Source organism: Microcaecilia unicolor, chromosome 4, assembly GCF_901765095.1.
Source record: "Microcaecilia unicolor chromosome 4, aMicUni1.1, whole genome shotgun sequence".
Taxonomy (NCBI): Eukaryota; Metazoa; Chordata; class Amphibia; order Gymnophiona; family Siphonopidae; genus Microcaecilia; species Microcaecilia unicolor.
The window spans coordinates 18,898,086-19,017,987 of record NC_044034.1 but is presented as its reverse complement, the minus strand read 5'-3'; the positions used below and the strand labels follow the sequence as shown (position 1 = coordinate 19,017,987).

Below are 119,902 nucleotides of genomic sequence, written 5' to 3'. Positions count from 1 at the left end.
GTTTTATGCTTAATTATGTGAATTATCCTTTTGACACATCATCATTATTGCTTCATCATTATCGCTTCTATTACTTTACAAAGTGCACAAAAACACTTATCTTTAAAAGATGTACTCCAGCTTGCGTACCGATTCCCATGATGTCTATGATGACTTTTTTTTGTCTATGATGACTTTTTGTGCGTGCAATAAAATTCTTGGATAATAAGTTGCCGCATTAGTTGAGACTTCCCCCCCCCCCCCCCTTTTTTTCAATATAGACACCAGAATACTGCCTGGCTATTCTATATTTGCACATAATTGCTGTTATAGAATTTGAACTTAGCACCCTATTTTTAACACCTAAATTTTGGCGCACTTTCTTGGATCTACTCTTATGGCACTTAGGCGCTACCTCATATATCTGAAAACTTCTTTAGCACTGAACCCTTCTCTGCTCATGCTGCTTTTCCCAACTGGATAAGAAATCGAAGAACTAGTTCCTTCCCAAGTAAGACTGGTCAAAAACTCACACCCTAAACTAACATTCAGTAAGTCAGTATAAACAACATGTTAAAAAAATGTAAACCAAAAAAATGGATATATCTTTCAGCTATCAAATTGAGTTGAGTAGAGGAAACTAAGAAGGAAGCAGTGCTTCCAACAGTTTAGGATGGAATTTAAAGTTTTAATCATGTAACATTAGATTGTAAGCTCCTTTGAGCAGGGACTGTCCTTCTTTGTTAAACTGTACAGCGCTGCGTAACCCTAGTAGCGCTTTAGAAGTATTAAGTAGTAGTAGAAAATCATGTTTCCTGAATTTTAATGTAATGCAGAAACAGCAGACATTTGTCAGTGGATAGGATACAGTGGAACACTATGTCAACATTCATGCATTTCTAACCTTTTCTGTGAAGGAACATGTCGTCTTAATCCAGAGTATAATTTTCTAGCCTGAATCGAATACCATTAGCAACAGAATTGAAGAAAGGAGGGGATGGGCACCAAAGATTCTTACTAATGATGAAGCAATGTTAAAGCCATAGATTAAGTGGGATTTGCAGTAGAACATTATCCTTTCCGAAACCCATCAGAAAGAGGATAATCAGTGGGACACTGACTCCAGTGTACAAAATTTATCAATTTGCTGTTGGGATGGTACTACTTGTTAAGCATGGTATAGTAAAGTGGGATGAAAATCGTGCAGGAAAGTATAGCAGGGGCATGACTAGGACAATGAAACAGATAAGAAATGCTGAATGTACAGGTTGCTTGCCTGTAGCAGGTGTTCTCTGGACAGCAGACACATCCTGACAGGTACTCATAACTAGGTGATGTAATCCAATGAAACCTGTACAGATAAACTTATCCAGCTTAGTAAAACATGATTGGCTTTGTACTAAGAAGCTAGGCTCCAACCTAGGGCAACACAGTTTTAGGGGTGGCATTGTGACAGAGAGCAATCAGAGAATGTGAATCATCAATCTAGCAGGAGCTGGATTGCCAGGAGTCTGACAAAGTGAGCAGCTATATGTCCTGAACTCCCCAGGTACTATTTAGATAGTAAACAAATATTTAGTCTTATAATTGATCCATATTTCAGGTACTTGTTATAGTTTTGTTGATTGCACCTTTTCTGTTCACTGTTCTAATTTTTCATGACAATAAACATTTTTAGTTTATTGTCTCTGCTTGTCTGGACTAACCAAAAATCCTGGTGGTTTGTGTGTTGGGTCTGTGAGTGCTTTCCAGGAACTGTGGGACTACTGGGAGTGTAGCCCCCCCTGTAACCCAGAAATTACTGGGGATAATTTGAGAACAGGAGACTCGCCCAGAGGTGGTTGGGACCCAGTTGGTGGGAGAAGGGTGCTAGCATAGAGCACAAGCAGCAGGTGCAGGTGGACCTGAGCTGTGCTGGGGATAGACCCTCTAAGTGGTTGCAGGGTAGACCCAGGCAGGTGGCTAGGCATTCTGTGGCAGGCCCTTTGGTACCAAGTTGGGCAAAGAATATGGCACATTACAGATTTCCAATTCAGAAGCTATGTACCCAGCAATATTTTTATTATGTTCACTTATAAAATAGGAAATGATTTGAACTGTTAAAATTGTGTAGATACGGGCGTTGTAATTTTTCAGACATTTTTGTAGATGGATTTTTATCACTGGATAGTTTGTTTTGCACTTTCTCTTGCTATCATTTGAGACTGATGAAACAGCATTAATTACAACTTAAAATATATGCTGTTGGTTTTGCCTTAACATTCTGATGGTCCATTTTATAGTAAGGGAGTAGTGTATTATATTTAAATGTTCCTTTACTTTTTGTGAGTTTTGTTTCACTAATTTTTCAACAATGTAAACAGGTAGTAGGAGAGGCCACATCCTCCTGAGTCACGTGCGGAGTAGCAGTGGCCTGGGTCATTGAAGGCTAGTGGATGAAAGGAACCAAAGCAAAGCAGAGATAGTCCAAGAAATTAGGAATCTCAAGTACCGTATTTTTTGGACTATAAGACGCACCGGACCATAAGACGCACCTAGGTTTTAGAGGAGGGAAATAGGAAAAAAAAAATTTTCCTCTTTCCCTCCTCTAAAACCTAGGTGCTCCGGTGCGTCTTGTCCGGGTTTTGGACCTCCGTCCCGTACTTACAGGATTCCGTGTTCCCTGGTGGTCTAGTAGTGACGTCGGGGCAGGAAAGAGCCCCCTCTTTCCTGCCCATCGCGCTGCTCTCCGTGCTTCTCAATGCTTTCCGACGGTCTCGGCGAGATTCAAAATGGCCGCCGAGATTCTCGGCGGCCATTTTGAATCTCGCCGAGACCGTCGGAAAGCATTGAGAAGCACGGAGAGCAGCGCGATGGGCAGGAAAGAGGGGGCTCTTTCCTGCCCCGACGTCACTAGACCACCAGGGAACACGGAATCCTGTAAGTACGGAACGGAGGTAAAAAAAACGCTACCTTCGGACTATAAGACGCACCCCCCATTTTCCTCCCAAATTTTGGGGGAAAAAAGTGCGTCTTATAGTCCGAAAAATACGGTAGCTTTATTAGGGTCATTTTCTAATAAATCTATTTGAGGCTGAACTTGAGATTCCTCTTTCCTTGAACTACCTTTGCTTTGGTTGCTTAAGTTGTTTTGCAGAGAAGTTTTCTACTGTTTTTGCTGCTGTGGAGGGTGAAACACCTGTGGTAGCTTAGTACTCACACCCCATGCTCCCACAAGGATCACTGCCTATGCTTGTGGACCTCCACCACCAGTTGCCTGCAGTGTTTGATGATGGCCAAGAGGTTAGGCGCGTTAGCGTTTTTAATGTGTGTTAATATGTACGAGCATTAACCGTCTATGTGCCTATAATATCCCTATATGCGCTTACACGCTAATTGTGGGCTCGTTAAAAATGCTAACGCACCTTAGTAAACTGTTTCCATCTGAATGATAGTCTGCTTCTGGAAATGGCCGCTAAGCATCCAGGGGGTGAGTTAAATTTTCATGTACCGATCGTAAGAGAAAGAAACATATGATGTGTCTTAGTGACAAAATAGGTGTGTTCGATATGCTCCATTCTGGCATGTCTGCTTCTGCCGTTGGCCACATGTTAAAATTTAATGAGTCAGCTGATCCATCCAGCAAAAAAAGGAAGAGATTCAGTGGTCTGTTTGAGAAGCAGAACCAGAAAGTTCCAAAACTACATCTGTGCTTCGTGGTGGATACTTGGAATGCCCTCCCGCAGGAGGTGGTGGAGATGAAAACGGTAACAGAATTCAAACATACGTGGGATAACCATAAAGGAATCCTGTCCAGAAGGAATGTATCCTTGGGAGCTTAACCGAGTTTAGGTGGCAGAGCCGGTGGTGGGAGGCAGGGCTAGTGGTTGGGAGGCGGGGCTAGTGCTGGGCAGACTTATACAGTCTGTGCCCTGAAGAGGACAGGTACAAATAAAAAGTAGCACATATGAATTTATCTTATTGGGCAGACTGGATGGACCGTGCAGGTCTTTTTCTGCTGTCATCTACTATGTTACGATGATGATGATAACCCTTCAGGTATAAATCAATGCCTGTTTTTAATGGCTATAATGCAACTCCAGGGTCCAGAGCAGTTCCTGAATTCTTCAGGACTGATGCGGATGGATTAGATTTAGAAACAGAAAAGATCTTTTCATGTTGTTTTTCACAGCCATAAATACCTCCGAGGCCTGCAAAAACACAAATGGCAGCAAGAGGGTTCAGAATCAGTCCCAAGGTCCTGAAAGTGGAGGAGTGGCCTAGTGGTTAGGGTGGTGGACTTTGGTCCTGGGGAACTGAGTTTGATTCCCACTTCAGGCACAGGCAGCTCCTTGTGACTCTGGGCAAGTCACTTAACCCTCCATTGCCCCATGTAAGCCGCATTGAGCCTGCCATGAGTGGGAAAGCGCGGGGTACAAATGTAACAAAACAAAGCATCAATTGTAGGTATTTGTACTGGATCTGGTCTTGCTGCATTGCCTATACTTCTCAAAGCCACAAGGGCTTTTTAAAATCTGAGGCATGTGCAAAAAAAAAAAAAAAAAAAAAAAAAATCACTGTAAAATCAAATGATTCAATTCTGGGAGTAGACCTGACCAGGTGGCCAGGTACTCAAAATGGACCTACAGGAGGCAAATGTGAAAAATATGAAGAGGATTAAAAATCTTAACTAGGGAAACTGTGAGGAATAGCTTAGCAGGGTTTTAAAAAGGTTTGAATAATTTCCTAAAAGAAAAGTCCATAAGCCATTATTAAGATGGACTTGGGGAATATCCATTGTTTATGTCTAGGATAAGCAGCATAAAATCCAATTTACTGTTCCAGGCTCTTGTCAGGTACTACCTAGATTGGCCACTGCTGGAAACAGGTTACTGTGCTCGATAGACCTTCGGTCTGTCCCAGTATTAGCAACACTTATGTTCTTATAAGGCCATGTGCAATGAGCATGAATTTGAAAAAAGAAATTGGAAAGGCTCAATCGTACTGGCTCTGCAGAGAAACAGACTATGGAGATCCTACCTAATGCTATGAAGCAAGTCAGGTGCATGTGAATGGTGCCTCCCAAAGGCTTTTCAAACAGGGCTTCCAAAACCTGTTTTGGGACCCATAGCCAGTCAGATTTTCAGTTAATTTGCATGCACTAGAACTTGACTGTGTGCAAATTAATTGTAGATATTCTGAATATCCAGCTGGTTATGTGGTTACCAAGGCCACGTTTGAGAAGTTTCTCCTAAGCTGCAAATACAGATTTGCATGGGCTCTGTTGGATTACATCACCTAATTGTAAGGGCTTACTATCCTGCTTGTTCTCTGAGAAAACTGGAAATAATAATATTTGGAACTTTCAATTACCACCCCCCCCCCCCCAAATTCCTCAGATGTATGTCCTATGAGAACATGATAGGGAGGTAATGTTTCTAGATGCCATAAATAACTGCTGCTTCAGGCAGCTGTGCCTGAAAAGAAGACATCTTAGGCTAGGTGAACCACTTACCTGACCCAGCATGGAAAGTCTTATGGACTTAAGGGAAAATGGACAGATGGGATATCTTCAGTTCTTACCTGTGCATCTTATTAGTATACAAATGCTCTGTTAGACACAACTTTTTATCTGTTTTTATAAAACTTAAGCTCAGGCTTGTGTATTTTTTTCTCAAAGTTTAAGGTTTTAATTGATGGAAAATTCATTCCAGTGCTCTAAAATAAACTATGCACAAGTAATGGTGGGCAGTCTTATTTCTCCATTTTCATACACACTTTAAAGAGATCCTCACTCACTATTTACCATTAAAAAAAAAGTAATTCAAAACCCCAGAATATCAATGCTTTTGTATGGTATAGTGCTGCATTTAGCTGGTAATACTATGGAAATAAGACAGTATAATCTCCCTCTCATTACTGCTACTAATTTGAGGATGATGCCAGCTGCTGGAAAAAGGTATTACCATAGGGCTCATTTTCAAAGCACTTAGACTTACAAAGTTCCATAGGTTACTATGGAACTAAAGTGCTTTGAAAATCTCTCTCCATGTGGCCTTGTTGAGAGTTTTAGAAATAAATAGTACTTAGTTAGCACACATGAAGTCAATGTTAGAAGAAAGATTCATACATTTTGATACGTATGCAGTGTGTTAGAACTGGCTAAAATCCTGTGACCATTGTTGAAAAAAACTTGATGAAGCTGCAATAAGGGAAGTAGATAGTCCCAGATACCCCACTAGGAAATATCAACGGATACCACTTCCTGTCCTAGCAGCATTTTAGGGTCTGCCTTACACCATTAAAAGGCACTGGAGAACTGATAGTGGACTGAAACCAACATAGTAGATGACAGCAAAAAAAGACCTGCACGGTCCATCCAGTCTGCCCAACAAGATAATTTCATATGTGCTACTTTTTATTTGTACCTGTCCTCTTCAGGGCACAGACCATATAAGTCTGGCCAGCACTATCCCCGCCTCCCACCACCAGCTCTGGCACCTATACTCGGCTAAGCTCCCAAGGATACATTCTTTCTGAACAGGATTCCTTTATGTTTATCCCACGCATGTTTGAATTCTGTTACCGTTTTCATCTCCACCACCTCCTGCGGGAGGGCATTCCAAGTATCCACCATTCTCTCCGTGAAAAAGTATTTCCTGACATTTTTGTTTTTGTTACATTTGTACCCCGTGCTTTCCAACTCATGGCAGGCTCAATACGGCTTACATATTGTATACAGGTACTTATTTGTACCTGGGGCAATGGAGGGTTAAGTGACTTGCCCAGAGTCACAAGGAGCTGCCTGTGCCTGAAGTGGGAATCGAACTCAGTTCTTCAGTTCCCCAGGACCAAAGTCCGCCACCCTAACCACTAGGCTACTCCTCCACTTCCTTAGTCTGCCCCCCTTCAATCTCATTTCATGTCCTCTCATTCTACCGCCTTCGCATCTCCAGAAAAGATTCGTTTGCGGATTAATACCTTTCAAATATTTGAACGTCTGTATCATATCACCCCTGTTTCTCCTTTCCTCCAGAGTATACATGTTCAGGTCTGCAAGTCTCCCCTCATACGTCTTGTAACGCAAATCCCAGACCATTCTCGTAGCTTTCCTTTGCACCGCTTCAATTCTTTTTACATCCTTCGCAAGATACGGCTTCCAAAACTGAACACAATACTCCAGGTGGGGCTTCACCAATGACTTGTACAGGGGCATCAACACCTCCTTTCTTCTGCTGGTCACACCTCTCTCTATACAGCCTAGCAACCTTCTCGCTACGGCCACCGCCTTGTCACACAGTTTCGTCGCCTTCAGATCCTCAGATACTATCACCCCAAGATCCCTCTCCCCAGCCGTACCTATCAGACTCTCACCGCTTAACACATACGTCTTCCGTGGATTTCTCTTCCCTAAGTGCATCACTTTGCATTTTTTCGCATTGAATTTTAATTGCCAAACCTTAGACCATTCTTCTAGCTTTTTCAGATCCTTTTTCATGTTTTCCACTCCCTCCCGGGTGTCCACTCTGTTACAAATCTTAGTATCGTCCGCAAATAGCCAAACTTTACCTTCTAACCCTTCGGCAATGTCACTCACAAATATATTGAACAGAATCGGCCCCAGCACCAATCCTTGAGGCACTCCACTACTCACCTTTCCCTCCTCCGAGCGAATTTCATTAACCACCACCTTCTGGCGTCTGTCCGTCAACCAGTTCCTAATCTAGTTCACCACTTCGGGTTCTATCTTCAGCCCATCCAGTTTATTTAAGAGCCTCCTGTGGGGAACCGTGTCAAAAGCTTTGCTGAAATCTAAGTAGATTACGTCTATAGCTCGTCCCTGATTTAATTCTCCTGTCACCCAATCAAAGATTTCAATGAGATTCATTTGGCACGATTTCCCTTTGGTAAAACTATGTTGTCTCGGATCTTGCAACTTATTGACTTCCAGGAAATTTACTATCCTTTCCTTCAGCATCACTTCCATTACCTTTCCAATAACTGTGAGGCTTACTGGCCTGTAGTTTCCAGCTACTTCCCTATCACCACTTTTGTGAAGAGGGACCACATCCGCCGTTCTCCAGTCCCTCGGAACCTCTCCCGTCTGCAAGGATTTATTAAACAAATCTTTAAGAGGACCCTCCAGAACCTCCCTGAGCTTCCTCAATATCCTGGGGTGGATCCTGTCCGGTCCCATGGCTTTGTCCACCTTTAGCTTTTCAAGTTGTTCATACACACTCTCTTCCGTGACCGGTGCTCTGTCCACTTCATTCTCATTTGTACCTTTTCCAGTCCATCGTGGTCCTTCTCCAGGATTTTCTTCTGTGAAAACAGAACAAAAGTATCTATTTAGCAAATTTGCTTTTTCTTCATCATTATCTACATAGTGGTTCGCAGTATCTTTCAGTCTCACAATTCCCTTTTTAGTCATTCTCCTTTCACTAATATACCTGAAGAGATTTTTGTCACCCCTTCTTCCATTTCTAGCCATTTGTTCTTCCGCTTTCGCCAGACATATCTCTCTCTTGGCTTCTTTCAGTTTCATCCGGTATTCCTCCCCGAGTTCCTCTTCTTGAGTTTTTCTGTATTTCTGGAACGTTAACTCTTTAGCCTTTATTTTCTCAGCCACTTGCTTGGAGAACCATATCGGTTTCCTTTTTCTCTTGCTTTTATTTACTTTCCTTACATAAAGGTTCGTGGCCCTATTTATAGCTTCTTTCAGCCTGGACCACTGTCCTTCCACTTCTCGTACTTCTTCCCAGCCCACCATCTCCTTCCTCAGGTATTCCCCCATTTTACTAAAGTCAGCACTCTTGAAATCCAGGACTTTGAGTTTTGAATGGCCGCTCTCCCCTTTAGCTGTTATATCAAACCAAACCGTTTGATGGTCACTGCTGCCCAGGTGGGCACCCACTCAGACATTTGACACACTATCCCCATTTGTGAGCACCAGATCCAGCGTCACTCCCTCCCTCGTGGATTCCCTCACCATTTGTCTGAGCGAAACACTTTGGAAAGCATCCACGATCTCTCTGCTTCTTTCCGATTCTGCAGATGGAATCTTCCAATCTACATCCGGCAGATTGAAATCTCCCAGCAACAGCACCTCTCTCTTGTTTCCCAACTTTTGAGTATCTGCGATCAGGTCTTTATCTAATTCCTCCAATTGTGTCAGAGGTCTGTAGACAACACGCATGTGGACAGAGGTGCTATCCTCTTTTTAGGGTGATCCATATCGCTTCTTCCTTTCGCCAGGTCCCTGTCATTTCGGCCGCTGTGATATCACTTCTCACATAGAGCTACACCTTTTCGACCCTCTCTATCCTTCCTAAACAGATTATAGCCTGGTATGTTTGCATCCCATTCATGGGAACCATTGAGCCATGTCTCTGTGATTGCAACATCTAAATCTGCCTCCAACATCAGGGCTTGAAGGTCATGAACTTTGTTGCCTAGACTGTGAGCATTTGTGGTCATCACTTTCCATTTACATTTCTGGTATGTGTTTCAACATGTTATTTGGGTGTGTTTTTTGTCTTTGGGTACCTCCATATCTTTTTGTTCCACCTTAATTTCTTTTGCTGTTTCTTCTGGCTCAGTTCTATTTTTAGGAGCCTAACAGTGCTTTAATGGAGCAAAAGAATTCTGTAGATGCTTTAATGGAGCAAAAGAATTTAGAGAAAGTGATACACATGGATGTAGACTGCCCACAGCAGTAGGAATGGAGTTCCAGAGGCATGTTCATGAAAGCAGAGAAACTTGAGACAGCTAATCCTATAAAGCCAGAGGTAGACAGCATGAAAATATGTGCAGCTCAAGTAAAGCTGATATGGAAAAGATTACTGTTTGTGAAAGTGTTAAGCGGTCTATTTGCTAAAAAAAAGGAATCTAGCTGAGGGCCAAACCTGGCTCTGGACTTTTGACACAAGCAGGCAGGCGTAGAAGCCAAGTAAAGACATAAATGTTGGAAAGCAGATAGTGGGGAAAAACTGATTAAATATTTATAGTTGAAGAGATGCTGGTTCTCAAAAAGACAATCTTCATTGGTCTAAAGGTTGGATGGTAGTATGAGTTTTCTTGTTACCATGTGTGTTGAAAGTGGCCTACCATTAACAGAGGGGGTTAATGAGGGAGACATTTGCACATTGAAGATGTGAGCTTTTAGGGATTTTGCTACATTGATTACGAGGAAATGAACTAATATTTACATCTAGAATCCTGCAGAAATTGTTGGTCATTGAGAAATATGTTGATAGTAGAAAACAAATGCTACTCTTATCTTCCACACTAGAGGGGGCACATTCAATTATTAAATTTCATCTCTTTAAAACAGCCACAATCATCTCATGTTAGAGGCAGTTGTTTGTAGCTGTTATTGCTCTTTTTTTTTCTCCCTACATGGACCCTGGATGCTGCTATAGTTCTGCTACTGTTATTGTGCAAAACAGAGATGTTTGTAACAGTGGTGCTGGTTACCTCCCAGAAACTAGCAGATGTACAGAAAAGCATTGGGGGCAGGGGGACATGCACAGAGCAGTAGCCTAAGGATACTAGCCTAAACCTTTCTCTTTTTAGAAAGTTGGTCAGGGCCCTTAGCTCCAGCATGGACAGATTCTTCTTCTCCTCCCCCACCCCCTGTATGAGGACCTACTTGTAATAAAATCTTTGCCCTCTTTTCTTGATTAGTATAGGTTCAACCACATTTGCCTTGAAGAGAGCTTATTGATACTCCCATCACTGTGGTCTCTGAGAAAACCAGGTGGTATTTTGAATAGCTATAGACCATGTCCTAACTGGCTGAGCTTTAGACCCACCTAAGTCAAGGCTCTAGGGGCCAGCACTTTTGCCAAAAACTGTAGCCTCCTTCCTAGTGGTAGGTTGTTTGTACAGACTACTGAGATGCCTGTACTGTGGTTTTAGCTGCAGAGCTAGTTGAGACTTGAGCCCTCTACAATCCAGAACAAGACCTAACCTACCCATGATTGACGTATGTGAACTGCCTTTGTCCTCGATTCCGGGTCAGATATGGGCCTGGAAAGTGTTTGTCACAGCTACTTGATAAGGGTAGCTCTTTCCTGCATCTCATCTCCAAAGAGTGCCTGCATGGCATAGCTTATCAGCAAGCTTTTCTTGCCTATCCTATCTTGGCTCTGAAGGCAAGTAAGGCTCTGTGCACCATTGCAGAAGCTGTTGCTGATGAGCATAATGCAGTCAGCCAATTATTTTCCATAATATGTTTTGCCCATTAGTAAACAGAGATGCTCAACCTTTTTCCATGAGACTGTCTGCAAACTCCAACACATTCTCATCTATACATGCTTAAGGATTTTGTGAATTGTCACTGCAGCGTGATGTACACAAGGAATAGAAATCTGTATATATTAGAGGTAAGTCAGCCAAAGGAAGGATATCCAGTGTTTCATCTCTGCATTCCCTTTGCCTCTAACAAATAAAAAAAAACAGCTTCAACCCTCACCTGGAGAAAGAAAAGAGAAGCAATGAATCAGCTTACCTGGGTATTTCATTTGTAAATGCTAAATCTGATAGTAAACCACTTGAATCAGTGTCAGAGATGACCTCTCGCTTAGTCATCTCAGCAGTACTCACAGACCATCAAAAGAACTCCAATGGTGAAGTCTGGGTTTCAGCCTTTTCTTCACCTACTGACATCACTATTGAACCATCAGCAAGGGCATCAAGTGCCTTGAGGCTCCCCAATGTGTCTGTGAAGTTTCCTCCCTCAATGCACTGCAGCTCAACAAGTTGGCAGACAGATTTTGAAGTGTCTGTGTCAATATCTCCACTGCAGACAGTACACCCCTCCCCTCCTAGATGAGGAGGCCAATGCAGAAGGCTTCCGGCAGGAGAGACGGTATCAGTATGCTTCTTGATCTGGTCTGCAACATCCTCAACCTTCTCTCCAAAACCTGGGGCATCTACCAACCTCTACAGGACAGAGTCTGCCTATTGCTATACTCTAAGCCGTGATCCTGGATGCCATGTCAAAATATCATAGGCAACTCTGGCCAAGAATTTTTGACAAGCCTTCTGCTGCTTGGGCAACTGGTGTACTGACTTGGCCTGCTCCAGTGGTAGTCTGCCAAATCCAACGGCTTGCGCACCAAGTGCCACAAGTAGACACTTCACGAGAGGGATCTGCATGCAGTGGAAGCACTGCACAGCAGTCTCTCATGGATATTAATTACAGATATCCTGAAAACCTGACTGGCTGGGGTAGCTCCAGTACCAGATCTTGGAATCACCAATATAGGAGTTTATAAAAGATGTACCAGAAGAGACTTGAATATGTATACCCTAGAGCAGGGTTCTCAACCCAGTCCTCAGGACACTTAAAATGAATATGCATGAAATTTGTATACAATTGAGGTAGAACATGCAAATCTCATACCTATTCATTGTGGATAGCTCAAACCAGAGTGGGCTGGCATGTCCCGAGGACTGGGTTGAGAACCTGTGCCATGGAGAGACTGGGAGGTTTTTTTTTTTTGGGGGGGGGGGGGGGGGGGGAGACAGGGGATATACAATACAGATGTTTAAATACTTGAAAGAAATTAGGATGCAGGTGGTAGACTAATGGAAAACAAAAATGAGGATGTAATAATGCCTTTGCATCGCTCCACGGTGCGACTGCACCTTGACTATTCAATTCTGGTCACCACATCTTAAAAAAAAGATACAGTGGAATTAGAAAAGGGCCACCCAATCTTGGCTACACTTCTGAGGATCCCTTCCTTCCAAACACGATTCCTTTGTTTATCCCACGCATTTTTTAATTCCGTTACCATTTTCATCTCCACCACCTCCCGCGGGAGGACATTCCAAGCATCCACCACTCTCTCCGTGAAAAAAAATACTTCCTGACATTTTTCTTGAGTCTGCCCCCCTTCAATCTCATTTCATGTCCTCTCGTTTTACCGCCTTCCCATCTCCGGAAAAGGTTCGTAGTAAATTTAAAACAAATCAGAGAAAATCTTTCTTCACTCAACGTGTAATTAAACTCTGGAATTCATTGCCAGAGGATGTGGTAAAGGCAGTTAGCTTAGCGGAGTTTAAAAAAGGTTTGGACGGCTTCCTAAAGGAAAAGTCCATAGACCGTTAAATGAACTTGGGGGAAATCCACTATTTCTGGGATAAGCAGTATAAAATGTTTTGTACATTTTTTGGGATATTGCCAGGTATTTGTGACCTAGATTGTCAACTGTTGGAAACAGGATGCTGGGCTCGATGGACCTTTGGTCTTTCCCAGTATGGCAATACTTATATGTACTTATATTAGGAACTACTTTTTCAGATAGAGGTTAAGGATGCCTGAACACCCTTCCAAGGGGAGACAAGAATGGTAACCAAATTCAAAAAGTGTATGGGATAAACAGAGTTTCTCTATATAAGAAAGGAGAAGGATCCTTAAAGGACCTTCACACTTGAATCAGGATAGAGACGGATACAAATTGCACACAAGAATCACTCTGGCCATCTTGTAGGGCAGACTGGATGGACCATAGAGCTAGGTGTTTTGTAAACACTCTGGGCACAGACGCTAGGACAAAAGGCAGTACATGGTATTGAAAGTGCTGTTCAGAGCCGAAATCGAAGCTACTTCCTGTGAGCTGGAAGTACTGAGATGTGTGTAAGCATCCTTTAAATCCAGAAAGCATAGCCAATCGTTTTCCTGAATCATGGGAAGAAGGGTGCCTAGGGACACCATCCTGAACTTTTCTCAGATAAGAAATTTGTTCAGGGCCCTTAGGTCTAGGAAGGGACAACCCCCCCCCCCCCCCCCCCCCCCCCCCGTTTTCTTTTGCACAAGGAAGTACCTGGAATAGAATCGCAGCCCTTCTTCCCCTGGTGGAACGGGTTCGACCGCTTGGGCCTGTAGACGGGCGGAGAGTTCCTCTGCAAGTACCTGCTTGTGCTGGGAGCTGTAGGACTGAGCTCCTGGTGGGCAATTTGGAGGCTTGGATTCCAGATTGAGGGTGTATCCTAACCGGACAATTTGAAGAACCCACCCGTCGGAGGTTATAAGAGGCCACCTTTAGTGAAAAAACATTAACCTCCTCCTCCCCCCCCCCCCAACCAACCAGCAAGTTGTCCGGTACGGACACGTTTACTGAGGCTATGCTGAACTGGAGCCAGTCAAAAGCCCATCCCTTGCTTTTGCTGGGGAGCCACAGTGGCCTTAGGCGCATGCTGTTGACAAGCGCGCTGTGACTGAGCCTGGGCAGGCTGCCAAGCAGGAGTGTACCTACGCCTAGCATAGGAATAGGGAGCACTCATCTTCCCTCCAAAAAACCTCCTAGATGAGCAGTAGTAGCAGAAGACGCCCGGCCGGAGAGAGAATCCATAGCATCATTGTGCTTCTTATCTGGGCAACTAGTTCCTCTACTTTCTCATCAAAAAGCCCGCAAATAGGTAGGAAAATGTGGGATACAAATGCAATAAATAAATAAATAAAAATAAAATCCCCCGGGCAAGGAACATCCACAATCCGTTGCTGGACCGAATGATCCAGGTCAGAGACACGCAGGCATGAGAGTCTGCGCATCACTATACCTTGGGCAGCGATACTGGATGCTACATCAAAAGTGTCGAACGTAGTCCTGGCCAGGAATTGACGACACACCTTCTGCTGCCTGACCACCTGGTGAAAAGGCTCGGCCTACTCCGGCGGGAGTGCAACCACCAAGCTGGACAGTTGCCTCACTGAGTTCCACAAGTGGACGCTCGTGAAGGACTGGTAAGTCTGGGTCTTGGCAGCGAGCATAGCGGCCTGATAAATCTTCATCCCAAAAGAGCCCAAGGTTCTAGATTCTCTGCCTGGGGGCGCTGAGGCATAGTCCCTAGTGCTTTTGGCTCTTTTGAGGGCGGAGTCCACCACCATGAAATTGTGAGGTAGCTGAGACCTCATCAAACCAGATTCACCATGGATCCGATATTGGGATTCAGCCTTTTTCAGGATCATGGGATTAGACAGAGGGAATGACTTCCCGCAGTACATTATGCAAAGGAGCCGTTGCAGCCTCTCTAGGCGGAGAAGGATAATCCAGGACCTCGAGCATCTCAGCCCTGGGCTCATCCTCAACCTCCATAGGGAAGGGAATAGCCGCAGCCATTTCCCAGACAAAGGAGGTAAAGGATAGAGTCTCCGGTGGAGAAAGTCTCCTTTCTGGTGGAGGGGAAGGTTCAGAGGGAATGCCATAGGACTCATCAGAAGAAAAGTACCTGGGATCTTCCTCCTCCTCCCATGAACGCTCAACTTCAGTATCGGACAAGACATCCCTCAGAGCAGTCCGAAACTGAGCCTGCCTCGACGCCGAGAAGCAACGTCCTCGATGGCGGTGCCGAGAAGTCAACGCCCACCTGGACTGCGGTGAAGCTTCCTCCACCGACGTCAAAGGGGAGTCGACCTGGGTGGCAGGCGGAACCGAAGACAAGCACCTCAACATAGGCGAAGGGCCAGATGCCACTGCAGCAGATGGTACAGAAGGCACAAAAATGCCTGACACCGAAGCAGACTGGTGCAGCAATCCTTCCAGAAGCTCTGGAAGCAGGGCCCTGATGCACTTGTCGAGAGCCGCCATCAGACAAGGCTGCGGGGTCGGTAAAGGAGCTGGTGGCAGAATCTGTCGAGGCTCGGGAGCAGGTACCGGGCTGCCAGAAAACTGACGGATTGGCACCTCCTGAATAGAGGGGAAGCGATCCTCTCGGTGCCAACGCTTCTCAGGTGCCAATTCCCTCGACGCCCCGGAGCTCCCAGCACCATGTGTCGAAGGAGAACGATGACGGTGCTTCTTCGCCTTCGCTCGACGCCCATCATTGAAACTCCTCGGTACCGATGAGGACGTGGAATCCTCACGCCTCCTCGGGCTTGGGTCCAACAAAGGTCGGTCCCAGGGGGCCTGCATAGCAGGAGGCCTCAAGGCAGGTGGAGACCCACTCGATGCTTCCCTCGATGTCGACGCCACCGACCTCGCTACCGATGTTGAAGGACCGGACCGAGTCCCAAAAAGCTTTTCTCGTTGGGCTTCGAGACGCTTGGGTCCGTTTCTTCTTATGAAGACGAAGACTACAAGCGGCTGGGCTATGGTTGGGCCCACGGCACTGGATACACCAGGCGTGGGTATCGGTACCTGAGATGGTCCAGTTGCACCAAGTACAACGTTTGAAGCCGCTGGCAGTCTTCAATGACATTGAAGAAAAAACAGCTTCGGCGAAATCAAATGACACGATTGTGCCTGTTAAAAGAAAAAGGTACAAAAATAAGGGAAAAAACTCGACTGCACGGCCTGAAGCCGGCTGCATCGAAAAAGAAAGGAAACTTTAAAAGAGAGACAAACTAACAAAAGTAAAGGACTCTACTCTTTTTTTTTTTTTTAAAAGGATAACAAACGAAGAAAATGAAGACTCTCTCCTGGGCCTGAGAGGAGCAGTGATAGCAAACACCACAACTCAACGCGGAGAAAAAACTGAGGGAACGCGCTCACGCGACGGGCGGGAAATCGGTCCGCGCACTCTGGCAAAACTTTTTTTTTTATTTTGCTTGCAAAATGCCAATTCCTGGGCTGGCGCAGACATCGACCCACATGTGAGAACAAGTAGCCTGCTTGTCCTTGGAGAAAAGGCTTTTCATTGATTTACAAAATGTGTGTTTTCTCTCTCTCTTTTTTTTTTTTTTTTTAAGGCTTCTACGCTGCGGCATTCATCAACATACACAGAAGCGATGCTCAGGTAGTACATTTGTTGTTTCTGAGACTAGTCCACAGATTGGTACAATACCTTCTGCAGAGAATATGGACAATAGTAGTAGGACAACATATACATTCAACTTAAGAGTCTTGGTTTAGTACCTTTCCTGCATGTCCTACTGGTAATAGCTCTTGAGCAATTTTAGCTGAAATACTCCCTACTCTAGGTACAAAGATCTTTCTGCAGAAACCAAGTTAACTTGAGAATCACCGTCATCTTTGGCAAATTTAACCTCTCAGTCATATGAGGAGGGGAAAAGGGAACCAGAATCCACCTCTGGCTCCATTCCAAGGAAATGCTTTAAAATGAGTGCAACAGCTAGGACAATTCACCATATGGAGAAATACTGTAACCTGCATTTAGCTGTTATGTTTCTTACAATCAAAATATAATAGGTAGCATACAGGTTTCAGTCATTACAGTAAGACCAAATTTTAAGCAGAAAGTTATGCAAGCTGATTGCTTCCATCAAGCCAAACCATTTCTTGGCACAGCACCAATTAGCAGACAAATGTACTTTATTACCCATCATAATCACTAATCTTACCCTGCATCTGCTTCCCCTCTTCTGGGCTACAATAGTCCTGAGACACAGCAGGGCTTAGACTGACAGTACTACTCACAGGCCAGGTGTGTAAAGTCCTTCCTACACCTTTTTGTGAACACCACCAGTTTCCAACTGCTGATTGCATAGATGGTTGATATTCTTTTTTTTAATAAAACTAGACATGAATTATGCACAGTCATACAGGTGTGAAAGCAGTAGTTGTAACTTCTCTTACACTGAAGGTGTCTGGCATGATCTGCCTTATTTTATGTCATGTCCCTTCTTCATAATCGCTTTCATCTTTTTCTTGGATTTTTTGTATTAAAATATTATAACACTATAATGGGCCTTTCAATAGACCACTTACACCAGCAGGGGCTTGGAACTATGTTCAGGACTCAAACTTCATGGAACCTACTATGAAAAAGGAAGAATATGGAAAAGATGAACTCCACAACTGGACTTGGACCAAAGGCTCCATGAGGGAGGAAATACCCTATCCTATATAATAATTTGCACCTCCATCTGGATGCCTGGGTTCGTAACAGTTCCCATTGGTCCGCCCTGGGGATGACATCACAGGGCGGACCAATGGGAAGTGAGAGGGAAGAGAAACCAGCAGCAGCCACCGGAGGTGAGTAAACAATTGCCCCCCCTCCCCCGAGTTCCATGACCTCCTACCTCCCTCCTTCCACGGGCCCACGCCAGTCAGAGTTCCACCCCCCCCCTCTCTGTGGCCTCTGAGTGCAAGCAGGATGTGTGCAGGTGCCCCAGCCCTTCGTAAGGGCCAGCTGTTTAGAACATTTTACCTCCTGCTCCGCCGGCAACAGTGAAGTGCAGTATGCACGGACGCCGCTTCAGACTGCCTTTGCTTTCGCTTCTGTTTCAGCTGTTCCTCTGGTCCCACCCTCATTTTCTGTTTGCGGAAGGGTGGGACCAGCTGAAACAGAAGCAAAAGCGAAGGCAGTCTGAAGCGGCGTCTGTGCGTGCTGCACTTCACTGTTGCCTGCGGAGCAGGAGGTAAAAAGTTTTAAACAGCTGGCACTTATGAAGGGGAGGGGCAGCAGCACATGTCCTGCTTGCACTCGGAGGCCACAGAGAGGGAGGGAGCCACGGGGTTGTGGAACTTGGACAGTGGGTGTATGGAACGAGGGGGGGGAGGGGGTCCTGGAACTCGGAGAGGTGCCTGGCACTCGGAGAAGAGGGAGGGAGGCAAGTGGGGGGGGGGGGGGCGTGGAACTCGGAGGACGGAGGGAGGGAGGGGGCCCTGGAACCTTGCTAGCGCCCGTTTCCTGTTGGAAACAGGCCTCTTTTACTAGTATCAAATAATCTTACCCTAAGGGTTGTGAAACCTGGCCGTGAGGTACCTTGATTCTTGTTGTTCTCTGTAATGTACCAACACACATACATTATAACAATGTGTAGCACTTCCAAGAAAATGCTACAGAACAATTTTAGTTTTTCTAAAGACATATACTACACAATAATGCTTGAATTCCTTGTCCTAAACTGGAGACACCTTCTGACCACTTCCCTTCTTCCCAAGAAGTGTAGTAGTCTACTGTTCCATGAAGGCACCTGTCTGTCCTGGCATAGTTTAGGCTAATAATTTTAATCATTGCCATGCAAATGTGCATAAGCTGAAAAGCTGCATTTATGCACCCCCCCCCCCCCATATTGACAGTTGAAATAGAAGGTAAAAAATGAATTTGTATAGTGACCAGTCACTATTTTATTCAGGTTCTGATCTTTTAGGGGAAAAAAAGCCATACTGGACTTTTTGGAGGGTCAAAGGTTAGCTTCAGGAACAATAGACATATGACTCATGTACCCCCCCCCCCCCCCCCCTCAAGTTTTGCTTGCATGAAATGTCACTTTAAACACAAGGCAGTGACATGTAGAATTCATAAAACTGTATGGTGAATAGCCACTCAATCATTCTGCTTTAACAATTTCAGCATACACCCTGCAAAGACCAAAGCCTCGCACTAAACTGGTTTTAAAATATCACAAAGAACAGGCTGAAAATAGTATAAGAAAATAAAATTTCCCTCTAGACTCTTTTTTTCAGTTTCACAAAATTATGCTTTTCTCTAGACCGGTGCTAGTTTGCGCTTGTAGTGCTCTGTGAACGTAAAGGGTATTCGTCTCTGCTCCCCTTACGCCTATTCACCGTCCTATGTTCTGTGTCAAACATCTGCTGGAGTTGGCAAGCGAGTTTCCGATCCTCCTCCTCCTGCTGCAACCTCTGCTCATACTCTGTCCAGAATGGTTCATCTACTGCCACTCCCAGCTCCCCTGCGGCCTGCCTCAGTCTTTTCATAGAAGAATTATGTTCCAAGTGCTTTGTTTTGCAGCGTCTCTTTTGGCCTCGTCGCAGCAAAGGGGGCTGTTGATCACTACCATTCTCAATATGTGCACAGCAGGTGCCGTTTTGCATATTTGTCAAGACACAATGGTTTATTTTTCCTTGCTGTCTTTTTCCAGTGTTTTTGATAGAAGCCCTAACCAAGCTGGTCTCCGATACTCCATGACTGACCCTGCTATTATTGGCTTTCAAATTGCTGCCCAGGTGGATGTCAACTGGCTCTAAATTAGCATTTACATCAACAAACATGTTCACAGCGCAATTGTCCTTAGAAGGCCGGAAGACACTGTTTGTTGTAATTAAAGCCTCTACACTTTCACAGCACTTGTTAGTGACATATTCCATGCTACTTTCTCTGCTAACAGAAGGTAAAAAGTCCTGTGTAGGATTAACCTGTGCTGTAGTGGCAGGTGGAATGCAATTACTTATTAAAAGCTTGGTGTTATCTGTGATAGATTCCTTGCTGGAATAAGTTTTAACACCTGGAACTAGTCTTTCCTTGCTCATTTCAGCTCCATATGACGTGAGGGTGCCCTTTGATAAGGTTGTTTTTGCTTGGCGCTCCTGGAATATTAGTTCCCATTTCTTTAAGACCCTGGGGCTGGCCTCATACGTGGTGGGTAGCTGCAGGTTTCTTCTCAGGTTGCGTGGGGTAGACTTTACAATGACAGGACTGAGTACTCTCCCATCAGGAAGTTTCTTAGGAGGTGTGCACGGTGAGCAGACAATTGGCTTGAAGTGGTTAAGTTCTTCTGAAATACTGTCATTACTTTCAGGGCTGATGGAGCGCTCTGGTTTATGCAGGACTGAAAGGGATGACAAGGAGGTTAGAGAAGGGCGTTTTTCTACGGTCAGATCAGGGGCAGAGGAGGAGCGGCTGTTCTCTGAAGAAAGTAGAACACCAACGATACTGGAGGATAGATTCTGTAAGGTAAAGAATATTCCATGATTAAAATGATTATCCTACCATCTTCAAGTCCTTACATCAACAGGGTAAGCAGAGGATAAAAAAGAAAAAATCTAGCTTACATTCTGATAAATTATGAGTACCATTGGTAATATTTGGCTCTTTCTTTATTCAGTATAAATGAAAACTAGCTCTCTACACATTTTGTAACCTAGCAAATAGTATTTCAACTCACTGTGGTGTCAAATATAGATATTGGGTTGATCATTCTAAAGGGTGCCCCTTCAGGCTTATTTAAAAAAAAAAAACAACAGACATATTTCTTTATAAAATAGGCTCATAGAATGACCCCATCCACTAGCACACAAATTCACACCTGCCCTGAAAGTGTAAACGTGCACTATATCTACTACCTAGGTTGTACACACGTAAAAGGCCTTTTACAAAGTTACCCCATAAATAAAAGCATGCATTGTGACAAGACAAGCATGTAGGGTGGAGGCATGTTCAGGGGTGTAAATATGCAGCTACTTCAGCCATACATACAGCAGGTCCTGCGCTGGTGTAAATGTACATGACTGCTGTCTAGCCACAATTTCAGCTGCTTTGCACTATTTTACACAGACACAGGTGAACTGACACTTTGGAGAGGGATGAGAAGGGAAAGGGAGAAAATGCACTAGCTCAGTAGCACAGATTGGGGATGATGTTTTGAATCCTGAAGCATTCCAGAACATGACACTACCATTCCATATTATGACATTTGAAAAAGTACAAAAATTCTGTGTCGCTTTAGGAAATAGCCTCAAAAAAGGCCCTTATGGGAGCTGTTATAAAGCTACTTTCTATGCATTTCATAAATGTAAACATACATTGAAATTCCTCCCCATCTTGACCTAACTTATACCCCCCAACCACCTAAATACAGATCACAAAATAGGCACCAGTTTTCCCATGCACATTATGAGCGGTTTACATGTGGAAGAAACCATAAGAATATATCTTCCCCCACCCCCCCAAAAATGTCAGCTCAGAGTAAATGCTACATGATACAGAACATAGCTGATTTAGCTCAACCAAAGTACATTAGAATTTGAGCTATCCCACAAGGTAAAAATCACAATCCCCTGATTAAAAAAGCTGACTGCAGCTAATTGAAGTTTTTCTTCACCACTGTGGCTAATTGCTTTTTTTCTTCATCACTGCCCAGATAATGCTGCTAATATCAACCACAACTGCCACACTACTATCCAGTTCACTGCCCAGCTACTTATTCAACCTAACACCTACCCTATTTTTCGGACTATAAGACGCACTTTTTTCCCCCCCAAATTTGGGAGGAAAATGGGGGGTGCGTCTTATAGTCCGAAGGTAGAGATTTGGCTGGCTGGCCGCCCGCCCTCCCTCTGGCGCTGTCACCACTTCTCCCTACTCACGCGATCTTCCCTGGTGGTCTAGTGACGTCGGGGCAGGAAAGAGCTCCCTCTTTCCTGCCCAGCGCGCTGCTCTCCATCCTCCTGTATGCATTGCTGCCTGACGGTCTCGGCGAGATTCAAAATGGCCGCCGACTTCAATTCTTGGCGGCCATTTTGAATCTCGCCGAGACCGTCAGGCAGCAATGCATACAGGAGGATGGAGAGCAGCGCGCTGGGCAGGAAAGAGGGAGCTCTTTCCTGCCCTGACGTCACTAGACCACCAGGGAAGATCGCGTGAGTAAGGAGAAGTGGTGACAGGGGCGGGGGGAGGGCAATCCCGAACTCGGAGGGAGGGATTCGGACAAGACGCACCGGAGCACCTAGGTTTTCGAGGAGGGAAAAAGCAAATTTTTTTTTTCCTATTTCCCTCCTCTAAAACCTAGGTGCGTCTTATGGTCCGAAAAATACGGTACTTAATGGGCTGAATAATCCGAGGAAGCACCCCGCCTCCCCCACTGGACTTACCTAAAAGATGCCCTGGTCAGTGTAGGGTACTACTGCTAAGAGGTTGCAGATCCAATTTTGAACCCAGAGCTGGCACAGACAGGAGAGACTAGAGGAAATACTGCTCCTGCCCTCAAGGTTAAGGGACACTGGCATAAAGGGGGATGGTAAGGTCTTAGGGGAGGGATCAGCATCAGTATTAATATTAATTGCCTTAAATGTTTACATGTCAAATTGCAAGCACTAATTTTAAAACTGAAATTACTTCCCTCACTCAACATATTGAAAGTTAAAAACCTCATTCCCCCCCCCCCCCGCCCCCCACACTGTGTAATGTTTCAAAAACTGTATTAATCCTCAACTCCTTCCCAGCAGCTCCTGTTCAAAGAGGCTATAAACAAATGTCTTGGGGTTTCCACACTTGATGTCTCTCTTCACTGCTTATCTGAGAACCATCATGAAGGTATAGTACCAGGTTTCACTGTGCTTGTGCTTGACTTCTCCCTGCTGTCTTCACCTAGGACCACCTCAGTCTATTTATTCAGTTTGAATAGACTATAGCTCTAGGAAGGCGGGGGAGGGGGTGTGAGGTCTTGCAGCTTGTTGTTCATGGAGGGCACCTGCTATAGATAAGTGCCTTGTTTGCAGACAGGATAGGAATTCCTCAGAGCATGGAGCATTACTATAGTCTGCCTTCAACAGAAAACAACACTTAACAGGGTTCTACAACAGGCAGACAGACACCAACACTGTGAGAGGCAACTAGCTTTTTATCATCTTTTCCCTTTTTATGTTAGAAGGCAGCCTGCAACAAAAGAAATTGTGAGGCACTGTTGGATTCTAATCTCCAAAGAGATTCTGAAGGGCTGACTACAAAAGGATTCTTAAATTTGGCCAAACAGTAATGAGTTGTGAATGTATGAACAGATCCATGTTGCAGCCTTACAAGTTTGTTACTAGAGGCTGGAGCTCACTTCTGTTATACTGAAATCACCACAAAGAAAGAAGAAAAAAACGACTTTCTACATCAGGTACCTCAGTTTCAAAGATATCAAGTGTCTCACAGGGAGCTTTCATCAGCTAAGATAGCAGCACAGTGAAGTCCCATGACAAATGCAGGAGACTTGAGGGGTTGCTTCAATAACAAGCCCCACAAACTGAATTAAAGGCTGTTCAGAGATGTGCATTCCTCCTAGAGGAGTTACACAAAGGCAGAGATTCTCAGCTCAGTCCTTGGGACACATCTAGCCACCCATAATGAATATGCACAAGATTGATCTGCATACAATGGAGGTAGTACTTGTAGGTTTCTCTGCATATTCATTATGGATATCCTGAAAGCCTGACTAGCTAAACGTGTCTTGGGGACTGCTTGAGAACCCCTGCATTAACATGTACCTTGAAGGAGGTGGCTTTTAAGCCAGACTCTCTCAAATGTAGGCATACAAAAAGTGCTTGAAAGAGGTTTAAGAGCCCTTCCGCCATACCAGATGGCAAGCCTCTTCAACTTAAGACCTCCTAACAGAAATCAGTAATACCTGAAACATCAGGCAGGGTCAAAAAAAGCTATAGTTACCTTCTTAACATCCAAACTCAAAGAGTTCCAGAGCTTGCAGGATTAGTAAAGGGGGAAGCCCCATTTTTATGGTCTTACAATGCGAATTGATCCCCAGTCCCATCAGAGTTTCAGGAGAGTTCACCTATGAGGAGTCCTATAGGATACACATACAGAAGCAGACCCATCCTACAACCTAGGAGGAAGGTACTCAAGGCTAGTTTGCCTGTGTCCATATCCTGGACCATAACTGAGGTATCTTCTTGTTTTTGAACAAAGGTGAAAAGAGCTACTGAGGGAGTGCTTCACTCTCAAAATAGCATCTAAGCCCCCTCGTTGCCCAAGGACCACTTTTGTAGCTGCAATGTATGACTCGGTTTGACTGCTGGGAAATTGTCTTCCTCTTCAAGGTAAGTGGCCAGGAAGATCATTCCATTAGAACTTGCTCCATTCTATGTCATTCCATGACATTTTTATTTGGTTGAAACATTCATGTTTTAGAAAATCACTGGTTAGCACACATAAGCCTCATTTTCACTATTATAGTTCTGTTTGTAGGTGGCTTTTAATAGTCATGCTTCATTGTTTACATTTTATATATATTTTATTTTAATGCTGATATACGTTTTTTGTTATGTAGATCCCGGATATAGGCACCAAGTGCCGAAACACAGCCCATGTCAGGTCAATGACGTATAGGTTCAGTTTACTGATTAAAGGATAAGTCAGTGTTAAAGGCTCTCAGTACTCTTTTTGCTTTGTACGAGATCCATATCTTGACAGTCTCTCAGTACAGGGAGTATGACCTTGTTTGTGATATTAAAAGCAAAGAGGAACATCAATTGTACATAATTGTTGGTAACTAATCTTTAAAAGTCTGTAAAACGGCTCTCAAGTCCAGGAAATGTATCTGGCAAAGTGTCTTCTGTGAGTACCGAGATCCCAAAGTGTGAAACCCATCAACGTAGTCTCCCCCCCACCCACAGTTTATGTTTGCTAGACTGGATTAACTGTGCACCAGACCAGAGTGTGTCCTGGACTGGATATGACATAAGCTGCAGTCTGAGTGGCTTGTATTCATTGTGAGGGCCATTGAGCTCATCTCATCTTGAGACCTGCCAGGGTGTTTGTTACATGCATTGTTAAGGCCATACGGCATAACATGTTCCATGCTGTCATCTGCTTCTTTGGATTTCACAAATGGTTCCAAAAGCCAGGAGGACAGCTCCCACACACCCTAAGTGCCACTCCTTGACTTTACTGCAATGCACTGCCTTCTCTAAAGGCTTACTGGTGGTGCTACAAGAGATACAGGTTACAATGTCCACCTTTGGGGCAGTCTCAAGCTTGCTACTTCAAACAGCTCAACATATATGCTGCTGCCCAGAAGCTATGGGGAAAAAGAAAAACCTGAGAGGAGTCTAAGCCATGGGTTCTACACCACATATAAACGTGTCTTACAGACAACGCTGGAGAAATTAGGTCATATCTGCTCATTCTTTCCAGCACTAATAGGTTATGCCCATCAACCAGTGGATGGAGACAAAGTCACAGCTACTTTGTCCAAGGGCACTGTGAGACCTGAGAATACTCAGTACTCAATGACCTGTGTTTTCCTTTGGCTCAAAATGTATTAGCATTTGTTTTTCTCTAATGTAGCTTCAAATTTTATTTGCAGAAGGGATTATAACATGAAGTATAAAGAAATTCACCTACTCCTAACTAGAACAAAATATCAGGATTACTGTAAAGTATAAATGGCTAGCAAAACAAAACATAATAGGGTCAGTCGCTCGTCTGCTGTAACTAAAGGGAATAAAATGAGCAGGTAAGACCCAATTTCTCCTCCCTTGGCATCACAACAGTCCAGAACATGTGGGATGCAGAACAGCAGTGCCCCAAGATGGATAGGACCTCAAAATCCCTAGCCAAATCACTTCACCCTAAAGTGTAGTACACACATATGCTTCAAATTGTAACTGAAAAAATGTCTTACAAATGTAAGGTATAATGCTACACTTGGACTGCAGAAGTATATCATACACTCTCCTCAACTGCACTTTTGAGAAAGAAAAAAACATGTCTGGGAAGGAGTTGGCATGCTGTGGCCTAAATGGCCCCAGAGCAAAACTCACTGCTGCCAAAGGTTGGCGGAAGACCCAAGCACCTACTAGCTTTGCAAGTTGTCAGTTCTGAACAAAAATGTTGTCCTTTACAAGCTGAAGCCCCTCTTGGGAAACAGAAGCCTTAGCAATATGGGGGTGGTAGAAAAAGTTCAGACTCCTCTGACCAACACCTCATCTCCAATCCCAATTACAAGTTCAGTTCTGCAACTAGCTCAGGAGCTATTTCAGTAATTAGGTCAGTTAGCCTGTCATCCATTTACTGTAGGGAGAGAAATACTGAGCATTGTAAAGATGCAGGGTGTACTTACTGGGTGAAGAATGGAGGACATTTCCTGTCTCCATCTGCTGGTCAATGGGCATAACCCACAGGTTCTAGACAGGTGAAGATGCCAAAAGGCATGCCTTTTTTTTTTGGGGGGGGGGGGGGGGGGGGAGTTTAGTCATGGGCTTGCAGAAACTACCTGGACTGGTAGACTGAGTGTAGGGTACCTCAGTCTGCAGCTTTAGTGATGTATTGCTCAGTCCTGAGCTTCAAGCACTCCTGCTGAGACCAGAGCTTGGTGCAGCCACAGATGCTGGCAGCAGGGATCAATGTTTCAGAAGAGATATTGTGTGCTGCACTAAGATAAGAAGGGGCTCTCCCTGTTGGGGTTAGTACACCAAGTATGATGAGGATTTGCCAGTGGCCCAGTGAAGGAGGGGAAGATTGTGAAGCAACTTCTCTGAATGTGTCTGCCCCATACGAGTGTACTCTAATACAGGTCTCCAATTTTCACTAAATCTAAGAGACAGGTGTGGAAAAAAAAAAAAAAGAAAAACAAACTTAGGAGACATCAGCTGAAGTTTTTTGTTTCTCCTCTACCACACCCACCACTGTCCATACTGAAGTTAAGTGAGGGGAGGAAAATCCAAGCTCAGCAACAGCTCCTGTAGAAATTGATTTACTAAGGCCCTTTTCCATTCTGCGTCTAAGCAACAAAAGATTTTAATTGGTCCTTAAAGTACCACTGTCAGAAACCAGTAATCTCCCTTCTGGAGGTATGGCATCAGCTGTTTGACATTACTCGCTTGGTAACAGAGGAAGTTACATATTTGCTTCACCTATCACCATGGCATTAGTCTCCACCTCTTACACCCGGCCCAGCCTTCCTCCCATTTTTCTCATACCCTCTCCCCAGCCTTCATCCAGTCTGAGTGCCACTATTCCCCTTAGTGATTGCAGCTACAGAAAAATAGCACAATTCTTACTTTCCACTTCGCTTCTGACATTCATCTCTAAGATAAGCCTCGCTGTGCATGATGTTTAGGATGTCTTGCCATTTCGTCCCTATGAGACTTGAAACCTCAAGACACCCCAAACTTCCTGCACTGAATAGCTCAAGCTTTAGGAGAACTGAATAGCAGCAGGCAAGCATGTTTTCTGCAGCAGTGCTACTACATTCAAGGGAAGAAATCCCAGGTGCCAAGGTGAAATTTCTAGGTGCCATGGCAACTTGGCCCCTGGGATTTGTCAAGCTCTGCTCTAATAGGCTTAAAGTAGCTATTTTGGATTCTTAATGGGACACCCTAGTTTATTAAAAAAAAAGAGGCTTTAGTCCAATGTTCCATTACACAAATTAAGTGGAAAAAACTGACATGGCTGGAGTGCAGTTTCTCAGCAGATGGTGGAAATGACCTGTGATTTAGCTATTAAAGATCTAGCTGGTACCCACTGGTAATTAGAAAACTCTCAACTTGAGACCTTTCGAAATTCTGGACAGGGGCACCCCTTGGGACATGCTGTGGCACTGCAGCAAAGTATTAAGATTCCTGCCAAGTGTCCCACTACAACCAGGCTGTTTTATATATAAATGCTGGTGTCTTGCAGCAATACAAGATCAGAGGAGTGGGGGTGAAGTTGGAATATAGGGTGGTTTGGATGTTATACCTTTGTTAGAGGATTCTAATGTGGGGTTGTATGGGAGATGAGCACTGCTTGTACCTTACATTTTAGCATAATATCTGAACAAGTTTTGTTTGTGTGGTAAAGTTATTTATTTTATGAACATCAACAGCTGAAAAATGTATTGGATTTCCTACTTTACCCATATCTTGATGAAATATTGAGTGTGCTAGACTAAGGGCTTTAACTGTAACGATACTCCCTAAATTTCTTATATCTTCTTTCCTTGTTTTATGTCCACAGCCTTTTTTCCAGTGGTTTTGGTGAAACAGGTAAAGGAAGAGAAAAGTTACTGGGCTGAGAGTAAGCATAAGTGAGTGGGAGGAGATGAGTGGAGGGTCAGACTATGGAACAGTCTACTATAGGAGTTGCAGGTCAGGTCAACCGCATCAGAGGAGACCTGCCATTCTTCCCCTCTCCCCAGGCACTGGTTACTTTGTCCGATTGCCCTGACTCATAGTAAGAATCTTTTGTGCTAAAGTAACCCCTACCTAGAAAATAGTGAACAATGCTGCACTGAGCATTTTGTTTGCATTGATTTTTTCCTCCTACTTGGTTAAGGAAACTCTTAATTCTCTATACAATGTAACCACACACCAAAAGCTTTTAATGCAGACTGTTTATGTTCTATACTTCACTAACCAATAAAAAGGTAGCTAGTATTCAACGATACTGCAGTACTCTACAGTAACATTAAACAGCAAAAAAAGCAACGCTCCTTAGTCACACTTCAGTGCCCTTCCTGTGCTCAGTGAACACTTAAGGCACACACTGAAATCTTTGAAGTCCCATCCCGTCATGTGCTATGGTTTACATGACACAGCTACAATAAACTAGACTGCAGAACTTTTTATACCCAATTACGTTCAGATCATGCACTGATGTGATTTCAAGTTGGAATGTGTACCTTAGCTTTGGTGGTTTGTGCCAATCTCTGTCTGCTCTTGGATCTCTCTTTAACTGTGTCACTGCAGCTCTGACTTCGTTCCGCATTAAAGGCTGCAATCCTATGCCGACACGTGAAACAAGTTAAAAACAAATTTAAGACAACTACTTTTGTAGTCAATACATTTACAATCTAAGCTCATAAAATATATGTCAAGCTTCTTTCAAACTCTATGAACTTTGAAAAAAGGAACATGTGGTTGGTGTGTGTGTGTGTTGGGGGGGGGGGGGGGGGGTGGGGGCTTGTGGAATAAAAACCTCCATGATCCGTATTTCCTTTCAAAGTGGAGACAGAAAGCTCATGGTATACATGGAACAACCTGGGCTTTAAAATTTAGAATTGTTTGATCTTATTCCTGTTCCAATCATTTCCATTAAGGAGCCTTCATATTCCATACTTAATGCAAGCAGCCTACAAGTTCCTTGCATTAAGGTGCCACATACTGAGGGAAATTAAAGACACCTTCGCTGGATTTTACTTACCTTGCCTAATATTGTTGGGCCCAGCAATTTCCTCCTGCTCCTCTGGGCTTCCAGCTTAACAAGTGGACGCAACCAGAGCTAAAACACCACGGACCGTTATCTGAAGCCATTCAGGGTTTCCATCCTCTTACAAATTTCTTAACACTCCTAACCCCCCCCCCCCAATCACTACAATGACAATCCTTCCAAAAAACACTGTTTTAGAGATGTACCTTCAACTTGATCATTAAGGGCCAGATGCACTAAACTTAACGAGCAAGTAGTAAACCCTGGCATGCACTAAACGCCATTTCCCGATCACAGTAGCAGCTAACGAAAACGGAATGCAAATCATTATAATGAGCTGCAGTACCATTGTAAGGCTATTATAATGATATGTACTAACGTTTACCGATTCCCCTTATGGTGGAAACCCTAACGTGAGGTCTGCACCTCTCATTAGGCAGGGGCTGCTGTGGGAAAGGAAAAAAAAAAAAGCTGTGCGTCTGTGCCACATCCTTCAAGGACGTCCCTGACAAGCACTGCTTTCTTTTTTACCTTCCGACGCCCCCACACCCGCCGCCGCTCCCCCCTGCATTAAAAGAGCTTTCCGCAGCCCCGCCCCCCCCGAGGCCTCTCTTGAAATGACAGCGCCCCTGTCGCAGCTCCACCCGCCCCCCTCAGCGCCTCTCACCCCCATGTAAAGGCGCTGCACCGGCCGCAGCAGGCAACAGCTGATCGCTTGGCTTTGGGATTTCCCTTCTTTCCTCCTTGGCCCACCCTCGTCTGATGTAAGTTACCTACGTAGGTGGTCTCGGGGGGGGGGGGGGGGGGGCTGCGGAAAGCTCTTTCAATGCAGGGGGGAGCGAACGCCGTCTATAAAGGACGTCCATAGGCACGTCAGTTTTTTTGTTTTATTTTTTACGTCCTTGGCATGCGCAGAGCAGCCATTATAATGCTTGGCTGCTCTGCGCATGCTCTACCGGCCAATTCTCCGACCGTTTTATAAGGGATTAGAGAATGCAAGTGAGCTGCAACGAGCAGCTCATTTGCATTCCCTTTTTTTGATGCATTGCCGTTCCCTACTAATTCGCTATGGAATTCGGTGGGGAACGGCTCTGACGACGACTTTAGTGCATCTGGCCCTAAGTGTTAGCAATGTACGTACAATTCCTCAGGCTCCCACTTTTCTGGAACTATGAGTTTTGATTCTGCATTCCCAGCCCTAGCTGACTTGACCAGAAGAGACTTCAGTTGAGCAGCAACGCATGCTAATGCTATGGAAACACCGAGCTTGCCCTTGTACGGCTTAATAAAATAAATCCAAAGCAGAAGCACCAAATAAAAAGCTATGTAGAATTGTAGTTGTTAAAAAGGGAAGGACAGTGGCACTACCTACAGATTTTAGCCTCACAATCTTATACGCCCCACTGTTTTCAACTAATTCTAACGCATCCCATGATGCAGGCAATGTTTCATACCCAGTCAATGTAGCCATTGAGACAGAGCTGTTCTTGGAAACGAAAGCCGAGCGATGTGCTGTTCTGCCCTGGGATGGCTCCTCATTCTCAGAGTCTGAGAGACAACCTGGAACCTGGTATGAAGAACAAAACACTTTAAAAATTAATGAAAATGCTAATCTCTTTACAGAAGAATGCTGGTTACACTCACTGCTATGAAGCATTTGATTTATTTCTTTGTGTTACATTTGTACCCCGTGCTTTCCCACTCATAGCAGGTTCAATGCAGCTTACATATTATATACAGGTACTTATTTGTACCTGGGGCAATGGAGGGTTAAGTGACTTGCCCAGAGTCACAAGGAGCTGCCTGTGCCTGCAGTGGGAATCGAACCGAAGTCCACCACGCTAACCACTAGGCCACTCCAAAACCGGAGGTTTTGCAGGTGGATAGCAAGCTCTGAAAAGAGCCAGAGGCTGATTTACTACCACGTGCGCTTACTCTTCCAAAAAGGGATTCTCACTCTTATGGTTTTATCAGGCATACCTTTGTTCATGTGTTCAGTCCCTTGTCTACAGACTAAACTTGATACAAAGTGTTCTAGCAATCAAAGCAGCAGAATATGTTGGTAAATAAAGCTCATTTGTTTTTATTTGGACTGTAGGGGTATTTACCTGAGATCTCGCCTTTGCTGGTCTTGGCCTATACAAGCCTGAACCATTCTTATAACAATATGGATTCTACAGCCTGTGACCTGTATACATCTGTAACTATCAGAAACCAGCTTGTTTCAGAAAGGAATTACTGCTGAGCCTTGCTACTTCATCCAAGGACATATTCTTTGTTGCAAACTAGCCCCGTTATCTCCTGGGAACATTGGAAGAGAGACAGACATGGCTATGGCCTCAGACAGGGAGTTTGCATGCCATTGAACAAAGGCTCGCTTCTTGACCACAAAGCTGGCTGGACATGTCATCGTATGTGATTGGGCCACAGGTATCATCTGACCCTTGGATACCCAAAGGTTTGGACTGAAGAAAGTTCAGTTGAAGGAAGAACATCAGAGAGACTACGAGGAAGAGAGAAACACCAGAGGTTTTGCAGGTGGATAGAAAGCTCTGAAAAGAGCCAGAGACTGATTTTCCTAACACCAGTAAACTCCATGCCTTGTAACCAACAAGGCCTGCTCAGCTCCAACATCAGGCCTTATCTAAGACTGTACCATTTGTATCCAGAATTCAACTTTGGACCTTATTCCTGGACTGGGAGGCTCACTGAGGACTTCAGCTCGAGTCAGAGGAAAAATCCGCTTCTCTACCATTGGGAGTCTGTGACAGACGGCAAGGTGAGATAACAGGATATATTACCTATGGTCACGGGGATAATTAGTCCTTAGTTGTCTGAGACACTGTATTTTGCATAAGACGTGTAATAAGTTCTTATAATTGTTAGGATTTCAGGATTGTACTGGGTTGTGTAATCACTCCTTTAGTTAGTGCATTAGGATAATCATATTATATTATCCTGGTGATAATCTATTTTTATAACAAGTTATTTTTGTATTTTGCTTGGCATTTTGCTTCAGTACTGTTTATATATATATTTTTTCTTTACATAATAAATAACGAATTCCATCTGTGGCATGGTTTCTTTTTTCCAGCACTGTTAGCTTGTCATTGGGATACAGAGGTATACTCCCCTAGACACAAGTTCAGAATATTGCTATCTGGTAATGTTCTCCGATATATAAGTACCTCTAGCATGCCTATAGAACTTATTAACTGCTTTATAAAAAGATTCACCCAAAGCTGTGTAGTCTACTCCATTTCATTCCTGGTGCAGTGCCATAGGTCTTAGCTGAATGCCAGTTTCCCCTTCACCTGTCACTATGGGGGTCTGTTTATTAGATGTTCTCTTGAATTGTGTTCTAAGTTTTGCCTCCACTGATGTTCCATATATCCAATTCTTTCCTTGAAGGGATATTTGACAAGGTGCTTTTTCGGGCCAAGCATGGTCTGGAATTTGGCAGCTTAGCTTAAATGCTAAAAAAAAAAAAATGAAGGGTCATGAATTTGGGCTGCAAAACCCAAGGGAATGGTACAGTTTAGGGGGTGAAGAACTTGTGCATGAAAGGAGCAGGACTTGGGTGTCATCATATGTGATGATCTTAAGGTGGCCAAACAGGCAGAAAAGGTGATGGCGAAAACTAGAAGGATGCTTGGGTGCATAGAGAGAGGAATGGCCAGTAAGAAAAAGGAGATGATGCTGCCCCTGTATAACACTCTGCTGAAACCTCATTTAGAGTATTGTGTACAAGTCCAGAGACCGCATCTTCAAAAAGGTAAACAGAATGGAGTCTGTCCAGAAGGCAGCTACTAAAATGGTCCGAGGTCATCATAAAGTGTATGGGGCCAGACAATGTCTTACCTGATAATTTTCTTTTCCTTTAGTTGCAGCAGATGAATCCAGAGACATGTGGGCTGTGTCTGTGTCTGTCTACCAGCAGGTGGAGAGTGTGCACCAATTTGAACTGTGCCTTATGAGACAATCTCCTTGGCCATCCAGTACATCTCATAACAAAGCAGAAGAAAAGAACACAAACACCCCGTATCCCCTTCCTCACAGGGAGCATATAGGAAACCAAACGTCCAAAACACAAAATGGTCTACAGGAAACAAAAACAAAAAATAGAACGCAGCAAAAACTTCAAGATAAAGCCCAAGAGGAATCACATGTGAAACAGCAGGGTGGGGACTCTGGATTCATCTGCTGCGACTGAAGGAAAGAAAATTATCAGGTAAGACATTTTTCGTTCCTTAGCTTCAGCAGCAGATGAATCCAGAGAAATGTGGAATGTAGCAAAGCATTTCCTAAAAAGGGTGGGAAGCCAAAACTCATGTGGCAGAACAGAAGCCTCAAAGGATGTGTTCACCCACGCTGCAATGTCCAAGCAACAGTATCTGACAAACGTGCAAAGACTAGGCCGCCGCCTGACAGAACTTGATAAGCAACCACTCATGCCTCCGCCCATGAGGTTGCCAGAGCCCAAGTAGAATGTGCCTGGAGCCAGGCCAGAGGTGAATGACCAGCAAGAACATATTTCCTTACCCCGGGGTGCAATAGTCATTTTGTATGCAGTTGCTCCTTTGCAAGGTCCCAAAGAGAGTACAAAAAGATGATCCGAACAGTGGAAATCATTAGTCAAAGCCAAATACTAGATGTTAAACGGGTACTGGTGCAGTAAGTGGGACAGTCAGAACTCTGATGGAAACTGATCCTCGCGAAAGGAAAACAAAACAGCAGCTGGTTAAAATGAAAGGAGGAAACCACCTTTGTGAGAAAAGGAACTGTTCGCACTAACTCTCACCTCCGTAAAATGAAGGAATAGATCTCTGCAAGAGAGCGCCTGCAGCTCAGAGACTGTCTGGGCCAACAAAATAGCTACCAGAAACACTGACTTAAGAACGAGATCCTTAAGCATCGCTGTACACAGTGGTTTGAACGGAGCCTTCTGCAGGACACGAAGTACCAAATGACTCCAGACACAAAAGTAACCACTGAAGGCTTAAGGTGGGATACACTTTGAGGAAACGCACCACATCTGGGTGCGACGCCAACAAGGACAGAGATGCGGCTGCGATATCAAGGGCCACCACTTGCACCGAAAGAGAGCTGACCACTGGTACTAGCTATGAAAGTCATTTTGGGCCACAGGGTAGCACAGCACCTGCCGCCGTTGCAACAGTGGAATGCGGTCATGTTCCAAATGGCTCAGTGGGAACAGCAATAAGTACACCCACAACCTGACTAGATGACTATACTGTTCCATGTGGTGACGATATGCCGAGGAATTCCCAGGGACCAGGGGAGACAGGTTAGAGCAGATTGACTGCTTGACCGTTTGGCAGTTAAAAAAAAAAAAAAAAAAAAAAATGAAATATGTATGGGATAGTCAGCTATTGTAAAAATGGGGGCGAACCGTGACCTACGTGCTTTACATGCTTAATTTTTGCTTATTGTTTTGCTTCATGTTTTTTGCTGTTCAATGCGTTTGTATGCGGAACATTATTTTATTGCATGGTTTGTGAACATTCTGTACTATAATAAAGATATTGTCAAAAAAAAAAAAAAAACAAACGAGGTCCCCAAGAAAGGCAGCCAGGTTAAATGGTGCGTTTAAATGGCTGGTCTACCAAAAGTTGAATCAGATCTGTGTACTGTGGTCTTCTAGGCCAATCTGGAGCAATCACCAGGCCCTTGTGAAAACAAACTCGATGCAAGACCCTGCCTATCATCGAACACAGGGGAAAGACATATAGCAGTCTGGACTCTGGCCATGGTTGAAAAGGGCATCGAGCTCTTGGAGCCGCTTTCCCGTTTTCTGCTGAAGAACCTGGGGACCTTTGCAGTGTGGCGGGTTCCATCAGATCCAGTATTGAGTCCCCCATAATCTGGTGACTAACCGAAAGGCCTATGCCGAGAGTTTCCATTCTTGAGAGGGTTTGGGGCTTGTCCTCAGCAAGACGCTGAGAGACTTGGAATCTCCGAGATCCTTGACCAGATTTTCTAAATCTTCTCTGAACAGCAGCTCGGGAGCTTAATTAAGCACTGCTTAGAGGCCGCATCCACAGCCCAGTGATGCAACCACAACAAGCAACGTCCTGTCACAACCAAAGACATCTGCTTAGCCAATGCCCAGATAAGATTATACAAGGCATCTGCCAAATACGCCAACCCAGTCTGCACATCTGGGAATTCGGGAGAAGGTTGTGCCCCTGATTCAAACAAAGAATCTGCTGCCTGTTGAATCCAGGACAAACAAGCCCTGGCCACATAGGAGCTGCAGACTGCTGCCTGTAACACAAGTGCGGACACCTCAAAAGAAAGCTTGAGGATAGCTTCGAGCTTGCGGTCCTGCACATCCTTCAAGGCTATTCCTCCTTCCACGGGTTAATGTCATCTCCTTGGTTACTGCAGCAACCAAAGCATCCACCTTAGGCAAATGCAATTTGTCCTGCTCGACTTGGGAAATTAGATAGAGATATGACATAGCCTTGGCCACCTGAAGACCAGTATCAGGCATTGCCCACTGTGCAGAGATAAGCTCCTGCATCGACTCATTAATTGGAAAGGCTTTGGGGGGTTTGGGGGGGGGGGGGTTAGTGCTAGCCATCCTGGGATTAGAAGAAGCTGCCGATTGCGTCTCTAGGGAACAGATTCTCAACGCATGTAAAGCTTTATTGATAAATGCCAAAAGCTTTTCCCTATGAAAAACCCTTACTGCCATGGGGTCATCCACCTCATCTAGCAGAATCCTACCCCTCCTCCAAGCTCTCCAGTCACTGAGCTAAAAGCGAGGGAGGTAGCAAAGTTTGATGGGACAGGAGAGGGGGCAGCAGCCGATGCCACCTCCAACCCCGAGGTGAGGCGTCTCTACTTGGACCTGGAATCCGCCTACATAGGCCAAGAAGCCACCGGGGGGGAGGGGGGGGGCACACCAAATCAGACCCCAGAGCAGCCCTTTTTAAGTAAATAGGCCCAATGTAACATACTAAGTGATGGCAGATAAAGACCTGAATGGTCCGTCCAGTGTGCTCAAGTCACATTCATTCTCAATTCTAGATTAAATCAACAATGAGCATGTATACTTGATCAAAAAATTTTAAGGAGCTGCAGTGTGAATTGAACCCAGTTCCCCAGGACTGCATTAAACACTAGGCTACTGCTCACACAATGTAATAAAATAAACTCCATGGAAAAGGGCTCCCCGCCTTCTGTGCGAGAGAAACACCATGTAGCGGAAGGCACAGAACCTGAACCTGCAATCAGGAGTATAGCAGGAGCAACAACCATGGGATCGGCACCAGAGTTCAAAATGGCTGCTGATACCACGGCTGGCTGAGAAGTCAGCCGTATCTCTTTTGCACGGAAAACTGCTGCACCAATTTCACCGCCATTGTCCTCCGATCCCTCGGGGCCTGAACACCCTCCCGGACAAATTCCTGACACTGCTCTCCGCTTACCATAGCAGGGGCAGCGCTTTACTAGCTCAGCAGTCATTTAAGAAAACGAAATGCTGCAACCTCAAGTGAGCACAAAAACAAAAAAATAACAAAAAAGAAATTTAAAGGTACATTCACCCACCGCAGCAGTGACAGCCTGGAACTGCGGGAGTCCAGGGACAGACCTCACTCTCTCAAACAGCCCACCAGCACCCTGAAAGTGCTATAAGCCCACTGACCCAGAACTGATTTTTTTTTCCAATTTTGTGAGGAAGGAGAAAAAGTAGGAAATGGGTACAGAGAAGGGTCATGTGTGGGGGAGGGACCTGGTGTCACCAGGTGTACCCCCTAAAGCTGGCACCAAATAGCCAGAACACCCCCAGGCTCTACTGAACTAGAAAACTAGAACATGAACTGCAGCCAGATAAAGCCAGGAGCCTGTGGCGAACCATCCATCTGCCTGCTGGAGAGAGAGAAAACTGGCTGGTCAAGGAGCATTCCGTCTCATAAGGCACAGTTCTAATCAGTGCTCTTATCTCCACTTGCTGGTAGACAGACAACCCACATGTCTCTGGAATCATCTGCTGCCGATGCTTAGGAAAGATCTCAATATGTATACTTTGGAATAAAGGTGGAGAGATACAATAGAAACAGTGCTTTTTTTGTACCGGTACGGCACCTTTTTTCCCAGGGCCACCTCAGCTTCCAGATAGCCCTCCTTTCCTTCCTGCCGCCCTGTTTAAATCTTTTATTTTACCTCAAGTCAAGTTGCAGTGGCGGTAGTGAAAGCAGCAGGCCCCACCTACAGCCTTCCCTGCCGCGACTTTTGTCAAAGAGATCAAACTGAGCATATAGTTCATGAGCCCCAAAGTCACGGCGTTGGCTAGCCTGTGTGCCAGATCAAGGCGAGTCACAGGGAACTGAGCAGCAGCAACTCTCTTGCTGCCTGCTTGGATGCTTTCCCTCTGATTCACCTGCCCCTGAGGAAACAAAAAGTTGCATCAAAAGGAGCAAGTGGGTCAGAGGGAAAGCTTTGGGAGGCAGCAAGAGTCATTGCTGCCACTGCTGGGGACAAAGATTAACCTGAACAAAGATGACCTGATTTGAGGTAACCTGAGGGGATGACTGCAGCACAATGAGTTTTATTAGTCACAATTAAAAAAAATTAATCGTGACTAATAAACACATTAGTTGCAATTAAACATGCAGCCCTAAAGTTTATGCAGATAACTAGGTTTACTATTCATCTTTTCAAAATCCCAACTTATTGCCATTACAAAAATGGCAAAAAAGGGTATGATTACTCATACTTAAGACAACTATATGTTGGCTTACTGGTCAGTCAGATTGCCCTTTGGTGATGCTATTTAATTTTCATACAGCCAGTTGACTTATTTCAGTACCTTGGAGTCCCAATTGATTCTGAACTTTCATACTGAAGTGTCACTGTTTTTAAGATCTGTTTTTTCTTAACTCGGTCAATTCCATGCTGTACATAGTTATTTCACATGTGATGCTGATGCATATGTTGTTTCATGCCTTTTTGATATCCAAGCTAGATTACTATATAGTGTATTCCAGGACTCCCTTCTTATATCTGAAACGCCTTCAGTCCTTACAAAATACAGCAGCCCATTTTTATGTCACACTGCAAATTTGATTGCATTCAACTATTTTTTTATCTGTCTGCAAACAAAGGACTTTTCTTTTTTTAACGGGGCAGGAAAAGGGCATGTGGTAAAACAAGCCAGCACGTGCCTAAAACCGGCCTGAGCCCTTACCACCACCCATTGATCTAGCGGTAAGGGCTCACACGCTACATGTGCGGTTACTGGCTGCAACACGGCAAGGAAAAATTAATTCTTACCTGATAATTTTCTTCCCATTAGTCCCAACAGATCAATCCAGAGACTTGTGGGTTGTGTCCTTCTACCAGCAGTGGGAGATAGACAGAACCTCAGAGGTTTGCTATATGTAGACCTGTGCAGCCAGCTGAACCTCAGTATGAACGATACCAAAGCAGTGGAATGGAAACAATAGAAAACTCTCCTGACATTGTCAGACCAATTGCCCAACATACTTCCACTACTTCTATATTTATTTAATTTTTTTTTTTTTTTAAAACAAAGGAACATTCAGAACGAAACCTGAAAAAACTAATCAACCGAAACAAAATCGCAGACAGAAAATCCAGTGGGGGCCTCTGGATTGATCTGTTGGGACTAATGGAAAGAAAATTATCAGGCAAGAATTAATTTTTCCTTCCACAGCGTCCCACAAATCAATCCAGACTTGTAGGATGTACCCAAGCAGTCGACACTCCCAATCCGGCAGAAATCACCGATCCGACGAGTGAACATATGGACCGAAGCCCATGTAGCAGCTCTGCAGATATCTTCCAGAGAAACCAAGTGGGACTCTGCACAGGAGGAAGCTTGAGCACATGTAGAATGAGCACGAATTTGTGCAGGGGCTTACTTGCTCAATGCCACGTAGGCCGAAGTGATGGCCTCCCGCACACAATGGGCTATGGTGGCCTTGGAAGCCGTATGACCCCTCTTACTGCCTCCAAAATGGACGAAGAGACGGTCAGAAAGATGAAAATCATTTGTCACCTCCAAATACCTGAGAAGAGCCCTTCTCACGTCAAGGCAGCAACAGCCCGGAATTGCTTGGTGTAATCTTCCCAGCAAAAAGTCGGCAAATGCAGAGACTGCCCCAAATGGAAACGAGAAACCACCTTGGGGGAAAAATGAAGAACTGTCCTAATCAATACCCCCGCCTCCGTAAAACGCAGGAAGGGGTCTCTGCAAGAAAGAGTCTGCAACTCAAATTCTCTGAGCCGAAGTAATGGCTACTAGGAAAATAGTCTTCAAGGTAAGATCCTTAACCGTAATCCCCGATAAGGGTTCGAAAGGACGCTGAAGCGCTTTGAGAACTAGATTAAGGTTGCAGGATGGCAGAACTGGCATGTGCAGAGGATGCAACTGATTTATGCCCCTCAAAAATCGAACCACATCCGGGTGGGAGGCGATCGACGCCCCCCTGAAGCTGGCCTCTAAAGCATGCCAGAGCTGCCACCTGCACCTTAAGAGAACGAGAGATTTCTGTACACCCTCCTGAAGAAATAGGATAACCGATACCGAAGCCGATGACAATCCCGAACTCGCACAACACAAATCGAAGGTACGCCCCACCCTAGTATAAGCTATCGAGGTGGATCTTTTCAGAGCCTGAAGCATCGTAGCGATAACCGTGTCCGGATACCCTTTCCTTCTCAACTTCGTCCATTCAAGGGCCAGGCCGCAAGACCAAAGGGGGAGAGATCCTCCATCATAACTGGTCCCTGCAGCAAGAGACCGTCCTACGCCTGGAACCGGAGAGGACGATCGAACAGGAGCCTGACCATATCCACGTAGCAGGGACTTCTGGGCCAATCCGAGGCCACCGGGATGACTGGCAATGCCAGTTAGTAACCTGCCCACCATAGGCCACGGGGGAAAGGCATAGAGTAGGCCCCTGGGCCAAGGTTGTAGAAGAGCATCGATGCCTTCAGAGCCCAGCTCTCTTCCCCTGCTGAAGAAACGGGGAACCTTTGCATTGAATGCGGTGGCCATTAAGTCCATCACCGGCATCCCCCAACAGGCAGCTATCTGATCGAAGGACAGAGGGGAGAGTGTCCACTCCCCCGGCTCCAACTGGTGGAGACCCTGCTATATGAGCTGCCATCGAGAGAGAGAGAGAGAGAGAGAGAGAGAGAGAGAGAGAGAGAGAGAGAGAGAGAGAGAGAGAGAGAGAGAGAGAGAGGAGTCTCTGCCCAACAGCAGATCAAGGCCACCTCGCATGCTAGTGGTGCACTCCTGGTGCCCCCCTGACGGTTTACGTAGGCGACCGCCATTGCATTGTCAGAAAGAACTCAAACTGGGCAACCGCGAAGAGACAAACTCCCGAAGGGCCAGACGAATCACCCATAACTTCAAGTGGTTGATGGACCATGACGCCTCCGTCGAAGTCCAAATGCCCTGGGCAGTCTGCTGCAGGCAATGAGCCCCCCAGCCAGACAATGGTCACTATCCTCCAGTCCAGGGTTGCCAGAGGAATGCCCAACACCAGATTCTTTTGACTGAACCACCAGTGCATGATTGTGTGAAGACGGGCCGAACATGGCACCCGAAACTCGTAATCCTCAGAGAGCGGAGACAAATGGCTCGGAAGGTGCCACTGGAGGGGGGCACATGTGAGCTCTGGCCCACTTTACCATGTCCAAGGTGGAAGACATGGAGCCTAGAACTTGTACATAGTCCCAAGCCTGCGGGTTCGGAGTTTGAAACAGCACTCGTAACTGAGCCTGTAACCACTGTGCTTGAGCTGAAGGAAGAGAAACTATCCCTGTTCGGGTACCGAAGCACATCCCCAAGTATTCCAGCGTTTGGGAAGGCGTTAGGCTGCACTTCGGGAAGTTGATCACCGAACCAAGCGACTGAAGCAACCCAACCACTTTGTCGGTTGCCCGCCGACTCTCCTCGAAAGAAGATGCCTGCACAAGCCAGTCGTCTAGATAGGGATGGACCTGAATCCCTTCCTTCCTGAGATAGGCCGCCACTACTACCAGGACCTTTGAAAAAGTCCGAGGCGCTGTGGCTAGGCCGAAGGGCATCGCTTTGAATTGAAAACGACGAGCGAGAACTGCAAAGCGAAGAAAGTGCCTGTGGGGAGGCCAGATTGGAATGTGTAAATAGGCCTCTGAGATCCCCTGGCTGTACTGCTGCAATCACCGATTGGAGGGTTTCCATGCGGAACAGCCAAACCCGTAAGGACCTGTTGACGCACTTCAGATCTAAGACGGGTCGCCAAGAACCGCCCTTTTTTGGAACCACAAAATAAATGGAGTATCGACCGCACCCTCTTTCTGCTGGGGGTACAGGCTGGACGGCACCCAGCCGTTGTAAGTTGAGGCGGGTGTATCGAACGGCCTGCACCTTGGCGGGACATTTGCAAGGAGATTCCATTAAAAAGTTTATCATCGAACGAGTCAATTCTAACTTGTAGCCGTCTCTGATAACCTCCAAGACCCATTCGTCGGACGTTACCCTGGTCCACTCCACCAGGAATAGGGACAGTCTGCCCCCAATAACGGGCTGGATATGGACCAGGGCCCCATCATTGGGCGGACCTGGCTGTGGGCTACTTTCTGTTACCGGAAAGGAAGGCCCGCCTGTCACCTCGAAAGGGCTGAGGTCTGAGACCTTGCTCTCTGAAAAGAGGCCCCGCTACCTGGACAGTAACGCCATGTATCCCTAAACTCAGGTCTAGGTCCCGCCGGTCGTACAAACTTGGCCCTTAGAGTCACCAAGGTCCTTCACAATCTGCTCTAAGTCTGTCCCAAACAAAAGCTTTCCCCTAAAAGAGGCCACATCTGCAGATCAATGCTGCAACCACAGCCAGCGACATGCGGTGACCACTAAGGAAACCTCCTTCGCCAAAGCCCTCAAAAGATCATAAAGAAGGCTAAACAGGACTCCAAGGCTGGCAAAACAGCCACAAGATCTTCTGGAGAGGAGGCCTTCTGTACCCACGATAAGCATGCCCACGCCGCATAGGAGCCACAAACTGAGACCTGCAGGGAAAGGGCCACTACTTCTAGGACAGATCAAGCAAGTCTCCAACTTACGATTCTGAGGGTCTTTGAGCGCCATGCAACCCTCCACAGGGAGAGTGGTTTTCTTAGTGACCGCTGTGATTAAGGAATCCACCGTAGCGACCTTCAGCAAGTCTAAGTCAGGAGCAGGTAGCATGTAAAGATACAACATAGCTCTAAGCAACCTTAAGCCCACTGTCCGGTGTATCCCACTGCGCCGAAATAAGGATCTTCATGGTCTCATGCACATGAAAGGAACGAGGTGGACATTTGGTGCCAGACATAATAGAGGGCACCGGACCTGTTCCCCCTGACGATTCAGGAGGGAAATGGCCAAAATCTCAAAAGCCCTAACAATCAGGGAGGGAAGCTCTTCCCTGTGAAAAAGGCGGGCAGCCGTCGGATCATCCCCCTCCTCAGAGAGCAGGGTGACCTCATCTGCCAAATCCAAAGATTCTGAGGAAGAGCCTGGAGACAAAACCGGGCCATCTGTGTCAGATAGCTCTTCGGGATCCAAAATCTTCACCCGGGGGACGTTTTGGAAGGAAAGGCTGCAGCAACCGAAGTTTGCTAAGGAAGAGACAGAGCTGCCTGAAGAGAAGCTCCTGATTTCTTCAAAAGAAAGGCATTGAGCATTAATAAAACAAAATTCGGGGAAAAAGGAACTGAAAGGGACTTCCCTGCTCCCTGAATATCGCTTCCCTCCATCGGAGCCTGTGCCACAGAAGCATGCTGTACCTCTTTCTCTATCAACCGCCACGTGCGGAGCGGGTCGCGCCTGAGAGGAAAAAATGGCACTAACTGCCCCGAGGAAGCCACCAAAACTATCTCCTGTGCTTCCGACTCACCAGACACCTGAGGGGAACCCCCGTCGCGCTGAACACCCACTGCGGGCTGACGGCAGCAGGACTCTCACTCCCCCGATGCTGCTCTCCGGCCCCCACACCGGGAGCAGCACTCAGCCGCCTCAAAAGGCGCTGACATGCTTCACAAACGCCTGCCCCAAAACTGACTCGGCAGAACGTCTAGTTGCTCCGTATGATTAAACAAAAACAAAGTCTCTTACCTTTTTTTTTTTTTAGTCAGGAGAGAAAGGAAGCACCCGATCAGGCCAACAGTTCCGGGCGACAGAGGAAAGGTAGGGGGAGACTGGGAGGGACCTGGCACCACCACGTGTACACCACAAGCTGCAAACAGCCACTCAAACCCTGTCTGTGCTAAACTACGCCCAAAGGACACCAGTAGCCAGAGCTGCACAGAGATGTCCCTCCATCTACTAGATAGAGAGAATATTGAGGTTCAGCTGGCTGCACAGGTCCACTTATAGCAAGCCTCTGAGGTTCTCTCTATCTCCACCTGCTGGTAGAGTGACACAACCCACAAGTCTCTGGATTGATCTGTGGGACGCTATGAAACTGCTCATTACCTCTGGAAATGGTGCACGTGGAAGGAAATAAATCATCTAGGTGTTATGGGCGCAAGTCAAATCTGAAATTACCGCCGGGGGCACAGTAGTCTTATGTGGGCACATGCTGCACGCGCACAGCAGAGCCTAATGCACCTTTGTGAAAGGGCCCCATAATCATTTAATGCTCCTTTCACTAGCTATTGGCCACCTGGAACCTAGAAAGACTACATTTTTCATTCTGGCTTCTTTTTTGTGGAAGGAGTCTTCCTTTGAAACTGAGCTGAATGTCAAGAATATTAAGACTGCACTAAAGACATTTCAGCTAGCTTTCAAGGGTTTATGCTCCATAAGTACATAAGTATTGCCATACTGGGAAAGACTAAAGGTCCATCGAGCCCAGCAGCCTGTTTCCAACAGTGGCCAATCCAGGTCACAAATACCTGGCAAGATCCCAAAAATGTACAAAACATTTTATACTGCTTATCCCAGACATAGTGGATTTTCCCCAGTCCATTTAATAATGTCTATGGACTTTTCCTTTAGACTCTGGATCACAGAATGAGTCCATTGTCAAAAACTGTCACTTGTCTACTAGTTCCTATTGTTAGTTTTTTTGCATAAATGACCGCTTTCCTTTGTTTTTCACATTAAACTGTAAACCAGTTTGATCTGTGCACCAGTAAAGGCAGTATATCAAATTCAACAAACTATGTTGAGTTATACATCCAGTAAACAAAAAGATATGCATCATAGCCTATTAGATACTGTATCAAGTTGGCAGATTTCTCTCTTGCATAGGAGAAGGTAACTAAGCAGAGCCCAACACTTCCCTTGGTAACTTTTATCGTGCTGTAAGAAAACCACACACTACCAGTCAACTATACGTAGCTTCCTGCTTTATATCTGCTTACATTGCCAGTAGTTTGGGCCTTACACATGTGGACACATAATGGACAGCAGAACCCCTCTGTCTACCATCTTACTAGATGCATCCTACAAAATCTGTACCCTTATCACTTTCTATACTTACACATGACTGACTGAGTTTAATTGCTAACAGCTCATCTTTTCTCAATTGCTCTTGCATTCTCCTCTTCTCTTCTTCCGTTTCCTCTTGCAGCAACTTATGAATCAGCTCTTCTGAAGCAATCTCCTCTTGTTTTTTCTCTTCCTTCAGCTAAAATATGAAGTTAAATAGGAAAGTGTGAAAAATCCAAGAGTACCCTAGACATTACACCAGTTCAAGGAACTTAAATCCCAACAGGCATTCTGGAGTCTTCTTAAAACAAAAGAATCCTTCAGTCTGAACAGTGCTGAAGAGAGGGATCTTGCAAGGTCAAAAGGTAACAGCATAGATAACATCACTGTCTGAGCAACTTCTCCAGCTCGAAGATAAAAACCTGGATCTAGGGGTGATGTTGGATTCTAGGCTCTCGAGCTACAGATCAATGAATTAAGATCTATAAGATCATTCCTGAGTCCTGGAAAATTTCAGGTTATTGCACAGTTTAACACACTTTAATGATTGTAATTCCTTATATAGAACTGCTGTGAATCTAAGGACAAGAATGCATTTTTTTTTTTTTTACAAAATACTGCAGCTAGGCTGATTAAGTTGGATACATTTCAGGAGGATTCTCCATAATTACACGTTACATTGGTTGAAAATGGAGCAGCATATTTATTTTAAGGTAACATATCTGGAATATAAGAGTTTTTATGGTTTGGCATCAGAGAATGCGACTCAGCTATCTATTTCACCTTTTTGTTCTAAACTAACTTCAGATTTTCCTTCAATGAAAAATGAAATTAAAAAAATCAATTTGGGAACACTCTTTTGGGTACTGAAGTGCTAAAATTTTGAATAGTGTTCCAGTTCATATTAAACAGGAAGTGTCTAGTGATATAACCAGTTTTTATTTAAAACAACTGTTCTGGGCTCTGATTGGCCTGGAGTTTTGAGAATTACCCAGCAGATGCTGAATGTTACTTCAGATCTCTTTGCTGAGGCTCTGTGAACAGTTCTGTCCTGACCTTCCCAGGTACTGTTTAGATAGATTTTTAATTAGTGTTATAATTGATCCTTATTTCAGTCACTTGTTACTGTTTGCTATTTGCACATTTTTGTTCAATGTTCAATTTTTATGAAAACAAAATTGTTTGTTCGCTCTGCTTGTCTGGACTGATGAAGAATCCTGGTGGTTTGTGTTGGATCTGTGAGTGCTTTCTGGGAACTGTGGAACCACTGGGAGTGTGGCTCCAGTAACCTAGAAATCACTGGGGATAATTTGAGAGTGGAAGACTCACCCAGAGGCAGTTGACAGTTGGTGGGAGAGTGCTAGTGTAGAGCAGAAGCAGCAGGTGTAGGCTGACCTGTGCTGGGGACAGACCCTCTAAGTGGCTGCAGGGTAACCTCAGGCGAGTGGCTAGGCGTTTCGTGACAATGTAAAACTTTGTAATTTAACAGTGATAGACGAATACAGACTGTTACGGTAGGATATAGCTAATAGTTAACCTCTGGAACTTATTGCCAGAAGATGTAGCAACAGCAGTTAGTGTATCTGGGTTTTAAAAAAGGTTTGGACAAGTTCCTGAAGGAAAAGTCCATAGTCTGCTATAGACAGACATGGGAAAGCCACTGCTTGCCACCCTGGGATTGGTAGCATGGAATGTTGCTATTTGGGTTTCTGCCAGGTACTCGTGACCTGGATTGGTTACTGTTGGAAACAGGATACTAGGTTAGATGGAGCATTGCCAGTATGGCTATTCTTACGGCATGTATTTTTCAACTATGAATGGTATCTATTTGAACCAGTAAAGATACAAGAGATACTTATGAACATCATTTAATGGAAACTGTTTTGGAAATTAGATTGGAGTCCAATGACCATTGTGAAGAATTAAAAAAAATAAAACAACAAAAAAAACTTTCTATAGCAATCCACCACTTAAGCACAAGTCTATTTATTACATATGGGAAGTACTACAGCAAGCATGTCAAACACTGCCCTCCAGAAGGTCTGCAAACCAGTCAGGTTTTTAAGATTATCCCTTATTCTTAAGATATTTACATGCACTCTGTTTTATACAAAAGAGTATTTAATAGAGCTGTACAGACTAGCATATTTTACTGTTTGGAAGAATACATATAATGGGCATCACTCTTTAACAAATAAAGCAGCAACATGAAATCAGAGATAAGTGTTGCTTTCAGTAGATCTCTGAATTATTTGTATTCGAATTTAAATAACTATTTGGCCTTGAACTGAATATAAATTTGGAACAGCCCTAATACATTACGCATATTCTAAAAACCAGATTGTCCATGCCCTCACACTACAAGTTGTGCCCCATTTAAAATGGAAAGGAAGTTGGTGAATATTTGACTTAAAAACCTAAAATACGGGACAAATTTAGTACGTTACAGGAGCTGGAAAAACTGGTTGAACAGATCCTATTAACTGCCCAGCCAACTTTCAGTACAACATCTTGCTAATAGTTGGAGACATCGAGATCTACGTGTTTTCATGCTATCCCTATTCAGTGGTATTACACATATGGTTAACACTGCTGAATATGTATAAGTCACATATGAAGTGTCCATGCACATATACATAGATTATGTGGCATGGAGGCGTAGCCTAGTGGTTAGTGCAGTGGACTTTGATTCCTGGGGAACTGGGTTTGATTCCCACTGCAGCTCCTTGTGACTCTGGGCAAGTCACTTAACCCTCCATTGCCCCTGGTACAAAATAAGTACCTGAACATATGTAAACCTCTTTGAATGTAGTTGCAAAAACCTCAGAAAGGCGATATATCAAGTCCCATTTCCATTATCTGAATAGTGGGACCACTAGGTATAATACCCTGAATATGGACGCTATATGCTCCATGAAGGAATCCCAGGATAACTGGTGTCTAACTACTCCTTATGTTCTATCACATTCTGTGATCCCTTAATCATACAGTGCTCCCTTTTATCAGCTATTTCTCACCTGAAATCTACTAGGCAGACTACATTTTCTTTTTGGCTTCCTTTTTGTGTAGTAATTTTCCTCAGAAACTGAGCTGAAATGCCTATCACGAATTTTAAGGCTGCACTCAACACATTTCAGCTAGCTTTTCAGAGTTTAGGCTCTAGACTATAGAATGAATCAGCCAGTTAAAAAAAAAAAAAAAAAAAACACCCCATCAAAAACAACAACTCACTTCTACTAGTTCCTATACGTAAGTTTCTCTGTGTGATGACTTCCTTTGTTTTTCACATTAGCTTGTAACAAAAATACTGCCATTCCGCTCAAGCTTTTTCTATACTGAGTGCAATGGCAGCCATAGGAGTTTTAGATTGAGCTAATGACAAATTAGCTGAAGCTGATATACCTGGCTTTTCCATATCTGTGTGAAAAGTACCATTTATATGTATAGCAAAGATACTTACCTGTAGCAGGTATTATCCAAGGACAGCAGGCTGACTGTTCTCACATGTGGGTCGACGTCCATGTCGGCCTAGGAATCGGCATTTTGCAAGCAAAATATTTAAAAAGTTTTGCCAGTCTTCTGGCGTGTTCGCATGCGCGGACTGATTTCTCGCCCGTTGTGTGAGCACTTCTCTTCAGTTAAATCAAAGAGCATATAGAGAAATAAACAACAACTCCAAAGGGGAGGTGGGCGGGTTTGTGAGAACATATCAAATCCTTGCTCAAAGCCCACCTCTTCAATGTCTCTTTCGGCACCCAACCATTGTACCTCTATCCAAGAAATCTAGACTGCCCCCAATTTGACTGACTGCACTTTTTTGTCCTTTAAATTGTAAGCTCCTTTAAGCAGGGACTGTCCTTCTTTGTTAGATTGTACAGCGCTGCGTAATCCTGGTAGCGCTTTAGAAATGTTAAATAGTAGTAGTAGTATATAGAGAAACAACTGTCCTCACATGTGGGGTTATCCCTAGCAACCAGGCTCACTCAAAACAATGAACATTGGTCAATTGGGCCTTGCAACGGCGAGGACATAACAGAGATATTGACCTGAAACTATAAACAACTGAGAGTGCAGCCTGGATCAAAACAAAAATGGGTCTAGGGGGGCGGAGTTGGATCCTAAACCCCGAACAGATTCTGCAGCACCGACTGCACAAACCGACTGTCGCGTCGGGTATTCTGCTGAAGGCACTAGTGAGATGTGAATGTGTGGACTGATGACCACGTTGCAGCCTTGAAAATCTCCTCAATGGAGGCTGACTAAGTAAGCCACCGACACAGCCATGGCTCTAACATTATGAGCCGTGACATGACCCTCTAGAGTCAGCCCAGCTTGGGCATAAGTGAAGGAAACGCAATCAGCTAGCCAATTTGAGATTGTGCGTTTTCCGATGTCGACTCGCCTCCTATTGGGATCGAAAGAAACAACTGGGCGGACTGTCTGAAGTGCTTTGTCCGCTGCACGTAAAAGGCCAATGCTCTCTTACAGTCCAAGGTATGTAAACTGCTTTGACAATAGACTGGTTCAGATGGAACTCCGACACCACCTTCGGCAAGAACTTAGGGTGCGTGCGGAGGACTACTCTGTTGTGATGGAACTTGATATAAGGGGCATGTACTACTATGGCCTGAAGCTCACTGACTCTACGAGCTGAAGTACTACTACTATTTAACATTTCTAAAGCGCTACCAGGGTTGCGCAGCGCTGTACAGTTTAACAAAGAAGGACAGTCCCTGCTCAAAGGAGCTTACAATCTAAAGGACAAAAAGTGCAGTCAATCAAGATTGAGGCAGTCTAGATTTCCTGGATAGAGGTACAATGGTTAGGTGCCGAAAGCGACATTGAAGAGGTGGGCTTTGAGCAAGGATTTGAAGATGGGTAGGGAGGGGGCTTGGCATATGGGCTCAGGGAGTTTATTCCAAGCATAGGGTGAGGCGAGGCAGAAAGGGCGGAGTCTGGAGTTGGCGGTGGTGGAGAAGGGTACTGAGAGGAATTTGTCCTGTGAGCGGAGGTTACGGGTAGGAGCGTAAGGGGAGATGAGGGTAGAGAGGTAGTGAGGGGCTGCAGATCGAGTACATTTGTAGGTTAGTAGGAGAAGCTTGAACTGTATGCGATACCTGATCGGAAGCCAGTGAAGTGACTTGAGGAGAGGGGTGAAATGAGCATATCGGTCTAGGCGGAAGATAAGAGGCGCAGCAGAGTTCTGAACGGATTGAAGGGGGGATAGAAGGTTAAGTGGGAGGCCAGCGAGGAGTAGATTGCAGTAGTCAAGGCGAGAGGTAATGAGAGAATGGATGAGAGTTCGGGTGGTGTGCTCAGAGAGGAAAGGGCGAATTTTGCTGATGTTATAGAGAAAGAAGCAACAGTTCTTGGCTGTCTGCGGACAGAGAAGGAGAGGGAGGAGTCGAAGATGACTCCGAGGTTGCAGGCACATGAGACGAGGAGGATGAGGGTGTTATCGACTGAAATAGAGAGTGGAGGGAGAGGAGAAGTGGGTTTGGGTGGAAGTAAAAGCCACCAAGAAAACAACCTTCCAGGCCAAGTACTTCAGATGGCAGGAATTCAGTGACTCAAAAGGAGCTTTCATCAGCTGGGTGAGAACGACGTTGAGATCCCATGACACTGGTAGAGGCATGACCAGGGGCTTTGACAAAAGCGAACCTCTCATGAAGCGAACTAAAGGCTGTCCAGAGATAGGTTTACCCTCTATATGGCGATGATAAGCACTAATCGCACTAAGACGAACCCTTACGGAGTTGGTCTTGAGACCAAACTCCGACAAGTGTAGAAGGTATTCAAGCAGGGTCTGTGTAGGACAAGAAAGAGGATCTAGGGCTTTGCTGTCACACCAGATGGGAAACCTCCTCCATTTGAAAGAGTAACACCTCTTCGTGGAATCTTTTCTGGAAGCAAGACTCGGGAGACACCCTCTGAAAAGACCCAAGGAGGCAAACTCTAAGCTCTGAACATCCAGGCCGTGAGAGCCACAGATTGGAGGTTGGGATGTAGAAGTGATCCCTCGTTCTGAGTGATGAGGGTTGGAAAACACAATCCAATCTCCACGTTTCTTCGGAGGACAACTCCAGGAGAGGGAACCAGACCTGACATGGCCAGAAGATTGCAATCAGGATCATGGTTCCACAGTCTTGCTTGAGTTTCAGCAAAGTCTTCCCTACTAGAGGTATGGGAGGATACGCATACAGAAGGCCAATGTAGGAGAAAGGCATCTGACGCTAGTTTGTTGTGGGCCTGAAGCCTGGAACAGAACTGAGGGACCTTGTGACTGATCTGAGTGGTAAAAATCTACCGAGGGGGTGCCCCATGCTCGGAAGATCTTGCGGAGTACGCCCATATTCAGTGACCACTCATGAGGTTGCATTATCCTGCTCAACCTGTCAGCCAGACTGTTTACGCCTGCCAGATAAGTGGCTTGCAGAAACATGCCGTGACGGCACACCAAAAGCCACATCTGGACAGCTTCCTGACAGAAGTTGAGATCCGGTATCCCCCTGTTTGTTGGTGTAATACATGGCAACCTGATTGTCTGTCTTAATCAATACGATTTGGTTGGACAGCTGGTCTCTGAAAGCCTTTAGAGCGTTCCAGATCGCTCGCAATTCCAGGAGATTGATCTGAAGACCTTTTTCCTGAAAGGATCAGGCTCCTTGAGTGTGAAGCCCATCTACATGAGCTCCCCACCCCAGGAGGGATGCATCCGTTGTCAGCACTTTTTGAGGCTGAGAAATTTGGAATGGACCTCCCAAGGTCAAATTGGGAGTCACATGAACTGTGGAGGCCATGTGGCCCAGAAGCCTCAACATCTGCCGAGCCGTGACCTGTTGAGACGCTCGAGCTATGGACATCAGTGACAGGAGGTTGTCTGCTCTTGCCTCAGGAAGATAAGATCGAACTGTCTGTGTTCATCAGGGCTCCAATTAATTCCAACTTTTGGACTGGAGTGAGAAGGGACTTGGGGTAATTGATCACAAACCCCAGTAGTTCTAGCACCTGAATAGTCATTCTCATGGACTGCTGAGCGCCTGCCTTCGAGGTGCTCTTCACCAGCCAATCTTCTAGATAAGGGAACACATGCACTCCTAGCCTGCGTACCGACGTTGCTAGGCACTTTGTGAATACTCTGGGCATAGACGCCAGACCAAAAGGCAGCACACAGTACTGAAAGTGCTGAGTTCCCAGCCGAAATCAAAGAATTCCTGTGAGCTGGAAGTATCGAGATGTGTGTGTAAGCATCCTTAAGTCCAGAAAGCATAGCCAATCGTTCTCTTGAATCATGGGAAGAAGGGTGCCCAGGGAAACCATCCTGAACTTTTCTCGAACTAGAAATCTGTTCAGGGCCCTTAGGCCTAGGATGGGACGCATCGCCCCTGTTTTCTTTTGCACAAAAAAGTACCTGGAATAGAATCCCAGCCCTTCTTCCCCTGGTGGAACGAGTTCGACTCCACTGGGCTTTAGAAGTTCAGAGAGTTCTTCTGGAAGTACCTGCTTGTGCTGGGAACTGTAAGACTGAGCTCCCGGTGGGCAATTTGGAGGTCTGGATTCCAGACTGAGAGTGTATCCGAACCGGACTATTTGAAGAACCCACAGGTTGGAGGTTATGAGAGGCCACCTTTGGTGAAATAACATCAACCTCTCTCCTAACCGGTATGTCGTCCGGAATGGACACTTTTACTGAGGCTATGCTAAGCCCGTCCCTTGCTTAGACGTACACTGGTGAAGAGAATGAGCGCACTGGGGTTGAGCCTGGGCAGGCTGCCGAGTGTACCTACGCCTAGAGTAGGTATAGGGGGCACTCCTCCTTCCCCCAAGAAACCTCCTAGATGAGGAGGCAGTAACAGAAGGTGCCCGGTGGGAGAGAGAATCCACAGCATCATTATGCTTCTTGATTTGATCAACTAGATCCTCTACTTTTTCTCCAAAAAGATTGTCCCCCCGGCAAGGAACATCTGCCATCCACTGCTGGACAGAATGATCCAGGTCAGAGCCACGCAGCCATGAGAGACTGCGCATCACTATGCCTTGAGCAGCGATTCTGGATGTCATGTCAAAAGTACCCCTGGCCAGGAACTTGTGACATGCCTTCTTCTGCCTGACCACCTGACGAAAAGGCTTGGCCAGCTCCATAGGGAGTGCATCAACCAAGCTGGACAGTTGATGTATTGAGTCCCGCAAATGTATGCTCGTGAAGAGCTGGTATGACTGGATCTTGGCAGCAAGCATAGCGGCCTGATACGTCTTCCTTCCAAAAGAATCAAGAGTCCTAGCTTCTTTGCCTGGTGGCGCCGAAGCATATTCTCTAGTACTCCTAGCTCTCTTGAGGGCGGAGTCCACCACCATGGAATTGTGGGGTAACAGACCTCATCAACACAGGTTCACCGTGGATCCGATACTGGGATTCAGCTTTTATTGGGACCACGGGGCCAGACAGAGTGGTTGACCAGTTTCGCATAAGGACTTCCTTCAGTACCTTATGCAGAGGAACTGTCACAGCCTCTTTAGGTGGAGAACAATAGTCCAAGACCTCAAGCATCTCAGTCCTGGGCTCATCCTCAACCTCCACAGGGAAGAGAATAGCCGTAGCCATTTCCCAGACAAAAGAGGAATAGGACAGAGTCTCCGGTGGAGACAGTCTCCTTTCTAGCAAAGGGAAAGGATCAGAGAGAATCCCAAAAGGACTCAGAAAAGAAGTACCTGGGATCCTCATCTGACTCCCACGAACGCTCCTGCTCAGTGTCGGATAAAACCTGAGTTAAGGTGCTTCGACACTGGACGTGACTTGATGCCAAGGAACAATGTCCTCTATGGAGATGTCGAGAGGTTGATGCCCTGTCCGACTGCGGCGAAGCTCCCTCCACCGATGTCGAAGGGGAATCGACCTGGGTGGCTGGTGGCATTGCAGTCGAGGACCTCACCACAGTTAAAGGGCCAGACACCGCTGCAACAAATGGTACAGAAGGCGCAAGCACCCCTGACACCGAAGCTGACTGACGTAGCAGTCCCTCCAGAAGTTCTGGAAACAAGGCCCGGATGCGCTCATCGAGAGCCACCATCGGAGAAGGCTGCGGGGTTGGTGGAACAGGCGGTGTCAGAATCTGTGGAGGCTTGGGAGCAGGTACCGGGCTGCTAGGAGACAGACGCATCGGCACCTCCTGTATCGAGGGGGAGCGATCCTCTCAGTGCCGACGCTTCTTGGGTGCTGACTCTCGACGTCCCGGAGCTCCCGGTACCATGCGAAGGAGAACAATAACGGTGCTTCTTCGCCTTCGCTAGACGCCCATCATAGAGACTCCTCGGTAACGATGAGGACGTGGAATCCTCACGCCTCCTCGGGGCCGGGTCCGATGAAGGCCGGTCCCAGAGGGCCTGCATAACAGGAGGCCTCGAGGCAGGTGGAGACCCACTCGATGCCTCACTGCTCCCAGCACGAGTTGGTCTCATAGCAGCCATTACCTCTCTCCCTGACGTTGATGCTCCCTTCGATGTCGACACTGCCGACCTCAGTACCGATGTCAAAGGACCAGACTGAGCCCTCAAAAGTTTTTCTCATTGGGCCTCTCGAGACGCTTGGGTTCGTTTCTTCATGCGAAGACACAGACTACAAGCAGCTGGGCTATGATCGGGCCCAAGGCACTGAATACACCAGGCGTGGGTATCGGTACCTGAGATAGTCCGGTTGCACCGAGTACAATGCTTAAAGCCGCTGGGATTCTTCGATGACATGGAAGGAAAAACAGCTTCAGCGAGCCCAGCATCCTGTCCACGACAGCGGCCAATCCAGGCCAAGGGTACCTGGCAAGCTTCCCAAACGTACAAACATTCTATACATGTTATTCCTGGAATTGTGGATTTTTCCCAAGTCCATTTAGTAGCGGTTTATGGACTTGTCCTTTAGGAAACCGTCCAACCCCTTTTTAAACTCTGCTAAGCTAACCGCCTTCACCACTTTCTCCAGCAACGAATTCCAGAGTTATACGTTGGGTGAAGAAACATTTTCTCCGATTTGTTTTAAATTTACTACACTGTAGTTTCATCGCATGCCCCCTAGTCCTAGTATTTTTGGAAAGCGTGAAGAGACGCTTCACATCCACCTATTCCACTCCACTCATTATTTTATATACATCTATCATGTCTCCCCTCAGCCGTCTCTTCTCCAAGCTGAATAGCCCTAGCCGCCTTAATCTTTCTTCATAGGGAAGTCGTCCCATCCCCGCTATCATTTTAGTCGCCCTTCTCTGCACCTTTTCCAATTCTACTATATCTTTCTTGAGATGCGGCGACCAGAATTGAACACAATACTCAAGGTACGGTCGCACCATGGAGCGATACAACGGCATTATAACATCCTCACACCTGTTTTCCATACCTTTCCTAATAATACCCAACATTCTATTCGCTTTCCGAGCCACAACAGCACACTGAGCAGGTTTCAGTGCATTATCGACGACGACACCCAGATCCCTTTCTTGGTCCGTAACTCCTAACGTGGAACCTTGCATGACGTAGCTATAATTCGGGTTCTTTTTTCCCCACATGCATCACCTTGCACTTGCTTACATTAAACGTCATCTGCCATTTAGCCGCCCAGTCTCCCAGTCTCGTAAGGTCCTCTTGTAATTTTTCACAATCCTGTAGCGATTTAACAACTTTGAATAACTTTGTGTCATCAGCAAATTTAATTACCTCGCTAGTTACTCCCATTTCTAAATCATTTATAAATATATTAAAAAGCAGCGGTCCTAGCACAGACCCCTGAGGAACCCCACTAACTACCCTTCTCCATTGTGAATACTGCCCATTTAACCCCACTCTCTGTTTCCTATCCTTCAACCAGTTTTTAATCCACAATAGGACATTTCCTCCTATCCCATGACCCTCCAATTTCCTCTGTAGCCTTTCATGAGGTACCTTGTCAAACGCCTTTTGAAAATCCAGATACACAATATCAACCGGTTCCCCTTTGTCCACATGTTTGTTTACTCCTTCAAAGAATTGAAGTAAATTGGTCAGGCAAGATTTCCCCACACAACGTGGAGAAAGAAAAACTGAGAAGTGCTCACGCGACGGGCGGGAAATCAGTCCAAACATGCGCGGTGCGTGCTGCATGCGTACCAGAAGACTCTGGCAAAACTTTTTAAATATTTTGCTTGCAAAATGCCGATTCTTGGGCCGACACAGACGTTGACCCAAATGCGAGAACAAGCAACCTGCTTGTCCTCGGAGAAAGTGAATGAACATCAGTCCCTATACATATCATAGGCATTTGCAGCCCTCATCCTACCCTTTTTGCTCTATAGAGCCATATGTTGGCTAAAACTTTAGCCAAGAGTTTTACATCCAAATTAAGGAGAAAAATTGGGTGCTAGGACGAATAAGTGGGGTCTTTCACAGCAATACCTGCCTCAGTCATATGTTTGTTTAAAAATCTTGGTCAAGGTAAGGGCCAAATATCCAGCAAATTCTTTATAAAGTTTAGATGAAAGACCATCGAGCCCCAGTGATATGCCTAGCTTAAGTGTAGCTATGGTCTTTAATTCTGAGTAGCCTTATCTAGCATTTGAAGCAGATCCTCTCTCAATATAGGTAGGGAAGTTCTCTTCAAGTAGGTCTCAATTACAGAACTCAAAAAAACTTGCACTGTTGAAGTAAAGGAGCTTTTGATAAAAATCTAAGAAAAAACAAACATTCTTACATCAGCTTTGTGTTTCCAACTAATGTGTCCCTCATCTGTAATAGATGATACTTGTGCCTGCAATTTTTTGGCTTTCAATTGGTAGGCCAAAAACCTGCTTGCTTTGTTTCCTTCCTCAAAGTAAACTTAACAAGCTGCATCTCATATTGAACACTCCAGCCCACAAACTCTGAAGTTGACATAGGTATGTTTATCATGTATCATTTTTTAAATAAAGGATGTTTAATGATCGATGCATTTATTTATTCTATTATTTATTATAATTTAATATGAAATATTTTAATATAAAGAATTTTTAGCATATATGTATTTATGTATCTAAGTCTTTATTGTTTATGTATTTTTTGATGGTTCATTGTTGTAGTGCACGTGGACTTCTGATGCAAGCACCGTTGACAAAACACGGCCTGTGTCGAGTTGTGTGTTTATGGTGGTATTCAAGTTTAGAGGTAGGGTTCCCAAACACCACTTACTCCCAATGAGACAAGACATTTCCTTGCACAGCTGGCTGTCTCATTTCACACTCTAAAGTCTACTTACTAATCCACTTGATGAGGGGGGCCCCTAATAAAAACCTTAAATCCATCCCACAGTGCTCCTGTAGAGATATTATGAGAAGTACTGGGGATGAAGTATTCCTCAGACCTCTATCCCCTAATTCTATATACCACTCAAAATTGTGCGTTATATATCTATATCTATAGTATCCAGCTGGAGGTGCCTAATTTTCAGCTCTCCCAGCTTGAATTTACGCAAAGAGGATTTACTCCATTGCTGGTACAACAGAATGGAATAAGCTACCGGTTGCTCTTAGGAAGCAGAAGAATTTGACAATGTTTAAAAAAAAAAAATGAACTGCTAAAACAGCACAGGCTGGTTTTGAATTACAATTGGTTATCAATAGAAATCAAACAAAATAACATGGAAAAGAAAATAAGATGATACCTTTTTTAATTGGACATAACTTAATACATTTCTTGATTAGCTTTCGAAGGATGCCCTTCTTCGTCAGATCGGAAATAAGCAAATGTGCTAGCTGACAGTGTATATAAGTGAAAACATTCAAACATTACTATGACAGTCTGACAGGGTGGGAGGATGGGGGTGGGTCGGAGGTATGCATGGGGACATCAAAGCATATCATTGATATTCTAACAGGATGGGTGTAGATAGGTGAGGGGAGGGTGATCAACAGAGAAATACAGCTTTATGGTTTATAATGGGTTAGGAACCCCAGATCCTTGTTAAGTCCTTTCTGTTGGGTGTTAAAATATTCAATCATTCTGACTTCAAAGGTCTTACGTTCTTGTATGGTTTTAAAGTTACCTTTCAGGATTCTCACTGTGAAGTCACTGGTACAGTGTCCTGGTTCTGTGAAGTGCTGTCCCACCAGGGTGGGGGCCCTACTGGCTGTATTGTTCATGTGATGTCAATGTAAATTGAATCTTGTCTTAAGCATCTGGCCTGTTTCTCCAATATAGCATCCTTCGTTACATTTTTTACACTGAATGATATATACCACATTGGAAGATGAGCAAGTGAAAGATCCCTTTATGTTGAATATCTTTCCTTTGTGGATAATTGTGGGGCCTGTGAAATATTTTGGCATAGTTTGCAACTGGATAAATTACAGGGACGTGTGCCCTTCTGTTCCTTTTCAGCCTGTGATGGAAGTTTACTTCTGATTAGCTTGTGCTTTAAGTTGGGTGGCTGTCGGAAGGCCAGTACTGGTGGGGATGGGAACATCTCTTTCAGTTATTCATCCTCCTGGAGTATAGGTTGTAGATCTTTTATTTTCCTCAGTTTTTCCAGCTCTGGATTGTATGTCACTACAAGGGGGATTCTGTCTGTGGGTTTTTTCTCCTTGTACTGTAGCAGATTCTCCCTGGGTGTTTTGAAGGAGGAGGCAATATTCTTGGAGATTATTTTGGGGTTGTAGCCTGTCTGAAGGATGCAGTCAGGCTTTTAAGGTGTCTGTCTCTGTCCCCTGGGTCACAGCAGATACGGTGGTATCTTGTGGCTTGGCTGTAAATGATGGATCTTTTTGTATGTGAAGGATGGAAGCTGGAGCCGTGGAGGTAGCTGCATCTGTCTGTGGGTTTCTTGTATATAGATGTTTGTATACAGCCATCACTGATTGAGACCATGGTGTCCAAAAAATTGACTTTTTCTGGGGAGTAGTTAATTTTGAATCTGATTGTAGGATGGTATGTATTGAAGGCAGAATAAAATTGTTTCAGAGTTTCTTCACCCTCCGTCCAAATCATAAAAATGTCATCGATGTACCGGTAGTATTTTAGAGGTTTGGTCTGGTGTGTATTTAGAAATGTCTCTTCCAGCTCAGCCATAAAAAGATTGGCATATTGGGGTGCTGTAGGATGCTATATTGGAGAAACAGGCCAGATGCTTAAGACAAGATTCAATTTACATAGACATCACATGAACAATACAGCCAGTAGGGCCCCCACCCCGGTGGGACAGCACTTCACAGAACCAGGACACTGTACCAGTGATTTCACAGTGAGAATACTGAAAGGTAACTTTAAAACCATACAAGAACGTAAGACCTTTGAAGTCAGAATGATTGAATATTTTAACACCCGATGACCCGCTGCCCCAGGACCGACTGCCCTAGCGCCCCCCGCACTATCCGCTACAAGCAGAGTATAAATAGGGTAAAGAAATAAAATTAATGCAAGTCCCCTTTAAGGGGGCTCACCTGCGATCCGTGGTGGCCACGGCGATTTTTGAGCCATCCTGTTTGATTGCCTTTTGCCTTGTTTTTATTGTTGTCTGTGATCTGATTTTGTGTTGAACATGTTTTATTACGTATGCTATTTTGTACTCCACTTTGGACCAAAGCGGATTATAAACTGAAACAAATGAAATGGTTTGGAGAAGTCAACTTAATTTTGGAGACAGACATGGCTCTCTAAAAACAGTATGGAAGTTTTTAGCACTTCAAAATGTAGTTCCTTCAAGGTTCCTTCCTTTTTACTACTAGCTGGAAAGAATGTGAAATGATTTAAAGCTTTCTGGTGCAATTGGGACTAAGTTAAGATCAATATGTGAGGGGGGAGAAGGGACTGTGCATTATTGCTGTATATTTTAACATTTAAAGCTAAAGATATTTGGGGGAAAGACCCCACAAAACCTGAAATGCTGCGGTATCAAGAGACAAAGTGCATCATATTATACCTTTCTCAGCTGGCTTTCATATTCCTCCCGAAGTTCTCCTGGTTTGCTTAGCTTGATTGGAGCTCTGAACAGAAAGTCTAAAACAAGGAAATGGTTTTCTTTTAGATACATAAATTTGAACCTGTCTAAATCTATAAAGCATTAACAGCCTAGATAGATATAATCTACTATAATAATTTGCACCTCCAATGTTCTGAAGCTGACTCCGTGGCAGACTGCAGTGAAGGGTTCGTAACTCTGTAACCATCTCTCTCTGTCCTGCCCTCGCGTCAAAACGTGATGACGTCGAGGGTGGAACAGTGAGAGGGAAGGGAACGCTGCAGAGTTGCTAGGCAAAGGAACGCGACGTCACCAGCATGAGGGACGTATCAGAGGCTGTTCTGCGCTTGCGTCACTTCACAGGTCTCTCCTGAGCCACCCAGCGATTCTCCTCTCCCCTCTCTCCCCTGTCCTCCCCTCCAGCCACCCAGCGATTCTCCTCGCTCTCCTGATTACCTCTATCAAAGCGGCCGCGTCATTGAAAGCCCTGCCCGTCTCCAGCCTTCCCTTCGAGTTCATTCCCTCAGAGTCCCGCCTTCTGGCATCATTTCCTCTTTCCACGAGGGCGGGACTCTGAGGGAACGAATTCGAAGGGAAGGCTGGAGACGGGCAGGGCTTTCAATGATGCGGCCGCTTCGATAGAGGTAATCAGGAGAGCGAGGAGAATCGCTGGGTGGCTGGAGGGGGGGGGGCAGGGGAGAGAGGAGAACCACACACACTCTCTCTCACAGACACACTTGCACGCAGTCTCACTCTCTGTCACACACACACTTACACATTCTCTCTCTCTGAAACATACACACTCAGAGGAAAACCTTGCTAGCGCCCGTTTCATTTCTGTCAGAAACTGGCCTTTTTTACTAGTATATATATATATATTTACTAGTATATATATATATATATATAAAGCAGAATGACCCACTTACCCAAGCACCAGTCTGACTAGTCTGAACAACAGAACAGTTGGATTTGCTCACCATTTTTTCTCCTCCACAAAGAAGAACTAGTAGATCTAAATCATAGCCATGTCTCTACAAATTCCACTCCTAGCATTATTCTACAAGTACTAGTGTTGCACATTGTCCTGAAAGTAACTGTTTTTCACGATAGTAGGACCACTACCCATTACTAATAAGTCCTATTCTGTGATCTATGTGAACTAAACAGAACTTTCCTGAGAAAAGCAGAGTCGTACGATAGGGGGGAAATGTTCTGTTGTGGATTAGGAATTGGTTATTGGACGGAAAGAGTAAGGTTAAATGGATCGATGCTATTTAACATTTATAAATGATCTGGAAATTGGAATGACAAGGAGATTAAATTTGCAGATGACAAAACTTATGAAAAATTGCAGGGAGATCTTCGGAATATTGGAAAGCTGGGTATCCAAATAGCAGATGAAATTCGTATGGACAAATGCAAAGTGATGCACATTGGGAATAACCCAAATCGTTGTTACCTAAAAGTGAAGATACTTACCTGAGGCAGGTATTCTCCAGGGACAGCAGGCCTTATATTCTTACACGTGGGTAACAATCCGCGTTGCCTGGTTTGGAGCTTATGACAAACTTTGACAGCTCTTTGGAGTGCGAGTTGTACTCTACCGCGCATACGCACAGAACCACCACTACAATACAATACTAGAGCATAAAAGAAAAAAAGGAGACAACTCCAAGGGAAGGTGTATGTGAGAATATAAGGCCTGCTGTCCTCAGAGAATACCTGCTACAGTAAAGTATCTTCGCTTTCTCCAAGGACAAGCAGGCCTATAATTTTCACATGGGGGATCCCTAGCTACCAGGCTCACAAAGCAATAACCACAGCTACATGGGGGATCCCTAGCTACCAGGCTCTCTGAAAGCAATAACCACTTACACAGCACAACAACAAAAAAATGTTTTCGTGTGCTACTGGGCAAAAACCATTTGTCCTATACTAAATTCAGTGTGCATATTCCAAATCCGAAGTCAGAATTGTTGCAACACATCAGGAAATTTTGTTATGCATAAGTTTGCCCAAATGAATTAAGCACTTGGAAAGCATTGAATAATTTTTTACAGAACGAGTTTTACTCCAACAATTACCTGATCTACATCAAAGTTTTCATAGTAAACAGTATATGAAAACGTAATGGAATAACAAAATTTCAAAAAAGTCTCGTATTCCAGTTTAAAAGTTTTACTTCAGCAAGGTCCAGTACTGTTAAAAGTGCTTCAGGCGTTTGTGACCGGTCATATTTTCCTGTTGCAAAAACCAGCAGTAGTCCCCCATCATGTTGGGATTCTAGCGGCCTTGATATCTGTTCTCCATTGTAGAAATGTCTTTATGGAACCTCTCTCCATGTTCGTCACTTACGTGTCCCAAATTGGGTGGGGAAAAAGTCAAGATGGGAATGTAAGAAATGCATTTTCAATGACATTCGGCAGCCAAGTTGTTCATATGCTTTAAGCATGTTATCTACTAGTTCAGCATAGTTTTCAGCTCGTCTGTTCCCAAGGAAGTTCTGCACTACTAGCACAAATGCATCCCAAGCATTAATATTATAAGTGAATAGGCTTTGCATGTATAACTTAAAATCTAGACGTGACAGGCAAATTCGGAGTTCATATTTGGAATCGGCGGGTTCAATTTAGTATAAATCACGTTTTTCTCTCAGTAGCAAAATCATTGTTGCATTGTGTTATCAATTTGACCTCGCAACAGCAAGATCACACAGAGATGAACCTGAAACTATATACAATCTGAATAAGAGTACAGTCTGGAACAGAACAAAACGGGCCTAGGAGGGTGGAGATGGACTCTAGGCCCCAAACAAATTCGGTAGAACTGTCTGTCCAAACCGATAGTCGCATCTGGTATCCTGCTCAGGCAGTAGTGAGATATGAATGTGTGGACCTACCACCACGTTGAAACCTTGCAAATTTCTTCAGTGGAGGCTGATCTCAACCGACGCAACCATGGCCCTAACATTGTGAGCCTCAACATAACCCTCAAGGGCCAGCCCAGTCTGGGCATAAGTGGAAGAAATGCAGTCTGCCAGCCAATTGGAGTGGTGACTCCCATCCTGTTGGAAACAAAAGAAACAAAAAGCTGGGTGGCCTGTCTGTAGGGCCTAGTCTGCTCCAAGTAACATATAACATAGTTACATAGTAGATGACGGCAGAAAAAGACCTGCACAGTCCACCCAGTCTGCCCAACAAGACAAACTTATATGTGCTACTTTTTGTGTACATTTTACCTTGACCTGCAACTGTCATTTTCAGGGCACAGACATACAAGTCTGCCCAGCACTATCCCCGCCTCCCACCACCAGCTCTGGCACAGACCGTATAAGTCTGCCCAGCACTATCCCCGCCTCCCAACCACCAGCTCTGCTACCCAATCTCGGCTAAGCTCCTGAGGATCCATTTCTTCTGAACAGGATTCCTTTATGTTTACCCCACGCATGTTTGAATTCCGTTACCGTTTTCCTCTCCACCACCTCCCGCGGAAGGGCATTCCAAGCATCCACCACTCTCTCCGTGAAAAAATACTTCCAGACATTTTTTTTTTAATCTGCCCCCCTTCAATCTCATTTCATGCCCTTTAGTTCTGCCGCCTGTAAAAGGCCAATATTCGTTTGCAGTCCAAAGTATGCAGTGTGCTTTCACCAGGATGGGCATGAGGCTAGAGAAAGAATGTTGGCAAGTCAATCAACTGGTTCAGATGGAACTCAAACTCCAATCGAGCACAAAGGATAACCATAATGCTCTCAAAACTCACAATAAAGTCCTTCCTACTTTTTGATAATGTCTTATGAGTGTTAAAGTCTTACAATTGGAGGAAAAGCCTCACATAGCGTGAAATAACTCCTTATTTTGCAGTATCCACATACGTTTAGGGAGTACTTCACTATCATTGGCATAAAAACCTCCAATCAGTCAGAATGTGTACTTTATTTTGTTAGACATTCTCTGAATTGAACCCAGCTTAAATCACGCTAGATATTTAAACTCTATGGGAGTTCTCTTTAGAAGTTCTACAGCCAGATTTCTTTCCATGGCCAACTGTGGCCAGAGTTTCAGGTCCTGCTTCAGGGTCCATGTTCACGGCTGTCTACAAGAGAAATAAACATCTAAGCTGGATATCTCATCTTCTCATTCACGTTTTCTATGTATGCATCTTAACTGAACTTCACTTCTAAACAATTAGCTTTCTTGCTTCTAGTCCCGGAGTTACCGGTTAACATGGCACCGCTTCTTAAATGCTGACGACAGATGCCTTTCGTTCAAGACCACCAATGGATGATCTTACTTCAATCGGCCCCCCGGGATCTTAATCCCGTTCAGAAGAAATGGTGCCAATTTTTAAGTTCAATCCTCCCGGGTGTACTGTATTTAATCTGTGAATCCATTTTTGTTCTTGTTGGAGGAGCATGAGGTTTTCTGCCCCCTGCCTTTATATTAAATTTCACTTCTTGTAAAACTACACATTTAAGATCTTCGAATGTATGGTTCTCTTTAATGCAATGTGCTGCCAATGGTGCGGTGGTCTTTTGAATGTGAATGTTGCTCTTGTGCTGTCAGATGGGTAATGAATTTCCTTGACGTTTGTCCTATATATAGCTTGGTACAGGGGCAAAATATAGTATATCACAAAATCTGACATACATGTAGTTTTTGATTACTGGAAAGGGGTATGCTAGAAGTCTGACACAAAAAATTTTCTTTTTTGAACAAAAAGCAACCCTGTATACCCATTTTTTACACTCTTCCGAAAATACATAAACGTCTTATTAACCCCCCTGGACGCCCTACAGTCTCAAGCGGGGGTCCTTATTGTAACCCATTTCTATCTATGTTGATACGTTTCTTCAACCCAGGGTACAGAAGAGTAAATTCTATATTAAAAATACTACAGATTTTCTTAACCACTTGAACAACATCGAAGAAAAAGCCACCAAAAGCTCAGGGAGCAAGGCCTGGAGGTGCTCATCAAAGGCTGACATTGGGAAGAGCTGGGATGTCTGTGTACTTGTGTGGTTGAAGCAGTTGTCTTGTTGTAGCTGCCTAGAGACCCAAGCATTGGCATTTCCTGTATGAAGAGGGGAGCAGTCCTCCTGGTGCCGACGCTTCATGGGTGCCAGATGCCGATGCTTCTTCCAATGCTTGGCATTGACGCTCCTCAGCGCTTTGTCCTTACATCTCCTTGGAGTTGGGTTTGATGCCGATCAGTCCCGCGAGGGGAGGGGGCTGCATAACAGCCGGGGCCAAGGCAAATGGAGACCCAATTGATGTAGGTCATTCCCAGTGTAAGGGTCTCTCAGCCATACTGACCGATGCATCAGACGCCGATGAAACACTCGATGCCGTGGTTTCGGACCTGGCTCCAAAAGTTTCCCTTTGAGCCTCTCTGGCTAACTCTGTTCTTGTCTACATATGAAGACAAAAGATGACAGAAGGGATATGATCAGGTCCACACACTGGAGACACCAAGAATGGGTGTCTTTTCCAGAGATGGTCCTACTGCACTGGGTACAGTGCTTAAAGCCACTGGGAACCTTCAATGGCATGGAAGTAAAAACAGCCGCGGTTAATCAAAAAACTTGATGGTGTTGAAAAAGGGGCAAAGCACCAGAGAAAAGTGAAGGAAAGAACCTGACCAAAGCTCAGGACTATATGCAGCCTACTGAGCGAGGATAAATAAAGGAAACTTTAAAAAGGGAAAAACAAACAAAATAAGGAAAAACTAGTGGTCCCACGCTCGCGCAGCGGGCAGGAAGACACTTGCACATGCATGGTGAAGCACAACTCGTGCACCAAAGAGCTCTCTAAAAGCTCATCATCACACGCTCTGGACCGAGCAAAGCAGATTGTGTTACTCACATGTGAGAATCATAGGCTTGCTTGTCCTCAAGAGAATGCTAGGATCCACCTTGGGGAGTCAGCACATGAGAAAAGGATCTAGGTGTCATTGTAGACAATATGCTGAAGTCTTCTGCCCAATTTGTGGTAGAAGCCAAAAAAGCTAACAGGATGATAGAAATTATTAGGAAAGGGATGGTAAATAAGACCAAGAATACTATAAATTCCTCAGTATTGTTCTATGGTGAGACTTCACCTTGAATATTGCATTCAATTCTGGTTAAACAAGCAGGGAAGCCGCAGAAGCAGGTGATCCACTATGTAACAGGAAGCCAAACTAAGGAGTAGTGTGACCAGCAAGGCACCATCAGAAACAACAGGAAGATGGAGTAATGGAAGAAAGAACTTTATCTGTAATGCCCGACACGGCAACGTGTTTTGGCCAAATACCTGCTTCAGTGTATCCTGTTCAGCAGCGATCACGGATTTCTAGTGTCTTTTTCCTTTACACTGCACTGATGGGCAGATGATCAAAAGCCCCGCGCTGTTTCATCTACCCCTGCCCCAGGCCAGGCAAAACGAGGTCTCCAGCCCCCCTAACACCCCCAGCCTCCCTCCTCTTCCATCAGAACTGCCTGCAAAATGGTGGTGCCCAGTGTATCCTGGGATGTGATGGCAGGGCTTCACACCATATAAGGGAGTTGGGGGGGGGGAACAGAGGCCTACTAGCACACAAATGGTCTGCAAACCCTAACGCCAGCTCCGAGCTGGCGTAGGGTTTGCCACAGCCAGCGAGAATCTTTGGCGCGCTGGTCGCTGATCATTGGGGATGAATAGGTTTAGCATGCATTTGCATGCTACTTGCGCTAAGAGCCCTGTTTTGCATGCTAGTTGCGTTCAGAGCCCACGACTGCATTGTTTCACGCGCTCGTGTGCTCTGATCATGGGGCGGTAGCAAACGCAGGCGCTAATAGCCTCTAGCGCCTGCTTCTGATCGGCCCATGAGCGTCTTTTTCAAGATAGCAAATGCTCAACAGTTTCAAGTACATTTATCTACATTAGAGTACTTTCTCTACACAAAGGCCCCTGAAGCAGGCACTTGGTGAAACAAGATGGTGCCATGTCGCCATTACAAATAAAGGTTTTTCTTCCGTTACTCCGTCTTCCTATTGTTTCTGAAGGTGCCTTGCTGGTCATACTACTCCTTTGTTTGGTTCAATTCTGGTTGCCATATCTCAAATAAGGGAGGTTCAAAGAAGTGACCAAAATGATAAAGGGGATGGGAACTCCTCTCATATGAGGAAAGGCTAAAGACGTTAGGGCTCGTCAGCTCGGAAAAGAGATGACTTAGGGGAGATGTGACTGAGGTCTACAAAATCTTGGTGTAGAACGAGAAGTGAATATTTTAAGTGAATCGATTTTTTACTCTTTCAAAAAGTGCAAAGACTAGGGCACACAAGTTATATGGAAATACTTTTAAAACATAGGAGGAAATGATGGTAGATGGTCATAAACCACAAGTCTCTGGATTCATCTCCTACTGACAAGTTTACATTCTCATCCTTAGATTTAGTTAACTTTTTCTGTGTAGTAGTCAACTTTATAGACACCATACCAGCTAACTTTTGTAGGCAAAATTAGCCCTGGATATTCAATACTAGGCCATGTATGGGCCCCTAGCACAGAATATCAAGGTCTAATTCATCTTAAAGCTGACCACCAAGTCTTCTGGGTCCCAGCTCACATTTACCTAGAGCCTGCATAATAGAATCTGGCCAGTACCACCCCTCTCCCTCCCACCCCAGGAATGTTTCAAGGGAGGGAAGGCAGCTTGGACCTACCTGCCCAGTTCCTGAGACCAGAATGAGCAGATAGGCCTCGGAGGATTAGGGAGTGTTGGTAATGTTCTGGGAGAGAGGGAAAGGGTAAGGGTTATCTGAAAGCTTCAGGTTGGTACCTGGAAGATAAGCAAGTCCCAGCCAATATTCAGTGCTGGCACCCATATAGTTAGGCAGGCATATTTATGGATGCCTTTTAAGCTGTTCTATATGCCCACTTAGCTACACAGGCAGCAGCACTGAATATTGCTGGCACCTGCATAACTGCTGGCTCCTGACTCCACCCCCTGTATTGCCTCAGACCTGCCTCCTTCAAACATGGCCACAGTCAATATTCATCAGCACTGCACTGCCCGGTTACATGCTGCTGAATATTGATGGTTGAGCAGCCATAAGCGATTAAGTGGGCATGTAAATTCTCTAAATCCCATTGTATCTTAGATAAGTGTCCAACATATCTGATGATGTTTACACTAATTAGTTTTCGAAGTAGCCTGTCTTGGCTTGAGTATTTTGATCTAGGTGAATTTCCCATTGAATTTGGCAAGATTTTCCTTATCGGAGTGCAAATTTCAGCATCAGATGTTACCAACTACAGACCGGTGGCCTCAATTTCATATTTTGTCAAGATTATGGAAGGTCTGGTTACCAAATATTTAAATGATTATTTAGATCAATTTAATAAAGTTTTACATATTCCTCAATCAGGCTTCCGTGCTTTACATAGTACAGAAATATGTTTACAACTTACTAGCTTTGGTGATCAGGCTTCAATAATGCAACTGGACCTGTCAAGCGTATTCGATCTAGTCTAAGAATGAACAGCTCCAATCAGAACAAAGGTGGATATTTAAACTTTGTTCTCTTCACCCAATTGGGTTGAACACTCGGGTAGAATGGAGTCACTTTTTTAAAACTCCCCGTCAGTGAAACTTCATGATTGGATATTTCCATAGCGTCTGACGTCACAATATCTATATAATAGAGACCAGCTAATGGTCAGATGACAGATATGCGTTGGGACGTCGTGCTGTTCATTCTTAGAATATGTGAGGGATTGAAATAATTTAGTCTCATACAGTATAGTTGAATACATAAAATATAATTTCCACCTTTAATGACATATACTTTTGTTGTAGAAGGCGAAACCGAGACCCTGAAGCAGCCGTGCGAAACGCTGGCCACCGTCGGCTCAGCATATGAACAAAAGAGAGAGTGGAGCACAGCACAGTACGCAACGCTGTAGAAGCACCTACTGAAAAGATAAGTAGCGGTGCTTGAAAGATTGTGTAGAATGTGTAGATGCATAATTAATCTGTATGAGACTAATTTAATCAGCAGGAAAGCTAGCACGGTATCAGGTTTTTTGGGCCAATGGTGAAGGCAGGGTCAAGGAACCCAAATTAGCTTCAACAGATTAAACCTGGATCTGGAAGCTCTTTGAGGCCATTTTTCCTGCCACATAAATACCATGCAGTAGAGGCAGGTTAAAGCGAATGCTACAACCTGTAGAAGGTATTCTCCGAGGACAGCAGGCTGATTGTTCTCACTGATGGGTGACGTCCACGGCAGCCCCTCCAATCGGAAACTTCACTAGCAAAGGCCTTTGCTAGTCCATGCGCACCGCGCATGCGCGGCCGTCTTCCCGCCCGAACCGGCTCGTGTTCGTCAGTCCCATAAGTAGCAAAACAAAGCAAGGGAAGACACAACTCCAAAGGGGAGGCGGGCGGGTTTGTGAGAACAATCAGCCTGCTGTCCTCGGAGAATACCTTCTACAGGTATGTAGCATTCGCTTTCTCCGAGGACAAGCAGGCTGCTTGTTCTCACTGATGGGGTATCCCTAGCCCCCAGGCTCACTCAAAACAACAACCATGGTCAATTGGGCCTCGCAACGGCGAGGACATAACTGAGATTGACCTAAAAAATTTACCAACTAACTGAGAGTGCAGCCTGGAACAGAACAAACAGGGCCCTCGGGGGGTGGAGTTGGATCCTAAAGCCCAAACAGGTTCTGAAGAACTGACTGCCCGAACCGACTGTCGCGTCGGGTATCCTGCTGCAGGCAGTAATGAGATGTGAATGTGTGGACAGATGACCACGTCGCAGCTTTGCAGATCTCTTCAATGGTGGCTGACTTCAAGTGGGCTACCGACACTGCCATGGCTCTAACATTATGAGCCGTGACATGACCCTCAAGAGCCAGCCCAGCCTGGGCATAAGTGAAGGAAATGCAATCTGCTAGCCAATTGGATATGGTGCGTTTCCCCACAGCCACTCCCCTCCTATTGGGATCAAAAGAAACAAACAATTGGGCGGACTGTCTGTTGGGCTGTGTCCGCTCCAGGTAGAAGGCCAATGCTCTCTTGCAGTCCAATGTGTGCAGCTGACGTTCAGCAGGGCAGGAATGAGGACGGGGAAAGAATGTTGGCAAGACAATTGACTGGTTCAGATGGAACTCCGACACAACCTTTGGCAAGAACTTAGGGTGAGTGCGGAGGACTACTCTGTTATGATGAAATTTGGTGTAAGGGGCTTGGGCTACCAGGGCCTGAAGCTCACTGACTCTACGAGCTGAAGTAACTGCCACCAAGAAAATGACCTTCCAGGTCAAGTACTTCAGATGGCAGGAATTCAGTGGCTCAAAAGGAGGTTTCATCAGCTGGGTGAGAACGACATTGAGATCCCATGACACTGTAGGAGGCTTGACAGGGGGCTTTGACAAAAGCAAAACTCTCATGCAGCGAACAACTAAAGGCTGCCCTGAGATCGGCTTACCTTCCACACGGTAATGGTATGCACTGATTGCACTAAGGTGAACCCTTACAGAGTTGGTCTTGAGACCAGACTCAGACAAGTGCAGAAGGTATTCAAGCAGGGTCTGTGTAGGACAAGAGCGAGGATCTAGGGCCTTGCTGTCACACCAGACGGCAAACCTCCTCCACAGAAAGAAGTAACTCCTCTTGGTGGAATCTTTCCTGGAAGCAAGCAAGATACGGGAGACACCCTCCGACAGACCCAAAGAGGCAAAGTCTACGCTCTCAACATCCAGGCCGTGAGAGCCAGGGACCGGAGGTTGGGATGCAGAAGCGCCCCTTCGTCCTGTGTGATGAGGGTCGGAAAACACTCCAATCTCCACGGTTCTTCGGAGGACAACTCCAGAAGAAGAGGGAACCAGATCTGACGCGGCCAAAAAGGAGCAATCAGAATCATGGTGCCTCGGTCTTGCTTGAGTTTCAACAAAGTCTTCCCCACCAGAGGTATGGGAGGATAAGCATACAGCAGACCCTCCCCCCAGTCCAGGAGGAAGGCATCCGATGCCAGTCTGCCGTGGGCCTGAAGCCTGGAACAGAACTGAGGGACTTTGCGGTTGGCTCGAGATGCGAAGAGATCTACCAAGGGGATGCCCCACACCTGGAAGATCCGTCGCACTACACGGGAATTGAGCGACCACTCGTGAGGTTGCATAATCCTGCTCAACCTGTCGGCCAGACTGTTGTTTACGCCTGCCAGATATGTGGCTTGGAGCACCATGCCGTGACGGCGAGCCCAGAGCCACATGCTGACGGCTTCCTGACACAGGGGGCGAGATCCGGTGCCCCCCTGCTTGTTGACGTAGTACATGGCAACCTGGTTGTCTGTCTGAATTTGGATAATTTGATGGGACAGCCGATCTCTGAAAGCCTTCAGAGTGTTCCAGATCGCTCGTAACTCCAGAAGATTGATCTGCAGATCGCGTTCCTGGAGGGACCAGCTTCCTTGGGTGTGAAGCCCCTCGACATGAGCTCCCCACCCCAGGAGAGACGCATCCGTGGTCAGCACTTTTTGAGGCTGAGGAATTTGGAAGGGACGTCCCAGAGTCAGATTGGACCAAATCGTCCACCAATACAGGGATTCGAGAAAACTCGTGGACAGGTGGATTACGTCTTCTAGATCCCCAGCAGCCTGGAACCACTGGGAAGCTAGGGTCCATTGAGCAGATCTCATGTGAAGGCGGGCCATGGGAGTCACATGGACTGTGGAGGCCATGTGGCCTAGCAATCTCAACATCTGCCGAGCTGTGATCTGCTGGGACGCTCGCACCCGCAAGACGAGGGACAACAAGTTGTTGGCTCTCGTCTCTGGGAGATAGGCGCGAGCCGTCCGAGAATCCAGCAGAGCTCCTATGAATTCGAGTCTCTGCACTGGGAGAAGATGGGACTTTGGATAATTTATCACAAACCCCAGTAGCTCCAGGAGGCGAATAGTCATCTGCATGGACTGCAGGGCTCCTGCCTCGGATGTGTTCTTCACCAGCCAATCGTCGGGATATGGGAACACGTGCACCCCCAGCCTGCGAAGTGCCGCTGCTACTACAGCCAAGCACTTTGTGAACACCCTGGGCGCAGAGGCGAGCCCAAAGGGTAGCACACAGTACTGGAAGTGACGTGTGCCCAGCTGAAATCGCAGATATTGTCTGTGAGCTGGCAGTATCGGGATGTGTGTGTAGGCATCCTTCAAGTCCAGAGAGCATAGCCAATCGTTTTCCTGAATCATGGGAAGGAGGGTGCCCAGGGAAAGCATCCTGAACTTTTCTTTGACCAGATATTTGTTCAGGGCCCTTAGGTCTAGGATGGGACGCATCCCCCCTGTTTTCTTTTCCACAAGGAAGTACCTGGAATAGAATCCCAGCCCTTCTTGCCCGGATGGCACGGGCTCGACCGCATTGGCGCTGAGAAGGGCGGAGAGTTCCTCTGCAAGTACCTGCTTGTGCTGGAAGCTGTAAGACTGAGCTCCCGGTGGGCAATTTGGAGGTTTTGAGGCCAAATTGAGGGTGTATCCTTGCCGGACTATTTGGAGAACCCACTGATCGGAGGTTATGAGAGGCCACCTTTGGTGAAAAGCTTTCAACCTCCCTCCGACTGGCAGGTCGCCCGGCACTGACACTTGGATGTCGGCTATGCTCTGCTGGAGCCAGTCAAAAGCTCGTCCCTTGCTTTTGCTGGGGAGCCGAGGGGCCTTGCTGAGGCGCACGCTGCTGACGAGAGCGAGCGCGCTGGGGCTTAGCCTGGGCCGCAGGCTGTCGAGAAGGAGGGTTGTACCTACGCTTGCCAGAAGAGTAGGGAACAGTCTTCCTTCCCCCAAAAAATCTTCTACCTGTAGAGGTAGAGGCTGAAGGCTGCCGGCGGGAGAACTTGTCGAATGCGGTGTCCCGCTGGTGGAGCTGCTCTACCACCTGTTCGACTTTCTCTCCAAAAATGTTATCCGCACGGCAAGGCGAGTCCGCAATCCGCTGCTGGATTCTATTCTCCAGGTCGGAGGCACGCAGCCATGAGAGCCTGCGCATCACCACACCTTGAGCAGCGGCCCTGGACGCAACATCAAAGGTGTCATACACCCCTCTGGCCAGGAATTTTCTGCACGCCTTCAGCTGCCTGACCACCTCCTGAAAAGGCTTGGCTTGCTCAGGGGGGAGCGCATCAACCAAGCCCGCCAACTGCCGCACATTGTTCCGCATGTGTATGCTCGTGTAGAGCTGGTAGGACTGAATTTTGGCCACGAGCATAGAGGAATGGTAGGCCTTCCTCCCAAAGGAGTCTAAGGTTCTAGAGTCCTTGCCCGGGGGCGCCGAAGCATGCTCCCTAGAACTCTTAGCCTTCTTTAGGGCCAGATCCACAACTCCAGAATCATGAGGCAACTGAGTGCGCATCAGATCTGGGTCCCCATGGATCCGGTACTGGGACTCGATCTTCTTGGGGATGTGGGGATTAGTTAAAGGCTTGGTCCAGTTCGCCAGCAATGTCTTTTTTAGGACATGGTGCATGGGTACAGTGGACGCTTCCTTAGGTGGAGAAGGATAGTCCAGGAGCTCAAACATTTCAGCCCTGGGCTCGTCCTCCACAACCACCGGGAAGGGGATGGCCGTAGACATCTCCCGGACAAAGGAAGCAAAAGACAGACTCTCGGGAGGAGAAAGCTGTCTCTCAGGAGAGGGAGTGGGATCGGAAGGAAGACCCTCAGACTCCTCGTCAGAGAAATATCTGGGGTCTTCTTCCTCTTCCCACGAGGCCTCACCCTCGGTGTCAGACACAAGTTCACGGACCTGTGTCTGCAACCGTGCCCGACTCGACTCTGTGGAGCCACGTCCACGATGGGGGCGTCGAGAGGTAGACTCCCTCGCCCGCATCGGCGAAGCTCCCTCCGCCGACGTAGTCGGGGAGCCTTCCTGGGAGGCGACAGCAGCCGGTACCGCACGCGGCACCGACGCCGGAGACCTCACCTCGGGCGATGGGCCAGCCGGCGCCACGCTCGACGGTACCGGTGGCGCAAGCACCGCCGGTACCAGAGGGGTAGGGCGCAACAGCTCTCCCAGAATCTCTGGGAGAACGGCCCGGAGGCTCTCGTTCAGAGCGGCTGCAGAGAAAGGCATGGAGGTCGATACACGCGTCGACGTCAGAACCTGTTCCGGGCGTGGAGGCTGTTCCGGCCTGTCCAGAGTGGAGCGCATCGACACCTCCTGAACAGAGGGGGAGCGGTCCTCTCGGTGCCGATGCCTGCTGGGTGCCGACTCCCTCGGCGACCCAGAGCTCTCGGTGCCGACCCGGGAAGGAGACCGATGACGATGCTTCTTCGATTTCTTGGAACGAAGCATGTCACCGGAGCTTCCCGGCACCGACGAGGAGGACGTAGAATCCAGTCGTCGCTTCCTCGGGGCCGAGGCCGAAGGCGGTCGGTCTCGGGGGGGCTGTACCGCAGGAGCCCTGAGGGTAGGGGGAGACCCACCCGAAGGCTCACCGCCACCAGCAGGGGAATGGACAGCCCTCACCTGCACTCCAGACGAAGCACCACCGTCCGACGACATCAGCAGACGAGGTCCCGGTACCACCGACGTCGATGCAGCTATCCGATGTCTCGGCGCCGATGCAGAGGGCCGATGCCTCGATGCACTGGCGGCCGAGGATGAAGCTCTGGACGCTGAAGACGTCGATGCACTCGATACCCACGGTGCCGATGCCGACGAAGAGCCCGAGAACAAAACGTTCCACTGGGCCAATCTCGCTACCTGAGTCCGCTTTTGCAAAAGGGAACACAGACTACAGGCCTGCGGGCGGTGCCCAGCCCCCAAGCACTGAAGACACGACGCATGCCTGTCAGTGAGCGAGATGACCCGGGCGCACTGGGTGCACTTCTTGAAGCCACTGGTAGACTTCGATGTCATGGGCGGAAAAATCACGCCGGCGAGATCAAAAGTCGAAATGGCGGAAAAGGCACCGAAAAAACAAGGGGAAGAAAACTTCGACCCGAGGCCTAAAAGCGGCCTACCCCGACGACGAAAGAAAACTTACCGGGGCGAAAAGCTGAAAATAGCGGGGGGAGAAAAGACCAAGAGTCTTTTCCCACACAGAATGGATAATAATTTTTCTCTTTTCGAAAACACACGACGAACGCGCGAGGTCGACTTTGCGGGGCCCAACACGGCGAAAACACGACCGTACCGAGCGCGGATAAAAGAAGACTGACGAACACGAGCCGGTTCGGGCGGGAAGACGGCCGCGCATGCGCGGTGCGCATGGACGCGCGAGGACTAGCAAAGGCCTTTGCTAGTGAAGTTTCCGATTGGAGGGGCTGCCGTGGACGTCACCCATCAGTGAGAACAAGCAGCCTGCTTGTCCTCGGAGAATGAGTGTCATTATAAGGCAGCAGATTTTTTTGTAGTATTAATGATTATTATAGCCTGTCTGCAAATGGACTGCGTTTCCACCAGCTACAATAATTTTTGAAGCTGTTTTAGTGATATTCAGTTTTGATTTCAAGATATTTATATCTATGTGTGGGACAAATGCAAATAAGTTAAAAAGCTGTCAAATAAGTTTAACAAAAAAAACTTGTCCTCCATCTTTTAAGGCACTGCCTATCCAACTGGAACAGCTTTTGACTTTTTACAGATCGACAACGCATTGCCGGTCCGTTATTTCTAATAATCTTTTACCATTGCTTTCAATAGAGTTTGTTATTGTTTTGGATGTACTTGTGACTCCGCCTACTCCCAGCAAGCTACCTACCAGCTTCAACCCATAGAAAGGGCTCAATAACCTCATACCGTCTCCTGTTCTCAATCTAACCTCCGGAAGGAGTCTCCGCCCCTGGGGCCAATTGACTGGAATCCTCAGAAACCTGTCCTTCTCCAGCATGGCCATATCCTGTGCCAGCTCAGAACTCAGGACGCCCTAGGGCGCTTTGCTGAGACCACCTGCCTCTCCAAACACCCTCTTAAAAGGGAAGGTGGTGGACCTGATTTTTTCAACATAAAGGCTTTGTACATCTGCTGGAAAAAAATAGAGAGGAAACGCCTAGTTGCCCAGTTATCAATAGAATATAATCTCTATATAATAAAAGGCACCTCCAACGTTCTGAAGCCTCAAGCCGGAAATTGAGGCGCCAGAGATATCCGGTTTGCCCTGAGTGTCTGGCCTGCCCTCGCGTCATAACGTCGAGGGCGGCGCTATGACAATCGGCCAAACGCCATCTCCCTGACCCTCGGCGGACATTTCCCACCTCCGGAGGACTAACATCGCCCGCACAACGTCCGAGAGAAGCAGGCAGGGATGCAAGCATCAGCGACACACGATCTCACTCCCCTTGCCCCTCGGCAGCCATTTCCCAACTTCGCAGGACTCCCATCGCCCAGCACAAACTCGGAGACACGGAGGGAGCGACACAGGCAGGCAGCCTGAACGTCGGACACACGCAGGGAGCCAGCCTGCCTGCCTGAACGTGCCAGGAAGGGAGACAGCTTCAGTCGGAGGGAGCGCCACGACCCTGAAAGGCACTGGAAGGGGGGGCACTCGAACCTCAACCTGCGAAGGGGGAAGGCAGGAAGGGGGGGGGGGGGAACACCGGCAGGCGAAGGGACCACCATCCTGAAAGCCCTAGGGAGGCGGGGCCAACACCCTGAAGCTGGGATTCCCTCTCACACACACCACACACATTCTCACTCTGTCACACTCACACATTCACTCTCTCTCACACACACTCTCTCTCTCTCTCAAACATACACACTACGATACAGAAAATCACCGCCACAGGGCCCACAATCCTGCAGGCCGGGGGGGGGGGGGGGGGGCAAGAAGGATATGGGAAAAGGAAACAGGGGGGGGAGCGGGAAGGATGCCAACACACGCAGGGGGAAACCTGCGGCACACTCTGTCTCGAACACACACTCTCACACAGTCGCAAATTCACTCTCTCACACACTCACTGTCAAACATACACACTTCCATGAAAACCTTGCTAGCGCCCGTTTCATTGCTCTCAGAAACGGGCCTTTTTTTACTAGTGTTTAATAATGCTCAAAATACTGTCAGAAGTCTCCCCTCACAGGGCAAAGAGGAAAAATAATCTGCTTAAGATAATACAATGATATCTTCTGAAAGGAAAAAAAAACATTACCCAGAAAACTAAGATAAATACTAAACAATGATGGAGAAAGTGGAGAACCCCCCACAACCAGGGTTCCAACTAAATGATCTCTGAAATTTGTTGCCAGATAATGTGGTAAGAGCTGTTAGCTTAGTAGGGTTTAAAAAAGGTTTGGATAATTTCCTAAAAGAATAGTCCATAAGCCATTAAGATTGACTTGGGAAAATCCACTGCTTATTCCTAGGATAAGCAGCATAAAAATCCATTTCTCTTTTGGGATCTTGCCAGGTACTTGGTCACATTCTAAACAGGATACTGGACTCGATGGACCTTCTATCTGCTCCAGTACGATGCCTTAACCTATGAGAATCAATCTAATCCACTAGACAATTGGAGACCTATTTCATATGGTTTGTAAAACTACTGAGTCCCCTTGAAAAGCTCAAAGTGTAAGGCGTAGTAACCCACAACCCTAAGGGAGCTCAAGATACCAAAAAAGACTAGGAAGTACAACAGTGGATGGAGAATCAAGGAAGCCAGCATTGAAATCCTGCTCTTCCCCCACCCAATTCTCCTTCTGACTTTAGGAAAGCTATTATACTTTCCATTGCTTTGGATATCAACTCTGATTATAGGCTCAACGAAGCAGGGAAACCATTTTCAGGTACAGCAGATATAACATACATTGAGCTTGGGTCTTGATTGGTAATTAAATCCTAACTGCTCTGAAAATATACAGCAACATTACTTCAATGAAAATCACTGGAGACATTCTACGCCAGCTACCTTTTAGAAAAAGTCCATGAACCAAAACATGGAAAGGATAAATTTAACATGATGCACAGTTATTTTCATTTCTTACATGCACCAGTGTTGAATGCTACATAAATAAGGAAGTCCTAATCACAACTATAACATGACACATGACTCAGACCGACCAACCTATGCTAAAAAGTACATGTCTGGGCAAGACACACTGAAAAATGTTTTGTATAGTAAAGTTCTAAGTACAATGTAAAAATTAAAGTCAACCACACAACCATTTTAAAGAACAAAAGTATGCATAACTTGGATTGGAAGATTACATTAAGCATAAGATTTCTTACTGCTGATCATTATCAAAAGGATAACCAGTTGAATGAGCCCATTCCCACTGAAAAAAGTAATGTTAAACAAGGGAAGTATGTGGAGCACAGCTCGTGGAATTTTCCAACCTCGCCATGCTTGGGTGTTTGTATTTGTGTTGTCTGGTCATTGACAAAGGTAGAAAAAAGAGGGAGAATTGACAGGCAGTGTGAGGAATCAATTCCCCAGCTGCTATGGTTGACTGCAGAAGTTTAAATGCTTTTCTCATAGAAATACCTCGAGCTGTGCCATTTTTTTTGGAGGGGGGGGGGAGGAGAAAGAGGAAGAGGGGAGAACCTTCAGTCCAATCTGGCCCGTTTTTGAATTCCCTTAAAGGCAAAAGAGTCTCCATTCATTAAGGAATTTCACATCATTGTTCAGCAATTGGGACTTGGCTGAATTTACAATACAGTCACAAAGGAATTTAAAACATTGCCACCACAGACAAATATGAGGAGGTTGTAGGAGAAATTTTGGGTTGAGGTGTAGGTTTCTTGGTATAATTGTTCAGCAATTAGGCTAGTTCAGAATACTATGTGCCTGACACAACCGAACAGCAGACTAATGGAAATTTAGGAAACTTCAGTTTCAAAAGGCTGAAATAAATTTTAACACACACACATCCAAGCCAGTTAAGACAAAAAAAAAACCAAACAAACCCAAAACCACCAAAAAACCGAAAACAAAACAGCCTCTAAGGCTAAACTAATACTCCAACAAAGCAGCTGTAAAACATTAAAATATATTACAAAGCAAATTTTAAGACAGTCATAGATTAATGTTCATTCAAATAAGGTCTGATTTCCCAAGGCTTTTTCTGGGACTAGAAAAAAGGCTGTCATTTGGAAACAAACATTTTTCAGCATCAGTTTGATACACAGACCTCCGTTTGTTGCCTTAAAGGCATTCTGATCAAGTATACATTTAACCTCTTACAGTAAACTGACAAGAGCTTCTGAAAAGTAGCTAATTAGCTAAATTAACCACCATCATAATTTGTTTTTTTTTTTTTTTTTGGGGGGGGGGGGGGGAAGAGGGAAAAAAAATCAAGTTCCAAGTCATCTCACCTCTACAGCAGCTTTTCCAAGTCACAGATCACAAGCTTTTACTAAGTGAAGAGGTAGGAGTCCAGTACAAGTCTCAACCTTTACTTGCACAAATGTTCAGCCAATCCATTCTGTGCCAAGCTCCTCCTCACAATAACTTTTACACACTTTTAAGATGTGATTTATAGTCATATGTAACTCTAGCTGTCATTCTTCAGACCTTGATGAGCCACATTCTAATTATTAATCACCGGAAGCCAGGCATCAAGCTACTCTGCCAATCTGAGGTGTGGAAAGAACAAACCAGAGTGACTGGAGGAAAGGAAAACAGCACTAGTTTCCTTAGACTATATCACAGAACCTAAAAAGCAGCCATGACAAAACTGCAGGGTGTAACTCCAAGTGGTCTGAAGCACTATTAGCACTCAGGAAGGAATGCAGAACAACAGAATAGCAAGAGCAAGTCTGAAAGAAGCAAACTCCACAACCCAGTCCTTGGAACACACCAATACATAAGTATTGCCACACTGGGACAGACCAAAGGTCCATCGAGCCCAGCATCCTGTTTCCAACAGTGGCCAATCCAGGTCAGAAATACCTGGCAAGATCCCAAGAAACTTCAATACATTTTTTGCTGCTTATCTCAGAAATAAGCAGTGGATTTTCCCCAAATCATTTTAATAATGGTCTATGGACTTTTGCTTTAGGAAGCCGTCAAGATCTTTTTTAAACCCCACTAAGCTAACCGCCTTTACCACATTCTCTGGCAATGAATTTGAGTTTTAATTACACGTTGAGTGAAGATTCGTATTAAATATACTACTTTGAAGCTTCATCACATGCTCCCTAATCCTAGTGTTTTTGGAAACAGTAAACAAATGATTTGCATCCACTCGTTCCACTCATTTTATAGACCTCTATCTTATCTCCTTCTCAGCCGTCTTTTCTCCAAGCTGAAGAGCCCTAGCCGCTTCAGGCTTTCCTCATAGGGAAGTCGTCTCATCCCCTTTATCATTTTTGTCGCCCTTCTCTGTACCTTTTCTACTACTACGACTACTAATTCCACTATATCTTTTTTGAGATAACATGACCAGAACTGAACACAATATTCGAGGTGCGGTCGCACCATGGACCAATACAAAGGCATTATAACATCCTCATTTTTATTTTCCATTCCTTTCCTAATAATACATTATATATTCTATTTGCTTTCTTAGCCGCCACAGCACACAGAGCCAGTAAGGTTTTCAGGATACCCGCAATGAATAAGATACAAGTCTCTCATGCATATTCATTATGGATATCTTGAAAAGCAGACTGGCTTTGTGTGTTCTGAGGACTGGGTTAAGAAGTCCTGGTCTAAATTATTACAAAGCAGAGGAACTTACAAGACACACAAAGCAGAGGACCTAAAGGAAGGTGAGGGAGGCACAAAACTGAGCAGACCCAACAAAAGAATAAGGTCATCACAAAGAATGCTTTCAACATCAATTGGGGCTTGGTAACATACTTCCTATGTAAGAACAAGTGTTTCTAGCTAGCTGATGTCTTTGCTGTGATCAATTATCTGAAAAAATGTTGGAAGGGCACACCTCACTTGATTTGTATACAGTAAAAGTATAGCAAGAAAGCAGTCAACTATGGTTATTTGGTTTTGACTCCCCCTCCCCCAGGGAACTACTTATTAAAGCATAATACACCTTCTCACCAAGTCATGTGACTCTCCACATCTGCACCCCTCTTGGGCAGAAAGGCATGCCCCCCAAGAGTGTTTTCTCCAACTCATTCATGTAAGTATTAATAACTGTAGCAATAATGTACTCCAAAATCCTATTATTCCATGAGCCTAACTTGGGCTGGCTCCAGATATCTGCAATTCAGTTTGCCCTCTTCACTGCCTTATCAACATTACCTTTTAACTATAAATTTCTACAGTTCAAGTGGAGAAAGCATGCAAAGCATGACTCGCACAATTCCTTTCCAACTTCTGTGTTCACACCAGTTTGCACCTCGAATATTGTGTTCAATTCTGGTCGCCGCATCTCAAAAAAGATATAGTAGAATTAGAAAAGGTGCAGAGAAGGGCGATGAAAATGATAAAGGGGATGGGACGACTTCCCTATGAGGAAAGGCTAAAGTGGCTAGGGCTCTTCAACTTGGAGAAAAGGAGGCTGATGGGAGATATGATAGAGGTCTATAAAATAATGAGTGGAGTTGAACGGGTAGATGTGAAGCATCTGTTTACACTTTCCAAAAATACTAGGACTAGGGGGCATGCGATGTAGTAAATTTAAAACGAATCGAAGAAAATTTTTTTTCACTCAACGTGTAATTAAACTCTGGAATTCATTGCTAGAGAATGTGGTCGAGGCGGTTAGCTTAGCGGAGTTTAAAAAAAGGTTTGGACAGCTTCCTAAAGGAAAAGTCCATAGACCATTATTAAATGGACTTGGGAAAAATCCACTATTTCTGGGATAAGCAGTATAAAATGTTTTACGCTTTTTTGGGATCTTGCCAGGTATGTGTGACCTGGATTGGCCACTGTTGAAAACAGGATGCTGGGCTTGATGGACCTTTGGTCTTTCCCAGTATGGCAATACTTACGTACCTATTACCTGTGTCTGTGGCGCTAGGGAGCTAGTTGGGGGGTGGTAGGGTAGTTTTTTTTTTTTTTTGGGGGGGGGGGGGGGGGGAAGAAATGCAGCAGCAGCAGAGAACAAGGAAGAACCAGTTTGAAAGAGGAACAATCCCCCAACTGCTCGGTTTTACTGAACTGCTTCTCATAGAAATGACCTGGGCCTTTTCTTAGGGAGGAAGTTCTTTTATTTTTCAGAACCCCCAGTCTGAATTAAGACTTTCAAACTGTCTTCATTGTTTTTCCACGATGGCTAAGTTTCATTCCATTTACAGAATTATTTTGCCTCCAAAGATGGGCTCCTTTTGCATAAATTCTTTCCAACAAATGCCAGAGTTTAATTACTCGTTGAGTGAAGAAATATTTTCTCAGATTCATTTTAAATTTACTACTTAGTAGCTTCCTTGCGTGCCCCCTAGTCCTAGTATTTTTGGAAAGAGCAAACAAGCAATTCACCTCTACCTGTTCCACTCAACTCAGTATTTTCTAAACCTAATCTCCCCTTAACTATCTCTTCAAGCTGAAGAGCCCTAGCCAATTTGGCCTTTCCTCAAACGGAAGTCATCCTATCTTCTTTAGCATTATTGTCACTGTACCTTTTCTAATTCTACTGAATAAAATGATGGTAAACGAGTCAGAAGGCTGGAGGGACAGGGATTGTAGGGTGCAGCAGTGTATCAAATGGATTTTTAATTGCTGTGTAAGGGTCATAGATGGTGAGATAAAGGAAGAAAGAAGCTGTAGTAGTTGGGTAGAATGGGTATGAACTAATATCCACCCAGATTAGGTCTGTTTTTTGGGAAAAGTACTTAGCAAGGGTTGATGCTGTGAAAATGGCTGGGTAGGGGGAGGGAAGGAAATATCAGGTGGCCAGTATAAGAGCATACCAACTTAAAAGGAGCCTTTGTTGTAGGGGCTTCCCGCACATAGTAACATAGTAGGTGACAGCAAATTTTAAAAAACCCTGTACAGTCCATCCAGTTTGCCTGAAGAGAAACTCATTACGCAAGAGGCGATACAACATATGTATACCTGAACTTGATTTGTCAGGCAGACAGTAGAAGTCTGCCTGGCACTGTCCTTGTTCAAAAACTTTTCAAGCTGTTATCGAAGACCTTGTTAAGCTTCATTCCAACCCATCTATCCAGTTACGATCAAGGCACAGACAGAAGTCCACCCCATACTGGCTTTGCTACCAGTGTTGCCACCTGGTCTCTGCTAAGCTTCTTTGGAGCGATGCTTGACATAGTAACTCCTTTTAGCAGCATAAAAGTTTGCTCCTTATATAAATGTGCATGCTTATAGAGAAATTGGGCTTGTGTTGTGCCTCATTTCCTCCATGATCTTTCATAGTGATGGAATTGTATCTTCAGCAGCCAGAAGTTGGCAGAATACCGATTAGATTGCTTAGAAGCATGAGGAGAGGAGGGCTGCAAAGGGACTACTGAATCCAAGGTCTCCCCCTAAGGGCCTTGTCCATGGCCTCAACCTGCTGGTCTAGCTATAGTTGGCCAAGGGAATTTGAGTTTAATTCAGAGACTCCATAAAAGAAGATGGAAAGACGCTGCAGTCCAAACCGAGATTTAAGCCTGCTGTGCCAGTAAGGGAGCATGGTCTTGAGCACCAAGTTCAAGGCTCAATTGAGTGGCAGGAGATGTGAAGATCCAAAGCCTTCGTGCACCAAAAGTCAACTCCAGAGGTTATATATAGTGTTGTGCTTTTATTCTGTGGTTGATTTTGCAAAGAGACACATTTCTGTTTAGTCAAGATGTCATATACTTGCTTGAATAATGCCGATTAACTGCTATGTTTATGGTGAAGTGACACTTGCATCACAAAAGTGGAGTATAACCGCTGTGGTTAAGAAAGATGCCGCCTTTATTTTGGCTGCAAAATTGGAGATCAGGACAAGAGCTGGGCCCCACACCTATGCTGCAAAACTTGTGCAACAAATCTTTGCCAGCACTTTGACAGGAAATGTATGCGTTTTGTGGTGCCAGTGACTTGAGCACGCTGACAGATCATATCAGCAATTACTACTTCCATATGGTGCCTCCAGTTGAAAAAGGTTTGTCAAAGAAGTGGACATGTAGTATCCCAACATGCCATCCATTATATGCCCAATACACCATGGATAACTGTCAATTCCAGATGCACCATAATTCTCACTTTAATCAGAGGAGGTTTTGATGCAAAATGGCAATGTTTTGCCATACTTCTAGTTGACTGTGCACATCATATGAAGGAAACCTATGGCTAAACATGAAAACTTGAGATTCATAAACTATGACTAGCATCGGTGCCAGCTTCTGAGGTGACTTGAGGTTGCTCTCGTGTGGTCAGCAGATGGATACAAAGTACTGCTGTATTTTTTCTGTGAGTGGGATAGTTGTGCAAGAAATCCCCACATCAAGAGACTGGCTGCCCTCAATGGAGCCTGGGGAGAGGGGGAAAAAAAAAAAGTGTTCAGCATCTATTGCTTGTCGAAATTTAAAAAAAAAAAAAAAAAAAAAGACACCACTTACATATCAAGTTGGATCTAATAAACTTTGCCATGGACAAGACAAAAGCAGCCTTCCAGTACCTCCATGGAAAATTTTCCAAGGTTAAGTGATGCTAAGAAAGGAAGGCATCTGGACCTCAGATTCGTGAACTTCATGATGCATTTTATCATGCACTCTGAGGCATGAAAGATCACATAGAAATTCATTTTTCCAGTTCTCTAAGAAATAAGGCATACAAGCAGTTGCAGCAAACAATTGAGACATTAACAAGATATGCACCATTTCAAGAATACAAGAAGTGCCAAGTAAACACTAAATATGTACCTTTTTATAATCTATATGTATAAAAATATTTTCACAATTTAACACCTTCTTGCTGATTTTTAAAGTTTTACATAAGGAGGACAAATGAAAATACCATGTAAAGCATACAGAAGAAAAGACCTAGGTTTAGTATGATAACAGTATACATAAAATGTAAATATTTTAGAAACAGTAACCAACTGTTTTGTCATTTATCAGCACATCAAAATTCATAGGTCATTTGCTTTACAAATAAAAATGCGCTTCCAAAAAAAGGAACACCTATACAACAACCTGTAGACTAGTGATATGAGAAAAGCCAAGGAAAAAAAGTACAGCAGAATACTAAAGAACATGTGATCTATGCAGTAAGGGCGGGGGGGGGGGGTGGAAATCCATTAGTTTCCTAATATCAGCTCCCTAAACTAAGATAGGAATTTTCTGAATTTTAACAAGCTTTTGAAGACAGAACCTTCCTCCTCAGATGAGGTATAAGCAAAAGAAATATTGATACTATAAAAGAATCAAAGCTATTTAAAGATCTTTCAAAAGAAAACAGCTGGCATTTTATTTTTTCAAACAATCCTTGAAAAAAAAAATAAAAAAAGATACAAAATCAAGTGCTAAACATTAAAGGTAAGGACAAGTTAAAGAAAAGCAAAGGGTTTTTTTTAAAGCAATATACAGAGAGATACCCACTAATAGGGGTATTTTAGCAGCTGATGTCACAAAGTCCCACCACTCCATATTGTACATAAGTAATGCCACACTGGGAAAAGACCAAGGGTCCATTGAGCCCAGCATCCTGTCCATGACAGCGGCCAATCCAGGCCAAGGACACCTGGCGAGCTTCCCAAACATACAAACATTCTATACATGTTATTCCTGGAATTGTGGATTTTTCCCAAGTCCATTTAGTAGTGGTTTATGGACTTGTCCTTTAGGAAACCGTCCAACCCCTTTTTAAACTCTGTCAAGCTAACCGCCTTCACCACGTTCTCCGGCAACGAATTCCAGAGTTTGATTATGCATTGGGTGAAAAAAAGATTTTCTCCGATTTGTTTTAAATTTACTACACTGTAGTTTCATCGCATGCCCCCTAGTCCTAGTATTTTTGGAAAGCGTGAACAGACGCTTCACATCCACCTGTAACACTCCACTCATTATTTTATATACCTCTATCATGTCTCCCCTCAGCCATCTCTTCTCCAAGCTGAAAAGCCCTAGCCTCCTTAGTCTTTCATAGGGAAGTTGTCCCATCCCTGCTATCATTTTAGTCGCCCTTCGCTACACCTTTTCCAATTCTGCTATATCTTTCTTGAGATGCGGCGACCAGAATTGAACACAATACTCAAGGTGTGGTCGCACCATGGAGCGATATAATGGCATTATGACATCCTCACACCTGTTTTCCATACCTTTCCTAATAATACCCAACATTCTATTCGCTTTCCTAGCCACAGCAGCACACTGAGCAGAAGGTTTCAGTGTATTATCAACGACACCCAGATCCCTTTCTTGGTCCGTAACTCCTAACGTGAAACCTTGCATGACGTAGCTATAAATCGGGGGGGTTTTTTCCCCACATGCATCACCTTGCACTTGCTCACATTAAACCTCATCTGCCATTTAGCCACCCAATCTCCCAGTCTCATAAGGTCCTTCTGTAATTTTTCACAATCCTGTCGCGAGTTAACGACTTTGAATAACTTTGTGTCATCAGCAAATTTAATTACCACGCTAGTTACTCCCATCTCTAAATCATTTATGTTAAATCTTTTTTATTGCAAGGTAAAGTAAAACACATTGTTACAGAAACGCAATAATCAGAACTTGTTTTATATATACTTCCCCTCCAACTAACCCCTTTCCCTCCCCCCTCTCCCCCCTACTCCCCTTCCCCCCTTCCCCATCCCCTTATTGCTAGTCTACAGAGTACCATTAGTAGTTCAATAGTCTACTCCTAGCTGTCGGAGTTAGTGTGTGAAGAAATGTGTTCCATACAACTTGAAACTGTGATCCAGCTTTGGAATTAAAGTCCGCTATCCCCATTCTCTCCAACCTCAATAGTGCTATCATGCGCGTCCTCCACTGAGTCCGCGTGGGACATTGTCGAGACAGCCAGCCAGCCATGATCACTTGTTTGGCAACTATAATTGCTTTCTGAACAAAAATTGTAAATCCTGCTGGGATTGGATAGATGAATTTTGGGTGTCCCAGCAATAACCCAGAGTCATATTTCCATTGTGCGGACCACAGGCCAGAGACATATTGGATCAGAAGTGTCCAGAATCGCGCTACACCCCTGCAACTCCAGAGCATATGTCCCAGTGTGGCTCCGACTTCTCCGCATTTGGGGCACTCTCCCCACGAGGAGAGCCCCATGTGGAAAGCTCTTCTCGGGGATATGTAGAGGCGGAGCGCTATTTTAAATTGCAGTTCCCAATGCATAGTCATGCTGGTTTGTTTCCGTATCTTTAACAGGTGCTCTTTAAGTTGAGATGCCGTCAAATCTAATTGTATGTCATTTTTCCACATGGCCAGTAGCTTATTATAATCCAGTTCTTCTGCTGTATCTTTAATATGTCTGTGATGGAATTTGAGTGGAATCTTTTGTTGCGCTGTGAGAGAAAAGGCTGAAGTTAGTTCCTCTTGAACGTCCTCTGCTAAGTCTTCCCACGGCAAAGATTGCACATAATGCCTCAGTTGGAGGTAATGGAATTTGTCCGAGGGACGTAAAGAGTATTCTTTCTGTAGTTCCGGAAAGGATTTAAGTTTTCCCTCCGGGGTAACAACATGTAGTAAATATCGCATCCCACTGCGTCCCCATCTCTGAAAAGCTGGATATAGTAAGCCAGCCTCAAAGGCCGGATTTCCACATATGGGTAGGTATGGAGTGGTCCTCGCTGAAAAGTTGTGAAGTTTACAAATCCATTTCCACACCATTCTTGCTGTCTTCATTATTCCAGAAACTCTCAAAATGTAAGGTATCTGGGGCCCCCTTACATGTAAGTAGGTACTAAAATGTATTTCAGGGTGCTGCTGTAGTTCAAGTGCTGTGTTTGTGAAATCTTGAGTTCCTCTGAACCAGTCATTTATATGGCGCATGCCACTGGCCACTGTCATAAATTTGATGTTCAGGAGTCCCAAGCCGCCATATTCTGTCGGGATACATAGCACTGAGTATGGGAGGCGTGGTTTTTTCCCCCTCCATACGAAGACCTGCACTGTTTTTATCAGTTGTTGCTCATCAGTCCTCTTTAAAAAGAGCGGGAGGGTCTGAAATGTATACAGCCATCTAGGAACTATGACCATATTGACCAGGGCAATTCGTCCCATTAGAGAAAGTGGCAGCGCCCTCCAGGCCAACAACTGTTTTTTTGTGTCCCGCAAAAGCCGCTGTACATTGAGTTCATAAAGTTTGGACAAATCCATGGGGATGTGGACTCCCAGATAGGTCAGCGAGATCCGCGCCCATTGTAGGGGAAAAGTTCCAGGCCAGGTTGTTTGTATCTCCGGGAGCACTGGAAGTGCTGTGGATTTGTGTAGGTTTAATTGGAAGCCAGAGAGACTCCCATATTGTTCAATGATCTTTAGTAATCGTTCTAGGGTTCTGGAGGGCTCCCTCAGTACCACCAATAAGTCATCTGCGTAGGCCAGAATTTTTATTGTATGACCCACTAATGTAACCCCTTGTAGGTCTGGGGCTGCGAGGACCGTTCGTATCAGGGGCTCCAGAGACAATAGAAACAGCAGGGGAGACAGGGGGCAGCCCTGCCTGGTACCTCTGTAAATCTGAAACTCTGTCTCCCTGATACCATTCACCAATACACTCGCTCTGGGTTGACAGTATAGAGTTTCTACCGCTTGTGTAAACCACCCCCTTATACCCATCTTTTCCAATGTTTGAAACATGAAGTCCCACCCGACCCGGTCAAAGGCTTTCTCAGCATCAAGACTCAGAATCAGGGTGGGTACCTCGTTTTGTCTACTTGCTGCTATTGTCAAAAGGAGCTTCCTGACATTATGTACCGCCTGTCGGCCTCTCACGAATCCCACCTGCTCTGTACCTATCAGTGAGGGCAAGCATTGTGCCAGCCTATCTGCCATTATTTTCGCCAATACTTTTGTGTCTACATTTAATAGCGATATCGGTCTATATGATTCCACTTTGTCTAAGGGTTTCCCTGGTTTAGGAATGAGCGTTATCAACGCTGTGTTCGCATATCGTGGAAAACTCCCTTCCTCAATGACCTCTTGGAAATATTCCAGGAGTGCTGCTAAGGCTTTACCAGGCAGGATTTTATAGTATTCCCCAGAAAAACCGTCTGGGCCCGGTGCAGACCGCAATTTTAACGCTTTGACCCCCCTCTGCAGCTCGGACATTGTCAATGGCTGGTTTAAAGTTTCCAGCTGTTCCTCCGTTAATTTGGGGAGGTCTATGTGCTGCAAATAATCTCGTATTGCATGTGCGTTTGGAGGTGATTGCTTTTGATATAAAGTAGTAAAATATTCTGTAAATGTCTGTCCTATCTTTCTATTGTCAGTTATGAGTTCTCCCTTATGGTTTTTTAGGGAGGTCACCGTCCGTGGACCGCCTACAGTTTTAATTAATCGCCCCATCATTCTGCCTACCTTGTTCCCAAACCTCTCTAATTTGTATTTATAAAACAAAGAAGACTTCACCTCTTTCTCATGCAGCAGACTATTTAATGCTACCCGAGTGGCTTTTAAATTTTCCAGGGTAACCAAAGAGGGATGATGTAAGTGTATCTTTTTAGCCCTCTGTAGCTGTCGTTCTAAGAGTAATATGCTAGCTGCTTTTCGTTTATTCTTAACGCTACAGTAAGCTATGATAGCCCCCCGCAGAACTGCCTTTGAAGCTGACCAGAACAGCTCAGGTTGGAGATCTGCATGTATACCATTATGCTCTATGTATTGCTCCCAGCTCTTTTGTACATGCGCCCGCAGGTGCGGGTCGGTATGTAGATGAGCCGGATACCTCCATCCTGTCCCCCCCTTGAACTCTGACCTAAGCTTAAGGTCTACCCATACCAGGGCGTGGTCGGATATTTCTTCGGGACCTATGGTTGCTGCCTCCACCAGATGAAACAAGGGACGGGCCAACATAATATAGTCTATCCTGGCATGAGAGCCATGTGCCCTTGACCTATGTGTATAATCGCTCTCCCCAGGGTGGAGCACCCTCCACGTGTCCACTAAATCTAACGTTTTATTAAACATTTGGAACTCTCGCGCCCTCGTCCCACGGTAGTCGGAGGCCAGGATATTAGTGCAATCTTGACGAGGGTCTATAACCGCATTAAAATCCCCTGCTACTATCAAATCTCCTCCCCCACTCTGCAAACATCTCCCGGCCAGATCTTTAAAGAATGCAGCATCAAAATTATTGGGCCCATATAATACCAGCAGCAACAAGTTCCTCCCTTCTAGCCACACTTTTAGCAAAATAAAATCCCCTCTATCCCCCCTTTCCAAGATTGTAGCTTTATAGGGGAGTCCTTTTCGAAATAGTACAGCAACTCCCCCCTTCCTACCGCGAGATGGGGAGGCAAATACTTCGCTAACCCATGATTTTTGCAGCTTTAAATGTTCTTTCTCCGTGAGGCGGGTTTCCTGCAAGCATGCCACATCAGCTTTATGTCTTTTCAATGCTGATAAGATCTTAGATCTTTTAATCGGGGAGCTTATTCCTCCTACATTCCAGGTTACAATTCTAGTGGACATGCTTACTAAACTCACCATTTTTAGTGATCTTGCCCCCCAACTTTACGGTCTCTCGCTGTTCTTTAACTGTAAGATTCCCCCAGCTCTCCGACCACTCACCCCAACTACCCAAGTTGCCTAAGTGTTTCATATTACCCCATTGATCTCTAACATACAGTGATTTTAAACTTCTGGTACTCTTTGATTTTGAACTGAATAACATCCCAAATCCCAATCCCCCCCTTACCCCCCACCCTTTCTTCCATCCCTCTGCCATCATCCAGGCCCAGACCTGCGCCTGGGTACGGCTAGAGTCCACCTGAGTAGCGAGGGGCCCTCCTCCCCGTATGATTTAAATTTCCTGTACTTACTGCTGCTGCTATATATATTATTCTCCGACTCACAGCAAGCGTTTTAGAACTTTCAATCACCCTCAGAGATGCCCTTCTCCTGTAATCCAGTCTTGGCTTCCTCTGATGTTTGGAAAGTGTGCCACTGTCCTTGTATCAGAACTTTTAGCGTAGCCGGGTATTGGAGCCTAAAGCGAATTTGTTTCTGTGCTAGCATTGAGCATATCTGATGGAATTTTTTCCGTTGCTCTTGTACGCCAAAGGAGTAGTCCTGAAACATCAAAACTGGGCGCCCCTCGTGTGTTAAGTCTCCCCTCCTAATCTTAAATCCATTCAGTATTTCCATTTTAGAGCGGTAGTTGAGCACTCGCGCCACTATGACACGAGGTCTCTTTTGACTATCAGTTTTGCGTCCCACGCGGTGTGCGCGCTCAAGTACTAAAGGCCCAAGGGAGTCTGATAAGGCCAATTCTTTAGATAGCCAGTCTGTGAGCCAAGGCACTAAATTTCTGTCCGGTATGTTTTCCGAGATGCCTACAATGCGCACATTGTTCCTCCTGGAGCGGTTTTCTAAGTCCTCCAGTTTATCGTAATGCTCCTGGAGCTGTTGTTTAATTTCGCGGATGTCCACGCTATAGGCCTGTGAGTCATCTTCTAAAGCCGAAACCCGCACAGAGAGATCTTCCGCGCGGGTCTCCAGTCCCTCCAACTTAGCGTGGAAAGTGTCTATTTTTTGTTCAACAGTGTCCCACCGAGGCTGCCAGGCCTTCGCCACCGCGGCTGTTAGTTGCTCCAGTTGCAACGTCGAAAATGCTTGTTCACATTGTTGTGGTTCGCCCGCCATTTTAGACTCGGAAGCAGGCAACTTAACCTTTTCTTTCTCTTTTTTCCCGGTCCGAAGCGCCATTCCAATCGGGGTTTTGTTCAGGTATTTGTCCATGCAGTTATGCTGTAGCCGGCGGCTATTTTATTAATGTTTTTTGAGCAGTATTTTTAAGAATACGGGGTTGAGGCCCACGAGCTGCAGCACTGCACGTCTGCTCAGCTCATCGCATCACGTGGACTCCCTCTAAATCATTTATAAATATATTAAAAAGCAGCAGTCCTAGCACAGACCCCTGAGGAACCCCACTAACTACCCTTCTCCATTGTGAATTTTTAACCCCACTCTGTTTCTTATCTTTCAACCAGTTTTTAATCCACAACAGGACATTTTCTCCTATCCCATGACCCTCCAATTGCCTCTGTAGCCTTTCTTGAGGTACCTTGTCAAACACCTTTTGAAAATCCAGATACACAATATCAACCGGCTGCCCTTTGTCCGCATGTTTGTTTACTCCTTCAAAGAACTGAAGTAAATTGGTCAGACAAGACTTCCCCACACAAAAGCCATGTTGACTTGGTCTCAGTGATCCATGTCATTGGATGTGCTCTGTAATTTTGTTTTTAATAATAGCCTCTACCATTTTCCCCAGCACCAACATCAGACTCACCGGTCTATAATTTCCCGGATCTCCCCTGGGACCTTTAAAAAAAAAAAAAAAAAAAAAAAATCGGCATTACATTGGCCACCCTCCAATCTTCCGGTACCAGGCTCGATTTTAAGGATAAATTGCATATCACTAGCAGTAGCTCCGCAAGCTCATTTTTCAGTTCTATCAGTACTCTAGGATGAATACCATCCGGTCCAGGAGATTTGCTATTGAGTTTGTTGAACTGCCCCATTACATCCTCCAGGTTTACCGTGAAGTCAGTAAGTTTCTCTGACTCATCCTCTTGAAATACCATTTCCGACATCAGTATCCCACCCAAATCTTCCTCAGTGAAGACCGAAACAAAGAATTCATTCAATCTCTCCACTACGTCTTTGTCTTCCTTGATCGCCTCTTTTACCCTTTGGTCATCCAGCGGCCCAACCGATTCTTTTGCCGGCTTCCTGCTTTTAATATACCGGAAAAATTTTTTACTGTGTTTTTTTTTGCCTCTAATGCTATCTTTTTTTCGTAATCCCTCTTGGCCTTCTTTATCTGCGCCTTGCATTTGCTTTGACACTCTTTACGCTGCTTCTTGTTATTTTCAGACGGTTCCTTCTTCCATTTTCTGAAGGCGTTTCTTTTAGCCCAATAGCTTCCTTCACCTCACTTTTCAACCATGCCGGCTGTCTTTTGGACTTCCGTCTTTCTTTACTAATTTGCGGAATATGTGTGGCCTGGGCCGCCAGGATGGTATCAGCATCCATGCCTGTTGTACAGTTTTTACCCTCTCAGTTGCCCCCCTACATTTTTTTTCACTCTTCTCCTCATTTTATCATAGTCTCCTTTTTTTAAAGTTAAACGCTACCATATTTGACTTCCTGTGTATAGTTACTTTAAGGTTGATATCAAAATTGATCATATTATGATCACTGTTATCAAGCGGCCCCAGTACCATACCGTCCCTCACCAGATCATGCGCGCCACTAAGGACCAAGTCTAGAATTTTTCCTTCTCTCGTCGGCTCCTGCACCAGCTGTTCCATAAAGCTGTCCTTGATTTCATCAAGGAATTGTACCTCTCTAGCATGTCCCGATGTTACATTTACCCAGTCTATATTTGGATAATTGAAGTCACCCATTTAACATTCACAAAGGTTACCTGCAGCTTTTAAATTCAAAAGTGAAAATTAATAAGCTGAAACACATACAATTTTAACAATTTTAGTTATACCAAAACAACTGCTTAACAGCAAGTTTTAGATTGCGATTGCCTTTAGATTCCAAAACCTATTGGAAACAGGGAAGTAGCAGCCCTACAAAGACTTAAGACCAAGCTCTGCCCATCTTCATTAAAACCTATTAACATTTAAAGACTGCAAACATTTATTAGAAAAGGGACATTCTATTCTGCTAATCACCAGAAGTCCCTACAATTCATCAGTGGTACAATACAAGAAAAGTTGTAGCTTTTAAAGCTCTGTGTGGATTACAAAAAAGCTAGGCAATCCAAAATATTATATACAATCCAGCATGGCACCGGAAGATTAGACGGTGCCAGTATAATGTCAGTTTTTAAAAGGGTTCCAGGTGTGATCTGGGAAATTATAGACTGGTGACCCCAAAGTTAGTGCCGGGCAAAATGGTAGAGTCTATTAGAAAGAACAAAATTACAGACCATACATGGATTTAGTCAAGGGAAATCTTGTCTCAATTTACTACATTTTTTGAAGGAATGAATAAACATGTGGACAAAGGTGAGTTGATACTGTGCATCTGTCAAATGCTTTTGAAAAATCATAGCACCTCATGAAAGGCTCCTGAGGAAATTAGGAAGTCATGGGATAGGAGGTAGTGTCCTATTGTGGATTAAAAACAGAGAAGTTAAATGGTCAATATGCTCAATAAAGGATAGGTAGTGGGGTTCCCCAGGTGTCTTTGCTGGGACCACTGTTTTTTAACATCTATAAAATGATCTAGAGATGGAACAACTAGTGAAGTAATTAAATTCGCTGATGACAAAGTTACTCAAAGTTAAATTCAAAGAGGATCACGAAAAATTGCAAGAGGACCTTACAAGACTGGAAGATTGGGCATCCAAATGGATGACTTTTAATGTGAGCAAATGCAAAGTGATGCATGTGGGAAAGAGGAACCCAAACTATAGCTATGTGATGCAAGGTTCAACATTAGGAATTGTCGCTCAGGAAACGGATCTAGGTGTCATTTCTGATATGTTGAAACCCTCTGCTCAGTGTGCAGTAGCAACTATGAAAGCAAATAAAACGTTAGGAATTATTAGGAAAGGAATGGAAAACAAAATTAGTTATAATGCTCTTTTATTGTTCCATGGTGTGAATGCACCTCAAATGTGTGCAATTCTGTCATTGCATCTAAAAAAAGAATTAGAAAAAGGTACAGAGAAGTGCAATGAAAGTGATAAAGGGATGGGATGACTTCCCTTTGAAGAAAGGATCAAGCGGCTAGGGCTCTAACTTGGACAAGATAGCTGAGGGGAGATATAATAGAGGTCAATAAAATACTGATAGGCAGATCAAAAGCAAATGCAGGGGCTGGAGGCCAATAACACCATACTAGCACCAACATTTGGTCCTGCCCAATGATCAGGGCTGGCGTGCACATGTAACAAAGCTCGCCAGCTCTGAACACAATGAACATGCAAATGCATGCTAAACAGAGCATTACCTATTCCACCTGCAGAAATCCCACCCTGATCAAAATTAATAGTGTGCATAAATCTGCATGCTATCAGTTTTGATCGGGGCTTTCATTCCCCACGATGTTACGGTGCTAATTTTTCAGCACAGCACTGAGAATTTGATCATCAGCCCCGAGTGGAGTGAACAGGTAGATGAATTGTTTACATGTTACAAAAATAGCAGAGCTACACCATACACCTGGAATAAACTTCCTGAATCACTACATCAAGCTCTAGCTATCAAATTCTTGCAATCTATTCATAACCATCTCAACTTCAGGAAACTACTGAAAACCAACTTGGTTAAGAAGGCCTATCCCCCGACACAAATTAACTTTCTACTTCCTGCGACACAGAAAAGCTATGGACCATACTGGACTTCTATCACCACCCCCTCTTTATTTCTTTGTTGATCTATGCTTATGTTTCTTCCATGTTGATTTCTATATTGTGTATTTGTATTTTATCGAACCGGAGCCTGCCTCTCCTGTATTGTGTAAGCCACATTGAGCCTACTACTACTACTAAACATTTCTAGAGTGCTACAAGGGTTACGCAGCGCTGTACAGTTTAACAAAGAAGGACAGTCCCTGCTCGAAGGAGCTTACAATCTAAAGGACGAAATGTCAAGTTGGGTCCTAAGATTTCCTGAATAGAGGTAAAGTGGTTAGGTGCCGAAGGCGACATTGAAGAGGTGGGCTTTGAGCAAGGATTTGAAGATGGGCAGGGAGTTTATTCCAAGCATGGGGTGAGGCGAGGCAGAAAGGGCAGAGCCTGGAGTTGGCGGTGGTGGAGAAGGGTACTGAGAGGAGGGATTTGTCTTGCGAGCGGAGATTACGGGTAGGAACGTAAGGGGAGATGAGGGTAGAGAGGTAAGGAGGGGCTGCAGACCGAGTGCATTTGTAGATTAGTAGGAGAGCCTAAAACTAAGTGGGAAAATGTGGGATATAAATGTGTTAAATAAAAAATAAATAAATCTAGGCTAAAAGCCCACCTTTTGAGGCTGCTTTTAACTCCTAACTCTTATTCACTTGTTCAGTACCCATGTCTGTTTTCTCACCTTCCCTTATTTGCCAGTCATGATTAGATTGTAAGCTCTGTCAAACAGGGACCATCTCTTACATGTTCACTGTACAAAACAATGTATGTCTAGTAGCACTATAGAAATGGTAAGTAAGTAGTACAGTGAATTACAATAATCTAGCTGGGGAAGCATGATTTTAGAGTTCTGCCTCAGGCAATCCTCTTTCTTAAAGGGATGATCTTATAGCACGCAAAAAAATGTTGCTTAGTGCTCCTGCCAATCAAAAGAGATTTGAATCTAAAATAACTCCAAGAACTCTTGAATAACCCTCAATTTTCAAAATTTCACCCGAGGCCAATGACATTTAATCGGGACCTTTTTGATCTCACCAAAGCACAATATCTTTTTATTTAACCATAAAACATATCCAATTTCCCATTTGTCTAAAGGAAATATAGGGGTCTGTTTGTTAAGCTGAAGGAAAACAACATCCATATATAACAATTTCTACCTCATAAAACTTATTGCCTAAAGAACTTTGGGCCAGATGCACAAAGCTTACTGTGCAATTAACGATTACTTCAGCCTGATTCTAGCCAGTCTTAAGCAAGCGATTATGTAGCTAGTAATGCACAAAGGGGTTTTCTGTGGCTCTAAGGTGTGCCATTAATAGCCACTGAGAACCCCACACAAATGTATTTTAATGTGTATTGCGGGGATGCAAAGATCCTTAATTTAAGGAGCAAATTTTATAGCTGCTCTGGAGCTGAGAGGAAGGAAGCACAAACAGGAAGCTGCAAAGGCTGCCTGCTTGGGCTTCCTACCCCTCACCTCCTGGCACTCCTCCTGGCATGTGCAGGGGAAAGAGGGGGGGAAGAATCAGGAGCCACTGGAACACCAGGGAAATTTTTTTTTTAAAGTGTGGAGTTGGGGGGGGGGGGGGGGGGGGGGGGAGGGGTCCACAGCATATCAGAGCTGTCAAATGCATTTGACAGTCAGACTCGCAAACAGCAAATGATACACAAAGGGGATCCCTGCAACTCATTCACGTTACCCCCTTTGTGCATCGCTAAATTTACCAAGGCAGCTGTATTTTACGGCTCCCTTTAATGTCTAAGGGCCTGATCCACAAAGACGTAGAAAGCGGCTCACCCTGAGGAACCCCACAACCTGGGTTCCAACTAAATGATCTCCCGTTATGTCCCTTTACACTGTTCAATCTGTTCTTTACAAATTTTTCAAACCAAATTAACATAATTGCCATATTGGGTCAGACCAATGGTCCATCTAGCCCAGTATCCTGCTTCAACAGTGGCCAATCCAGGTCATATGTACCTTGCAGATACCCAAACAGTAGCAACATTCCATTTTACCAATCCTGAGGCAAGCAGTGGCTTCCCCCGTGTCCATCCAACTACGGACTTTCCCTCCAGGAACTTGTCCACACCTTTTTTTAAACCCAGTTACGGTAACTGCTGTTACCACATCCTCTGGCAGTGAGTTACAGAGTTTAACTATTCTTTGAGAGAAAAAATATTACATCCTGTTTTAAAAGTATTTCCATGTAATTTCAAGTGGCCCTTGATCTTTGTACTTTTTGAAAGTGAAAAAAAAAATCTATTCACTTCTACCTGTTCTACATCACTCAGGATTTTAAAGACCTCACTTTGCCCGACACACCTAGTTCAGATAAAAGTATAGAGTGATTTATGGCAAAGACAGCTGATATACCAAACTGTAATAATACAGCCTGTTGTCCTCAACTTAAATGTCTTTCTTATAAGCAGTGTTTTATGTGCTATGTAGTAGTCTGAACCCAGATCACATCTTGTGTAAGATGTCAAAACGTTCTTATAAAATTCAGCAATAGTTTATTAACTGAACTCTAATAATTTTGCCAATCTTATTCTGTATTAATACCATAACCCATTGCCTTCCTCAAATCAGATCTGGGTTTCACTATCTCTTCTTTAGCAAGAATGAATTAACCCCTATGGTCAAAAAATGTACATCACATTCAATCATAAACTCTGATGTAAAATGATGCATTTAGTCTTGCGTTTTGAACATGTGCTCAGTGAAAATGCTTACACAATTTAAATTATCTAATATTTTATTTGGTATGGTATAGCATTATTTGAAAATTTTTTTTATTAAGAATGCTACATAGATAACCTTTATGTAAGGCTGGAACATACTGGTGTTTCATAGGTTATTTACAAAATAGTAAAACATGCCCATTTGACACAAATGAAACTGGCATTAGCAAGGTTATCCGAGTTCTAGCTTGGCCCCTCCCTCCCCTCTGAGTTCCATGCCCCCATTCTCCCAGTTCTCCGCCTGCTCCTTGCCTTCCTGCGTGCTGGCCTGAATTTAGAAGTTCTTACCTCAGGGTCTGCCGGCAGCAGTAAAACGCAAACAGGCACGGCGCTTCAGCCTGCCTTCCCTTCTGTCTCAGCTCTGCCTCTGGTCCCGCCCTTTGATACAGAAGGGAAGGCAGGCTGAAGCGCTGTGCCTGCTCACCTTTTACTGCTGCGGGCGGACTCCGAGGTAAGAACTTTTAAATTCAGGCCGGCACGCAGGAAGGCGAGGAGCAGGCGGAGAACTGGGAGAAGAGGGCGGGCAACGCAGGTCAGGCTGCCACTCGGAGGGGGGCCTGGAACTCAGAGGAGGGGGGGGAGGGTCTGGAAATTGGAGAGCAGGGGTTGGGAGGGAGGGGAAGATTCTCCCGTGATGGAATCCCTCACCGCCAACGTTGTGTGGCTGGCTGGTTTCCCTTCCCTTTCACTGATCCTCCCTCTGTCATCACATTCCGACGTGAGGGCAGACCAATGGGAATTGTGTTACGAACCCAGGCATCCAGACGTAGAACGTTGGAGGTGCAAATTATTATATAGGATTCTCATTTTTTTTTTACAAATTGTGAGGGAAGATAGTGCTACAGACCTTTCCTGGTAACGATTTCATCTAATCCCCCCCCCCCCCGCCCAACTATGTCACAGTTCCCACTGTGGTTCTCCTTACGTCAAAAAGCAAACCCACTCTTGTTTCAGTCTAAACAAGCAATAGAGAAAGCTACTAACACTTTACAAATTATTACATTTGTATCCCACATTTTCCCAACTTTTTGCAGGCTCAACGTGGCTTACATAGTATCGTAAGAGTAAAAATGACGAAACTTAAATCTGAAGCACAACAATTCTTCTCCATGCATCTGATATCTTATATCCCAATAAACCCCAACGTCCAGTGCCTTTAACTAGCAGCTAAGCAGAACAAGCTTGTCAAACACCGTTTCCAGCGCTCCACCCATTTATGGCTATGCTGGTCCATCACATCCTTTTCAAAAAGTGGGTTTCCTTGGATTCGGGGGGGGGGGGGGGGGGAGGGGGGATATAACGGTTCTGAGCTCTCTTTTGCCACTGGCCCGCCAGATTTTTTTTGGGCTTCCGAGTCTGACGAAGGCCGGAGGAGGCGGCCCTGTCGGTCCCCTCCCAGATGAGAGAGGGAAGTACAGCCCCCCCCCACCACCCCCAAGAAAACAGTGACAGAAAGAAGTTCCCTCCCTCCAAGTCGGACGGACCATGAGTGAGTCACTTCCCCAAAAGCCCGGGCCGCTAGCGACGCTTTCCCGCCCGGGGGCCTGTGAGGAGACAAGTTTGAAAGGGGGGAGGGGGAGGGGGCGGCACCTGGCTCGTCGGACGGCGGCTCCAGCCCGGTCTCCTTCTCCAACGACAGCCGCCTCCGCCGGCAGCGCTCGGGGTGGCTGAGCCGCACTCGCTCCCACAGCTCGCCGTCCACCAGCGTGTTGTCGCGGGCGCAGCGGCGGGCCCAGCTGGAGACGCGCAGGCGGCAGAGGGGGCAGCGCAGGCTGACCAGCTCCACCGTGCGACGGAAGCAGGGCAGGCAGAGCGAGTGGCGGCACGGCAGGGTCACCGGCTCCAGCAGGATCTCCAGGCAGACGGGGCACACCGACTCCTCCAGCGACAGCAGCGCCGCCGCTTCCTTCGGGGGCCGCGCCCGCGACAGCGCGCCCCGCTGCGGCTTGCGGATGCCGTTCCTGCCCAGCGCCGTTGGAGGAGCGCTTGGGCCCGCCGCCGCCATCTTGTCAGGAGGTTTGAAACGGACTCTCTCGCGCAGTGCGCGCGCGGAGATTGGGCAACGCGTTGCTTGGGTGGCGCCGCCCACCTTATTAATATTCAGCGGAAGGGTGCGCGCGCGGAGATCGGGAAACGCGTTGCTTGGGTGGCGCCGCCCACCTTATTAATATTCAGCAGAAGGGGGCGCGCGCGGAGATTGGGGAACGCGTTGCTTGGGTGGCACCGCCCACCTTATTATTCAGCGGAAGGGTGCGCGCGCGGAGATCGGGGAACGCGTTGCTTGGGTGGCGCCGCCCACCTTATTAATATTCAGCGGAAGGGTGCGCGCGCGGAGATCGGGCAACGCGTTGCTTGGGTGGCGCCGCCCACCTTATAAATATTCAGCGGAAGGGCGGGAGGCATGTGATGACTGGCTGGGAGGAGTTTCTTCTCGGCTGATGTCTGTGATCAATATGGGAGCGTGTTCTAGGTTCCTGCCCCCGCCCCGCCCCCTCTCCTCCGCGCGGTAGTGATTTTTAAAATGCGACCCACTGACTGGCTGCGAGAGCGAAGCCGCGGAATGTTCAGCAGTTGAGTGTCACAGATTGAAGTGTTTACTTTTGTGCATCCTTAGATGAGTCACATACGATGGGCTTTGCTGGGCTTTGCTTTTCCCAAGATCGCATGCTCTTTCCGAAAACAGTTTTTTTTTGTGTGTAGAGTGGTGTGGTAGCCGTGTTAGTACTACTACTACTTAACATTTCTAGAGCGCTACTAGGGTTACGCAGCGCTGTACAGTTTAACAAAGAAGGACAGTCCCTGCTCAAAGGAGCTTGGTAAAAGGGGCCCTGAGGCTAGTGGTGCCAGCCAGACTTTGTAGATCTATGTTCTGCCTTTGGCAATCCAGTTTAGGATGGACTGGAAAGGGCTTCAAGGGCAACTTAAGTAGCCGGAACCGAGGATGATACTGGGCAGGCTGAAACACCAAGGAAAGATCATGATCAAATTTATATCAGGGGGTTCATTGTTGATTTAATCATGAATTGATAATGATTGACTGCTGGACAGACTGAATGGACAGTTCAGGTCTTTACAGGGCCGCCGAGAGATTGGGCCAGGCCCGGGACAAGGCCACCCCCGGGCCCCCCCCCCACCCGAGGTCACCCCCTCCACCCGCCACTGGGCCCTCTCTCCGCCCCTGGGCCCTCTGCACTGACCTTAAGCACCTCACCTTCGAAAGCGCAAGCAGCGGCAGACCACTCCTTCCTTCCGTGTCCCGCCCTTGCGGAAGTTACATCAGGCAAGGGCGGGACACGGAAGGAAGGAGTGGTCTGCTGCTGCTTGCTGCGCTTTCGAAGGTGAGGCGCTTAAATCCAATGCCAGGGTGGGCCGGACTGCGGCGGTGGTGCCGCCCCCCCCCCAGGAGGCCCGGGGAATTTTGCCCCCCCCCCTTTCGGTGGCCCTGGGTCTTTATCTGCCTTTACTTAGGCCCAGATGCACAAAGGTCACTGTTAAGAATTCCTCTGTATTTCCAAATTGGTACAAATTAAAGATTTACAAATACAGAGGGATTCCCAAAGAGAACTGCATGCAAATGAGCTGCTCATTGCTTTTGCGAACAGGCTTATTTGCATGCAATATGGGGGAAGCCAGTCGGCCAGCTGTGCATGCGTAGAGCAGCCCATTGCTAAGCGTGACTGCTCTGCACATGCCACAGCAGCTGTCAAACACGCAGACCAGCTGCGTGTATGATAAAGGTAGATTTTTTTTCTTTTTTGGGGAGGGAGACATCGCAGAGCTTCTGGCCTTTAACGCGGCACAGCTTTGGCAGCTTCCGGCATCAGAGTGAGTAGCAAGTGGGTGTGTCTGGGGGGAAGGTGAAGGGTCCTGTCTCTCCACTTCGGAGCAGTGCGATCTGCTTGGGCAGGTAAATTAGCTGTGAATTTTTTCACAGCCTTCCGGTTAGGCAATACCATATTCATTCATAATAATAATCCCCAAACCACACTTCCCAGTAGCTCAGAATAATGTCGGGCAGTGACTTTCTGAAGTTGCAGCGGGCGATCGCTGGCCAGAGCTCAGACCTCGGCACCCAGCTAGAAGGGAACAGGTGTACGGTGCAGACATGCAAAAGAGAGGAAGCTCTGGCTTATTTCTCTTCTGGGGATGTAATCAACTTAAAGGAAGGAGAGTTGAATGGTAAACTATTACTACTACTACTATTTAGCATTTCTATAACGCTACAAAGCATACGCAGCGCTGCACAAACATAGAAGAAAGACAGTCCCTGCTCAAAGAGCTTACAATCTAGTAGACAAAAAATAAAGCAAACAAATCAATTAATGTGTAGAGGAAAGAGGAGAGGAGGGTAGGTGGAGGCGAGTGGATACAAGTGGTTACGAGTCAAACTATGCAGTAGTCGCTCCTGCGGGGAGGGTTGGGATGGGCAGTTGCTGCACCAGAGAGAGAGAAAACAGAGAAGAGGGGAGAGAGAAACAAAGCAGATCAGCTTCCTTGCACCAGCACAAGCAACAGACGGTCTACAGCTCACAACAGCCAGGCATTACCGAGAGCTCCAGACCTCCTGTTAGATTTTCCACATCACATTGGAAAACGGTTGTACATCGCCTTGCTTACACATCTGTGTAGTAATTAGCTCATTATAATAGCTTGACATTCCGTTTTTGTTAGCTACTACCGTGATACGAAGAGCTCAGAGAACCCTTTTGTGCATGTCTCGTTTTACTCGCTTGCTAAACCGGCTAGACCTGGTATAAAAACCACATTGCTGGCTCCTTAGGTTTAGTGCATCTGGGCTATGTGACAATGAACGCTGCAGCTCAAAAAGTAGTCTCTTTTTTGCTTGATGAGTGATATGGTGTGGCACCCTGTTAGTCTACTTTTAACAGCAATAAATAGAAATAAAAGAAAACAGAGAAATAAGAGGATGAATATCTTTATTTTCTTTTGTGTGAGTTAATCAAGTCTCCTTTTTGAGAAGCATCAGAATTGGGAAATTGGAAACATCCATCAACTATTTTATAAGTGTGTGGATAACTACGTCTTTCATTAGGACTGTCTGTTACGCTCAGGATCAAGGAGGTTAGATACCTGTTTGGGATAGTGCATTCAGCAGCATCCGCATCCCCCAAACACTGCCACACACTAATCAGCAATAAAATAGAGAGAGCAAGGAAGTTCAGCTTTTAGAGCAGCTCCGGGACGGGGCACAGTGCAGCTGCGCAGACTGCGTTCAGCCAGTGGCTCGTTCGGTCGCGTGACGTCAGGCTGAGTGAGAGCGGAAGAGAAAGTCACCAATCAGAGCAGAGTTCTTCAGGGGCTTGGTTAATGAATATGCAGGCATAAGGGTAGGTGGGGCCGCTGGTACTAAGGTGGCGCATGCGCTCAAGGGGTCCGCAGCTCAGTCTGGACAAGTCCCGGCAAAGCACTGAAGTCAAGGCTGGATGAAAACAGCTGAGTTGGTGTCACGTGACTTGTAAGTGGCTCGCTTGCTCTGTTTCGGTTCAAAATAAAGCCCCACCCCAAACAAGTGTGCGATACTTGTCAAATCGCTGCAGCCTGCCCGGTGTTTTGTTACAGTTTCTGCCCTTTTGATCGATGGTGCTATATACTGATCCGCATACGGATAGTGCTGTGTTGAATATGACACTGTAGAAGCAGAAGGATGGACTGTGCCCCCAGTGCCCCCAACCATAAGTGTAGATTGCTTGCTTACTTTTAAGGGACGGTCACGGGATTCAAAGGGGAAGGAAGTCATATTGGCAGTAGGGGGGGGGGGGGGGGGAAGGAGGATCAGGTCAGCATTTAACACCAGAATAGGGAAGGGACATGGCATGGGACTTAATATACCACCTTTCTGAGGTTTTTGCATATATTCAGGTACTTATTTTGTACCTGGGGCAATGGAGGGTTAAGTGACTTGCCCAGAGTCTGAAGAGCTCCCTCCACCCCCAAACTACACCCATGCCCTTTCCTGGCATCTAGACGTCTGTGCTTTCAGGATCAAGGTAATATATATATATATTTTTTGTTACATCTGTACCCCGCGCTTTCCCACTCATGGCAGGCTCAATGCAGCAGGCAATGTAGGGTTAAGTGACTTGTCCAGAGTCACAAGGAGCTGCCTGTGCTGGGAATCAAACTCAGTTCCTCAGTTCCCCAGGACCAAAGTCCACCACCCTAACCACTAGGCCACTCCTGGGAAGGGCTTCCTTTTTTCACATAAAACACCTTTCACATGTGTCAGATATCTCAGATGTGTATTAGGGTCTGATTTTATAACAGGGCACCTATGTGAGAAGTAAACAGACAGAACAACTAGAGGTAAGGGACTTAAAGAGGAGGGGAGAAAAGGTACAGGGCAAGTGAGCAGTGGTTAGGAGTCAAAAGCAGCATCAAAGAGGTGAGCTTTTAGCTTGGACTTGAAAACGGCCAAAGACAGGGCTAGACGTACAAGCTCGGGAAGTCTATTCCAGGCGTGAGGTGCAGCGAGATAAAAGGAACGGAGTCTGGAATTAGCAGTAGAGGAGAAGGGGACAGACGAGAGATTTGTCACCAGAATGGAGTGCTCGAGGGGGGGGGGGTGTAGGGAGAGACAAGAGTGGAGAGGTACTGGGGAGCAGCAGAGTGAATACACTTACAGGTCAGCAAGAGAAGTTTCAATTGAATGCGGAAACGGATAGGGAGCCAGTGAAGTGACTTGAGGAGAGGGCTAATGTGAGCATAACGATTTTGGCGGAAAATGAGTCGTGCAGCAGAGTTTTGGACTGATTGCAGAGGAGAGAGATGGCTAAGTGGGAGGCCGATGAGAAGCAGGTTGCAATAGTCTAGGCGAGAGGTGATAAGAGTGTGGATGAGGGTTCTGGTAGAGTGCTCAGAGATGAAGGGACGGATTTTGCTGATGTTAAAGAGAAAGAAACGATAGGTTTTGGCAATCTGCTGAATGTGAGCAAAGAAGGAGAGAGAGGAGTCAAAGATGACCCCAAGGTTATGAGCTGATGAGACAGGGAGAATGAGAGTGCCATCCACAGAAATAGAGAAAGGGGGGAGAGGAGAGGTAGGTTTAGGGGGAAAGATGAGAAGCTCAGTCTTGGCCATGTTAAGCTTCGGATGACGTTGAGACATCCAGGCAGCGATATCAGACAGGCAGGCTGAAACACTGATATGGATGTTGGTTGAGATTTCGGGGGTAGAGAGGTAGATCTGGGAGTCGTCAGCTTAGAGATGGTATTGAAAGCCATGGGATGATATCAGAGAGCCAAGGGAGGAAGTGTAAATGGAGAACAGGAGAGGACCGAGAACAGAACCCTGAGGTACTCCGATTGGTAGTGGGATAGAAGTGGAGGAGGATCCACCAGAGTGTCCACTAAAGGTGCGAAGCGAGAGGTAGGAGGAGAACCAGGAAAGAACAGAGCCCTGGAATCCAAGAGAAGACAGTGTATCAAGTGCCCCTTAATTTCCCACTCCCCCAATTTCTATTCCGGACCTTGACCTATTCCCATGCTCAAACTGAACGGTGAGTGCGGAGTAAGCGAGCGTGTGGGGCGATAGAGGAGGACATATCCCTGTGACCTGGGTCGGCGTGAAAGGAACTGAGCTGGTGGCGGTAGACCCTGGTTACAGGTGGATAGGATGTCTCTCTACCTGATGGGATTAGTTTATAAGGGTAACCAGACAGGATATCTTTGAGAACTGGAACTGGGCCTTCAAAGGAATACACACTTCCTTGGTAATAGACATCAAACGAAATTAAAACACAGGAAGGTGCTGGAAAAAGAGAAGCAGGTAGAAACACAAAGAGGGACAAATTTATTTATTTATTAGGATTTATTTTCCGCCTTCTTGAAGGAACTCAGTCAAGGCGGTGGTGTACAGTAAGAATAAAGCAAACATGAGCAATAGGCAATTACAGCAGTAAAAATATTCAAATAACAATAGAAAGTATGGCACAGTATGCTACATGTACATGTACATACATAGTATGGGTGGCAGAGCAGGTGGGGGAAGAGGGGTTGGTGGTTGGGAGGCGAGGATAGTGGAGGGCAGACTTATACGGTCTGTACCAGAGCCGGTGATGGGAGGCGGGACTGGTGGTTGGGAGGCGGGAAATACTGCTGGGCAGACTTGTACGGTCTGTGCCCTGAAAAAGGCAGGTACAAATCAAGGTAAGGTATACACATATGAGTTTATCTTGTTGGGCAGACTGGATGGACCATGCAGGTCTTTTTCTGCCGTCATCTACTGTGTATGTTACTTTGTGAACACAATACGTAATAGAACATTTTAATTGACAGTGAAGGCTATAAGTAAAGATGGAACACATAGGTAAGAGAGTAAGGCGACTAAAGAAAGTTGCACATGAGGTCAGAGAGATGGTTAACATATAGATAGGTAAGCGAGTAAGAGGAGTTAGAAAATAAGGTGATTAAAGAAAGGCGCCCATGAGGTCAGAGAGATGTTTAAATATTATATCAGATAGGGTAAGAGTGGATATTTGTTGAAAGGGTAGAGGTGGATCTGTACCCATTCAACAAATATAGGGAGAATGGGGGGCCATAGACACACATAACCTTCAGACACAACCACCCACATTCATGCCGACAGCCATTCCACATGCCCCCCCCCCCCCCCGACACTTACAGGACAGTCCCAGCCACTTACACATACACACAAAATTAGAAGGACAGGCAGACACTGTGACACACACACAGAAGCAGCGTTGTAATAATTTTATGTTCTAGGTGCTGTACACTTGTAAGAAGCCTATTTCTATATAAAATACCTTTTTCCAAGCTACACCCATCTGTTGTATCATTGCGCTACAAACCCCACTGCCTCCGAGAAGTGAACCCAGGACCGTAAGAAAAGATAACCAAATACAAGACTAGAAAGAAAGCTGACAAGACCTAGTTAATAACTGGGAACCAAGCCAGAAGTAGATTCAATCAGAGTAGCCTGTGAACTTGCAGTCTACACATTTCTACGGGTCCAACAGAAGGAAGGCAAGTTACTTCTGGCTTTCAGAACCTCCAGTGGCAGTCTCCTGCCCGTACTCTCTCCGATCTCAAAATGGCTGCCATGACCTCCAGCAGCAGTCTCACAAGATTCCCTCTTGAGATCCTGGAAGCCATTTTGATGCACTACCCACCCAGGAGTGGGGGCGGTGCATCACAGTTTTGATTTCAGCCAAAAACGCTCCAACATTTTCGTCCGAAGCCAAAACAAGACTGAACACGATTCTTGGGCCATTTTCGGTGCCAAAGCTGAAGATGAAACCAAAATTCGGTCAGCCTCTAGGGGGCAACCCCCCCCCCCCCAATCCCTACGGTGGAGTGCTGTTTACCAAATCCTAAATTTAAATTCATCTTTTAGGACAGAGATATTCTGAATTGGGGAATAGACGTCTATGAACTTACCAGGCCCTTGTCCCACACTCAGACTATGTCCCCTTGTCATTTACATGCATTTGGATTTAATATGTACATATTCTGGCTTCAGAAAATTGGGAGTTAGATGTTTATACAAGGTAAATATTTAAGCGCTGGCAGTGGTGTAGCCAGAAGTTGAATTTTAGTGGGGGTAGCCTGAGCCCAAAGTAAGTGGGCATAGAATTTTGTCTTGCCCCCACTCTCTACCCCCACCCTGTTCTCCACCCCCCCTCCCCACGACCCCTAACTCAAACTAAATGCCAGAGCTTGTGGGGATCCCCAAGTTCCACCAGTTGAAGAGGTCCTCCTGTAGCAGCTAGAAACTCCCAAGGCTTGCAGTCAGCGGCACTTGCCGTGGGCCACCACTGCGCCAGTCCCTCCCCCCCCCCCCCCCTGCATGCTCAGGTTTTTTTTTTTTTGCATTGTGAAAACTGAGAATGCGTGGTGGGGGAGGGGAAAGGGCAGCACGGTGGTAGCCCATAGAAAGTGCCATTGACTGTGAACCTTCAGAGTTTCCGGCTGCTGGAGGAGGACCGTTGGTGGGGCTCGAGGATCTTCACTAGCCACAGTGAGGGATGGTGCTGCAATTTTGAGGGGCCTAAAGTGGGGAGGGAAGACCCAGGCCCCTTGCTCCCTTCCAGTTTATGTGAATAGGGCTCGTAAAATGAGGACCATAAGCCTTACTTACATATTCAGCAGCACTAGGTATAGGAATATTTTGAATATATCTTGACTAGAAGTTTCAATTTATTCCTTCACATCCTGCTCAATATTGGGCTGTATATATATATAATATATAAACATGACGGCAGATAAAGGCCATATGACCCATCCAGTCTGCCCATCTTCTGTAACCCCTAACGCTTCCTTTTCCTAAGCGGGCATATGAGAGAAAGAGATAAGAGAAATTCTGATACCATCTGCTTTACCCATCCATCCCTCATGGTAAAACTTTCAATCAATCAAGTTTGGGTCATTATAAATGTGGAATATGTTCCATTTGTAATGTGACAGTTGACAACTAAACAATTCATACATGCCATTAATTGATAAAAATATTACTGCTTTTAATTGCAACTATCAAGATTAACTCAACAATTTTAATGGTGAATGGCGATTAAAATTAACAACTGCAATTAGTCTTCAGCACTACAAATATATTTATTTTAGTTGTGTTGATTAATGACCCTAAACGCGTGTGACCACACAAATGTTACCTACAATTAAAAAAATAAACATTAACACACGTAGCGTGCAGCAGTCAGTTTTTTAAATGCTGACCGCCACACAGCTGCATAGAGCATCCACACCCAAAGGACCCTCCAGCTCCTCCCCCACCCCCATAGAACCCCCAAACGCATCCATCCCCTCCTCAAAGCCTCCCCACCGAAAAACCTCTCCCAAAGACTCCACCCCACCCCAAATAGCCTCCACACCCCTTTTGAAACCTCTACCTCAACCAGCACCCCTCCCCCCACCCAGGCCTACACAAAAGATGCCCTGATGGTCTAGGGTAGGGCTGGCAGGAACAGTCCCCAGTTACAGCTGATTGTGCCAGCTCCAGATTCAAAATGGCAGCTGCAACCTCCAGCTATAGCCCAGTGACTCTCTTACCGAGTGGTAATGGCATATGCAGAAGACTTCACACCTAAGTAAGTTTATACTATTAAACCCAGTGCAACTGTGCTGTTTCTACACTGACCTGATGAAGACAAGATAATACTTCAAAGCTTGTCACAGGTATGTTAAGTTATCCTAATAAAAATGTTTGACTCTTGTCAGTTCTACATATAGAAAGAATGAGTACTGTTTCCTAGCACTTACCACTAGATGGGGCTATCATACACATTTTATTACTGGGGTACTGGTGAGCAAAGGCAGCTACACATTTCGCTCTGTATGTATTTTCAAAAAATAAAACTGAAGTTCTCTAGCCAAGAATTAAGAAAACAAGTTTAGAAGGATGGCAAGAAAAGTTTAGATAGTGTTGAGGAGCAGCTTAATGGTTAGAGAAAGCTTAATATCCCTATGAGCCATTCATTGTGATAACTTGGGATTTGTTTTCCTCCTTTGAATTAAAAATTGAGAAGAAAGATGCTATTGAAACATATTTCACCTTGCATTTTTGATACACCGTGTTTTCAGACAATTTTATGCAAAGCAGCTCTTTGGTGTTGATATCAGTTGTTTCTTACAAAGTGTATATATATATATTGGGGCTGATATTCAGACCGCGGGAGCTAGCCGGGCTGTCTCCCGCTGTCAGTGCTGAGCTTGGAAATTCAATGCCAGGCCAGTTCCGGTGACTGGCATTGAATATTCAGTTGATTTATGGCCAGTTTGAACTTAACCGGCCAAACCGATATTCAGCGCTGGCTGGTTACATTTAATAGGGTTACCATATGTCCTTTTTTTGGACATCTTCAGATATGTCCTCCAGGATTTTTAATTTTTAGGGAAATTCCTCTTTCTCTTTTATGTGCCTTTGACTCCTTCTGATCTTGGGTAAGTCACTTAACCCTCCATTGCCTCAGGTACAAACTTAGATTGTGAGCCCTCCTGGGACAGAGAAATATCCAGAGTACCTGAATGTAACTCACCTTGAGCTACTACTGAAAAAGGTGTGAGCAAAATCTAAATAAATAAATATTTGCGATTCTACGTGGAATAGTCACTTAACCCTCCATTGCCTCAGGTACAAAATTAGATTGTGAGCCCTCCTGGGACAGAGAAATATCCAGTGTACCTGAATGTAACTCACCTTGAGCTACTACTGAAAAAGGTTTGAGCAAAATCTAAATAAATATATGGACTATTGCTACTATTGAAGATTCCACATGGAATGTTGCCACTTTTTGAGATTCTGGAATGTTGCTACTTTTTGTGATTCTAGATGGAATGTTGCTATGGTGGAGGAGTGGCCTAGTGGTTAGAGCACCAGTCTTGTAATCCAGAGGTGGCCAGTTCAAATCCCACTGCTGCTCCTTGTGATCTTGGGCAAGTCACTTAACCCTCCATTGCCCCAGGTACAAACTTAGATTGTGAGCCCTCCTGGGACGGAGAAATATCCAGAGTACCTGAATGTAACTCACCTTGAGCTACTACTGAAAAAGGTGTGAGCAAAATCTAAATAAATAAATATTTGAGATTCTACATAGAATGTTGCTACTATCTGAGATTCTGTTGCTACTGTTTCGGATTCCACATGGAATCTTGGTACTATTTGAGATTCTACATGGAATGTTGCTATAGTGGAGGAGTGGCCTAGTGGTTAGTGCACCAGTCTTGCCATCCGGAGGTGGCCGGTTCAAATCCCACTGCTGCTCCTTGTGATCTTGGGCAAGTCACTTAAACCTCCAGGTACAAACTTAGATTGTGAGCCCTCCTGGGACAGAGAAATATCCACAGTACCTGAATGTAACTCACCTTGAGCTACTACTGAAAAGGGTGTGAGTAAAATCTAAATAAATAATGACCAACACACCTACTCACATAATGAGATAAACCATCTCTGGCTTATTAGTCAGTCTGAACACATGGGGGTGCTATAGAGAGAGAAAGGCATTGCTGATCCCTGTCTCTGCTCCCCTGCTGGTTGAATCTGTCAAATGAATTTTGTTCCTGCAGCATGATTTTAAGCATATGTCATGCAGAGACTTTCACACGTATCTCAGAAGCCAGCCAAAAGGATATCGCTCTTATGATAAATACGCTTAGGCTCAGACTCAGTCGAACTCAAATCCAGATTGAAAAGTAGAATGTCTATTGCTGTAATGTAAGTCACTGTTTGATGTGTGTTCATTAACTACAATTAAATATTTCTTTAGCAAAGGTAGCAACCATTTTTATTTTTTTCTCTCCTCTTTTTTTTTTTTTGTCTCTGCAAATATGGGAACCCTAACATTTGAACCAGCCAAAGATATTCCAGCTCTTAGACGGTGATGCGCTGAAATTCAGTGTATAGATGATTATATCACTCTATATAACTGTGACACCCCGAGTGAGGATTGAGGGTGGGCCTGTGAAATAACATAGCCGGACAAAGGGATATGTTCTTTTCAGTTGTTGTGCTCCCAACTCGCCAGTTTATTAACAATGCCCATCAATCAGATTTAAAGAGGGCTCAGATGAAATTTGATGTGGACAAGTGCAAAGTGATGCACATTGGGAAGAATAATCCAAATCACGGTTACCTGATGCTAGGATTAACATTAGGCATCACCACGAAGGAACGGAATTCAAACATGCGTGGGATATGCATAAAGGAATCCTGTGCAGAAGGAATGGATCCTCAGAAGCTTAGCCGAAATTGGGTGGCGGAGCAGGTGGGGGGAAGAGAGGTTGGTGGTTGGGAGGCGAGGATAGTGGAGGGCAGACTTATAAGGTCTGTGCCAGAACCGGTGGTGGGAAGCGGGGCTGGTGGTTGGGAGGCGGGGATAGTGCTGGGCAGACTTATACGGTCTGTGCCCTGAAGAGGACAGGTACAAACCAAGGTAGGGTATACACAAAAGTAGCACATATGAGTTTATCTTGTTGGGCAGACTGGATGGACCATGCAGGTCTTTTTCTGCCGTCATCTACTATGTTACTATGTAGTTCTAGATACCACTGCGGACAATATGTTGAAATCTTCTGCTCAGTGTGTGGCAGCGGAAGATGCAAACAGAATGTTAGGAATTACTAAAAAAAGGGATAGAAAATAAGACAAAGGATATTTTTTTTTACAAATTTATTTTATATTTATTTGTTTCAAATTATTAACAAGAGTACACTTGTCAAATGAAATACAGCCAAGAATTATAAAAGATTTTTTTTTTTACAAGCAACTTATAAAATAAAAACACGGCGTTGGCGGCGGAATCCCACCTCAGCCGAAAAAGAAAAAAGTTAAACCAACTATTATAGCATTTTAAGCAAAACGTTATGCTTTCTCAGACCACAATAATGAGGGGGCGAAACGAATAGAGAAGATTACATTACATATAACTATTAAATTAGGCAAAGCTGCGTATTCCTCCAACTTAATAGTAAAGATGTTATTTCAGTTGTTTCATATCAAGAAATGATTTTAGCTGATCAGGTCTCTATGAAGAAAGACTAAGGAGGCTAGGGCTTTTCAGCTTGGAGAAGAGACGGCTGAGGGGAGACATGATAGAGGTATATAAAATAATGAGTAGAGTGGAACAGGTGGATGTGAAGCGTCTGTTCACGCTTTCCAAAAATACTAGGACTAGGGGGCATGCGATTAAACTACAGTGCAGTAAATTTAAAACAAATCGGAGAAAAATTTTCTTCACCCAACGTGTAATTAAACTCTGGAATTCGTTGCCGGAGAAAGTGGTGAAGGCGGTTAGCTTAGCAGAGTTTAAAAAGGGGTTGGACGGTTTCCTAAAGGACAAGTCCATAAACACCTACTAAATGGACTTGGGAAAAATCCACAATTCCGGGAATAACATGTATAGAATGTTTGTACGTTTGGGAAGCTCGCCAGGTGCCCTTGGCGTGGATTGGCCGCTGTCGTGGACAGGATGCTGGGCTCGATGGACCCTTGGTCTTTTCCCAGTATGGCATTACTTATGTACTTATGTATATGTTTCGTTATACCCAACTTTACAATACACTTACACGGATAAGCTAGAAAAAAGGATCCCCCCACTTCCACTGTCCTTTTCTTCATAGCTAAAAGTTTTTCTTTTCTGTTGTGTTTGTTGTGTTACGTCAGGATATAGCCACACCTTCTCACCTCCAAAGAGGACATTAGCGTTCTTAAAGTAAAGTCTCATAACAGAGTTAAGATCCTGTTCAAATACGAAAGAAACAATGAGTGTAGGTTTAGGGGGGTTTGGGCTGTTGGGGAATCAGTTGTTGAGGGGTTAGTGGGGGTGAGGGTGAGGGGGGAAGGGTGGGGGGAATAGGGGGGATAAAAGGGTTATAAGCATAATGTTAAAATAAAAATTAAATTGTTGCGTTGTCATGTGCTGGAGCCAATGGCTCGTTGTTATGTTTGAGATGTTATTTCAATAAAAATTCAAAGTTAAAAAAAAAAAAAAAGAAACAATGAGTGTAGTCCTTTCCGTGGTATTATCTAGGGATTGTTCCAATAAAGCTGATATATTGTTCAGATCAGTATTTATATTTTCTGCGTCTCCCGTTTTTCCCTCTTCCCTCTTGGGATTTACAATGTAGTATATTTTATTTATTGGAGGTATAGCTTCAAGAGGTATTTTCAAGTTTTCATTTAGGTATCTTTTAAATAGTTCCATCGGAGTATTCCCTGGGAGTTTAGGGGAATTCAAAAGGCGCAAGTTCAAACGTCTGTTGAAATTCTCTATCTGTTCAATTTTTCGACGTAGGTCAATATTATCTTTAGCAGCTATAGATTTAAATTCTTGACGTCGTTCAACATCTTTTTGTAAATGTATAACTTTTGCTGCTAGTTCTTGTTTAACTGAATCTACCATAAGTTTTAACTCTTCAAATTTAGCATTAAGAGCAACTACTTCACCCGATGATTTTTGTAATGTTAAGTCCATTTTATTCAACATCAGCCAAATCTTCTCCAAATTTACCTCCAGAACTTTCTCTGAGGTTCCAGCCTCAGATCTTGGCGTCTTTTGCAGCGGCGCTAGTCCCTCGCTTGGCAACACTCCCGCCACACTTCCGGAGGCGTGCTGGGTCGCTTCTAGGGCAGCTGTCGACGCTGGACACGGAGGGAAGAACAATGCTGGTGGTGAGAGGGAAATTTCCTCTCCCCTGTGGGGATTCCGCTTCTCTGGAAAGCCCCACTATGGGATCCGTTCCCCTCAATGTTTGGGAGGTCCCGGTGAAGAAGCGCACTAAGCTCGGCTGGAGAGGCGAGGAGGTCGAGGACACCCTTATGCTTGGTATGTGGCATAGTTTTGAAGAAAAGCAATCTTACTTCCCAGCGTAGCAGGAGCGTTTCACACACCGTCCGACTACGCCGCCATCTTGACACGCCCCCGACAAAGGATATTAAAATGCCTCTGTATCATTCCATCTTGAGTATTGTGTGCAATTCTAGTCACTGAATCTCCAAAAAGGTAGAGCAGAATTAGAAAAATTTCAAAGAAGGTCAACCAAAATAATTACGGGGATGGAACTCCTTTCATATGAGGAAAGGCTTTTAAGAGGTTAGGGCTCTTCAGCTTGGAGAAGAGACAGCTGAAGGGCAGAAGCGGAGCCAGGTTGAAGGCGTAGGGGGAGCGAAAGCGGCGCGAGAGCGGACTTCTGCCGGTGCGCATTTTAAATGCAACACGTTGAGCAAAAGATAAGCATCAGCACTGGCAGAACTGCGGCTGCTCCCCTGGCGCCCCCCCTAGCTACGCCACTGCTGAAGGGGGATATGATATAGATCTATAAAATCATGAGTGGAGTAGAATGGGTTAACATGAATTAATTGCTTACTCTTAAAAAAAAAAAGTACAAAGACTAGGGGACTTAGTCTATGACGTTTGTAAAACAAATAGGAGAAAATATTTTTTCATACAACAAATAGTAAAGCTCTGGAACTCATTGCTGGAGGATGTGGGAACAGCAGTTAGTGTACCTAGGTTTAAAAAAGGGTTGGACAAGATCCTGGAGGAAAAGTCCACAAACTGCTATTGAGATAGACATGGGGAAAGCCATTGTTTGTCACTGGGATTGGTAGCATGCAATCTTGCTACTCTTTGGGATTCCAGAATCCCGGAATCTTGCTATTCTTTGGGATTCCAGAATCTTGTTATTGTTTGGTTTCTGGAATCTTGGAATTCTGCCAGGTACTTGTGACCTAGATTGGCCACTATTGGAAGCAGGATACTGGGCTGGATGGTCTATAGGTCTGATTTAATATGGCTATTCTTATGTAGAAAAGAGGTGTTGATGCCCCTGTATAAGTCGTTGGTGAGGCCCCACCCAGAGTATTGTGTTCAGTTCTGGAGGCCGTACCTTGCTAAGGATGTAAAAAAAAATGGAAGCGGTGCAAAGAAAAGCTACGAGAATGGTATGGGATTTGCGTTACAAGACGTATGAGGAGAGACTTGCGGACCTGAACATGTATACCCTGGAGGAAAGGAGAAACAGGGGTGATATGATACAGACGTTCAAATATTTGAAAGGTATTAATCCACAAACGAACCTTTTCCGGAGATGGGAGGGTGGTAGAACGAGAGGACATGATATGAGAGTGAAGGGGGGGCAGACTCAAGAAAAATGTCAGGAAGTATTTTTTCACGGAGAGAGTGGTAGATACTTGGAATGCCCTCCCACGGGAGGTGGGGGAGATGAAAACGGTAACGGAATTCAAGCATGCGTGGGATAAACATAAAGGAATCCTGTGCAGAAGGAATGGATCCTTAGAAGCTTAGCCGAGATTGGGAGGCAGGGCTGGTGTTTGGGAGGCGGGGCTAGTGCTGGGCAAGACTTCTACGGTCTGTGTCCTGAAAATGGCAGATACAAATCAAGGTAAGGTATACACAAGAAGTAGCACATATGAGTTTATCTTGTTGGGCAGACTAGATGGACCGTGCAGGTCTTTTTCTGCCATCATCTACTATGTTACTATGTAACTGTTCTTCAAACAAAAATTCCACTGAATCACTGAACTTATATAGGCTTGCTGATGCTGAATTAGAATAGTATTCTATAACAGATGCCCTGATATAATATGCTTTGACCACCCAGCATCAGGGTGCCGAAAAGGGTCCCCTTAGAGAATTGTCCCCCATGGTGTATGCAAATATTTCAGGCTTATGCATGATGGCTAACCTTAGACCACCATTGGCAGTGGGGTTTCCACCACAGGTTTGAGAATTCCCTTGGGACCATTGAGGGAGGAGGAGATTCAGCTAGGGGGACCCGGCAAAGCCCAAGCCCCTCCTGTTCAGGTGATCGATCTTGCCAGGGGATCACTGAGGGTGAAGGAGGAGTTACAGCTGCAGAGGCCTCCCCAGCAAATGAAACATAGTAACATACATATATAGTAACATAGTAGATGACGGCAGAAAAAGACCTGCACGGTCCATCCAGTCTGCCCAACAAGATAAAACTCATATGTGCTACTTTTTCTGTATACCTTGATTTCTACCTAAACCAACAACTTACTGGAAAAGAATGGACAAAAACAGAAGGAAAATCTTGAGTAAGAGGGAAGATGGATACAAGGAAGGAAAATACATATCAGAGAAAATGGCATTCAGAATAAGACACAGACCAAGAAAATTGTGAAACTGAGTTTTGGAAAGCTACCGGTGTAATATTAAAATACCGAATTAAAAGGGGGGAGGGGGGAGTTGCTAGCTGTGTGTCCGATGAGGGTGGGGGAGTGTTCTAGTTTTTGAGTTACAGTCTGTCTCCTGGAGTGCAAATAAATGTGATAGATTCATAGATTAGCACAATAGCTCATACATTGACTTTATGCATGAAAACTAATTGGAAGAAAAGGATGGAAAGCGGATCTTCCTTTGGGATCCACACCAGCTTTCTTTCTTATGGCTTTGAACATGTCGAATCACCTCCCACACGTTCCCACTCGAAAACTACAACAGCCTCGCTGCAGAAAGGGAGAAGGTGCTGAACCCCTACTGCCTCCAGCCCCTCCTCCCCCCCCCCCCCCCCCCCGCAAAATACAAGGAAGATCCCCAACCCATTCCAGAAGAAAAACCCCTTATAGGGACTGAAACCTTTTGATATAAATGCCTTCTATTTACTTTCCTTTAACCTGCGGAAGTGCTTCTGGACCCCCCCCCCCCCCATTTTTTTGTAAGATTTAACTCAATCAACCCCTCTTGTATTATGGTAGAAAACTCATTTTCTTTACGGAAGACCACGGTGATGGTTAAGCGCCTGAAGGAATACAAATATGTGTCATGGGCGTAGCCAGACACCCAATTTTGGGTGGGCCTGGGCCCAAGATGGGTGAGCAGAAGAACCCCACCTCATCCCTTAGGTGATCCCACCTCCCTGGCAGCAGTATGCAGGTCACTGGAGCAGTGGACTTCAGGCAGGTGGACCCAGGCTCATCCCCCCCCCCCCCCACCTGTTACACTTGTGCTGGTAAATGGGAGCCCTCCAAACCGCCCCCCAAACCCACTGTACCCACGTGTAGGTGCCCCCCTTCACCCCTTAGGGCTATAGTAATGGTGTAGACTTGTGGGCAGTGGGTTTTGAGGGGGATTTTGGGGGCTCAACACCCAAGGGAAGGGTGCTATGCACCTGGGAGCTGTTTTACCTTTTTTTTTTTTTTGTAAAAGTGCCCCCTAGGGTGCCCGGTTGGTGTCCTGGCATGTGAGATGGACCAGTGCAGTACGAATCCTGGCCCCTCCCACGAATAAATGTCTTGGAGTTATTCGTTTTTGAGCTGGGCGTTTTCGGTTTCCATTATCGCTGAAAAACAAAAACGCCCAGCTCAAAAAAAGATAACGTCCATGTTTTTTTCGAAAATACGATTCGGTCCGCCCCTTGGTCTCTCCTCTCGCCTGCACGCCACATGATCTCTCAAATATCCCTCCTCTCCTGCACACCTTTTAAATTTCAGATTTTCAGTGAGGAGCAACTAATACACAGTACTCATGTTGGCCCCACATCCTTCCCACCGATGCAGCTTCCTGTTTCCGCATAGGCGGGAATACGTCAGAGGGAAGGCTGTGGGGCCGGAGTGAGCAGTATGTATCAGTCCAGGCGAAGATCTGCTATTTATAAGGCATGCAGGAGGGACAGTTGTTGGGAGTTTTCAGCTTGGGAATCTCTGCCGGCCACATCATAGGTGTGCTGCTACTGGTGGGCCTGAGCTCAAAGTAGCCCACCCTTGGCTACGCCACTGAATTATGCATCTTGCCAGATTTGGAAAACGGCTCCTGCTGTTCCCAAAGATTCCTACAGCTCCCCTTCCTTATCCTGTACCCCATCCCCTGCTCCAACGTCTGGGATGCAATTTACAGCGACAAACTCAGGTCTTCTCGTGACATGAACTTTGCTATAACAAATTGGGGGGGGGGGGGGGAGGGAGAGAGGGAGGGGAGGGTTATCTTCTTCCCTCTCTCCGACCCTGTCCTGCTGCCTCCCTCCCCGAGCTGCAGCTCTGCAGGTCAATATAACTAATTTCCAAGCTAGTGGGGGGTGCCTGTGCTCTGTGTACTTTGTGCTTATAATCTCTGAGTCTGGCTTTTGTGGTCTGTGTGCAAAATTCTTCCTTTTCCCAAAAGGAGGCGTCCGAGGGGAGAAAATCACTCACTGCCTGGGGAGGGGAGGTGGGGGGGAGGCTGGGGATGTCATGCTGAGTTTGTGCTCTCTTTATAACCCTTGTGGATCGCTGAGAAAGGAAGGATTTTATCCGTGCAGGGTGGCAGGATGGCTCCTGATCTGCCAGAGGTCTGTCTGCTCCTGGGATTCTCTGCTCTCCTCCTGGCCTCGGAGACTGAAGGCAGAGCCCGAGCTCGTAAGTAAAAGCTCACACGGAAACCGGGGGGGGGGGGGGGGGACAGTTAAAAATAAGACAGATCTGCGCTTACCCGTGAAGAGTTTGTACATTCACTATATCCGTATCCGAAGAAAAGGTAACTTAGGCGAACTATGAATGCAAGGGGGCTGCAGCTGTCTAGTGCTTTGAACCCACGTCTTATTTACGGAGGGCTCAGTCAGTTTTGGTTGTCCTGGGACCTCGACCTTGTCTGTGGCTTGAATCCTCCAGGCTGTTCTCCAAAGAACCACACGGTTCTCGCCCACTTTCTAGGTTTCCAAGGGCAAATTCATCATACACAGAGACACGATGGTCTGAATAGAAAAAATACCTGGGTGCACGATGTCTAGAATGCGATCCGGTTACGATCTGTTGAGGTGGAACTGGGCTCCCTGGACAGCTGGAAGAGTGACCGATGGGTGCCCAGGTCAATTCGATCTGGAGTAGCCGGTGGGCTAATAGCTGCTGGACCTCTACATTCATTTGCTTCCACCCTGAACTGGTTCTCCCCGTGTGGTTTCTGTCAGGCTTTTGACACGAATCCCTCCCCCCCCCCTGAGCTCCCCGTTGGTGGTAGAACTAGGAAGCGCTACCCTCGGATCAGTAATCTCCCCTGTGCATCCTAATTTTCCAGGGCACACGAGGCTGGACTGGACGGTAACCGGTTCACGACAATGTGCGTTTTTCCGCAGAAGCGCGTCCAAAGAGGAGAAAGTGAAAACAAGCAGTGTGTGTGGGGGTGGGGGTGGGGGGGGGGGGGGTTGACTTCCAAATGGCAGGACAAGGCTACCGAATTCGGCTGCTCCTGGCTTTGCTTTCCAAAACTGATTGTCGGGGACCAGCAGCATCTTCTGAAGTGCAGGGAAAGCTGAGCGGGACGGAACCCAATCCAGCGGCTTTTTAGAAGGGAAAGGAAAGAAAACCCTTAACTTCGGAGCTGCCTTTCTCTCACTCTTAGAATACATTTTCCCCTTCAGGGCAGAAAAGATCAAGGGCTCTGTATTATGGGTTGTGC

At 45.5% G+C, this 119,902-nt stretch overlaps 2 protein-coding genes and 1 long non-coding RNA gene across 5 annotated transcripts in view; 2 read left to right on the top strand and 1 right to left on the bottom strand.

Moving 5' to 3' along the window:
* Positions 1 to 265: 265 nt before the first annotated feature.
* LOC115468352 lies at positions 266 to 5,951 on the top strand. The gene is made up of 3 exons (XR_003941854.1): positions 266 to 860; positions 1,487 to 1,488; positions 5,930 to 5,951. It is a non-coding gene; the product is annotated as an uncharacterized LOC115468352 (long non-coding RNA).
* Positions 5,952 to 18,983: 13,032 nt separating this feature from the next.
* RNF169 (ring finger protein 169) lies at positions 18,984 to 100,048 on the bottom strand. The gene is made up of 6 exons (XM_030199995.1): positions 99,595 to 100,048; positions 59,886 to 59,962; positions 45,033 to 45,179; positions 30,975 to 31,087; positions 28,994 to 29,093; positions 18,984 to 20,561 (listed from the first exon to the last, which is right to left on the bottom strand). Exons 1-6 carry the CDS (start codon positions 100,007 to 100,009, stop codon positions 19,374 to 19,376), a joined length of 2,040 nt encoding a protein of 679 aa, XP_030055855.1. The 5' UTR covers positions 100,010 to 100,048; the 3' UTR covers positions 18,984 to 19,373.
* An 18,729-nt stretch (positions 100,049 to 118,777) lies between these two features.
* The window catches only part of CHRDL2 (chordin like 2), an 80,440-nt gene continuing 79,315 nt past the window's right edge, over positions 118,778 to 119,902 (top strand). For all 3 annotated transcript variants that reach the window (XM_030199320.1, XM_030199319.1, XM_030199321.1), the window contains exon 1: positions 118,778 to 118,866. In XM_030199320.1, coding sequence (XP_030055180.1) covers positions 118,779 to 118,866 — 88 coding nt within the window. In that variant the 5' untranslated portion in view covers position 118,778. The remainder of the gene's footprint in view (positions 118,867 to 119,902) is intronic.

Coding starts and splice junctions, on each gene's coding strand:
- RNF169 (XM_030199995.1), bottom strand. CDS start 100,009: ATGGCGGCGGCGGGCCCAAGCGCTCCTCCAACGGCGCTGGGCAGGAAC. Junction 59,963..99,594: donor GCCGCCGTCCGACGAGCCAG/GTGCCGCCCCCT, acceptor TCCTTGTTTTAG/ACTTTCTGTTCAGAGCTCCA. Junction 31,088..45,032: donor TTAAACTCAGTCAGTCATGT/GTAAGTATAGAA, acceptor TCTTCATACCAG/GTTCCAGGTTGTCTCTCAGA.